General features: G+C 40.3%; 4 protein-coding genes across 15 annotated transcripts; 3 read left to right on the top strand and 1 right to left on the bottom strand.

Moving 5' to 3' along the window:
* Positions 1 to 15,644: 15,644 nt before the first annotated feature.
* raph1a (Ras association (RalGDS/AF-6) and pleckstrin homology domains 1a) lies at positions 15,645 to 82,626 on the bottom strand. 10 transcript variants are annotated; one of them, XM_071483035.1, is made up of 22 exons: positions 82,320 to 82,626; positions 70,765 to 77,295; positions 59,750 to 59,814; positions 54,306 to 54,424; positions 45,551 to 45,745; positions 44,836 to 44,944; positions 44,603 to 44,742; positions 44,275 to 44,499; positions 43,252 to 43,404; positions 42,891 to 43,064; positions 36,056 to 36,130; positions 28,130 to 28,207; positions 26,190 to 26,264; positions 25,778 to 25,862; positions 23,477 to 23,598; positions 23,289 to 23,354; positions 22,416 to 22,559; positions 22,202 to 22,312; positions 21,650 to 21,748; positions 21,169 to 21,289; positions 20,586 to 20,716; positions 15,645 to 18,571 (listed from the first exon to the last, which is right to left on the bottom strand). In XM_071483035.1, exons 5-22 carry the CDS (start codon positions 45,743 to 45,745, stop codon positions 16,187 to 16,189), a joined length of 4,488 nt encoding a protein of 1,495 aa, XP_071339136.1. In that variant the 5' UTR covers positions 54,306 to 54,424; positions 59,750 to 59,814; positions 70,765 to 77,295; positions 82,320 to 82,626; the 3' UTR covers positions 15,645 to 16,186. The 10 variants fall into 10 exon arrangements, with proteins under 10 accessions (XP_071339136.1, XP_071339120.1, XP_071339146.1 ...); XM_071483019.1 differs by lacking the exon at positions 70,765 to 77,295; XM_071483045.1 differs by lacking the exon at positions 54,306 to 54,424 and having other exon boundaries at positions 82,320 to 82,625.
* A 4,728-nt stretch (positions 82,627 to 87,354) lies between these two features.
* Positions 87,355 to 106,560, top strand: cd28 (CD28 molecule). Of its 3 annotated transcripts, XM_071482997.1 has the most exons (11): positions 87,355 to 87,521; positions 89,519 to 89,652; positions 91,719 to 91,860; positions 91,961 to 92,118; positions 97,346 to 97,615; positions 100,319 to 100,386; positions 100,513 to 100,586; positions 102,991 to 103,241; positions 104,062 to 104,218; positions 104,311 to 104,474; positions 105,934 to 106,560. In XM_071482997.1, exons 7-11 carry the CDS (start codon positions 100,514 to 100,516, stop codon positions 106,033 to 106,035), a joined length of 747 nt encoding a protein of 248 aa, XP_071339098.1. In that variant the 5' UTR covers positions 87,355 to 87,521; positions 89,519 to 89,652; positions 91,719 to 91,860; positions 91,961 to 92,118; positions 97,346 to 97,615; positions 100,319 to 100,386; position 100,513; the 3' UTR covers positions 106,036 to 106,560. The 3 variants fall into 3 exon arrangements, with proteins under 3 accessions (XP_071339098.1, XP_071339108.1, XP_071339090.1); XM_071483007.1 differs by having other exon boundaries at positions 87,356 to 87,521; positions 89,524 to 89,652; positions 100,319 to 100,586; positions 105,934 to 106,559; XM_071482989.1 differs by having other exon boundaries at positions 87,356 to 87,521; positions 91,939 to 92,118; positions 100,319 to 100,586; positions 105,934 to 106,559.
* A 4,693-nt stretch (positions 106,561 to 111,253) lies between these two features.
* LOC139624134 (uncharacterized) lies at positions 111,254 to 119,417 on the top strand. Its single transcript, XM_071482977.1, has 5 exons — positions 111,254 to 111,526; positions 111,854 to 111,974; positions 112,714 to 112,934; positions 116,164 to 116,309; positions 117,055 to 119,417. The coding sequence occupies exons 1-5, from the start codon at positions 111,454 to 111,456 to the stop codon at positions 117,145 to 117,147; spliced, it is 654 nt and encodes a 217-aa protein (XP_071339078.1). The 5' UTR covers positions 111,254 to 111,453; the 3' UTR covers positions 117,148 to 119,417.
* Positions 119,418 to 122,752: 3,335 nt separating this feature from the next.
* Positions 122,753 to 127,362, top strand: LOC139624081 (trace amine-associated receptor 13c-like). Its single transcript, XM_071482877.1, has 2 exons — positions 122,753 to 123,015; positions 123,231 to 127,362. The coding sequence occupies exons 1-2, from the start codon at positions 122,843 to 122,845 to the stop codon at positions 124,030 to 124,032; spliced, it is 975 nt and encodes a 324-aa protein (XP_071338978.1). The 5' UTR covers positions 122,753 to 122,842; the 3' UTR covers positions 124,033 to 127,362.
* Positions 127,363 to 130,373: the final 3,011 nt, after the last annotated feature.

Raw genomic sequence — 130,373 nt, 5'->3', positions numbered from 1 at the left:
TCTGTCACTCTCAGTAGTGACAAATATGTTCTGATTAAAAGGACATCCTTATTATTATTATTTTTTGTTTGTTTGTTTTAACACATGAAAAACATACATAACAATAAAATGCATGTGTGTGTCTGTGTATGCAAGCTTGCAGGTGCTCCCAAATCTGTATGTATTGTTTACAGTATTTGTATATATGCTCTTCTAGGTTACACATTCCTCATGTTTTTATAATCCTGAAAACAGGCCATGTGACTCTGAGGAAGCAGTCTGCTGGACAGGTGAATCTATTCATCCACACACGCCCAGAGAAGAGAAGCATACGGACAATGTGTGAGACCTCCAGTAACAGATCATATGACTCAGTCCATTTACAGATGGTCAGTCATTTTGACCATGTTAGAGTGCTGAACTCATGTTGTCATGTTAATGAAACCAGCTTGAGGTGACTTTTGCTTTTTGACATAGTGCTTAATCAAGCTGGAGGTAGCCATTAGAAGATGGTAAATTATGACCATAAAAGGATGCACATGGTGAGAAAAATACTCAGTTAGGCTGTGGCATTAAAATAATAACAATAATTAATTGGTATTAAGAGTCTCAGAGTGTGCCATGTGTTTTTTTTTTTTTTTTTAATTTCAGTCATCAAGTCAGTTAATGACTGACTAATTAACGTTATTCCTGAATTATTATTATTGTTGGTATTATCATCACCATTATTATTGTTATTATTATTATTATTATTACCTGCGGGCTTTTTAATTAAAAATAAGATATATGTACAGCCTATTTATTGACATTGATAAAAAGGAGAAGACAGCAACAAAATACTTAATTAAACAAAATAAAACAAAAACAATAATTATCAGGTAGTCATGGTGATGAGGGGTAGTCATGGTGAGGAGGACTGACGCGTCCCTATATAAAGCAGATCCCAGAACTCTGACTTCAGTCCTCACCCGAGCGCTGACTGACAGCAGCAGAGCTGCTGACAAGTGAAACTGTTCAGCTGTGACCAAGTGTTGATCTGTTGGAAAGTAAAACCCCGCATTGAGAAAACTTCTCTGCTGAACCTGTGACATCTGGAGGTTTGAAAGCAGCTGTAGCGGTGAGGGGAACATGGCGTCCTGCGGTTTCTGCTGACTGCTGGCGTCTTCCTCCTGTTGGATGACTGCGACGGTAAAACACAACCACTGCTGACTTCAGCATTTCTTTCTAGGTCTATGTCACTAAATGGAGCATTATAACCTATTTGATAATAAATGAAATAATAAATAAATATAATATTTATTCTTACTTTATTTTGTTTGGTTGAAAAATTCCCCAGAACAGCATTAAAATAACACGCCTGCATTAAACGGGTTATTTCGGTGTGAAATGATCACAGATGATTTATTTCCTACTGAGTGTGCATGTGACAGGTGAACAAGTAGGAACATGCAGGCAGTGACGGAGAAAAACTTGGTTTTTTCGAAGGTCAGCGTCGACGAATTTAACACTGAAAGTATTGGACCAAGATGGCGACCGGGCCGTTTTTCATAAAATGCTAAAAACTGTATGTTCCCCGCTCCATGGAGACGACGTCCGGGGTTGGAATGTGCCGTGAACAGTGCGTGTGACGTGTTTGTGTGTGGGTGACGAGTTAGCGTGTTTTCACTGTTAATGCTGGGCAGAAACATAAGCAGCTCTCAGCTTCACTGTTTATAACGTTACATACTCACAGTTTTATTGGAACAGGACAGCAGAATTATGATTGTCATTACTTTGGATACATTTGCTCAAGTCTTTATCTTAACCACACAGTGTCTCCATAAACGAGGGAGTTTCAACATCAGTTTTAAATATCAATGCAAAAATTGTTACCTCAACTGTCCCTTATTACTAAAAAAGTTATTTATTGTACTAAATTATCACAATTTGACATAATCTACAGCCGTCATGTATCATGGAGCTCAGACGTTTGTAACTCTGCTCGGAATACCAGTCAACATATGTGCTGCAAAAATATAGTTCTGCCTTAAGCTACTTGAGTTAAGCCTCACAACAAAAGAATCATGTTGAAAATTATAGAAATGGAACGGTTGTATTTTATTGTGAGATAGGCAGTCATTCTGAAGGATATTTAAGCAATATTTCATTCGTATGTCACTTGTACCAAGAGTCAAAATCAATGTAATATTGTGCTTCATAAATGTATTCTAACACTTGATGTGAACTGTGCTTTAAAAGTCATAACTGAGGATAGTTTGTGTCCAATCCTGACTCACGTAGCTAATGTTCTCCTCTTTGTTCTTCCCATTTAGCTGATATGCTTCAGCCAGGACAAGCCCTTCAGATGATCATAACCAACCTGAGGAACCATCCTCTCAGCACCACTCACATCAGGTCTCTGAAGGAGACCATCCTGAGTCTGTATCACAACCTCGTCACAGGCTCTGAGGACTTCCCTGTCATTCTGTTTAGGGGCTCCTTCCGCTCCTTTCAGTTGGAGACACCATTTGTGAAGCAGGAGCGGGGGGAGAACACCACACCGTCTCCGCTGATGGAACAAGCAGCTGGCTTGATGGTGCCTGCTCCCGGCTCCAGTGTTGCTACCTCAACTATACTGACTCCTGTTCTTCCTGAGAAGACGCAGCTGGAAACACTGAAGGCTGACTGCAGGAACTGTGTCCGACACATGGAGGTTGATGGCAGGACTGTGACCAGAGTGATCTTGCCTGTGTACTGCAATGAAAACACCAAGCTGACAAACCGCTGGAGGACTGAGTGACTACAGAGCAGACGGACAAGTTCTCATGTCTGTCCTCTGTAGATTTACCAAAGAGTCGGCACAGTGTGCAAAGACACAGAGCAAGAAGAGGAAGGGCACTGAGGAAACGTGCAGCAGCAGCAGCAGCAGCAGTCTGTCGCCACCAAAGAAACGCCTTAGAGTGTGATGTGATGGTCCAATATTTATTAAGAACAAACCAGAACATCCAGCAGTTCCTGGAGGACCTGCAGGCTCTAGGCTCTGTGGTGCTGCAGGCTTCAGTCTGTCCCTTCGACACTAACATGGATCCACAGTCAATTTTGGACTCACAGGCCTCAAGTCATGCCTTGTAAAACTGGCCGACCATGTTTGTGTTCTGGAGTATTTTGTCTCCTCAGAACTAGCCTGAGCGTCTGGCCGGGCTGGTGAGGCCCCTGGTAGCGTCGTGCACCGGGGCCCATGTAGACATGTGGCACCATATCAATATGGTTGCCTGAGGACTACATTTGTATATAGTGTATATCATTTTTTCATTATTGTTGTGGCACACAGGTCAGCATTTTCAGCGCATCTTGCACTGGTGCATCTTGCACCTTTCTTTGTTTCTTGGAGCTGGCCTGTGTCTGACATGGTGGAAGCTACAGTGGAGCTACAGAGAACTCCTGAGACAGGAGCTCTCTTGAAAGAATATTCAAGGAATTTAGATAAGATTTTTACTTCATGCAAGATGATCTGAAAACTCTACATCAGCAGTCTCCCCTGCAGCCTTGAACAGCAGAAGTGATGTGGATGGACCTCTTCATTCTTCTCCACAGCAACAAAAAAAAGCCAGAAACATATACAACTTAACTTAATGCTGCTGACCCCTCATCACTTCAGATCCAGCCTCAGATCTTAGTCTGAGTGAGGAATGAGAAGCACAGCGGGGAACATCCCAGCTGCAGGGATAGAGCAAGGAAGCAGGAAGAACAGAGTGATTGAAGAGCTTGAACAGCTCAGTTTGTGAAGGATGAAAACCTGGGAGCCAAAAACTCTGCTTTGAAATGTCGCCAAGGATGAACACACTGGTATGTAGTCATTTCCAGAGAATCTTTAAGTTCAATAATTTGTGTTTATGGTGTAGAAAATATTGCAAACACTTTTCAGGGAAAAGAGAAGATGAGACAGAGGAGACAAGAGGAGACAGCATGCAAGATAAGTACACACTTTACATTATAATCAAAATGACCTATATTATTCCTAAATTATTTAATAGTTATTCTATTCTGAAGAGTTCTGAAATGATTAACTATTATTCTCCCTTATCTGCCATTTGTGTTTTAGAGACGAGGAGCTGAGACAACCAGACATGGAGACAGCTAGTCTCGTAAAAAAAGATGAGTACATGCTTACTTTATGTTATTAGCATGCACTGTGAACCATCTTATATAAAAAGATAAATACATTTACTCCAAGTTATTATCTAAGTTATTAGAATTCTGAAACAGTTAAATATTTCCTGTGATTGCAGAAGTTGTTTATTAACTATTGTCTGTTATTGTCTGTTATTGTCTGTTATTTGTCTTCTAGAGAGAGGAAGAAATGAGTCCAGACCAGACAGCAAGGGGACGGCATGCACTCTGAACCCTCTGAAAAGATAAGTACCGGTATACATTTATTCTCTGATATTATCAGAATGTCTTGCATCAATAGTTTTTCTGTGAAACTCATTGGTGAATTTATTAACTTGTTATTTCCTCTTGTGTTTTTATTTGTCTTTTAGAGGAGAGGAGACAGAAGCACTGTCAATCATCTTATATAAAAAGATAAGTATATTATTCTATGTTACTATATGAATTTCTTCTTCTTTTTAATTTATTGTTGAAGTTATGAACTGTTACAGTTGACAAAAGACAAAGTAATGACAAATTTCTCATTTGTCTTTAAGAGAGACATGAGCGAACAACTGGAGGAGGAAACAAGAAAAAGACCAGCAGAAACACGAGCAGAAGAAAGGAGACGATATTCACTGTGAACCCTCTCATTTAAAAATATAAGTATTCATATATTCTATGATATTATAATTATTTTTTATCCCATTGTTGTAGATATAATAACTGTTATTCTCCATTATCTGTTATTTGTCTTTTAGAAAGAGGAGAGGACAAGATCAAGGGAGGAAGGAGACAACAGTCGCTGTGAAACCTCTCACCTAAAAAGATGAGTAAACGTTTATTTGATGTTATTATCAGAATGAATACAGTGATGAATACCTGTTCAAGAAGCTGCTGAGGTTAATAATTTTCTGTCTTTATCTGTCTTTCCAAATATCCTCTCATCTGCAACAGCAGCAGCAGCATCACAGTTTGCTGTCCTGAAGATCATCCTGTCTGTCACCACACACACAACCGGATTTATACGTGTTACAGCTTCATGTGTAATGTTTTCCATGGTTTGGCATCCTGAAGGAGTTCTTTAAACCACTTTGGGTAAATTTCATCGTGTTTCATTTAGTAATAATAACATTGTTTCGTGTTTTTATTATTTTGTCTGTGTAAACACATGAGGAGTGGCCTTTATTCAGTTCAATTCAATTCAATTTTATTTGTATAGCGCCAAATCATAATATACATTATCTCAAGGCACTTTACAGGGTCAGGTCGAGACCTTACTTTGTTACAGAGAAAAACCCAACAGTTCCCACAAAGAGCAAGCGCTTGGCGACAGGGGGGAGGAAAAACTCCCTTTTAACAGGAAGAAACCTCCAACAGAACCGGGCTCAGGGTGGGCGGCTGTCTGCCTCGACCGGTTGGGTTTAGGAGGAGATAAAAAAAGAGGGGGGTGGGGGGAGGAGAGAGGAGAAAAGAGAGAGAGAGAGAGACCAGGAACAGCTGTGTAGGTAATGGTGTTATCAATAATAATGACAGGTAACAGTAGTTAATAGTAAAGATGAGTAGTGGTGGATCTGGATCCTGTTGCTCCCGAGGCAGAGATACCTGCAGAATGAGGACAGAGAGAGGGAGAGAGAGGAGAAGCACAAACTACGGGAGAGAAAAAATACAAAGTTAATGGCATGAAGTCATCGAGTGAGAGAGAGAGAGAGAGAGAGAGAGAGCGCCCAGTGCATCATGGGAATCCCCCAGCAGTCTAGCTCTATAGCAGCATAACTAAGGGATGGGTCAGGACATACCTGAGCCAGCCCTAACTATAAGCTTTACTAAACAGGACAGTTTTAAGCCTGATCTTAAAGGTAGAGAGGGTGTCTGCCTCCCGAACCCACACTGGGAGCTGGTTCCACAGGAGAGGAGCCTGATAGCTGAAGGCTCTGCCCCCCATTCTACTCTTACAAACTCTGGGAACCACAAGTTGACCTGCATTTAGAGAGCGAAGTGTCCTATTGGGAAAATAGGGAACTATAAGCTCTCCAAGGTACGATGGTGCCTGACCATTAATGGCTTTGTAGGTGAGGAGGAGGATTTTAAATTCTACCCTGGATTTTACAGGGAGCCAATGCAGAGAAGCTAACACAGGAGAGATGTGATCTCGTTTCCTAGTTCCTGTCAGTACTCGTGCTGCCGCATTTTGGATCAATTGGAGGCTTTTTACTGAATTTTTGGGACATCCTGACAATAAAGAGTTACAGTAGTCCAGTCTTGAGGTAACAAATGCATGAACGAGTTTTTCAGCATCCTTTAGACACAGAATGGGTCTGATTTCTGCAATATTGTGCAGGTGGAAGAAGGCTGTCCTAGAGACTTGCTTTATATGTGAAGTAAAGGACAAGTCCTGGCCAAAAATGACACCAAGGTTTCTGACTGTAGCACTGGAGGCCAAGGTAATGTCATCCAGAGTCAGTATATTATCACATAGTGTATCTCTGAGGTGTTTTGGGCCAATTACAATAACTTCAGTTTTGTCTGAATTTAAGAGTAAGAAATTTCTGGTCATCTTGGTTTTTATGTCCTTAAGACACACCTGAAGCTTGGCTACCTGGTTAGTCTCACCTGGCTTCATGGATAAGTACAGCTGGGTGTCATCTGCGTAACAATGGAAATTTATCTGGTGCCTCCTAATAATGTTTCCTAGAGGAAGCATATATAGAGTGAAAAGTATTGGTCCTAGCACAGAACCTTGTGGAACTCCATGACTGACTGTAGTGTTGATAGAAGAGTCATTATTAACATGAACAAACTGGAGTCTATCTGAAAGATATGACTTAAAGCAGCTTAGTGCGGTTCCTTTAATGCCGACCATATGCTCTAGTCTCTGTAATAGAATTTATGTTTGTGTTTTTGAATAAACTCACATGAAGTCACAGAGTGTGTTTGTATCCATGCCAGCTCGAATCAGTTGTGTTTGTTATGATTTGTTGCGTCAAACCAATAATCAGGATAAACCACATATTTTTTCTCAAAGTCAGTTCAAGTGCATGGAGAATTCAAGAACTGAGTATTTTCAGCTTTTAATAATTAAAATAGTTTTGACTACTATAATATGACAAGAAATGAGATGTCAGCAGTGCTGTGTTTGGAACCAGGACATTTTTTAAATAGATGTATATAGGTAAAGTTCTGTTACTAAATCATGAGTCTGGATTTACTGCTTCCCTCATAACACATAAAAGTCTGATTGAGAAGTATCTGTAGCTCTGCATGCACGTATATGTGTGCATGTACTGTATTCTTCACTGCAGCCAATGTGTGTGCAGCACATCCTGCATCACCTGTGTGAGGACTGGTAAAGGAGGTCTGGTCAAGCTTGTCCGGAGACTGTCAAAAGTTGCACTAAAATGTCTATCACATGCCTACAATTGTTGTGCATGTTACTACCAAAGACATCCTCAGGTTTATTTTTGTAGCAGTCCATTATTAGTCTTAGTTGCAAGCTTAAGTATGTCCTGAGTTCAGGCCGCAGCCCCTCCTCACCGGTTCATGCAGAATACACTTCCACCTCAACACAGACATTACAACAGTAAAATCATCTGTATTCATTCCAACCAGCCAGACAATGTGGACATGTTTGCTGCAACAGAAATGTGCCATGTTTCCACATTGTTGTTCATGTTCAAGGATAAATGTGAATAGCAAAAAAAAAAAAAAAAAAAAATCACCTTGCCAAAAAGTACTGTATGTTCACTTGGAAAATTGCCCCATTTAATTAGGCTGAGACTCAGCTCAGTTTGGCATCATTGGTCCAGCAGCATCAACATCTCTCAGTCTGCAAGTGTAAGTTGGCAGAGTAAAGCGTTTCAGAGGGGGACTCAGGCTCACAGCCTGTATGTCTGCATTATTATTGTGGATTTGTGATGTTTAACCAGGTCACCGGCGTCCTGATCACGTTAGTAAGAAACAGTGTAGCAAAGATAAAAATGCTAAAACGTTTGTCAGTATTGACATGTTATTCATTCATAGCTCAGATAAAGGATTCATGTCAGCTCGTGAGTATTGTGCAACATAATTAGCACAAGCAGGTGACTGAGGATGAGTGTGTTATCTGATTAACACAGTGACCATTCAACAGCAGCCAGTCTGAAAGTTATGCTTATGTATCACATGCAGTTGCATTGTTTGGTCATGATATAGTTATAACATATGTTCTGAAATATGTTTTTATTTCAATAAACTATTTGCTTAAGGTTAATTGAGTGGATTCATTAAAACATTGTTTGGTAAAAGATGAAAATAAGTTGTGTCTGAAATAGTGACAGCCAGTGTTTACAGCTACAGATGAGTTATTTCACTAGTAGTTGAAACTATTTACATCTTTACTTTAGTTTTCACTATGAATGTCAGAAACTTCTCTCAATAATATCTCACAGGGCTGCAAATAACTTTTTTAAAATCATGACTAAACTAGTGCATTACTGTTTGAAACAGACTTGTATTAATAATTCAATATTTTATTCAGTCATTCAATAATAATAATAATAGACCCATTTGTCAGATACCTGATGAGAAAATACTGGACAACTCTCTCACTCAGATTCAGTAAAAACGTTTTAATCCTCATGAAGGAGGATTTACTGCAAGCCTATTCTATTATACAGAGTTAATTTTATTTGGAGATGTACCTAATAAATTGGCAAGTGAGTGTAGATTAATTTAATCACTGTGTGTCACTGCAACCCTTTCCCTGAACTGGACAATCAGTATTTGTAACAAAGAACTTGAGTTAAAACTTAGAATTTATTTATTTCATCAGTAACATGCAGTTAAGATAATCACTCGAAAATGTAGTTTTGCATCAGTGAGGAAAATATTAGAAGTGATTTGTAACAACAGTCTGTAACATTAGTTTAAGCCATTTTGTCACATATGAAAACAGGAAATATATAATGGACAGCTTTCCCTGCTTGTTCTGCCATAATGTTGAAGGAGCCCTGTTTCTTATATAAACAGACAAAAGATGTTTGTCTAACTTTAGCTTCTGTCAGAGTCAACAGCCTCACAACAGTCGGGTGAGTCTTTTGTTAGTCCCCCATTTAAGCATTTTTAAGTGTGGCCTATGTTTTTAATTCTTGTGGAGTTATTCCAGCCATCTGACAATGTTAGAAATACCACATAGTAGAACTGATTGTGATAATTATACAATATAAATACATAAGATAGAAATGCATGTAATTTTTACTTAAATTATCTGTCTTACAAAATGAAATGTTATTCATGATTACAGACATGCTTAATGCTGATTGTGTACTTTGTAAACTGTATGCACATTTTATGAGCTACCTGCATAAAGCTTGTGTAAGTACTTTATTTTGAAAGTTTAGTGGCTGCAGGATGACATCGCTTCAGCCACAACAGCCATGAGGAAGAGGTGAGCGACCTGGTTGTCCAGACTCGGGGGCCTCAGGTGCAGGGGGACAGACGTCACAGAGGCTCTCTGCTGTCAGCTGGAGGCCTGCTGCAACCGGGTGGAGAACTGGTTCATGTGCCACTACACCCAGCTCACCGAGGCAGCAGAGCAGAGTGAGGGTGCCATTAAGCCCACCCTTGATGAGACAGCCAAATGGTCCAGCAACCTGGCAGGTAGGGAAACACAAGATGGGCCGAGTCTAGCTGGTTAGAACTTTATATAATAATAATAATAATATAAAACAGTTAGATATAGCACTTTAAACCATCCTTGTCCAGCATCTGACCAGTGTATCCTCTATTATTTATAGGAGCAGAGTGTGTTCCATTTGCCTTATGCAGCAGCTGTGGCCACACCTCGCCATTGTCTCTGCCTTATCATCTGTGGTGCCACTAATATATTGCTCTCCAGTTTAGCATCAATAAGGTTAATGTTTTTTTGGTTCTGGTTGTTAACTGCAACATTTTTGTGTTTTGGTTTTTGCTCAAATGGCCTCAGTGTATTTGAAGAACTCTGATTCTCTGATCTGTCATTTGATTGCTTATGCCTTTGTTCCTTGTGATCATACATTTCATGTATTTTACAGAAAATTAGCTTTCACTATCACAGTATCATACATGTAGTTTCACATGCAGTTCTTTTGTTTCAGGCTCTAGATTTAACCACAATATAATATGACTCAGTATCATTTAGTGCCAACTTCATCTAATGATTCTGCTTTGGGATATTTCAGCTTTATTTTTCAAAACGACATTATTGACATTTGTCATATGTAGAAATGAGGTGATATATATAATATAAAAATAAGTTAACATTTTATTGTCTCTCTGGAAACTGTATTTTTAGGCTTTAAAATTTTTTGAACACATAAACCCAATTACAGTGCATTCAGGAAGTTTTCAGAGCTCTTGAAGTTTTTAACATTTTGCTATGTTGCAGTTTTATGCTAAAATAAATCAATCTACATTCAATACCCCATAATGAAAAACTGAAAACAGAATTTTTGATTTTTAAAAATGAAAAACTGAAACATCACCTTTTTAAGTAGTAGTAGGAATTTGTCAAAGTCTGTTGTCTGCATTTGACATTTGTTTCCAAATCAGTAAATATGTATACAAGTATAGTCAGTAGTAAAGTGTTTGAAGTGTTTTTATTAATACGACCTCTCATTTGACTTCTGGGGCAAAAATTACCAAAATGTTATAAGATATACAGTGACACTGTTTTTCCTTGCTACACACACCTAAATCATTACTTTTTGTTATTCAAGGTTCATGTTGAAGCTAAAGAGACAGAAACCTTCTCCTATATTTACTCATCACATTTAAGTATTAGTGGCTCAAGTAAACAAGACATTTAATTTCCTCATAATGTTTATGTGAAGAAAATAAATGCATGCTACTAATGTTTGATTGTAATTGTAAAATTCATATGGGAGCCAAAAGCATACAAAATGAGACTTGACCAGATCTGGCTAGTCTGGATCAGATCCAGTACGGGTCTGGGCCGGATCCAGTGAGGATCAAACACGGATCCAGTCCGGATCACCATGAAAGAGTCTTGATCTGGCCTGGAGCCGGCCTAGTTCTGGCCCAGATTTAAAAAATGGATCCACACTGGTATTGGCCTGTTGTGCCAAAGTACACTGGCTGGGGTCTGATATGCAGATCTGGCCCAGATATTATGATGGCTCTGGGCCGGATCCAGGCCAAATAATTTTTGCTATCCGTCTATACATGAAGCGTAAGAGCTCTGAACGGCCAACAGCAAATTAGTCAGGTAATTTGGTTGTTTGAAATGAAGGTTTTTCCAAAAACTGTCAGTTTTTAGGTAAGCTAGTGGTGGGGCTAATATTGCTTAGTTTACTTTGCGTAATTGATGCAGTCTGAAATATAATACTGAGTTTTCTCAGTATCTGCAGACTCATTAGCATCACAGTCTCTACAGAATACAGCTGATGTTACCTGGTTGGTGCCTTGTGCCCTCTGACAGAGTTTTGTGGCACTTGACTCTGTTGCTCTGACATGGCACATCTGTTCACAGCTGGGAGCTGTTGCAGACCTTGGTCGGGACTTGTTGACTTGCAGTTCCTGCCCTTCATTTTCCCTGCTGTTGTCCATCTGTGTGTTGGTCCACATTAGTCAGCTTGCTGTCTTTCTGCTCCACTTGCTTGGCATACATGTGTTTTAGCATTTGGTTGTGTGACAGACCTGAGAACCTATTGTTAGACAGACATGTATTTGAATCTGGTGGCATTTCACGTTTAGTTTGTGCTTCAGCAACATTATAAATTTTAACATAACTCAGCGGTCATGAAATTTTGCACAGATCATTTGTGTACCTGAATATTCTTGGCCAGGATTGAAGTGTTCTCCAAAACTTTTGTTTTGTTTAAATGTTGAACCTTTTGTGTTTTCCTTCATATGACATAATTACTTTGCAACATGGTTTTGGTTTGAACATTTTATTTATCACAAGCGTCTGGGCAAGAAAACGGGAGATATTCCTGGTTCTCCGGTGCCTTACACAAGTCTTTATGACAGGGATGGAAAGCAATGAGTTCTCTGACCTTTAACCTTTCTAAAACCTTCACTTCATATGGTGCCTTCAAGTGAGATGGCATTCATGACTTTCTAACTAAAATTTCTGATAGCTCAGAGTTCACAAGTTTTGATGTACAGTTTTTAAACTAGTTTGACCACTTTTTTCTTCTGAAACACAGATGTGAAATGTAATCAAAACAAAATCATATACCATATTTGAAAAACAAGACAACGTCCATCTTTGTTGACAATCAGTCTGATTTTACCAACAGTTTTCCCACAACATAAGCTACTTGAAACCAAGCATATCATAGACGCACACTTAAACTGTTAAAAACATGACCTCACAGATTTAATTTGAAGATATAAATATAACTTTTATATTCTTCAAGAGCCGAGCATGTTGACTAGTGTGACTTATTTGGTTTAATATGATGCACAGTTTGCTGTCAGGAGCTGGGATGTCTGACTGCACCACTGCATGCTTCATCAGATATCACAGAAAGCTTAAAGACAGTTCACAATGACTCAAACATTCCTGAAAATCCTTGCTCCACACTTCCTCACATATCCAAATTTTCAAGGCCTGTGAAAAATCTAGTTTGACCTCGGTACAAACTAGAATCTGCACTTCGGTTTGACTCTTATTTTAAAATCAACAGCAGGCCTTGCACCAATAACAGTCTTTTGTTCTGTCGGGCGTCCTTGAGCAACACACTGATCAGTTATTGAATGTCACTCAGATACACCATGGTGTAGGACTTCTGATTATTTTCCTGCAGGGAAGTGGGCATGATGAATTCCCCCTTACAATAATATCACAAAACAGAAATGTTTCATGTAAAAATGAATTTAAATCATTTTGTCATCAGAATTGCACATTGAAATTAAATCAGAGTGCTTCAAAAACATATGATTGCCCATTAAAAAAAAAAAAAAGAAAAAAAAATTAGTGAAGTAATATTACATTTTTGGCATCTGTGCTGTTGCACTGGTGGTGGTGATGTCATGCAGATAATTTTAATCTAGTGGCTGTGAGGGACATAAAACAGGAAATAGATCTAGGTTCAGCTGCAAATAAAATATGAAAAAAAAAAAAAAAAAAACTATGACAAGTAAACGATACAGCCTTTATCAGCTGATCTAGACACAGTTATTTCTTTAAAATGACAGACCATGTTTCTGAAGCTATAAGAGTGGAGGGATGACTATCTAATCTGATGTAGCCGCCGCACTGACAGGCTAACTAACGTGAGTACCTTACTGACTAACAGACAACAGTTTTCATACATGGTGTCTAAAAACCAGAATCATAGCGGTCTGAAATTATGTACTGACTTATGAGCTAACTAGAAAACTGATTCCCAGATGGACTCAGGTTGTATCCATTATGCATCTTTCTCTAAGTGCCACTGCTTTTAGAGTACTCACAACTGCCTCCTGGCACTAGTTTCTTTTTTTTTTCTTTTTTTTTTTGTTAAAAGTAGTCGTCCTTTTTTGTGTTGTGTTCTAAGCACTTTGGGTTAATGTCAATAGTGTCCGAAAGTAATAAAAATCCACAACTGGGCCTATTTAAATAGCTCATTTTGTCCAAAATCTGAATGTAATAACTTGGAAAATTAAAAGAAAACAAAAAAAAAAACTTGTTGCAGGTTACTTTTCTGTCAATTGACTAATGTAATGATTTCAAGTATAAATATAAATACAAACTTTAAGTCTTATTGAAATTTGGCTAAAAGATGCAAAAGAGGCTCAGTGTTTGTCACTCATTCATAAAAATGCACATCACAGTGGAGGAGGCTGGAGTTTACAGGTACAACATAAATGTAATTGTAAGTAGAAATCATTGAAATTACTCCAAGTAAGAAATAGAGTGATTACTGGATATTGGAGCTCATTAATCCATTAGTCGATTGACAGAAAATTGGTTGGCAACTATTTTAATAATCGAATAATTGTTCTTGTTCTTAAAGCAAAAATACCAAACATGTGTGTCAGGCTTTGATGAGTTTCTTTGTCAGACATGACAGTAAACTGATTATCTTTCAGTTGTGCACCATTGGTCAAACAAAACAAGAAGTGGTGACCATGGGCTGTGGGAGATTATGACAGGCATTTGTCACTATTATTAGACATTTTATAAACAAAGCTCTGCAGATTAATCAATAAAAATAATTGTTAGTTGCAGCCCTAGTTTCAAATTTAAAGAAATTAACAGGAGACTCCTGCAATTGCATGAGGCCTCTTGGCACTGTTGTCTGCCATAGCGTCTCTATTGATGCTACCTGTATCGCGACCTGTTCTAATACGGGCTCTCATCATGATTAGTGAGAAATTAAGGCCTAAAGAGGAGTATGATCTCTTGACTGACAGGTGTCTAAGCTGATTACTCTCAACTATGCTAACTGATGCGTTTCGTCCCACATCAGCTCCTCCTAGGTTTGCTCCAGGATTTTTTTTGGCTCTAGTATCTGACCAAGATGGCAGTCTGTGAATGGTAAATGTAGAGCCCTGGCTTCAAATTTTCAGAAATGTAAATGGTGGCATCACTGAAGGTAAAGTTTCTGCAGGATATGAAGTTACCACACGAGTGTTTCGTTTTTCAGGCACTTGTTCACGAGGGCTACTCTGATCACTAAAGACGCTCAGTGGACTCTAACCTTTAATAACTAACAAGCAAAGTGATTAATCGGTCGTTAAGATGACAAACAAGTGACTAATTTATTAACTAGCAAATTGATAATCACCTTCTTTCACACAGTTCATTGTAGCTGACTAGCTGCTTGGTCTACAAGCTATCAAACACTGACTGCAAAGCTGATGAATTAATGGATCAGAGTCTGTTTCAACAAAGTGGTAAACAAGTCTGTCAAAAAATGTGGACATTTGTTTGATGTAGGTGACTGACTGATGTGCAAAGGCTGAGCTCAGACTACAGGAAGTTCTGAAGTCTTGAAATGAACAAATTTAAATCTGGCTGATTTGGACAGCTGAGAGGAAGGAAAGGCAGGTGCAAGACGAATCACTTTACAGAGGGAGGGGAAGACGTGAACCTGATGTACAGTTCCCTCTGGTATAATAATTGTAATAATCTTGTTTAATACAATTTGATTGTGAAACTGGTTCATATTTTAAACAACTTGTAATCTGAGCACAACCTTACAAGGTGATTTTCTAGCTGACTGACAACAAGCATTTGTAAAATCAGTGTGCATTAAAACATCAAGTCTCATTCTCATAAATCACCAACCAATCAGCAATGAAGCTCTGATTCCAAAGAAATATGGTTAGATCACATGATCTAAATACAACCTCAGTGGAACTAGTTATATGCTAGTTTGGTAACCAGGTCAATATATTATGAGAATACAGACCCATGTCCAGTCAAACTCATTCTCTTCTGACACTTCTTAAAAACTTAAAATAATTATAATAACAATATTTTTCCAGTATTAAATAATCTTATATAAAAACACACACAAAAAGTTTGAAATAAATGGCAATGCTCCCTCTAAGACTGCCCTCAACCCACACCCACCCCCACCCTCCCCTCAACATTTCTGTACACATCAACTCACTTTCGCATCCGTCCATTAATCCCTCCTTCCCTTCATCAGTAACGTTACTTCCATTGCCACGGCTCCATGCAGTACCAGTTATTTTGCAGCAAATTGTCTCTGTTGCCGTTGTCGTTCAAGTCTTGTCTTTTGTATATTTCAATGCAAAGCTGCACAGACATTGTGAAAAAAGCTTGATAGGTGATTTTTCTGGCTTGCTTGTATACAGATATATATACATATATATATATATATATATATGTATTTTTGCTCATGTCATTGGATTAAACATGTATTGGTAATGATAGTAATAATGAGGATAATAGGAACAATCATAATCTGAGATTAGGAGTAGGAAACACGGTTTGCTACTTGCTTGGAGATCCAAGGGTGGATGGTTTAGGATGAGGAGAGACGGACAAGTCAAGACAGACATCGATTATTTCTTCTCTGCAGTAACGATGAGACCTAAACAGTCATTCAGTTCTTTAGGCTCCACCCAGTGTCCTTGCTCCTTACCAATCACTGGTCAGTTTGGTGCTTTGGTCCCTTTTTGGAGGAGCGGGAGGTGGGCCTCGCCGCAGCGTTGCATAGCCTGAGATGTTGGCATGTTTGGTGGAGTGGGAGTGTGTGTGGTGGCGAGACAAAGTGTGGGAGTGTCCTCGGACACCCTGCTGCTGCTGCTGCAGGAGCTCCGGAGGGGGTGGTGGGAGGAGTGCCATGTCGTCCATGGTGCCCACAGGGTCCATCTTAGAGGAGATGAGGTTGGACGAGGTGAGTGAACCGTGCCGAGACACCGACTTCCGCTTAAGGGTGCGATTGAGGTCTTCCAGGAAGTGAGGCTTTAGTGTCAGCGAGCCCGGCCCAGCTGATTTTGGGGAGGTGGGGGGGACAGGAGAGGAGGAGGAAGAGTAAGAGGACAGGGAAGGAGGTGGTGTCTGAGACAGAGGTGGCGGTGAGAGGGGCATTGAAGTTGTGTTGTCATACTGGGTCGTGTTGCTGCTCCGCCGGTTCAGTGTTGGAGGAGGGACTGCGCCCTTTTTCAGCGAACCTTGTTTCCATGATGACGATGACATGGAGGAGGTTGCTGATTGTTGTTGAGGCTGCATCTGAGGCTGGGGGTTTACCACAGCCACCTTAGGGGGGTGATGGAACTCTGATGGGTGGGGAGGAGGAGGGAAAAGCTCAAAGTCACTGGGGGGAGGTGGGAAGTAGTCTGGAGATGAGTCCAGGTGAGAGGGCTGGGAGGGGGGAGGTGGGGGAGGAGGGGATGGGAATTCAGAGGGCTGATGGTGCTGGCCTGTTTGCAGCCCCTGGAGTGCTAATGGGAGGTTTGCCAAATTCAGCTTCCCCGGCTTAGGGAGTGGAGCAGGAAGTGCAGAAGAATCTTTTGAAGGAGACCCAGTCGCTGATGAGGAGCTGGATGATGTACCCGTCTGTGGAGCTTGGCCAAATTTGTTGACCAGGCTCTCCACCTTCTTTGGCCTCTCTTCCTGGGTCTCACCTGAACTGGACCGAATGGAGGAGGCTCTCTGTGGGGTTGGTGGAGGCCCTCGCTTGGTGGATCCTGTGGATGAAGTGGAAGGCGACTTCTTTATAGGGGAGCCCGTTTTGGAAGAGGATGAAGAGGGAGGAGGAGGGAAATCTCCTAGGGAGCTGTCAGGAGGAGGTGGGGGGAACTCTGGGGACTGTGGAGCCAAAACGCCCCCTGGCTGCCACTTTGGTTTGGCCTTGACTGCTGGAGGAGACTGAGGAGCAGTGAACTTAGATCCCTCCATGGAGTTGGAGGCAGGCAGAGAAGAAGTGGCAGCATTTCCTGGGAACTGATTGACAATCTGTTTGACCAAAGAGGAGGTAGCAGCTGCAATAGAGACGGAAGAAGAGGAGGAAGAAGGAGACAGGGCAAGGTTTTTGGAGGAGAGGCTGTGCTGCTTTGGCAGTGTGGGAGGTGGCTGATTTGGGGAATGGCCTGTGGAGAAACTTTGCTGCTTTTTAAATGGCCCGTGGCTGCTATGGAGCGGTGTTGGTGACACAGGTGAGAGGGCAAGTGGAAGGGAGGAGGGACCCGAAGGTTTGGGAGCAGTTTGAGGGGGAAAACCACCAGTAAAGGTTTTTGGAGGTGCAGGAGGGGGTGCACTGGGAGACAGAGGCCGTAGAGCTTGTAGGGAGGCAGGAGGAGAAAGCTCGGCCGGAGGTGGAGGAGGAGGAGAGTTGTCGTCGTGTACTGCTGGGTTGAAGTCGTACACCATGTTGGGAAACTTCTGTGCCAAGAACTGCTGGAGGCCAGCGTTGGAGAGCTGAGGACAGGAGTTGGGGATGAGCTCCAGAGGAGGAGGAGGTGGCAGCCCATTGGCCTCCAGGCTCTCTGGTGGAGGAGGTGGTAGGTAGGAGTGGTCCTGCATCTCCTCCTCCAATGGGGGTGGTGGTGGCAGAGCAGAGGGGCTAGGTGGACCAAATTTCAACACGGCCATGGCTGAACCAGGAGCTGGCGCTGTGGGTGGAGGAGGCGGGGGAGGAGATGGTGGTAATGGAGGGGAGGTGCTGTAAGCGGCTGGGAGGGTATTGTAGTTTGGTTTGGTAGACTGGATGGGAAGGGATGGTGGGGTGGCTCCTGGTGGCTGTGTCCTGGACTGGTTCTGGCTCTGCAGGCGAGCCAGTGTGCTGTACTTGACGTATGAGGAGGTAGGTGCTGGCTGATGGGCAACATTTGCGACAGGGGGAGGAGGTGGAGGTGGAGGAGGTGAGGGTGGTGATGGGGAGGAATCGTCAGATGGGACGAGACCGTCAGTGTAGCTGGTCCGGGAGGGTGGGGTCTGAGGCTGAGAGAGAGGGAGGGGCTGGGGAGAGAGGGTAGGTATCTGGAGAGGGATAGGCCTACTGATAGGGTCGATCTTCATCATCTTCATCAAGAGGGAGAGGACAGTAAAGAGACATAAGAGAAAGGGGTGATGAGAAAGAAGGAGACAAAATTACAAGTCATAATCAACTCCACTGTGTACCGTCTAAACAATCCAAGACATGATTAAGGATGGGCTCCGATAGTCTGTTCCATTTTTAATCTGGTTCCAAGTTGGTAAAATACCTGGATTAGCTGATATTCACCAAACTCATTATTTTCACTGTGTTGTTCTTACACAAGCCTCTATGGCTTCTGCAGCTGTAGCACAGTCCGGAGGCACATTAGTCAGGATGAGGCTGATGAATAGATGTCTTATTCACCACTACGCAAACCACTTAAAGAGACTGGATAAGGTATTTGAAAAGATGCAGATTCAGAACTTGGATTCAGATTCAATAAAATGCTATCGAACCCCCTCCCTTGTCAGGATGTAAGAACTTAATCGACTAACCAGTGCAGTCTGAGAACACACAGCCAGTGAAACCCCAAACACATCGCAACATTGAATAAGGTCAATCACAATCAGAACGCACAACTTTCCCATCCACTGAAAACATCCTGTCCTACCACTAACACTTTGAGGATGGATTCAACATTTAGCTGAGCTTTGTCCATTTCTCGTTGGCATCCACACAAATCCACACACTTAACTAGTTTAAAATTCTGTCCAACATATTCCGAACTGATTCAAACTAAAGGTGTTGTAAAGTTTAGGCTGGGTTTAAACACATTCTGTCTGGAACAACATCACGTAGTCTCTTAAACCATGCCATGTAGTGTTCCTCTAGGACACCTGAGACGGCTGTGTCTTCAGGTAACGTCATCACACATCCAGTTTAGCAGCAGTCTAGCTGAACCCGTACTTGTTTTGACAGAACAGTCAGGGCCAGTGTAAGAAGCAGCTGCTATCAAATAGGTTACAAACTGTTTTGTAAACTCTCAAATATGCACTGTCGAAAAGAGCATTTAACCCATTGTATCTGGCATCAGGCTGTGTCTAAAATGTCACAAAAGTGCTTCTCTGTTTATCAATGTGGTCTAAAACTGGTTTGAAAAGTGTACAACTACTTGTTGTCTAATCAGTTTGTTATTTGTTGGTTAGGACATTCCATCACACCATGAGGTTAGAACAAATCAACTGTTCAGCTGCAGCCATTTAAAAACAGGGATTCAGTAATCAGCAGTGGGTATACCAGACAGCTCACATGTTTAGACACTGGTTTTATGTATAAATTCACCTCACACTCAAGTTAAACCTGACATATCTGTAATATGCAACAAACTGATGATTATTGCTTGTGTTCTTGGTCACTGTCCATCCTGATTTCATTTACTACATCAGTAGCTGTTAATACCCACCAAGTCAAGAGCAACACTAGAAATACAGTCAACTATAAGCTACTAAATCTATAATGTGTATATATATATATATATATATATATATATATATATATATATATATATATATATATATATATATATATATATATATATAAAATCTATTCGTAATGGTTAAAAAGCTACTAAATAGTTGCCTGTATCTCTGGTGTTGCTCTTTACTTGGTGGGTTTCTACAGTTACTAGCAGTGATGAAAATGGTAGTAAAAATATTAAACCACTTCAACAAAGAAAAGCCAAAATATAACGCCTGCTATATTTTTCCAATGTAAAATGCAGTTACTATAAGACATATACTACAGTTTATTGTTTTTATTATTCAAACTAAATTAAGACTGATGCAGACTGGTTTAAATAGAGGTCACTTCAAGCAACCAACTCAAACAGCAGTCAGTGTTTTAAAGGGTGCAGCCAAACTGGTAACATGCCTGTTACATCACTTCCTGTCTAACCTCCACTCCCTCCTCCTCCTGCACAAAGAGGAACTGGCATACGTCCCTTCACCTTTGACCTCTGACAGGGAAGCAGAGGGGAAACATGGGAAAAAACAGTCCACAAGAAAACAGGACAATGACAGGAAAGGTTAGGATGGACTGTGTTTGTGTGTGTGTTCACACCTCTCCTTGCGTTCCTCTCCTCCAGGCGTCAGAGAAGATGGAGCTGACGACACTTTGGGAGCGGGTGTGGCCTGTTGACGTCATTTCTGAAACGCCGCTGTCCGATTGGCTGGAGTGGTTGGACTGGGACTCTGACGTGTGAAGAGAAGTAGGCTGTGTTTAACTTTTACTATTGATAATGATGCTTATTCTGATTATGACTAATTGATATTCATTAATGGATAAAATTACTGTGGTTAATTTTGGCCATGTTGGATATTATGGCCTTTGAATCTGCCAGAGAATTCACTCAACTGATAGGCCTGCAGCTAATTATTTTCATTACCGATTATTTCTTGATTAATCATTTGGTCTATAAAATGTCAGAAAATAGTCAGAGATGTGCATCATAACTTCCTAGAAAAGTCTAATTTTCTTCTCACATTTGAGAAATAACCAGCAAAAATTAGATGTTTTTGCTTGAAATGGACTGGAACAATTAATCAGTTAATTAATCAATCAAAATAGTTACCAAATTATTAAGCAAACTAATTTCTCTCCATCAACTATGATCAAGCTCTACAACCAAAACAGACAGACAGACCTGGAAGGCTGGAGGAGCTGGATCCTGACTTGATGGAGGAAGACGAGAGGGAAGACCAATCGTAGGCTGCCTCTGTCCTCCTCATTGCCTCCTGGAAATTGGTGTACAGCTGCTTCCCATACTGATGGATGGAGAGAGAGAGAGAACATGAAAATACCAACACTCACATAAACTGCATTGACGCAGTCTGTTTCTGCAAGGTTTTACTGCCTTGCCAAGATCAAGGCTACAAGCAACACATAATTCACTCTCTGTTAAACACTGTGTTACATTGGTACTCTCAATTGTCAAGTCCTCAAATAGAAAACTAGACCTAATTTAAGTGAAAAATATTGTCTTATATTTGGGCCAATACAGTAACAGTCCTGCATGTTCACAGTGCAGCATGGAGACTTACAGGGTATAAATAGGAACAGGATCAGACGTTAGCATTTGACACAGGCAACAACATTCACTATTTTATGACAGGACAAGTTGTTACCTTGGCGATACGAATACTGTTGATCCATTGTTGGAGGGTTCTGACATCATCACAGCAGAGGTACTTGATGTACTGCGACTTCTTCTGGATCTGAGGGTGCTATACACACACATACTGTGTATTACTCTACAGAATACTGTGTTTTATAGTTTTAAGACTACTATTAATGGAATTACCACTAGTACTAATACTAAAACTCCAGTCACTTTTGCTGCTCCAAACACTGATGTAAATATTTCTAATTTATTGACTGTCTTAATTAATTAATTTATTTATTTATTAATTAAAATCAAACCTCTGCAGAATTCATTCATTAACAAAAAAAAAAAAGAAAGAACTCTTCTTTTCTTTGAAATAGAAATGTAATTACTCCATCACACCACTAAGTGGCACTGTAACACATAAGTGACACATACAACTCAGTAGTAAGTAGTTATCAGTCCCACAGCTTGATGCTTGTGGGTTTATGTGTGTGTGTCAGTGTGTCAGTGTGTCAGTGTGTGTGTGTGTGTGTGTGTGTGTGTGTGTGTGTGTGTGTGTGTGAGAATGTACCTTGAGCACCATGCAGTAGTCTGTAGGAGCCTTATACTTGCTCTTGTAGTCCTGGCCGTGATAGACGTTCACATGGTCCAACTGGAGGAAACACACCAGGTCTCTGGATGCCTACACAAACACACATGACAAAGTTCAAGTATCCTTTTCAATACAATAAAAAAAAAAAAAAAAAAAGTTTACTGTTGTTTTCCTTTCTGTTCATGACACACACCTTGGCCTTGCCCTTGGGGACGTAGTAGATGCCAGAGGCTCTTAGCAGGAAGTAGCGTTTCTTCCACGACTTCTTCCCATCCTCTTTCAGCCACAACACTCCCTCCATCTCAGGGACGGACACTGAGCTGCCGCCGAAACACTCCTAAGATACACACAGAGGAAAAAAAAACACATTTGTTGCTGCTTGTTCATTTTCAGCCTTTAAATCACATTTTCACCAACTGAACTAAAGAACAGTGAAGGATTATTCACCTTATTTCTTCTCTGGGTCATTTCTTATTCAGATGAACTCAGAGTTTTGCTGCTGTTCTAATGTTTCTACCAACATCATCTATTTCTAAACAGATATTAAAGAAAATGCAGAGTAACATAGAGGTGATGGAGTATTTCTTTAACCATAACCTGTGAGGTGAGACCCAAGGGAACCTTCGCCAACTGAGCAGAAAAATGTGAAATGAAACTCATACAGGTGGGATATCTGTTGTGAAATGAAGGGATGCTGATCCTGCTGTTTGTCACAGGTATATGACGCAGGTATGAAATTTGGATTCAGTGGCAGCAGCATCAGATTAACACTCACCATCAGCTTCTGTCCATACAGTTTGACTACAGAGCACACGACAGTGACACGAGATGCAAGGCCAAATGTTTTATGTAGGGATCAGAGAGAAGACCTAAGAGACTTAAACACGGACTCCAGTATCTCTATGAGAGGTACGTGAGCGCGGTGTGGAAGTCTATCATGTCAAACTGTTACTGAAACTGTGTGCACACCCCTCAGGACCCTGGTTTCCACCTGCAAGACTGAACATTTCTGAGTGAAGATGCATTTGAGGAAGCAGCTGTGTGCAAGAGGAGAAAACTATCTTACCTCTAACAGAGCCTCTTTGTTTCTTTCAGCCATCTCACATGTCTCCTTCCGCCCCAACAAATAGTTCTGCAGCAGACAGGAAGCAGGAATGAGAAAATGAGGGACAAGACGGGTTGCTGGTTAGCCACATGAAAATACATCTGTGTGGTTTTAATTACACAAGCTGCCACTGTGTGTGTTCACCTCACCTGGGGGTTTTTGAACAGAGCGTACTTCTCGATGCGTTCTGTGAACATCAGGCGGTTTTGGCTGTCCCTGGTCCAGTTCAGCAGGTTCTCCACCAGGTTCTCATGGTCCTCAAAGATCCGCTCTGCACAGCATGAACGAGCGAGTTTATTTGTCAAACTAAGGGGAAAACTCAATAGACAATATATTTTGACACTCAAATATTAAGATTTTGGCACCAAACACAAATGATTTTAAAATTTAAAAAAAAATCAGTTTTGACTTTGAAAACATCTAGATGTTAGATTTCAGTAGAAGAAATAAACTGATACAGCAAATAGTCTACTAACTATAAATTCTTATTTGAAGTTTTTTTAAATGATAACCTAAATTTTAAAAGAATAAATTCCAGTCTCCTGCTTAAAATCATAAAGTTATGTTGTGCCCATGAGTTGGTCACAGGTCAGACATTAAATACAGCAGAACCATGAGCACCATGCAACAAAACACTGCACCAGTCACTGAAATCATCCAAAAATCGTCTAACTGCAGAAGAATTTGAAGTGCATTATATATTTCTCACTGTGACTTGTGACTGCCACAGTTTTTTTAAACACACTGTCTAATTTGTTTGGGAATGTGAAAATTGGCAAATGAAGAAGAGTGTTCCTGCAGGGACCTCATAACCCCGCTCTCCTCGCTGCTCTATAGAGGCAACAACATGGCTCGTGGCAATCTGCTGTCCCCATTCCTTCTCTTTCTCTCTTTTGAACTCAGTGTCTCAGCCCGGCTGCCTCTCACTGGCTTTCCTTTTTGTTTTCCTCTGAGGACTGAAATGGACAAAACCACGTCAGCTGTGACCCACATTGAGTCTGTGGACGACTGTGCTGGGTTTTTTAATTTTTTTTTATTTGGGGCCAGATGTATTTAGTCAGTACCTGTGTGAGTGTGATGTGGTTCCACTGTGACACAACAGCATTTACACATTTACTGTCCGACTTTATCACTTCACTTCATCATATGTTCTTGTTTGTGTCACATGGTCGGTTGTGTTCATATACATACCAACAACAATTTGCAAAATCTCAAGCAAAGACAATGCGTTCATTCATATCACATTATTAACATCAGTCTGAGAGGTGGAGCAATTTACCACTGGACTTGCAGCCCTACATGCTGAATAACTAATGAGGAACATTACGCCTCAGTTTTTACATAATATATGTTTGAGCATGCACTGGAAATAAACACTTATTATTTATTAATACAAAAGCAAATGTTGCTACTTCTACTACCACTACTACTACTACTACCACTGCTACTCCTACTCCTACTACTACTACTACTACTACTACTAACAATAATAATAATAATAATGAAAATAATTGTTGTTCTTCTTCTGCTCATAATTAGGATGTGCCACCAGTTTATTTCCTGGAGGGTAACCAGTTGCAGGTCAGAGGTTACGATCTGACAGGAAGTCAGTCTCTTGCCAAAGGGCACCCAGCAGGGTGCTGGTGTGTTTGCGTGTGCAGGGGGGTGCTGTCAGAGGGTCACCCCCTCCTCAGCTACAGATACCAGTGATTCCTTTCATTCTCTTAATTAACACTGGGGCCAATTCAAATCTTAAGACCGAGTCCTGGCCCTCAGTCCAGGTTTTAGAAACTGACATGGAGCAGGTCTGTAAATGAGGAAAGGTTCAGGTTCAGCTGAAGTCAACATGGCACAGCAAGCTACACTTTACCTACTCTCTCTCTTCCATAACGATGCTGACTGGCTGTTCACCAGAAGCCCTGAAGATGTAGGTTAGATCACACGCATCACTGCGCCGGCCCCACATAAAGACTGTGCGTGCGTGCGCGTGTGTGTGTGTGTGTGCATGTCACAGAGTGTTAAGTGAAGCTGAAGCTCATAGTACAGTGTGTGCTGGAAAACACACATCCCACCCCCCATAAGGGAGGCGTGTGTGTACTTGTACTTGTACTTGCTACATAGTAAGGACCAAAAAAAGTATTTTACTAACAGAGTGAGGACATTTTGGGAAAGTGAGGACATTTTGGCCGGTCCTCACTTTTTGAGACACCTTCAAATCACATGTTGAGGGTTAAGACTTGGTTTTAGAGTTATGGTTAGAATTAGGTTTAGGTTAAGGTTAGGGTCAGGGTCAGGGTTAGGCACTCAGTTGTGATGGTTAAGGTTAGGGTAAGGGGCTAGGGAATGCATTATTTCAATGAGTGTCCTCACAAAGATAGAAGTACAAGTATGTGTGTGTGTGTGTGTGTGAGTGTGTGAGTGTGTATTTGTGTGTGTGTGTGTGTGCTCACCCATCTGCAGCTCATTGATGGTTTCCACCAGGGACCAGTCTGGACTGTAGCCACAGTGAGATTTCTCCAGTAAACTGTCCAGAACCTGAAGAACAAGAGACTCTGTAGTAATGATACTACTACTCCTGCTGTTAATTATACTAGTACTACTACTACTATGATACTGGAAGTACTGCTAACAACACGACTACTCCAACCACCACAGCCAATGACACTACTGCTGGTACAACTGCCACTGATATTACTACATTAGTAATGATATTACTTTAACGGCTACTAATAATACTTGTAGTAATAAAAGTATCACTGCTGCTCCTACTAACACATGGAGAATACTACTCATACACCACTTATTAAAACTACTAAAATTACTGCAACACTAACAGAGGTGTAATGTGGGTAGGGGTCGTACCTGTCTGACCGTCTGTCTCTCGTCCACCATCATGGTCTTTGAGCTCTCGTCTGACAAATGAACACGAATCACCAACTATGAAGGAGAGAGAAAGAGATATATTCTTTTAAATTCACAATAATCACGTTCTGCCGTCATTTACATTGTGTTGTTTTCTCAGGAACTGAGCTGGAGGTGCGTCTGCGGCTGAAAGAGCTCAGAGCAGAAAGGCTCTCAGCTTCCAGAGTGTGGAGCATCAAGTATTTATGCTGCTTTACTTCCACTTAACCAGAGAGAAACAAACTCCAGGTTCATCGGAGGGTGATCATGTTTCCTTCAGTTGAGCTCGACCAGTTTCTCAACAGAGGCTTGTACAGTGAGTTGTACAGTAATAATGCATAATAATCAGCGAGGTTATAAGAGGGTCCTCGATCCTCGGTGCTCGGGCCCTAATGATGTGTCCTGGTAAAGATAAGTGAAGGAAGGAGTTAATCTTTACTAAGCATGCCAGTAGTATCACGGCAGGCATACATATTTTACACACATGCACACAGTTATATAACATCACCATATCACTATAGCGTGGTAACTGAGCATGACACTAAGTACTGTTGCTATGGTTACCTGCAGTTTAGAGGCCTAATTAAGTTTGACCACTCAGATAACAGGTCCCTCATCCCCGACCCCACCTCACCTGCTTTCTTTCTAGGCCCCATTAAAACCATTTCTACTTGACATCCACCTAGAATTATCTTTTCTCCGTCTTTCCATTTACTTCTTCCCTTTTAATATTCTAAAATATGAATCTATCACAATAAGAAAAATGTGTCAGTTGTTTTGTCCCACTGCAATATTGTATGTCTGTATGTATGTTACGTCTTGCAATATCTGTCTGTCATGTTTTTTTTCTCTGGAAATTTTACATTTTTAATTCTTGTCATAATTATGACTTTTTACAACTTTTTTTCTCAGAATATTGTGACTTTTTTCTCATAGAATAGCAACTTTTTTCTTGTAATATTATGACTTTATTCTTGAAATGTCAATGTATTCTTTTTCCTCAATGTGGCCTTTATACGATGTCATATGTTTTATGTTTTCGCCAGTAAAAAAACAAAAAACAAAAAAAACTAAGCTTTTAATATATATAATATATATATTTCACTGGTTTCTAAGTAATGTTAATGAACTTTTTGTCCTGTATGTGTCATTTTTGTTCATTCTGTTGTTTTAATATTATCTAATGAATGAGAAATGATGTATTCATGTTTGATGTTTCACATATCCATCATTTGGCCCCTGATTTTTAAAATATATCAGACAATCATATGAAAATATTTCAGCCACAGAGCCAAGAAATGACAACTGGCCTTTTTATGTTATGATCTCTGAAGTTATGTTGCTTTGTGTGTGTGTGAGTGTCAGAGACAGTGCAGGAAGACCCACTCTGGCTTTTTTGGAGCTTTGTGCAACAGACAGACACACACACACACACACACACACACACACACACACACACACACACACACACACACACACACACAGGTATCTGGAGTTCTGTGTTTGTGTAGTAAATCCAGATTGCCAATCCAGTCTCTCTCTGTGGTATTGGGACTTAACTCGTGAGGGTTATTATGCTGAGTGCTCTGTGTGTGTATATCTCTCTGTTTATGTGTGTATATATATCTCTGAGTGTGTGTGTGTGTGTGTATGTGTGTGTGTGTATGTGTGTGTTGACCCCAGCTGTTATTGACCGAAGCTTCCAATGCGGAGTAACACTGACCTGACCCAGAAAACTGAGTCCGCTGGACACGTGCCAGACTCACACGCACATAGTCTGTCACACATCCTGCACACACACACACACACACACACACACTCAGATATAGACAACACATATTTCTTTAATGTCCATCCTTCTTGTGTGTGGTTGTGTGTGTGTGTGTGTGAACCAGACTCACCTTCTTCACCTGGGCCTCCTTTATCTTCTCCAGGGCGACTCGGATATTCTCTGCCTTCAGCTTGGCAGCCTGCTCCTCCTGTGCACGCGCACACGCACGCACGCACGCACGCACGCACGCACGCACACACACGCACGCACACACACACACACACACACACACACACACACACACACACACACAGTGATGATGACAATGGCTCAGTCAATACAAACTAACAGTACTGACACACACATTCCTGCAACACTCATTATCTCTCTGTCCGTATTAAGGACACACATGCTGATTAAAATCCACTTGTCCTCTCACCTGATTCCTCCAACAGGAATTCATCTTTCTTTCTCTCAAACAGTCAACGCTTCTGTGTCTGCTTTACAAATAACAACTACAAAATCATGCATTTACTAAAAAAAAAAAAAAAAAAAATCCAGAAAATCCCATTGTTTTTTAAAAGTGTTTGGACAAAGTGTGAGTGTGCTCCCAGTCCTCAGCTGGCTCTAACACATTACTCCTGCTTCAACAGGCTCCGTCTTCTTCCAGCAGCAGTTTCAAAACACTAACAGAGCCCACACAGGGGGAAACAAGATGAGCTGATGTGAAAGCAGGAGCGCAAGGTTAGTCCTGACAAGATAGAGGTGCACTGCCCGAGGATCCCCAAGAGCAAGGAGCCATCAGACGTGTCTGGATGGCAGCGCAAAACCTGCCTCTCCTCCTCCTCCTCTTCATAATCACCATCATCATCTCTTATCTCATATTACTGTGGCTGCAGGAGAGTGAGAGTGGATTAACGCTCAGACGCTACATGTTGGTAGACAGTTATTGTCCCTCAGGACAAGGATTATCCAAATTTGCCAAATGCACACACTAACTGGAAGGTACGCCAGCGTTTCTCTGCCGCTGCAGAGGGCGGACGGAGGCGTGAAAAAGTGCCACAGATCTGGGATCTGCAATCCCAGACTCTTATCTGTCAGTTTGTCAAGCTTCAACAAAAGGATGGAGTTCAGATGACTGGCTGTAAGAAGTGTAGTGGAGGAGGATGATGGAGGAGCAGAAGGAGCCTTGGTTTCAGCAGAGCAGACACAAACACAAGATCTGCAAGCAAAAATAACAGTAGAAGTAGAACAAAAGTAGAGATAAACAGCACAAGAATGAAGTAGAAACACTGAGCAACTGACTGACTGTTTACACTGACTGACTGAGCTGCATGTTGACTAATCTAGTTATCCACAAACTGACTCATGTCTTCACTGAGAGCCAGATTTACTCTTTAAGTAAACAGAGAATCTACTGACTGACCCGCTGCAGACTGAACGAGCGCCTGGTTGGTGAAGTAGCTGACCGTCTGATTTTGCCTCCACACTGACTGACAGACTGATTTACTGACTAACTCCCCCCAAGCCGTGCAAGAAGATCAAAGTGAAAGATGCTACCTTGTCCTGTCACATCCTCCCTGGTCGAGCAAGATAGAGGGAATGAGGAGGAGGAGAGAGGGAAGTAGAGATGGATGGGGTGGGGGAGGGGCGTCGTTGCTGTGCCAACTTACATGCAGAGGCACTGATCTCTTTATTTCTAGCTCTCATGCCCCCTCCTCGCCGTCTCTCTGTTCGCGCTTAGCTCCATGCAACACAGTCGTCTCATCTTTCCACTTCTTTTATCTGGTTTGTTTTTCCCCCTCGTTTTGTCCTCATCTCCCCCTCACTACTTCACCCGTCCTCTCTCTCTCTCTCGATCTCTCATGCTCTCTCTCTCTCCTAGTATGTGGTCAGTTTTAGAGGGATCTTTCCAGTCACTTCACATGAGTGTCTGAATGTATGTGTGTGCCCTAGCGGAGGTGCTCCACTTTAGCCAGCCAGCTTAAACACAAACACACACACACACACACACACACACACACACACACACACACACAAGAGGGTCCATACTGTGAACGAGCGAAAGGGCAGAAGGAAATGAAAATGATGGGGAAGACGAGGAAGAGGAGATTAGCAGCTGATCTCCTTATCGGCACCCCCCAAAAAACCCCTGAAGTACACACACACACACACACACACACACACACACACACACACACACACACACACACACACACACACACACACACACACACACACTACAGACCTAAATTCTCGAAGCAGCAGCAGGGAAGCCTACAGTGTAAGCTCATAAACAGCTTCATAATGACTGGCCTATGTTTTAGTTAGTGCCTAACAGCAGATTAAAATGAATGTATTGCATCATCAGTTTGACACATGAAGGGTTAACATTAAAAGCTGTGACTTGTCAAGGTATCACAATGTAGAAGATATAAATAATATAAATCAATAATGATATTAAACTAAACACAAACTAAACTGACACAAACATTTACATTTACGTTATTCAAAAAGCACAAAATCAGTAAAAAATGTGAGTCCTGTAGCTGGCACTTAATAGTATTTACATGGGATTCAAGCAGTCAAAGGAAATAAATTTAAAAATATACTCAAAGTATGATGTTTGTTGTAAATTCCAATTTATTTCCATAATAATTTCCAAAAAAATGTAATTTGGTGATCAGTTGGTACACTTCTAATTATTTCTAAATGTGAAGCTATTATTAGGAAATAACAGCCCTGTAAAATAAAGTGTTAAATGTTGTCAAAATTGTGATTATTTAATATCATCAGATTGTGTCTGAACCTGGTAAAAACTTTTCTTCACAGTTGTTAGAATGCTACAGTATGAGTAATCTGGTTAGCAGTCAACCTTAAAATAAAACAATATATCATAAAAACTGTTGCAAATAAATATTCGATGTTAATTACTATTAAACATAAAAACATTAGTGGCTTTTAGCAATTGGTCAGAAATGGCACTGACAGGTTACAATTAATGTGTGATAATGTGTTTAGGAAAAAAAATTAATTTCATATTATGTAAATCTAGACTTAATCTCTCATCAATTAGCATCATCAGTTGTTAAAGTACTAGTGACGCGCAGATCTTAGACTTACATAACACCTATTAGAGCTTAACTGCAGCTAAAAACAATGTGGAATTCTAACAAAAAGTAGCACAGAGGACAGAATTTGACATATTATGTAACACATCATCTGTTAGCACCTTTTAACATTTGAACCTAAGGTGTAACTGGATAAAAGATAAAGATAACATTTTAATGACTGCCACAATTAAATGTTGAGCTGGGGAAAATGTTCCTATCAGCACGTTGCAGTCTGTGTATCAGACAAAGTTAGCAAGGGACTCTGTAACACCATGCATAACAATATTCTTTATGTGTCCATTAGCATTAGCACTTTAATGCTAACGTTAAGTTTAAGAACAGCTTAAAATGAAGCCAAATCTAACAGAGTGCGGCCAAAACGCAGATGTTTTGAAATGGTCACAACTACACAATGATAGAAACATTAATGGACGGCTGAAAACTAACTTCTGATTTGTCAGAAGTCTGTGTCACTGTCTCTGAGGTAATATTTTTGATGAGTTTTTCACTTGGAGCCAGCAGATTCTCACCTCAATCATTTAATCAATTGTTCATCAGTAGACAGCAGGGGATGTACACTGTTGTTCCACCTACAGTCTTCCATGCAGTCTGAAGCCGTACCTGATGAGTCTCCCTCTGCCACATAACAGACTACTGTACATTTTTCAACAGCATGAACTCTAAGTTGACATAGGAAGTGCAGTTGTTGTAATGTGATTCAGAGATTGTCCACATGAAAGTTCCAGGGTAAAAACACCTACTAGGGGGTTTCATTCGTTGATATAAATAATGTAATATTAGTGTGATTTTAGTGGGGTAATTCATGAACTGGTTTTTAAATCCATGGCATGTCTTTAAATCCAGTCATAATACTGATTAAAAACTGCTTAATCCATTCAATTATCCATGAATTACCTCCAAATCTGTCTGTACTGACGTCTTTTGGTCTGTAATGCTCTCTTATGGCATATGGATATAAAAATATATTGAATATATATTGGTTAAAAAAATGCTTTTATTTCAGCAGGTCTCTATTTGTCCCACATACTACAGTCGACAGGGATCTGTCTTCGCCTCCTTCCACTGCCGACAACGTCACTTCCAGCTTGCAGCGCAAACGTTTTTCTCTCCTTCTCATAGATATTCACTTGACCTACATTATAGAGACACTAAAATTAGCTTCTTCCCAGGAAGGATCCCGCTGCCTTTGAAGTCATAAGGAATATGTCCCTCCTGAGACGCCGTAGGCTCATAAACAGAGCGGAGTGATGCGACTTATGTGGAAGCTGCAGAAGTGGGCCAGCTGTGTGTGTGTGTGTGTGTGTGTGTGTACGTGTGTGTCTGTTTGTGTGTGTGAAACAGAAAGTGTGTGGGTGGGTTGCAGTTATTGCTGCGGCAGTGTAACACTAACACAGAAAGACTGTTCTATATGCAGACCTACACATATGCATACATACATTACTTTACAGACACACACACACACACACATGCAGCTCAAAGCACTTCATGCCATGACTCAGTGGAGACAGAATAACTAAAGGAGCACAACACTGAGAGACGGTGAGACGGGTTATCTGGGCTTGGTTTAAATCCACAGCAGGAAAATCTGGATTTGAAGCCAATGGAGATAAAAGGATGTAAGGATGAAGAAAAACATCAATCTGACTACACTCACTGAATTTTGGAGCTAGTATTGTGCTGTTACTAAAAATCCAATACTCTCTGATACAATGGTGCATTAGTGAGGAAGAGTGCACAAAGAACAATTAGATAAACCAGGGTTCAAATTATGAGCTTTAAATTGTAGCCTACTGGGGTCTGGTTGATTCAAAACTCAGTCTTGGAAGATATTCTTTTTTCTCTGGGCTGAAGCAGGTTGATAAAATGAGGAGGACTTGGGACAGATTTAATGTGTCTGTGTGCTGCCATGATGAAGACAGCCAAAACCAAGAAGTCCAAATGAGACAGCCCATTGCCAGCCAGCTGCGAGTGACTGTGTGTGTGTGTGTGTGTGTGTGTGTGTGTGTGTGTGTGTGTGTGTGTGTGTGTGAGCATATATATGATGCTACAGGGAATCACCCCTCTCTGCACCAAAGAAGATTATCCCTGCAGAACTGGCACATTCCTCTAACATCCAATCAAATGGCCTCATCTGCTTTATCATCCAATCAAATCATGACACTGACGATCCAATCAGAAGAAAGCTCCCGTGCTTACTCTCTATCTAATGCCCATAAACACATACGCACACACACACGCACAGATAAATAAAACTTTGACCTTAGCCATTAAGAAGCCTACAGCTTTAGCTTAACAGCAGCAGAGCTGTACTTCTGTCCAAGGACGTTCATGTACATTATGTAGCATCACACCAGAAATAAAATCAAATCAGATCTCCCCTTACGTGCTTCAGATGTCAAGATGTTTCATGATTTGGTTTATTTTGTCATATTATTCATGAGCAACATCCACAACCAGAAAAGGTTGACTCCCACCAGCATCCTGACCTGGGTTGAACAACAGCCACCATCAGTGCAGCATCTAGTCCCATTATCTGCACTGATCAGTGCTCGCTGAGCTCATCTACTAGGCTCCATTACTGCAGCTGGCCGAGCTCCAAACGCTCATTACCAAACAGAACAAACCAAGGCTGCTTCACTACTTCCTCTCGGGACACGCTCTCAACTTAAACCCAAACAAATCAAACCAAAAGCACTTCATGCCATGTGTCATGGTTTTTATCATCACAGAAAATGAACAGAGCCTCAATCAGTGTTGAATTTCTCTGTCTAATAACACATTTTTTGTATATCTTTTAATTAATGGACACTCACTGATGGAACAGCCATCAGGGGCAAATTGACTGGAAGTGCCGCGGATCGAACCACCGACCTTCTGATTAGTGGACAACCCGCTCTACATCCTGAGGAACAGCCACCCGTATTTTTAACGGACATTAAAATCTCACATCCACTGTAATATCCATTTTTAATCGATATCCCCCAACAATCTGTATGAAAGACTTTATCTTCTTAACACATCAATTCTCAATCACAAAAGTCACATTTGAAGTGACTAGAAAGCAAACATTCACAAAACCTACCCCACTGTTGGGCTTTGCTTCGCTTCCTTTTCATTAATGGAGTTAAAATGTTCAGTGTAAATGCAGCTGTCAAATAAACGTTGACATGTTTTTCAGAGCACACACTATGACCCCGGCTCAGCTGGTTTCAGCTGATAGAAGCAGACACAGAAGCGTGGACTGTCTCACTTACCTGTACTTAGTTTCTTCAACATGTGTCAGTGACCCTCAGTGTGTTTCCCCAACATTTCATTATGGGCAAACAGTGTTGCTGAAGCAGTCTCACAGCACGATCACACAGGGCGTGTGTTAGCAGCTGTATTTGTTTGCAATGTGACTGTTTAGCATGTTGTCTGTTTGGAGTCCAGTGGCCTCCATCACTGGGACTTTATCTCTCTACTGACCAATTAGAGGTAAATATATAAACAGTATACAGTGGATCAGTTAGGTCTTCCAAAAATGTTAAGCCAGCAGTATTCTCCAAACAAACTTAAATGTAGTATTGTTCTCATGGGCAAAACAGTGGACGTGACTGCAGACATGCTGGCTGAAGCTTTGGTAAATACATTTCCTGAGACTCCTGTGTGATCACAACCTAGAAAGACTCTTCAGTCCTGTCAACCACTGGCACACAACACCAATGACACCGTCATACATCACACACAGCACACATGCAGTCAGGCCTCATGCCTTTTCTCAACAATCAACGAAGCAAACCTTCATGCCTCACAGAAAACAAAGGCAAAATGACCTGCAGATCAAATCAAACTCTGTCACCACTAGAACAAACTTCACAGGAATCAAAGAGGAGCTGTGTAAGAAGGTCGTGCAGCGGCACAATACTGCTGCTTACACAAACACACAGGTGAACACAGTAACGACCAGTTTTCACAAAGCTTTACAGAGCAAGGCTCCGTCGCCCTGGGACACTAATAACAAATGTTTTTTTTCTTTTTGTAATGACAATCAATAGATTTGTCTTTTCTGCTGTTAGATGACGAGGTTGATTATACTGTCTTCTTATTTTCCAAATGTTCATCTATTTTAGGGTCATTCAACACTTTTGAATAGTTGCGAGGAATACCTGCCAGATACAGTATGTGAGTGAAGTTCGTCCAACAATGGTCAGGCATGGTGGCAGTTTTTTCAAGATCTCCTTTAAAACCATGATCAGAAGCAGCCTGAGGTGAGCCTTTGTGTTCCTCTAGTTTCTTTCTATTCCTTTAATTTGTAACCTGTCTGTCAGTACTAAAAGGTCCTACATTTTTGGACACTTTTGTTCTTAAAGTTCCCATATTTCACACTTCTCCAGTGATTTATTTGAAGTGTTGACATCCATAAGAAGATATATTTGTGGTTTTAAGGACCAAAAACCATCTCATTGTAGTTTTGCATCTCCTCTCTCAGGCTTCTTTTTGCCCATTATCACAATAATGATTTGCTTGTGTGGAAATCATGTCACTGCTCCACTTTGTTTTTGATCATGTTTCGGCCTCACAGGCAGACGTTTCACAGCCCGACAAATCACATGAACACAGACTGGTTGTTTTAATCAGGCTACAGTTACACCACTGTTGGACTGTTTACTGGTATAAAGTGTCATGAAACTTGGTCAGCCTCTGTAAAGCTTTGGGAACACTCACCAGCACACTGCAGCCAAACAGGACACGCCACGGTACATCACAGAACCACACACAAACTCAACACTTAAGAGGAGGAGAGGGCAGAAAAGGGAGGTGGAAAGAAGCGTGAAACATCCAAAGTGAAACATCATGCATGGGCAAAAGGGGAGGGAGGCGGCGCTGGATGTTGGCATGCGAGAGAGAGGTGGGGAGGCATGCAGTAGTGAATGAGGTGTCACCTTGGTCAGCAGGTGGGTAGGTTTTCCTGCTATGTTTCTCAGAATCAGAGAGGTTTCCCTGTCCAGATACGAGTGCTTTAAAGAAAGAAAGAAAGAAAGAAGAGAGAGAGAGAGAGAGAGAGAGAGAGAGAGAGAGAGAGAGAGAGAGAGAGAGAGAGAGAGAGAGAGAGAGAGAGAGAGAGAGAGAGAGAGAGAGAGAGAGAGAGAGAGAGAGAGAGAGAGAGAGAGAGAGAGAGAGAGTCCCAGTGAATTAATCTGCTGTTTGATTGGTCTAATTTGGCAGTTTAGCAGAAAGCTGTGCGGTGAAGCAGAGAACAGCAGCAGGAAGACATCAGCATCGTCAGAGACTGAACCCTGTGAAGAACTGCACACATAATAAACATGTGACAGTGGTGATATGGGTGTGCTGCAAGAGGAAATGTTAAAAAACACATTAATCAGTCATATACATATACAGATTTTATTTTCACCCAGCCTAAACAAGTAAGGTTTTCCATATGTATAGCAGTCAGAAATAACAACTATCAGAGCAGTGATGGAGAGACTCAAAGAAACACTGGTACAGTTCAAGCCTCAACACAGTTTTAAAGGAGGAAGTGACATTAGACTGTAAGGTGGTGCTTGCTGTCACAGCTGAATGCTCATTTGCAGGAAAAACTGTCAAATGGTTTAATGAGTTTAAGACATTTCCTTTAATACCTGAAGCTCCATTAAATCACAAATACATATTTAAATTTGGCCTCATCAACATATTTACACACACAGACTGTTACTGTTTATGTGCTGGTTGATGGGAATTATGGGAATTATGCTGTTTAGGTGATAAAATGTACCCTGATGAAACCAGTGTGCAAACATGTTCAGTTTCCCAATGAAGTCTGAAGTCGCTGAAGTCTCTGAAGTCTCATTACGCTTCAGATCACAAACTACAGTGGACTGCAGCCCCGTTAACATTTCTTTGGGAAATAAAGGTTAAATAATTCAAGTAGGAACAAGTTTACAGTCGCTACTGCTTCAGGCCTCACTGGTGGGAGAGTGGAGAGTAAAACACAGACAGGATTTTATCTCCAGGCCAACAGGGTCCAGACAGATTTTGATTAATTATTAATCTGTTAAATTATTCACTGTATTACTCTTATTTACTGACAGTGTGAACTCCAGCAACAGACACAGGCCAAATCTGTGGCTCAGTGAGATTTATATAATCCTACATACAGCACATGCACATGCAGCAGTGCTGTGAGTCACCAGTTCATCTTGAGCATGTTCCCAGTCCACAGACTGAGGTCCAGTATGGAACCATAGTGGATTTTATCCTTTTTATAGGAGGATCCAGTTCCGGGTTTTCTGATCTGATCTTTGATGCAGCAGGATATTTCCCTGAATTTTTCTAACGGAATAAAAATATGTACTTCATCAAATGACATATAAAATAATTGTTTGTTTAACTGAATGTTATCAGAGAGATGCTGTTGAAATCTGATACCCATTTAAAAAAAAAAAATATATATATATATATTTACATTTTATCTTCGACTCTCACACTACCTGCTCTCAACTTTAAGCTTCAATCACTAGAAACCATTTTATAGAAAGCATTAGTTCTGTCATGATAACCACAGATTAAAAATAATATTTAGGTCAAACACACAGACATGTACAAACACACACACACACACACACACACACACACACACACACACAGACATGATTACAGTCAGCTTTTCCCTTTGGCCAAGATCTGACCAACCACATCCAAGTAAGTATGTGTGTGTGTGTGTGTGCACGTGTGTGTGTGTGTGTGTGTGTGTGTGTGTGTGTGTGTGTGTGTGTGTGTGTGTGTGTGTGTGTGTGTGTTGATCCCCTGGACATGGTAATCAAGAGGACAGATCTCCTATATGCTACTATGCAGAGGAAGACTAGTTATGTGCATCTTTGTGTTGATCCTTTTGTTAGCATTGTGGTTAGCAGTGTGTTTAATTTAATTTACTGACATTTGTATCACACTTGTTAGTTCTTCACAGCTCTATATGACAATTACTACTTATAATATATCTAAATCAAACCTGAACAAAAGACAGTAAATAAATGGATGCAGGATGGATGGATGTCTTCACCAATTAAAGAATATCTCATTTAAAATCTGTATAATTATAATAACACTATGTGAATACTTTGGGATTTTCAGCCAGTTATTGCTGAAATCACACAAAAAAACATTTTATTAGTAATATTACTGCTGGTGCCAAAAAAGAGAGAGATTACAGGAGATGATGAGGTTTGCAAAAAACCTCACAAACTCCATGATTCGCAGACCCACAGACTGTTTTATGATGCTTTTTCACAGCAGGAACAGGCTCCTCGGTCTCCATCTGCCCCACCACCTTTAAATGAACTCATTCAACAGAGGGCTGACTGTGGCACTGGCACCATGGTAACCACTAGAGGCGACTGTGAGGTGCCTCATAGGCACATCACACTGGGACAAACTGTGCTATCAATAAAGTGAAGTAAATATTGGCATGGCTTACCACTTGCAATGTCCTACATATTCCACCTTTAAGACACATCTCAATCATTGGCTGAAGTCAAACCAGATCCTTTAATCGCTTTTAACTCAGTGTGCAGCAAAATGTATTTGTCTTTTTATGTGTGTACTTTATATTTGTATTTTTGTATTAAGACTTGTAATGTTTTCTGGTTTATGTTACCTGACTAGGGACTACAGAGGTAGATTAGCATTTTTGCTATAATCCTGCATGTTTACATCATGTATTTTGGACTGATCTTCATTAACATGGATTGTCCCTATTAAATAAACAAATAAATAAAATGAATAAATCCATTTGTCTCATCCAATGTAGTAAAATATGAAATGGACCAAAATGCTTTCCACTGCTAAGCACCATCACTCTTCACAGGAACTTTTTCTGTTGAGTTGGGTCCACTTTAAAGTAAAAGCTAAAGGGGAAATAGAGAGAGTTGGATTAGAAGCTGTCTCGCACGTCTGTACACAGTCGAGCACATAAACCAGTGTAAAACGCTGATTTGTCATTGTTACACTTTGTTTTTTCTGCAGATCAAACACAACAGATATCACATGTTAGTCAGTGACCTTTTGTTACCTTTGGACTGAGCAGGTTAGCCGTTTCCCCTCTTTGTGCTAAACTAAGTTAATCGGTTGCTGGTGGTATTTAACGTGCAGAAATGAGGGTGGTATCTGATGTGCTCAGCTCCACCTCTTTTCAGTGACCTTTTCCTGTCTTTTTTTCTCTTGTCCCACAGTATTATCTTAAAAAGCAGAGGATATTGGGCAGTGGACTATGAATGTAGCTGAAAATCAAGGACTCTGTAGTCCAAGTGTTTGTGACACAGTGATCCTCTGATTAGAGAACTCATATCTGAAAACCAATACTCCGTTTCTCCTTTCCTCCTCCCGGGATGTCCAGCTGAGTCCCATAACTATTCAATGGGGATTCAGAGAGTCCTAAAACATTGTTATTTTTACTGCCCTTAATAGAGTGAGCGTGTAAAGGAGAGATTCAAAGAGCAGCAGTCCCAGTTTTCTAATGAGCTGGACTCGTGGGAGCAGCACACTCTCCTCTCTCTTTTTGTTTTCTCTCTCCGTCTCTTTTGCTCTTTCTTTTCTTTTTATATGCACCACTCTTTGCTTCTCTCTGTGTTTGCCCTTTACTTTCCATCAATGTCTTTCCCCAGTTCCTTTATCATCCATAGTTATTTGCTGACTCACTCTGGCCTCTCGTCTCATTATTCTAATTTTATTCATTCCTTCTCTCCCCCTCTCTCTATCTTTCTCTCTGTTGCTGGTCTCTCAGATTTGCTGAGTGCACTGGATGAACTGGAGCAGTAACCCAGTTTCCTGCTCACTGAACAGGGTTTGTGTTTGCAGTGCAGTTCATGGATTTCTTTTTTTGGCTTGAGCAAGGCACTAACAACAACAAGGTTTGGGGTTGAAATCCCTCAGCAGCCATCAGAGTCAGAAACAGTTTGGATTGAGGAACAAATGCTGGTGAAATGGAAAATTCATGGTGAAAACCGACCTTTATAACTGTTACGAGCTCTTTAGAAGCATCATATATTTTTGCTAGTACAGCTGTGAATTGTTCACATCGAAGGTGATTCAGGGAAGATTATGACCAGCTTCTCTTTTCTTAGTCTAATCTGGGACAGAAAAACTGAGCAGTTTGATGTTAAAAGAAGTGAGGACGCAGCCTGAAGCAGCAGAAACTGTCAGCACCACGCAGCCAGCAGCCGGAGAAAATGCTAGCCAACACAAACCACTGCTGCAGTGAAACCTGAAACAAACTACACTATAAAAAAAATAAAACCTCAAGAGTGAGGAAAAGTGGACTGAGGGGAAAGAACACAACTGATTTAAAGATAAAAAGTGTTGGTAAAGTCGGGAAAACAGAGTTAAAGAAAAGACGGTATCGGTATCTTCTTTAACAATTTAAATTTAAATCTTTAAAATGTTTTTTTCCTCATTCCAGCTGAATGATGATCTGCCTTTATTTCATGTGTTGTAACTGACTGAAAAGCAGGTTTGGTTTGAAAATGACTGCCCTGCATTACATCATTTGGATTGTGATGGGTTTCTAAAAAAATAAAATTAAAATTAAATAAAACAAACACATACAGCCTGAAAGATGTGGAATCCATCTAGAAACAACAGGCAGTAATTTAAAGCATGTTGTCCTTTACGTTCTGACCAACTGAGTCTAAAACTTGTATGTATGCTAATAATTTCCCCTGTGTTTCAAATGCCATTATCCACATTATCTCTTCCTAATCTGCTTGAAACGATCGCAGACTCAGCGTAATCCCAGTGAGTGGACGGGCGTTAGAGAGGTGGATCCACTCAAAACACCATCCTGCTGCTAAAAGCATGAAAATCAAATTAGCAGTGACGTAACATTGCTGTGATGGCATCCTCAGTTGATTTCTGTGTGAAGCAGACACATCGTTAAGGTCTGCCTGCTTCTGTCTGTGAACTGATAATTTCATCAATCATCCATTTTAGCCTGTTGACCACAGCATCTGCTGAGGTAACAGGTTCATGTTCACACATTAGCTCCTGACATCCATCAGCGTGTTTGCTGAACCAAGCAGCAGGATAGTCAGCTGTAACAGTTTATTGCAGTTTCTTTCAACCCCTGTGTTTTGGAGTAGATTCTACAGTTGCCAGTTTATTAAGGAACACCTATCTAAAACTGATCCAAGTCATGCAATAAATCCTCCCTGTATGATGGCTCTAATTCAACTTTGTGATAATATCGCAGGCTGTACTGATGACAAATACAGAGAGGTGCTTCTGTTATTTAGTCTGCCCTCAATGATAGAATTAGACTGGACAAACACCTCGCTGTACAATTCAATACAACACCACCACAGAGTGCAGACTCCAATATGACCATAAAGTTGAATCGATACCTCTCTAAAAGTTTCAACACAAAGTGCACATTCTAACCTTCATGTAGGAGGATTTATTGCAGGACTGTTTTATTAGACTGCATTAGTTTTAGCTGGGTGTTCCTAATAATCTGCAAACTGAGTCAAAGTCAAAGTTGAAGACCTATTGGGCCTTTTAAACCCTATTAGGAATCTAACGTGAAAGTCTTGGAAATGTTTGACTCCTTTTACCTTCACAATACCTCACAAAGAGCTCTGGATTTGGATGAACAACTTTTTGCATCTTCATCTTAAACATCCATTTGTCTGAAGGATGCTGTGTGTGTATCCGCAGCTGCACAATTTAAATAAAAAGATGGTAATACTAAATACGAAATCTAGTTTCATGCAAATTTAAGATCAGGTTTACGGCTTCACATACTCTCCTACTGCATTCCCAGAGCCTTTGTTAGTTTTCTTTACAGCCACTTACACAAAACACAGTCACAGTTTATGATGTTAAGTGTGTCGGGAATAGCTGAGCTTTTCCGGTGAAGTGCATATTGGCACATGTGTCATCTTAGATTTCTGACATAACTGATGACACGTGAAGCCTCGCTTCTTGTCTGTGCCACGTGACTGCTTTTGGTGTCTGTTTGAATTATGCAGCGACCGCGACATTTGCTATAAGATATGTAAAGATATATAGTTTTAGGATTATAACAAATTTACATTGACTGGTTGTATTTGCAATGGATCTACAATAGAAGAATTCTCCAGTCTGACAACACTTGGTCCTGAACACACCTTGTTCTAAATGAGGCACGCACATTTGGTTTACATTGTTCTGTTATGATCAGTTTGGATGATTTGAATTAATTAAATTCTCTTTGTTTTTGAGGTAATGTGTCTGCTGTGTCTGTCCTCCTTCCTGGTTTGGCCAAAGAGGTGGCTGAAGGTGGAGCCTGCTTAAATACAGAGGCCCAAGAAAGCGACCAGACCAAGGGCTGCATCAGCATAGGGGGAAATGTTGTTTCTTTATATTAAGTTTTAGTTATCGTCTGTGTTGTTTTCCCCTTTTTGTTTCTAATGGGCTCATTGGCCAGTATATATGTTTCCCTTTTTTGTTAGGTCAGTCAGTTGAGTTAAAGTTCTGTTTTGTTGGCTGTCGTTTTTGAGTAGATTTCTGTTTGGTTGACATCTTTTAAAGGGCCCAGTTATTTACTGAAACTACACATTTTCATTCATTTGTATTTTTGACATGTTTGGCATGAAATAAAACCCTTTTTTGAAAAGTACACCTGTGCTCTCGTTTGACTCCTTGGTCCCCAACACTCTGGTTGTCATTAATTCCCATTGTCTGAAAGAATCAAGGTGAGACTCAGCCAAATGTACAAATCACTCATTCATTCTTTTGTTAACATACCTCTGTGCTGTGATGACCTTGACTGGCTCCCTCAGCTTGACCTGAAGACGGCTGACCATCTGACTCATTCGAGCGGAGGACACTGTCCAACGAATCCATGGAAGAGGCAGAGTTAACAGAAACCCCAGATGCCGAGGTGACGGAGGAGCGCGAGGAGTGGACAATTGAACGCGCCTGGAGTGGTACGGCAAGAAAAAGAGAGGAGAATGGTCAGAGAGGTCAGGTCAGAAAACAGAGCAGTGTTGTCGTTCTAAAACCTGGCGAAACCAAAAGTCAAGATTTAACAGGATTTTATTCTTTAACTGTGAAAATATATCAACCAAAATTTAAACGGTTGAGCTCATTTTGAAGCTTCTTTTACCTCGTGTTCGCTGACTGTGCCAACTGATCCTGTGCGTCGATGCTGGCGCTGAGAGGCTCCGGGCCGCCGCATCGTGGCTGATGTATAGGTGGAGGCAGAGCTGAGAGAGTGGGAGGAGGTTTGACGAGCAGCTTCGTCCATGCTGAGAGACGCCTGAAGAAGGAGGAAATATCAGAGGTACAGTGAAGCAGGTTTCAGACAATCAATGTGAATATGTCATCGATCACATATAATGAAGGCAAAACTCAAGATTAAACAGTGTTTTAAATATCAAGTTACAAGTCTGATCAAGCCCATGTTGGTCTGGGGCCATTATCTCATAACCCATCCATTACCTTAGTGACCTGCATCTCTGGGCTGTGTCCAGTGCTAACAAGACCTAGCACATGCTGTCATGTTGATATGGTGTGCCTGTTTAATCTCTATTGTAATGAAAACTGTTGTGCATTAAAGACCTGCTTTGGTAGTAATTGTCATGAAGTGGTGAATCGCAACGAGCCCTGAAAGAGTTGGTGTACATATGTGTTTAACTGAGCACAAAAGTGCTGCTTTTCAAACCAGACAACCAGACACAACAGGAAAACTCTTACAGTACCTAAAAGGTTGTAGGACGATACTTACCCCACAGTTCGGAGGAAACCTACTGATCAACCACAAAAACACTGAAACTAGTTTCCCTCTTTGTTGAGCACCAGCACGAGGCTCTGCCTCCAGTTCCCTCTGACCTATTTCTGTGGGTTTGCAGTTTCAGGAAAACCCACTGTGTCTCTCTCCCTTTTATTCTTGTTTTTCTACAGACTTCTGTGAGCCTGATAAGACAACTGTTTGGCTTTTAATTTGACTTCTTGTAATGAAGCACCCATTAGGTCAATCACTGCTGTTATTACAAATACCCAAACATGGCACAGTTTTTTGTTTATATTATAACTCAAAAGGTCTTTTTGGAGAATATGAGTTGATTGAATGTACAAGTTCCTTCGATACTGTATCTGTCCAGAGATGAACTCCCACACTGGTACACACCTTCTCCAGCTGGGCAGTGATGTCGTCCAGACTGAAGTTAGAAGCCAGCGCCGGTCTCCCATGATGCCCAGTGGGAGCTCTGATCGTGCCAGCTGGCGATGCCCTGGTGCTGCTGCTGCTACTGCTCGCCCCACTGCTGCCACCCCCACCACTAACACTGTTGCTAACGCTACTGCCTGCTGGCTGCTGCCTGCCACTGCGCCCTGCTGGAGGCTTCTGACGGACCTGTAGACGCAGAGACAGAGTGAATATAGACTCAGTATTAACCTATTTTAAAATGACTAGATCTTAATAAACATGAAAACCACAGGTGTGTGGGTGTGTGTACCTTGGTGTCGGTCAGCCCCAGGCGAGCCATGCTGCCGGCGCTGTTAGGTTTTGTGTTGATGGTGCTGAGTTCCTGTTCGATGGAGCAGAGATCAGCCATAAGAGCGTCCAGATCCACATTCTCCCCCTGATTCAGCGCCTCTGCAGGCAGACAGATATCAGAATATGAGGCAAACTGAGCCAGTCATGATGGGATGAAAGTATGTGTTTATACTGTAGATGTGTGTGTCTGACCATTGATGTTGTAGATGGAGAATCTGTAGGAGAAGTTGGCCATGTTGGTCTCCTGTCTGAGGGGAGCTTTCTGCTGAGGGGGCTGCTCCGGGCGGCCATCATCCAGACTCTGAATGGTCAGAGAGAAAGAGAAAATGAATGAATCAGTTTGTGTGTGAATATAAGAATCCAAAGCTTGGTTTTTCACCATTTACTACACTTTGTAATCACAGAGATGTAACACTCCAGTGTACTAGGTAAAGCTCAGTCTGACAAGCTGAGTCTGAAATTGAGTCTAACAATGGATACTGTACATGGGATAAATTGATTGTCAATCAATCTGTTAAATAGCTTTGTGATCAGTTAGTCTTGTAAATGGAGAAAAATGAAAAAAAAAAAAAAATGCCAGTTACGAATTCCCCAGGACCAAAATGGCTTCTCCAAAATCCAAAATTAAAATATATGCAATTAATAAAGATCTTATACAGACAGAAGCAGCTGTAACCACACAGTGATTAGCATTTTTGCTTGGTGAATGATTAAGTAATTGGCTAATCTTTTCAGTACTAAACAATATGGCCTCTTGTGGTTCAAACATTACCATTTAAACCAAACTAGAGTAGAAAGTTGTCTCCTAATTTTTCACTGATCTAACAACCACAGCCTCACAGTGCTGTTTTTTTCTGTGAGAGGCAGGGATCATGTATTAGGGTTAAACTCTATGATACACACACACCTCATCTACAGGATCCATATCTGTTTTTGCACACAGCATGGGACACCCATGTGTGTGTACCTGTGTGAGTTTGTCCAGCTCTCCCAGCCAGGCTCCAAACATCTTATCCAGGTCCTGGTCCTCCTTATCGCTGTCTTCCTCTTCCTCCTCCTCCTCCTCTCTGACCTCCACCTCCTCATCTGATACATGGTCCATCTGAGAGGAAGAGTGAGCAAGAAAAGGAAGAAGAGAAAAGAGGAGAAGAAAAAGAAAGAAAAGGAGAAAGAGACACTGGTTAATTCTTCTACAGCTGCAACACAGTGTTATCTCTCAGCTCCATCTAGTGGCCAACAGACTGTACTGCGCTTCCTTTCACAATCTGGTTTCACACATTTCTCTCTAAGTAAACAGCAGAGGGAGCTTTGACCCAGTCACCATTATTGTAAGCCACCAACATAAGGAGGTCAAAGGTCATAATACAACACTGAGACCAAATAGTCCCAAAATTATTTGACCACAGGTTTTGGAAATCCACATAAAAAAGCTTCTTTCTAAAGCTTCTTGGCAGTTGTTGAAGAAGACTTTGAAAGCTGTAATAAAAAAATCAAAGATGACAATTAAAAGGCTGTTTGTGACAGAACACAGCTGGTGAAAATATAAATGAACTGAATCAGAAAACAACTTGAGCAAATGAACATTTGAAGAGACAAAGTCCAGCTGCATTTGATAAAGTAAACAGGATACAGATTGAATTGCTGTCCTCAAAATATGCCATGCCCTGCCATTAAGGCACACAACATGTCTTAATGGAGACCTTTGAAGTACTTTTCAGTACCTTTTCAGAAGAGCCAGGGACATAAATACGAGCTTAAAGGAGACGTGGGAAACAAAAATATCAAAGACATTTGGTCAAATGGTCATTCAGTCAATTCTCCCATGTAACACTTTGTTCCACAGTTTAAAAAAAATATTGAAAACTACTCCTCAGCAGTTCCCAAAACTACCACTGCCAGCATGATGCATCTTTACAGGTACCATATTCTACACTTTTCCTGTGTTTTATTTGAATTGCTGATATCCATGAGAGGACATATTTGTGGTTTTAAGTACTGAGCCTCAGTGCCTCTCTTCTGATTGGCTGATTCTTGACCAAGTGAGCCAATAAAAATATAGCAGATTTCAGGTAAACACTCACAGAAACCAAATCCTGCAAGGTTGGATGGTGGGTCTGGGTGGGTGGAGTTTGGGGCATGGCTGAGAGCAGTGACTGCTTTGTTGTGACATCACAAAGTTCCAGAAGTCCTGACGGCTGGTTTTAAGGCTCAGTTTCTGAATACAGGCTGTGTGCATTTCTCTGTGGACTGAGGCTTTGATACTTTCACAGTATTAATATAGAACCTAGACCTGCTTTATAATCACAAACACATGGACATCTACCTTTAGACTGTATGGGACCTTTAAGAACAATTCCAAAACCAAAACATGAGACTTTTACAGCACCTTTTCCCCACCAGGAGATAAACTTCTATGACCAGTAAACCTCTGTCCCCATTGTTGTATTGTGTGCACCATAGCCACTAGACTGTCTTCTGCTTTGACCTTTTGTCTTCACTGTGTGTCATTCTACATATTTCTGACCATTTGTAGATATGTCAGCTTTGTACTGAGCAAAAAATAATCTTGAACATATTTACTATAAAACACGTTAAGACTTCTATTTCAAAAATCTTAAGGCTAACAGGGCTAAGAAGAAATGATTTTGACGTCTCAGCCCTTTGACTCTGTTTGCAGGAAGACTAAGTGGTCAGTTCCACGGTCTAAAAATAATAATGATCATAAACTTGATTTATAACAAAAGAATACAAGACGCATGCCAGGGGAAATCAGGGGGAAAGGTTATGAGAGATTAAGGCAGAGTGTTGGTATTAACCGCCCGAGAACAAGTCAACACACTTTTGGAGGGAGTGTTATTGTGATTAATGACGCAAATAACTATTCTTCAGTCACACACACACACACACACACACACACACACACACACACACACACACACACACACACACACACACACACACACACACACACAGAGAGAGAGAGGGAGAATCATGAAAATATATGGAAGCTTAAGCTGGAATACAGATCAGAGACAAAGACACAGAGCAGCTGCTGAATTCTTCTCTGTGTTGACAACCAGTAGCATTAACATTTTTTTACCTTTCACATGATGTAATATGGTTTCAAATGATTTATCTACCCATCTATAATCTAGCTATTCTTATTTTTTCTAAACTGGTCAGGTGAGACTGGATGTTCAGGTTGAAAGATGGTAGCTGTGTCTTAATTAAGGGGCTGCATCCGTCAAAGGCTGCAAATGTATAAAAACATGTTTTCACTTTGTTATGGTGGATTATTCAGTGTAGACTGATGGACTTCTGCCATCTTCCATTGCTCCCAACAACAAGGCCTATCCCTGCAGGTGGCGGGCCTACAGGGCACAGCACTGACCTATGTTCCAACCCTCACCTATGCTCATGACTTTTGGGTAATGACCGAAAGACTGAGCACAAGAGGCTGAAATCAGTTTCCTCCATGTGCTGGTTGAGTTAACCCTTAGAGACAGGGTAGAGTCGCTGTGGAGCCAGTTGAGGTGGTTTGGGCATCTGATCAGGATGCTTCCTGGATTCCTTCCATTGGAGATTTTCCAGGTATGTCCAACTGGTAGAAGACCCCGGGGTAGACCCAGAATATGCGTTCCAGATAATAGATCTCAGCTGGCCCGGGAACGCCCCAGGAGCTGGAAAATGTTTCTGGGCAAAGTGGTGTCTGGACTACCTTGCTTTACCTGCTGACCCCTCCACCTGACTTCTCCTGAGAAATTGGATGGATATTTGGCAAATACATTCATGGCTCCTTCTCGACTCCCTCTCATCCTCTGTAGTTCCTCCTCTGCTATTCTACCTTGCTTTCTCCCTTCACTTCCTCCTTTTTTCTCTCGTCCACATCTCCACCCAGGCGACCCCAGAATATCACCCTGGGCAGTTTGTTATTCCTGGGTAGCCGTTATGTTGTTGCCCCCTGTGTCCCACTCTGGGCAGAGACATCTAGCCAACACACACACACACACACACACACACAAGATTAGAGAGCAGAATGTCACACACCCACATACAAACACTTTGAAAAACACACCACACACACACACACACACACACACACACACACACACACACACACACACACACACTGAGGAGCGGTGCTACAATTAGATCCCTGTGGTTAAGAAGGTCTGTCATTTAGACTGGAGGATAGGGCAAGTGTGTGTGCATGTGTGTGTGGTTTGGGGACTGGTGAGGGACTAGAGGAGCGTTGTGAAAACTCTCACAGCTGCACTCTTGTACAACAATCTGCTGTTTTGATGCAGGCGAAGGTTAGATGCAGGCCAACAAATGAACCTTTTTCTTTGCAGGCACGGTCTACTCTAGCAGTTTAAATGAGAAGAAAATTCACTTCACATTGTATCTGAAATGAGCTTACTCCCTGGGTGAGGCTTAATCTCAAAGAAAACATGGATGCTTCACCTTTAAAAAACTAGTCCACACAAATCTGCCTCCAACCAAATAAACTGATAAAACTTGCTACCCAATTTTCTGCTCCTCCATGGCTGCATACGATTAGGTGATAATTAAATTTTACTATCTAGCATCCTTCTCATATTGTCTCATGTACTAATAATATTGTCAAGTTCTCTTATCAATATAGTATGCTTCACAGTTGCCTTGTGCCAGTAAATGCAGCTTGATCAAAAGCTATAACTGTGTAAAATCTTAAAAGGGAAATTCTCAAATCTATTTGTAAGCTTTGTGCAGTTGTGTGGTTTGATGCTGGGAGGGGGTGGTGGTGATAGGTGCTTGACAAGAGCTTCGGCCATTGTGCTGGGGTTATAAGAGGTTATAATGTGCAGCACTACATCTTCAGGGCAGGTTGGAGACTGCAGATGTTATTGGAAAGTGATAAGACGGGCAAGGGCTAGCTGGTTAGCATGCTAACTAAAGTAGAAGCAAAGATGTGATCGAAAGAAGAGTTAACATTGGGGTTGCTTTCCACTGCTGGAGACAGCTCCTAGTGAGTAAAGGAAGTTCGATGCTGAACTCACAAGGTTTCATCTAAACTGTTAACATTGCCAACGTTAGCTATGTAGCAATAGCAAAACTTGCAAATAGCTCATTTACAGCTGCACTAATCAATATTTTCATAGTAATAATTGGTAAGAGGAATAAGTGTGATGTGAAAATGACCATTTATAGTGATGCATCCATTGAGGATAATCACCTAACTATGCAGTTGCCCTTAATTCCACAGAGCGTTTTAGTGTCTTTCAGTTCATAGTTTTGGTTTTTGCAACCAGAAAATTTACTGCTGTTTCGAAAAACCCATTGTCCACTACTTGCTCAGCTCCAAACAGCAAACAGACATGTGAGAGAGCAGCTGGTGAATATGGTGGAGCATTTAACAGCTCAAGAGCCAGATATTTCCCTCAGGAGCTGGTGGAGACCAAAGACAGAGCTAACAATCATCAGGTGACACAATCATAACTCCAAATGAATGATAATGTTGCTCAGAGTCTGCCATTAGTCATATAAATGTTATAATATGTGTTCTGTTGTCTCTATGTGCCCAGCAAAACCATTTTCTACCATCTTTAAGATCACTCTTTTTTGTGACTACAGAATTGTTCAACAGAAACAAACAAAATCATTTGACTCAATGTTAAAAGTTTCACTGTACATATCTCCCACGTCATACAATATATGTAACATACAGTATATTTTTATATCTACGAGTAAGACAGTAGTTTATCATTGATTATAGTTTACCAAACCTCAGACAGACCCCAAGGAAGCTGCTGTCTGTACGTATGCACCCTTTTCTGTGGGTGGTACAGACACTGGAAGAGGACATACTGTGTAGTGAGTGGGCTTTTTTGGATCTGAAAGACTACGCTGCAGGTTTTAGTCAATTAACTGAAAATATTTCATCGCACCTGAACATTTTCCAAGACATAATCATATGGTTATTTTGCAGGCAGCTAATTCACTGCAGCAAGCAGACACTCCCTGTTATTTTTTGTGAATGTTGTAACATGATAGTGTAGTTGACAGCAGGGACTTGATGTATCCATGGACACACTGGTGTCTGCAAAAGCAATAGAATAATATGTCATAAAATCAAACCCAGAGAAAAAAACAAACAAGGACGTAAGTGATCACATGAATCTGGTCACCTCCATTATACGGGTTGTTGCTCAGCTGCAGATTGTCAGAGTGGCATTGAACGCAGCACGAGAAAGAGTCTTCTCTGTCAAACTCTGCTCTCTGTCAAACAGAGCTGAGACAGCAAGTTGTAGTGATGGGCTGTTAGTGCTGTGCGTGTGCGTATCCAAAGTAAACAGTAATTACTCTGCTGCTGCAGCCACACTCCTCCTGTCTGTCAGACTGAAACCATGCAATCATACTCCCATCCCTCTTTCCTCCCACCTCTCCCTTTATGCCTCCCCCTCCTTCCTCGTCTATTAAGGTTTTTTCCACCTCTTTCTCTCAACTTCCCTTCCTCCTTTCCTTCATTTAATTCCCCCTTTCCTTGTTTTATTCACTCCTACTCCCTCCTATCCTTTACTTCATCTCTGCTCTATTTTAATCAACGGGAGTGAGACAATAAAAACAAAATTTATTACTGCAGTTTCTTGATTCTCTGCAGGCACGACAGAGCCCTTACAGACACATTTCCAAAGTCATGAAGAAGTGACTTGGTTCCAGATCTTATCACTTTTGTCTGTGTTTTAAAACTGTTTCAAACTGAACATGCTTTCATCAGTCCTTTAAACACCTGTTAAACACTGCAAGCTGTCATAGACAGGAAGTGACCTAAACCTCAAAACCCTGACGTCTGACCCCTCACAAGGACTTAAATATTGGAGGTTAAGGCAGCTGCTGTCTGAAAGAGAGGCGTCAGGACTGACTAATGCACATACAGAGTAACATAGGGATATTTTTGGGGTTAGGGTTAGGGTTAGTTACAGGGGCCATCCAGGGTCCCTGTGTCAACCCGGGACATAAAACTCGAAGAGAGGGTAGAAGAGGAAACAAGTGGAGAGGAGGCAAAAGGAAGGGAGATGAGAAAAAGGAGAAAGGAGAGGACACAAGTAGAGATGAGATGAGACAAAACAAGTTGAGAGGAGAATAAAGAAGAGGAGACAAGAATACAGGGAAGTAGACACACGGAAAGGAGACAACAAGAGGAGACAAAAGGATAAATGAAGAGTAAAGTTGAGAAGAGAGGAGACAATGGGGGACAAGAGGGCCGGAGAGGAAGGGAAGTGAGAGGAGACAAAAAAAAGAGTGTACACAAGGAAAGGAGATAACAAGAGGAGAGAAGAAGAGAGAGTAAGAGGAAAGGAGACAAGAGGAAAGAGGAGAGGGGACAAGGAAATAAGAAGAGAAGAGAGGAGAGGAGAGAGTTCAGAAAACAGATTTAAAAGAAAACTGCACTGTTCGGAGCTGTTCCTCTTCCCTCCTGCCTCCACCAGCATCTGTTGCTTTAGTGCCCCTGAGCAACACACTGCATCTGTACTGGGCAGCTCCCAGTTTCCTACAGCGCAACAAGGATCCTCCACTGGTCTGCTGCAACAACAACAACAGACATCGCGTTAAAGTCCCTTTGAATATGTTTAATGTGGCCTGTTCCCACGGCTCTATATCAGGACATCTCACTCACTCACGCACACACACACACGCGCACACACACACACACACACACACACACACACACAAACACAGTATTTTTAGGCCTGTTGGGTTTTTGTAAAGTGAAGCTATAAATCAGACCAAGAGAAAAAAGAAGCAATAAGTGAATCCAGAAACACACACACACAAACACACACACACACACACACACACATACTTGTACTTCTATCTTTGTGAGGACACTCATTGACATAATGCATTCCCTAGCCCCTTACCCTAACCTTAACCATCACACCTGAGTGCCTAACCCTAACCCTGACCCTAACCTTAACCTAAAGCTAATTCTAACCATAACTCTAAAACCAAGTCTTAACCCTCAACATGTGATTTGAAGGTGTCTCAAAAAGTGAGGACCGGCCAAAATGTCCTCACTTTCCCAAAATGTCCTCACTCTGTTAGTAAAATACTTTTTTTGGTCCTTACTATGTAGCAAGTACAAGTACACACACACTCACACACTCTAAAGGACTGACCATACAAAAGCTTTACCAAACTAATTGCTCAGTTCACTCATTTGTCTGAACAATAGCATCAAAAGCACAGTTCTGTTTTATTGCCACACTTAAATATACATTTTGTTTTCTCTATTTTTACAAGTGTATTTTTTTTGTGTGCGTATGTGTTTTTGCATCAGTTCTCTGCCAAACTTTCCCTTGCTCACAATGAATCAAATTACAGCTGACATCAGAGAGCAAACAAAGTCAATTGAATTAATGATTTTACTACGACATGTTTTATCTCACAGCCTCCAAGTTTTAATGTCATCTTTCACGCTCAACTAGAAGCTGCAAATAAACCACACACACAGTGCCAGTTTGTGTGTTTGTGTCTCGCCAAAGAGGATCCACACTGTGACATCAATTAGCTAGCCTGCGTGTGTGTGTGTTAGGCCTGAAAGGCTGCCAAGTCAGACAGTGAGTCCGCAGTGAAACTCTTGCTGGTCTCCCTTTCATACAGGAGCCGTGCATTATGGGAGTCTCTCTGCTTGGTTCACCTCGAGCTGTGGAAAACACAGAGTGGACTTTCAGGATGTGTACTGATCCAACATAACAGCAACAAGAACTCTTTAAAATCACAATCCTCCTAACCCAAAACAAAGAGACTAAGACAGACATCCAACAGCAGGGCTGTGGGCTACGATAACAGCATAACTACAATACTGCAGTCATGTGATGCCGAGCTCATTACAGTTATCACAGCATTTTTTTGTAGGTGAAAGTTACAAGAGTGCATGTGGTGTGTTTGGTTATCATTGACTGTCATCTCATTCACAGAGTTAGATTCTCTTTGTAGTGGTTCAGGCTGTGGAGGGTCGGTGAGGGTTGATCTAACGTATCTCAGTGTTTCACAATTAACCACCATACAGTGGTGTTACACTGCTTTTTACTGCGGCCCTACAGACAAGAATACGTGTTGTTCATCTGTGTTGCCAGATGTAGGTTCACCGGTGGACAGAGAAACACTGGAATCAAGGCCTTTGTTGGATCAGATATCCAGTGAAGATGTAAGAAAAAAGTAAAATGTCATGTCCACTCAGACACTGATCCACCTAATGGAAACTGAAAGTACACAAAGTGCAGGGGGTGTTTTCCTCCAGGGGGACATCAACTCACCAAACTCAAGATGAATTTCTCTTTAATACAAAGTGGGTTGACAAAATAACTGAAAAACACGACAACATACTGCTATACAATGCTTCTACCACCTATGGCATTAATCAAAGGAGGAGAGTTTTACAGGCATACAGTTATTTAATAAAATTGACAAACATATTGCAGTTTGATTATTTTTATTTGTGATAGTGGTTTTGTTGTTCACACTGATGTAACCATTGTACTCTGCACTTATTCCATTAGCTTTATCATCTGTGATCCACAGAATATTGTCAAAGAGGTGTCAGATGTGACCCTAGTTTAGTTCAAGCTAATGCATCAACAACAACAACAACAACGAGCAGAAACAGGAGTTTGGCATACGTTTGTACAGCCGCTCACATACGTCCCTCCTACACCGGGGGCGTGCAGAGTCACAGCAGGACGGCGTGCATCAGGATCACACTTGTTTCTGCAGGTCTTCTATCACTTCTCTCTGACTCCTGTACAGTTAGGAGGACAGGCAGGTGCACAGTTTTAAGGTAAAGAAAAGAATCTGAATCGCAGATTCAAATGTAGTTTTAGTGAGCACCTCTGTTACAGATGTCAAATTTGTTATCAAAAGATTCACAATTTTCACAAGTCTGTATTAAGGTGTCAGGTGCCCAGATGTAAAGTGAAACAGGTCTAATTTCCCTCTTTTTCCCTCAGACTGTGCCTCCTTCCTGAGCTGCAGTGAAGCGACAGTGACACAAAGAGGGAATTTCTCACTAAAATGCTTAATTCACTCCAGTGGAGCATTGGGAGGAGCTTTCTTAATGGGCTGCATGAGGAGAAAGATGAATACAGCTAAAATAGCCTGTTTCAGTGCCCCCTGACTATTGTGTAAAGACTGACTTGAAAAACTGTGAACCCATCCTTCAACCCCATAAGTACAAATTCATACAGGTTCAGTTCAAACTTAGGGAGGAAAATTACACTGAAAAATAAGGTTTTTTTCTGCTTTGGAAAAAGGTCAGTAGTGATGTAAAGTATACCGTTTTTTTTCACTCATATGTTTTCATTCATATGTGTCATATAAATACAGTGCGAATTATTCTTAAGGTAATCAATGACTGCGTTTGTGTTAAGCTTGTATCAAGCAGGAAGAGGAATAGAGAGAGGCAGTGGAGGCAGAGGACGAGCGAGAAACTGCCTGCTGATCCAGCAACAATGATATCACTTCCCCTGAGACCTGCAGGAGGGATTACATCATTTCCTCCTCGCTTTCCTGCCTCATATCGACATCTGCCTCTGTCTCTCAATTCAAGGAAGGGAGATTAATACAGAGAACGAGTGGGAGGTGGAGACAGAGTGTGTGCTCTCAGCTACATAACACTTCATATGACGTGCACACACAGGGCACAGCCACATAGGTAGTTATCCCCAGCTGTTGGCAGCGCTCTACATGTTATTCATCTGCTTTAAGAACCACATCCCAGGAGGGTCTGTTTGTGTCTCTACCTCTTTCTTGTCTTTTATGCAGAGCCAAAGGTTGTGGCACTCACAAGCACATGCACACGCGTAGGCATGTGTGCTTTCATGAGAAAAGAGATACACACAGGAATGTGTGTATGCACGCATGTGATGTGGCCAAAATTACACCCCATTGTGTCTTAGTGCACTTCAGCCCCAAGGCTGGAGATCCCAGGGGTACTCAGCTGCCGCCATGTAACATGATACTCACACACACACACACACACACACACACACACACACACACAGTGGTGTGTTTCAGATTTAGGGACAGAACAAATGAGTTCTATTTTTGCTTCAAAAGAAACAAACAAGAGGCAGCAGGAAGTTGTTTCTTCTGTAACTGAATGGATTTACCATGGCTGTATTAAAAGAGATGGAGACAGAGCCACCCTTGCTGCTAATTTACCGCTGTGGCCCAAAACATTACCCCGATTCACCAGCAGGCTAAAAGCTGAGGTGATGATACACTTGAGGCAGAGACAGACGTGCAGCCCCACATGATAGTTGGAAAGTGGAGGCACAGCTTCTAATCTCAGAGCCTTAACCACCACTGGGGCAAAAATGTTAAATCTGAAGCCTGGGGGTGGCCCCTGGAGGCCAGTAAAGCTGTCACTAGAATCAAGGGTTTACCTTTGGTTGGAAAGAAATGTTTAGAGATTTACAAAAGCCCAGAAACACTGCAAACTTAAAATGGAATCGCTGTGACCAGTGCATTTACTCACAGGAGAAGAAGAAATCCACATGGATCATTTGTGTCGAGTTAAACTTTTACCCGTGAATTTGCATCACTGACGAACAACAAACTGCTTTGACAGAAAATGGAGGAAGCCATTGCAGCTAATTAGCTGCGCTATACAATCCACTTTTATTTAACCTCCTCTGTTAGAGTATAAACTGGCATGAAAGAGGCATAATTATGATACAAGAGTCAATGGTACAAACCACATACTCTAAATAAAGATGGAAGTAGCCTCCTTGACGTCATCCGGAGCAGCTTGCTCCGCCGTCGCCATCTTGGCCTTGCCTGACTCCACCTGACTCCAGGCTAATCCAAAAATGGGCAAAGAGTTGTGGTGTGTGTGGAGCCAGTTTGTGGCAAGCATACATTCACCCACCTGTCACTCAAACCGGCACACCCTCAATTATATATAATATAATTATATAATATAATATATATATATTCAAGCCTTCATAAAATTTAAACAGGTGGTCACCACCAGTACAGATGTCATGAAGAAGAAAATTAGCTCATGAAGGAGGAAGTTAGCTCTAGAGACCAAAACACCAGGCTGTTTACTTCTGCTGTAAAGTTTAACATTCTCCATTAACAGAGAGTCTATGGAGACTGACTCACTTTGGAGCGAGGCTCATTCAAAGACCTGCAGTTTTCATGCAGGCAACATGTCTTTGAATGAACTCTTTGTTCTTATTGTAGCATATTGTAACACAGCTACCAAACTTACAAACTGATGGTTAGCAAGTTAGCTGGCCTGGAGAGCTTCTGGCACTTTTCTTCCACTGAAGTTAGCACGCTAACATGCTAACCAGCTAGCTCCAGCCTGTCTAGTCACTTTCCTATAGCGACTCACTGTAGCCTCCAATCTGTCCACAGGCTCCCAGCAAGAAACCATGTACAGCGGCGGAGAAAACGTACAAAAAGCCCCTTTAAGTTTTTAAGGTAGTTGACTCTGGACCGACACTGAAATCTCTGGAGCCACTGTGTAACTATAATATGGATAAAATGAGTATAGTTATAAAAAAAAAACACCTGTGTGAGACTCGGTGTCTGCTCCACTAAGACCCTCAGCTTCAGTCACATTCACTCCTATCATGATTAGACATTACCATGTATATTTTTCTACATGTTGCCAAACCCATACAGCTCCTTATAATAAACATGGAAACTTGAGCCACTCCTTCACAACTGTCCACAACCACACACTGTGTGTATTTATAGTGTGTATATTTATATGTATACACACACACACACACGCCTTTGATATGAGCATCACAAGCACTGCATGTGCAGCTGTGTGTGTGTGCAGCTAAACTCACTCCAAAGCTGAATGATAACATGGCAGTATCTCACACACACACACACACACACACACATACACACACACTAATGGTAAGTCGGTCTTGGTTTGAGGAGACAGCAAAGCAACTTTGCTTTTAAGAAAAGAGAATTTAAATTCCAACATACGGAAGGTGTCATGTCACTTTCCACTATTTATACCAAACCCCTGCAAGCTGTTACGTAAAATGACGTGACTTCTGTCTTAAGTATCCAGAAATTAGTTTGCCCTGGCCTCAGATTTATAACACTGGCACTCAGGAGTTGGCTCAGTGTCGGAGCCTCTTGCCACAGAGACATTAAGTTTTCCACAGAGCTCAATGGGGATGGAACACAAGCATAAAGAATACATAAGCCCTAATAAGAGGCTGCGAGTGATTAATCGTCTGTGATATCTGATGAATGTGGGAGGCTTTGTGGTTAAGTATGGCTGACTGTGGAGTTACTACTAGAACGTTTATTTTGGAAACCTCTACATACCTTTCTAACCATCAGCTGAGTTGGGCCCGATTTTTTATACAACTGGTTTGACATTTACGGACTGGAACAGAAGAAGAGGCATAGAACATGTTAACAGAAAAATATAGTACGCTGTACTTTGGGTATGCCTCAGCTATGAACACGGTGGGATAATAACAAATCTTACACAATATGTTTGAACCAGATGTCAGCTGTAACTTTTCCAGATGCCAAAGACCAGTTTCAACAACATTACAGCCAAGAACAGAAACAGGAAAAGGAGGTCTGAAAAGTACAAACAGCAGTAACAGAGGCAGAAGCAGTGATAGTATTAGTCAAAGTAGTAATAGTGAAAGAAAGTAAGTGGACACTTGAGCATCATGCCAATACTTTACATAGTTTTTGAACTAGGGTTGTGCGATCTTATCCACAGTCAGATTATCCTATCGTCCTAGGACACAGTGGGGGGTGGGGTGATGGGCTGGGGGGTGGTGGAGGTTTAAGCTATTGATCTCCTCCAATCTGTTTAATCACTGCGTGGCAGCTACACACAACAAGCAGTGCTTCTGTGACAATCAGCTGGTTGGAGTGTGTGTGTGTGTGTGTGTGTGTGTGTTGACATTGCAAGCATCGGTTATATGCGTTTATATATGTTAAACTATGGCAGGGTAAACAGCCCTTAAAAATGGGAATTGTAAAAATTATTTATAAATGAACTATTAATCCACATTATTATTACACATGATCATACTGGAGCCTAAGTTTCCCCAACCTATCCCAAGATTCATTGTGTGCCTGTAATGAAAGCAAACAACACCGACAGAGGGCCTGAGCATCACACAAAACCAAGGGCCTTAAAACCTTAAAAGTTTTTGAAAAAAAAAGTTACATGTTGTCAAGGTTGCTCGGCAACAGAAGCCATGCTTTGCAACGCAACTGTAAGGGCAGGCACAGTTGGCAACGCAAAGTGAAAACCCTGCGTAGACCAGACAGCCTCATTTCAGCTTGGCCTTCGCGGTCTATGAGGGCTACAAAGGGCACCTTTGTAAACCTCTACCTCAGAAGGATGCGGCCCCTGAATTGGGACACAGCTAGAAATGTATGCTATCTCATTGGAGCTTAAAGGTCAAGCCCAAACCAGTCCATCAGCCCCAGACAAGAAGTACCCAAAAAAGTCCACATACTAGTGGCCAGATGGTGTATATGTTGTGTCATGACTCAGTAAATTGAACACTGTCAAACAGGACTGTCACTTTTTATTCTAAATTCTGACTTTAGTTTGAAGTGAACTAAACAATTTGACTTCAAACTTTGAATCTAGTTTCGAGTTTGACCTATAACTTCCCTATCCACCTGATCAGTAAACTAAGCTGATAAATGCCCTTTGTGAAAAAACTACACATAATAACAACACTGAAGCACAGTGACACTGACACCCATGCAAGGCAGCAAAGGGAACCAGAAACAAGAGGAGCAACGTCCAATGTACAACTTTGTCTGTCTGCCTACTCTTCACCACACTCGTCCACAGTAGAGGATACCAGCCCACTGGCATTGTTGCAGAGAAGGAGTCACGCTGGTTGAACCGCAATCTCAAGACACATAGTTGTATGACACCACACAGGAAAATATATAGACTTGACTGAGGGGTAAGACGCTCTCTGTCCAAACTTGACTTTTTGGAAAAAGCCCACACAGCCCACATATACATAGAACAGACCTTTTCCACACGTGACAGCGTGATATGAAATGATAAGAGTGGTTTAATGTTGTTTACCTTTGGTCTGCTAACACAGCTCAGGCCAGCTCCAACACAGCACAGAGAGGATGAATTTAATCACCCTGCAGAGACACAGAGAGAACATTTATTATTACACATGATCATATTTCCTTTGGACGGGTAGAAAAGCAGACACATGGTCTTCCTTCCTGCTGAAGGCACTATACAAAAACCACACTGGGCCTCTGACAGTTGGCTTTTAAAGGATGATGCTTAAATATTCAGTGACTGTAGGTAGTCCTCATTTTTAAGGGAACAAGAAGATCAGTTCTATACGGTAGCCCTGAGAGCTCAACACACTGCAACTTTAGAAAACGCATGCAGATAGACAAAACACAAACAAATACAGAAAACATCTTCATCAATTCAACAACAAATGCTCACAACATTTGTGCATTTGCAGGATGTTTGAGTATTGGGTGTATCTCACTTGTGTTGTGAGAATCTGCAGCACGTTAGTGTATGTGGTTGCATTGTGAGCGTTTGCAGCATGTGTTGTCAAATTGAATCAGAATCAGAATCAGAATCAGAATCAGAATCAGTTTTATTGCCAAGTATGTTTTCACATACGAGGAATTTTTTCTGGTGATTGGTGCAATTGAGGATCAGGGGGATCAGCAACAGTGGGGCTCTCTAGCCTTGTTGATGAGGCTGATAGCAGATGGGAAGAAGCTATTTTTGTGGCGAGAGGTTTTGGTCCTGAAGGACCGCAGCCTCCTGCCAGAGGGGAGTGTCTCAAAGAGTTTGTGTCCAGGGTGGGAGGAGTCAGCTACAATCTTCCCTGCACGCCTCAGAGTCCTTGAGGCGTACAGGTCCTGGAGGGATGGAAGATTGCAGCCAATCACCTTCTCCGCAGAGTGGATGATACGCTGCAGTCTGTTATTGTCCCTCTCCGTGGCAGCAGCGTACCAGATGGTGATGGAGGAGGTGAGGATGGACTCAATGATGGAGGTGTAGAAGTTCACCATCATAGTCCTTGGCAGGTTGAACTTCTTCAACTGCCTCAGGAAATACATCCTCTGCTGAGCTTTTTTGATGAGGGAGCTGATGTTCAGCTCCCATTTGAGATCCTGTGTGATGGTGGTTCCCAAGAAGCGGAAATGCTCCACGGTAGCCACGGGGGAGTCGCACAGGGTGATGGGGGTGGGTGGGGCTGGGCTCTTCCTGAAGTCCACTATCATTTCCACTGTCTTCAGAGCGTTTAGCTCTAGGTTGTTCTGCCTGCACCAGGTCACCAGACGCTCAGTCTCCCACCTGTAGGCAGACTCATCGCCATCAGAGATGAGTCCAATGAGAGTGGTGTCGTCTGCAAACTTCAGGAGCTTGACAGACTGATGGCTGGAGGTGCAGGTGTTGGTGTACAGGGAGAAGAGCAGAGGAGAAAGAACGCAGCCTTGTGGGGATCCAGTGCTGATGGTCTGGGATGGAGATGGAGATGTTTTCTGAATGTGTTTGTGTTTTGTGTGTTTGCAAGTGTTTTCTTAGGTTGCAGTACCTTGACCTCTCAGGGCCACCGTAGTTCTACCTTTGTGCGTCCAGTACAGAGATGAGTCTAATCTACGCAGGGGAAAACTGTAGGCGTAGCACTCTCGAATGTGATAACCTCCATCTTCCAACAACTCCAAACACACAGAGACACACACACATCTGGCAGCTGTCTACACACCAAATGTACTGTCAGCAGGTGGCACGAGTGTGTGTGTGTGTGTGTGTGTGTGTGTGCCTCTCATGCTGAGCAGGCTGGATGTGTGTGACCTAAAAATAACTGATAGGCAACAACATTTAAATATGGGTCATTGACATGACGTGCATATTTTTGTGTCCGAGTGCATTACTTTCCTTTAAAATAATTTTAATGAATTCATGACATGCATCATTTTATTCTATAAAACTGCTGTAGTTTGACCATGTTTTCAGTACATTATAATGATGTATATAATTTATATTTTGGCATCTCAAACCACCAAAATGTCAGGTGGCACAACCGTCCAAGTTAATGAACAGCCTGAGAAAAGTAAGACCTTTCAAATAAACTAAATTCACAGATATTAATAGTTTTAAAGGTGTTAAGATAATCCAAAAACTTTTGTCCGGGAATTTGTGTATTGTCAAATGTCAGGGTGGTGCAACTGTATACATGCATATTTTATTCTGAAGTAGTATATAGTACTTATATAGTTATAGTTACAATATCAAAAAGGATATTCCATCAGCCAGAGGACCCCAAGTGATCTTTATTGCTGAGTGAAAAGGTTTGTAGAGCTCTCTCAAATATTGATAAAAATAGCTACTTTCAACTCATAGTTGGGCTGGTACACTTTTCATGTCAGGTGGTACAACCAAAGTAAAACTAGGAAAATGTTATTTTATTATAAGACTCTTCATTTTATTAAAAAACTATATGCATGAACTTGCTAGCAAAGGCTAAAGGTTAAACAGGTGTCTAAGTAGAAGCCTGTTTAATTTGAAATTAGCTGCAAAAGTCAGGTGACACAACTGAATCGTCAGGTGGTGCGACCAGGTAAAATATTTATTTAAACCAATAAATGATAGGTTAAAGTGAACAAATGGTTGAAGACTAGGAGGTATATAGCTATTGTATTAAATAGATTCATTTGTATATTTATATACAAGTTTTTCTGTATTTAAATGTAAAATTGGATATTAAATATATTAAATACCTGGCCACTGAAATGCAAGAATCTTAAATTATAGTTAACAAAAAACTCAACCACAAAGTAACAATGTGTTAGCCACTATAGACACACTCAGGTATACCTGCCAAAAGTTTCACTTAGAATAAAAAGAAGGAAAGTATATAAATTTGGTTGTGCCACCTGACATTTTTCAGGTGGTGAAGTTAAAAATACAGTCAAAAAATGAATTTAAAACTTTCAAATGTTGTAACACAAATAAGGCTTGTTGAAACACATTATTCTAATTTCAAAAATATGCATAATATCCATTTTAAAAATACTTTAAAAAAAAACATTTTTAAAAGCTTTATTTGTCAATGACAAATAAAGCTCTCTCTATCTCTTTCCCAATGTATTTCTGTCTCTCTCAACCCACCGGTCTCCGTTCAGTCCATCTTTATTTTTCTCATTCCTCTCTTGATCTGTATTTGCTGACTCCGCTGAAATCAGTGACATTTCACTAAACTTGATCGTGCTGCTATAACATCTGACCTTATTCAGGAATTTATAGACAAGCACAGTGAGTGACAAAAGTGTGTGTGAAAGTTAAATATGTGTGTGTGTGAGTGAGCGTTTTGGAAGTTGCTCTGAACACGATTTTATCTGTCACATGGACTATGCGTGTGTGTGTGTGTGTGTGTGTCCGTCCTCCTTCAACATAATAACCAAGCAGTACAAATACACAAAAATGCCAACACATCACATGCACTGTTACACTGTTCCACACACACACACACACACACACACACACACACACACACACACACACACACACACAGCACTCCAATCCTAGCTTGCATAAGATCATTAGCAGCTCTCATATGATCAGTAGCTGATGGCTGAAACAACAAGACCACCCTTGTTGGGACAAACACATACACAGTTATCTGCCCTCTCCCCGTGTGCTCCTGAGTACATCACTTTTACTTGTTGGCCTTTTCTCATCTGGGGATTCAAACCAGCAACCACTCTGCACAGCTGACTGTAGCTTGTGGTCCTATTTTAGAAGATGATGCTAATGTTATTTAACCAGTTGTTACTGTCATTAAATCTAATAAAGAGGTCACAATCAACAATTAATTGATCCCACTAACAGGTATGTGTGACTAAAGCCTGATGCTTATTTAGATTTTTTTTAAAGGTCCCATATTGCATAAAGTGAGATTTCTATGTATTTTTTGATTACAAAGCAGGTCTAGGTTCTATATTAATACTGTGAAAGTATCAAAGCCTCAGTCCACAGAGAAATGCACACAGCCTGTATTCAGAAACTGAGCCTTAAAACCAGCCGTCAGGACTTCTGGAACTTTGTGATGTCACAACAAAGCAGTCACTGCTCTCAGCCACACCCCAGCCATTGGTTTCTCTGAGTGTTTACCAAAGATCTGCTATACGTAGTTTCTATATGTGAGAGAGGAGATATAAAATTACATTGAGATAGTATTTGGTTCTTAAAACCACAAATATATCCTCTTGTGGTCATCAAAACTTCAAATAAAACACTAAAAAAGTGTAAAATATGGGACCTGTCCACCTGCCTTCAACAGGGTTTATGCACATTTCACCAAGTTAAATTTAAGACCTTTTAGTACTGACAAACAGGTTACAAATTAAAGGAAAAACCTGAAAAATGAGTGGAGAAATAGGATGACAATGACCCCGTTCATAGGGCAGGTGTCAAATCTAAAATTTCATAATAACAGTCACAAAACACCTGTAGAAAATGGAGTAACTAAAGATAATGTGCCAACAAGGAAATTCATAAAATGGATAAAAGCTGCTTATCAATATTTGCTTTGTCACAAAAGGTAACACATTTGCAAGAGGGGGGTTACTGGTTGTGGAATTGTTTTTTTACATTCTGTGTTCCCATTGAAATGTTTCTTCTACACTGGTACTGTACACAGAAACACGGGACTCTCCTGGATAATGTAACAATCATACAGGTTTATATTATGGCCGCAAGTTTCAATTATTTTAACTTTGTTTCAGAAAAAAATCTGTTTTTTTCCATCATTTTAATATGACGGACAGGTCTCAATACTATAAAACCCATGGGCTTCAGGTTCTGCTGCCATGAAGGAGGTGACAGTCAGAAGCAGAAGTCGGAATGGTATCGGATTCAAAACACTTCTTCATTGCAGTTGTTGACAAAACATTTGCTGATTTCAACCACAATCGATGCAAAAATGAAAAGTGAACCGACTAAAACTGCAGATGTGAAATCAGCACAGTTAAAGTTGATGTTAACTTCTCCCCCAAAGGTTTTGCATACACAACCTTTGACTTTTAATCAGAGAACCTAATGTTTTTGGATGCAGTTGCTATTTTTTTTTTACTGAAAATTTAACAGGAGAGTTTTAAGTCAATTCAAGCCGCAGAAGTCCACCATCTGTGTGTGACGCACCATTGTTGTATTGGAAAAATAAATAGGACTTTTCTTCTAGAACCAGGCGTGTCCAAAACAGTTCCTATGTGGAGCTCTTTCAGCCATCAGGCGTTTCCATAGCAACAGTTTATTTAATTGCAAACAACTGAAAACTGTTAATGACCTGTTGCACTTCTCGCATCTTTCTTTGGACCGATGTGGTTGTGAAATACAACTTTCCATCTCATTCCAGGAATTAAAAACTGAAGTGTCATTTAAAAAAAGCTTCCTCATCCCGCTGTGTTGCAACTGATTACTTCACAGGAACATATTAGGATGAATTAGCTAATAACAGTGTTTCAAAACAGCTTGTGGCTGACCGTCTGTCCTCAGTCAATAACTCTGAACGGACTGATGTACTGAATGTCTTTGTGGGTTAGTCACGATCTCTGATTACTATAAATATCAGAGTTAGTCACTTTTCATGAATATCATTGATTCAGAGTGTCACCTGTGTCTTTATACATCCTTTTTCCTGAAATTATTTATTTTTTGGCTTGTTAGTTTTGGGTTATTATTTGTATTTTGTCATTCAGGATTTTGAGTTACCTGCTACAGACAGGTGACAAATTAAAGGACAAACCAACATAAGATGTCTTTTTTGTTGGGCCACCATGGGCCGTCAGAACAGCTTGGCATTGATTCTACGAGTCTCTGGAGCTCGACTGGAGGGATGACCATCATTCTTCCAAAGGATTTTCCTTCATTTGGTGTTTTGATGATGGTGGTAGAGAGCGCTGTCTAAAACGTGAGTCCAAAATCTCCCATCAGTCTTCAACTGGGTTAAGATCTGGTGACTGCGAAGGCCCTGGCATATGATTCACATTATATTCACACTCATCCAGCCATTCAGTGACCCCTCATGCCCTCTGTGGAGGCATCTGGATTTGTGTTTCTCAACTCATTTATTAAGGTTTTTCCTTTTATGTGTCCCCGATCTGTACGCAGTGAAGACTGCAGGAATTTATTTAATGCTATTAAGTGTATTTTGTCATAATTAGCATATGAATTATTGAGTTATGGACAAAAATGTGAGGTCATGGTGACCTTGACTTTGACCAACAGACTCTTCAAGTCTTCAAGTTCATACTTGAGTGTAAATGGACCTCTGTGCCAAATTTGAAGAAATTCCCTCGAGCTGTCTCTTCACTTGCATTCACAAGAATAAGATGGACAAGCCAAAAACATAATGTCTCCGGCCATGGCTTTTGCTGGTGCAGAGGCATAAGAAGTGAAAAGGCACGTTCAAGGCGAGCCAACGCACATAAAGGTTGACTGAAAACCATGTTTAAGCATGTGTGGACTAAGAAAAACATGACAAAAATGCTTACATGATTAATTAATATTAATTAATATTGAAATTGTTCATTCTTTTTGTGTTGATCAACTAAGGAATTAAGTGAAAATCACTTAGATTAGCTTCTTGTTACCAGAGCTCAAGAGAGAAGCCTGAGAGAGGAGATGCAAAACTACACAGAGATGTTTTTGATACTTAAAACCACAAATATATATATATATATATATATATATATATATATATATGGATACATATCTTCAAATAAAACATTGGAAAAGTATAAAATATGGGGACTTTAATATTTTCAATATGACTTACAGTATTATGCACCTGATTTTGACTTTTTGATTTTTTATCTTGGAAGTTGCATTTTTACTTCTGTGGTCATCTTCTCCTGGTGAATACTAATATGTTTGTAAAATGTTTGTTGAAGGTTTGTCACGCTGACTCTCTTGCCCAGCAGATTGATGACTTCTGCGTTACCAAACAGGAAGCATTAAAGGGCATTATGAAACTACGCAGCCTGCCAAAACAGAGGCTTTAAAATCTTGGACTGAAAACAATAGCTTTACCTCTCCATTATTTCACTAATAATGAAACTTGGAAATCTGATTTAAGAGGGCTGCCCTCTTAATACTGTGTATAATGTCAATTGTATAATAATAATTGGCAAACTGGAAAACATTTAATTGAAACAATAAAGGCACTGTTACTTTCTAATGCATTTCAATGCATTTCTAATGCGTCATTGCGATTCTTCAAAGCATCGCGAAAAATAATCCTGGTGGCAACGCAAATATCACTTCTCCACCGAGATCTCAGTGTATTTTGATTTTCTTTATTTTAATAGTTTATGTGGCTATAATGTGTCAGTAGGAAGTTTCAAAAATTTCTATTAAAAACGTCATGTTTTGAAGATGTCAGCTTCTCAAATGTGATCATTTTTGTGATTAACATTATATTTTCATGACATAACCTTTAGGTAATTGTGATGAGCATTTTTCACTCTTCTCCAGTGTTTTATAGACTAAATGATCAATTGATTATTCAAACAAATATAATCAGCAGATCAACTGAAAAAAGGTACTGGGCTTAAACACAGTAGAAGTTCAGCACAGGGAAAGGAAGCAAACACTTCAAAAGGCCAGCAGTAAACGCCAACCAAAATCAAGTTTGCCCTTTTAAAAATTCTTATGGCATTGCAAGTAAATGCCAGTGAAGTCACTGTGTCTTTAAATCTGTTCATTTCATGAGGTGCACACATGATGAATAAACTCGACTTGCAAGTTCCTCACAACTATGAACCACAGATAAAGATCAAAGTAATGTGATTGCCCAACTGTAAGAACCCTTTAATCATTTCTTGTTATAAGAAGCAATAAATATATTTTTAAATACTGAAACTTTGTGCAAGTCTAACCAGCCACACTGTAGGCTCGTGATCATACTGGGACTGTTCACTGAACATCATAACTGGGAAATATGAGTTCATTTGAGCCTGGAGGATATGGACTGTGTGTACATATGTGGGCTTGTATTGCTATCTTTGAGAGGACCAATGTCAGTTTTTTCTGGTCCTCACTACTTCAAAGGACAGTCTGAAGAAGACTTGGTTTTAAGGTTAAGGTTGGAATTAGATCTAGATTAGGGTTAGGGTCTAGGGACTGCATTATGCCAATGAGGGATCTTGTGCGTACAGAAAGATGACACGTGTGTGTGTGTGTGTGTGTGTGTGTGTGTGTGTGTGTGTGTGTGTGTGTGAGAGAGAGAGAGAGACTTGTAACTGAGAAGTTTAAAGCATAGGGGTGGTAGATGCCCCCCCAATGCACCTATTTAGAACAGCTTGTCTCTTGACAGCAGACAGTTTAGTCTACAGCTGCTGAAGGCTGAAGACACAAAAAGACAAGCTGACATTTTAAATCTAGTGCCACCTACTCCACAGTGTATCTGTAGAGTAGGTGGCACTACTCTACGCTGTGTTTTACAAAATAAACTCTTCTTTGTTGTCAGTTCTGAACAGGTCCAGTGGGAATCAAACCCTCAACCCTGCCGGAGTCGGTGCCTTGCTGCTGAGCTGCAAGATGTAAAGTCATACTGCTCTGGCTGGTAACCAGCTCACACACACATACTCACAACTCATCCAACACAGCACTGCCTAGACAAGGCCAGCCGTCAGGTCACATTACTGCACGCATTCTCTTATGCTGCCCTCGGGTTAAATCTGCAGCCTGCTTTTTTTCCTTTTTACTCAGATGGGGCACAAGCTGCCAGCACTGGAGGGCAGAAAAAAATAGAATGAAATAGAAAAGAATAGAACTGCAGTGCAATGTGTAGTTGAGTATCAGTGTTGTAAATCAACATTGCATCTGCTACTTACACGTTCAATTTTGTCACTGCTGATGTAAAAGCTGATGTTTTGAAGATGTTTTCAGGAAGGAAGTAAGTGTTCACAGTGCATGCAACTTAGCCGATGTGTCATGGCAGTTCTTCTACATCCAATCAGGCATGGCGAGTCGCTGGAAGTTTAACTGACACACCAAATTTGCGGACAATCTTTCCTTTATGAGGGACAGGGTTATGGTGCACATGCAAACGTTTCTCTCTCCATGACCAACAAGTGAGATTATGGAAGTGATAAATTAAGTCTGAAAAATAAAAAAATAAATATATGAAATATAACGTTAAATAGGCGCCTGCATGACCACACATGCTCAGCCAATGAATTTATCATTATATCAACTAGACCTCTAATTAGTTGATTACTCTAATTTTCACCACAGAATTTTTACTGTTAGTTAGTGCACGTATCTGTTAATCAGCAACATTAAACAAATTCTGTTTTTTAGTGATTTTTTTCAAGGAAAAGTGACAAAAAGTTCTCTGGTACCAGCTTCTATAATGTGAATATTATAGGCATGAAAAAAAGATGAGTGGAAAAGCTAAAAATTTGGAAAAATCTTACATTTGGTCGGCGCAGAGAAGTCGGTGTGCTATGGAAACAGACTTATTGAATAAATCATGACGTACATGGAGAATGTGACTTAAGTGTCCACTGAAGACGAAAAATAGTGGCAAATGAAAACATCAGATCTGTTTGGAGCAATGAGGAGACTGTAAAACTCCTCAAATCAATTTTTGGCAGGACCAGCTGTTCATCTTGAACCAAATGGCAGCAGAGGGATATGTTCTTTTGCAGATTTTCAACTGATAACAAACTAAACATCTTCATGTTTTCAACTGCTGGTCAGACAAAATAAGCAACTCAAACTTGTCAGTGAGCTGTATGAAAATGTGATGGGCATCATTTCCCTTTTTCTTCACCACTTTCTGACATTTTATAGTATAAATAATTAAATCAAGAAAATAATGAGCAGATCAATCTATAATAGCTGCAAACCTAATGTCAACACAGTTTGGATAAGGGCAGGGAACTTCACGTTTAGTCAAGTGAGGGAAGATCAGGGATCAGTGTGGTAAGCTGCGAAGATGGAACCAAGCAGTTAAAGCATGTCATACCACCTCAGTGTGCATCCACACTCTGAAATCTGATGGGTGGCTGTTGATTGTGAAAAGCTTTTTGAGTCCTGCAGTGAGAACACTGCAAAACTGTTTCTGAATGATCAACATGACTGTGAGCCCACACTGTGAGCCCTTTCAAACCAAGTCTGGTGTTAGGAGGTTTCCTCATAATCACTGTTAAGACTGCAAGCATGAATGGAGGCACACACACACACACACGCACACAAACACACACACACACACACACACACACACACACACACACACACACACACACAAACAAACACACACACACACACAGGCCTGGTATTGCTGCAGTAGAGTCGGTCGCACTGCAGAACTGTCAGGAAGAATCACAGCACTCTGCTTTACTACTTTGACACACACACACACACACACACAAACACACACAAACACACAGAGGGAACACCGTCTCATACACTCGATAAAAGGTCAATGAGCTACTGGGTTAAAATGCTGCTAACAGGAGGAAGAAGAACAAGAAAGACAAGGACAGTTGAACTGACAAGGCTGACTGCATCTGAGTCTGTATCCGGTAACCAGTGCACACATTAGCACAAAGCCAAGATGGACCCCGTGGTCTGCGATGGGTTGACCATTCAAATAAGGTCCAGTCTATATGACTGTGTGATGTGAACTTTTTACTGAGATTTTACTCTAAAAAACCCAATCTAAATTTTCCCTTACAACATTTTTCTGGTTACTGAAGACTTATAACGTGATGTACACAATCACAATCACAATGAAAGACAATATGAATAGCAGGGTAATGAAGGTACACCCATGAAAACGACGACAGCTTTTCATGCATGCTAAAGTCTACTGAAGTTAGCACACTAACCAGCTAGTACAAAGCCTAGTCTCTACCCCTGACTAAATACATAAAATCTGTCTCTACTGTAAGTTAACTACCAGTTAAACTCCCCGAAGATCCAAGTTTAAAGGAGCTATTTGTAAGTTTTGGTATTGCTACATAGCCAATGTTAGCCTTAACAGCTGTCTGCTTAGAAACATGGCAAGTTCAGCATTAAACCTCATTCCTTTTACTCACAAAGAGCTGTCTCCAGTGGTGGAAAGCAACACCAATGGTAACTCTTGTTTTGCTTCTGTTTCTTTCACTTCTTTTCTTCTACTGAAGTTAGCATGCTAACCATGGATACTGAGTCGCTATGGCGTCCAGTCTGCTCTGAAGACGTAGCGCTGCTCATAAAGATGTTTTATAACCTCTTGTCTTGCAAATCCAATGATGACTGAAGTGAGACTGGTAACTAAACAGCTGTTAATGTTAATGTTGGCTGTACAGCAATAGCAAAACTTACAAATACCTCCTTTAACCTAGCCAGACTGCATGTCTGATCTTACATTAGCTAGTCAGCTAAAATTTAACCAACCACCACAACTTCAGAGTTTAAGTGCCTCTAAGTTTGGGCTACTAATTCTCTGACTATTGAAGTGAATTGGCAAAACCAAAATTATTTTCTGTCTTGGTTATGATGTTAAAGGAATAGTTCTACATTCAATTAGAAATATATCTATCCAAAGGTAACAAAACGTTCCTACCAGCATGTTTTTTACAAGTGGGAGTTACAAACCAGATCATGCTAGCTCATATTCACATGAGGGTAGCTGATTGGACCATGCACTGATTTATTGATACTACAGCTTAACTAATGATGGTTTTCTCAATTAATAGCTAAATTGTTTTGTCAATGAAAGATCAGAAAACTATGAAAAGTGCCAACCACAACCTCCTACAGCACAAGGTAATGTCATGAAATGTCTAACCAACAGCCCAAAACTACAAATATTATTACGCTTAACTATTATTCAAGGACCTGGACACATCAAATCTTTGGCATTGAGTATCCACACTTTGTTCCAAACACCCACTACAATGTTGAAACCTCCAGAAACATACTAATTTTAGTTCCTATCACATGACAACGGTTTAAGGGTAGCATTTTCCTTCAACATACACACACCCACACAGTGGCACCCAAGCTAAATGCCTCATAGTGAGAAAAAAGCAAAACTTTCCATTTCTGTCTGTCCTCAGTTGCAGCTTCTGCCAGAAACAACATCTGGGGTAGGAACCAACGACAACCTTTTCAACAACAGCGAGAAACAGGAAAAGGGTGACCAAATAATGACAGTGTGTTCTGTGGGTGTATTTTTCATGCACAATTCTTAATTTCTGTGCAAATGTTGTGTTTATTATGTCCACTTTTTGTACACAAACATATACTGTAGACATAAACATTGCAACGAGCAAGAGAAGGTGGAATGGACAAGTAATGCGTGCTCACTACTGAAAAACCTGCTCAAACACAGATACCCATACACACAGAGATAACACACACTTATATAGAGTTATGGAGTTAATCATATAATGACAGAGCAGAGAATGAGCAACTGAATCTGGCTCAGCTGAAAACCACCAGCCTGGCTCCAGTTCCGACAAGTCCTGAGCTAAGACTATCCCCAGACCCAGCTTCACCTAACTATCACAAAGACTTCAAACTACCCTGACACTTACACTTCTGAAACCTGGTTAACACTTCTTACGCCCCAGTCTGTTGGCTTGTTGTGTACATTTAACACAATTTATAATGTATGGAACTTTTCACTCCTCACATGGATTTATCCAATAGCTACATCAAACTGAATGCATATCTTACCAAAATGTTAACTTATCAGCTGATGGGCCAGCTGGTGAAAGTGCATAATAGCTTACATACCCTGGGGTTACATCTATATCAGACACATGCTTTTAACAAAAGCAAGTTGAATTTCATTTCAATGTAAATACACTGGAAGCAAGGTTCAATTTCTTGCTCCTGGGATTGAAACACACACATTATGATTAATGACCAATCAACAATATTGTACAGTTACTATCACCTGAGCGTCATTCAGATGGGTTTAATATTACTGGGGAATTAAATATTCACTGGGCTACTCAATAATTTAACTCATGATTCTGGACGGCATTTTAAACCACCAGGAAATTACAGGATATGGTCTGTAATAGTCACAGACATTCTGTAGGACAAAGAAAAAGCCTCCTCATTGGTGCACGGAGGGAGAGACAAAGATACTGTGATCATAGAAGCAGTACTACGTAAACAGGGTCCTACTCTATTGGAGCTGCTGGAAATATCTGGATATAGAGTCCCATCATCAGCCCTGTGTGCTCGGCCAGTTTACCACAGAGAGAGGAGACAAACATATAACTGCTAAACAGAGTATATCTGTTTTTTCAGCACAGCTACAGAGTTTTGGGGCAGTCTGTTCCTTGCTTAAAGACACCTACGCTGTAATTGTTGAGGTAGGCGAGCATATTCCTCATCCACTTTCCATCCCTACATTTTTCCAAACCAGTCAGAGGATTTGAGTTGGCGACTTCCCAGTCACAACTCAACCACGCTTGACTCTTGTGCGTATATTGTGTAGTCAAGTTCCCAAAATAAAACGTCTGTCTCTGAGGGCTACAGTGCACATGCTGCCATGAGTGGTGCAACTCTGAACCGTGACCTCTGATGCAGCCAATCCAGTCCTGCAGCTCCGCGGCTCTCTCCACAGAAAACAGAAAGAGCCGCACGGCATCTGTCTTCATCCACACTGTTTTGATTCACACGTTCGAGACAAATGTAGGCAGACAGAAAGAAGGCTCACATACTTTCCATCTCTACTGGAGAGCTGTCTGGATATGGGAGGTTGCTGTGGTTTGGTCTGGACCTGGTTCACGTGTGAGTGTGTGTGTGTTTTCACATGTGAAAGAGCCAGCACAAAAAAAAATAGTAGCTGTTCCAGGCATACTCCAAGCCATAACATTAACACACACATCCAGCCAAACACACACACACACACACACACACACACACATACACATGCACACACTCACACACACAGGTTCAATGCCTGTACTTTTTTCTCTTAGTCTGAGCAATGGAAAACAGTCAAGCTTACAGTATCAACACTTTCTTCAAGCCAGTTGACACCCACACACACTCACACACACACACTCACAACTAACTGTGTCAACAGTTACTTCAAACCAACCGACGAACAAACCAACAAACCCCAAACACACTCTCACTTTGTTTCACGCTCTCACACACGCTTTTTAATAACATCATTCCCTTTAAACATCAATGGCATACACAATAAAGGCTGTGTGGCACAGCTCAGGGTATAATTAGCTCTGCTTCTGTGCCTTGTTTTACTGCTTTGTGCTGCTAGAGCTAACAGGCTAACAAATGGCTAACTACACTCTTTCCATCTGTAATAACGTTACTAGTAGATTATCTGTTTGACTCTTCTTTTCTCTGCCTTTTTGACAGAATATTTACATCTCTTTTGATGATAAAATTTTTGAGAAGTTTTGACTTTGACTTCAATGAGTAAGGCAAGAATCAATTTTAAAAAAGGGTGTTGGGGTGCCAGCTCTTGATATTAGCAACTGACATCAAGCAAAAACCCTACAGTACCCTTTTTAAACATGCACACATAAACAAACTACCAAAAAAATTAATGTATATAAACTAGGACGAAACAGATTATTCTCCGACATTACGAACTGTTAGCTTACTGCTAACAGCCAGGAACATGCTAGTGCTAGTCAGTCACAGCAGTTCTCTGAGTTAACTCTCACTATGTATCGATTTAGTTAGCTCAGTTGCTAAAATTTTATTCAAGAAAAGTGTTTGTACTATCAAATCCTGTTTAAAAAAAAAAAAAGGTTCCCCAGGCAAGGAATTGACCCATGGATGTTGTTGTTATTTGGTATGCGCCTTAACCTCATGCAAATTCACATGTCAAAGTTCAGTAAATTTGAATTTGATGCAAAAAAGCCCTGTGCCCTCATGAACTGTGATTACACTGAAATCAATTCATATATGCATAGGCTATTTTTTTTTTTATTAAAAAGTGGTTATCAAACAACCCTAAGCCTATAATGTGACCATTATATATAATGGATGGGACATTTTACTGTTAAAAATAAAATTGTCGGTGCCCTCTGATGGACAAACTACAATTGTGTCACCTCTAAATTACTGTAAATATATCTATATAGCCATTTTTATGTGAAAATTTCTTGTTACTTATTGGTTGATATCAATATATCTGTTAAGCTGATAGCCTAGAGGTTGATATAAACCTTCCAACGGTATGTAAACTAGCTCAACCTCAACCAGCTACAACAGTGAAATTCAAACAGATTCCTAATAATAAAATGGCACTTTTACTTTTCTCACTTTGATTATACTTCTGTACTTTCACCCAGGTAAAATATTGAATGTATGTGCTGTGTGCTTTTTACTTGTGAAACCATTGACTGTCTGATGGACAATAAAGTTTGCCTGAATTTGAATCTTAAGTAAAGGATTTGAATGCTTCTTCCCCCACTCCTTAGGCAGAGTGTTCATAGACAGTGGACACTTCAAAAAAAAAAAAAAAATCAAGTGAAACAAACTCAGCCTCCATTCAGCACAGTCAAAACGAAAGTCCTGATCCCCAGCTGCACAGCCTGCCCCTGGATCTCCACAAGGGCCGAGGGACATAGGCACAGAATGACAAAGAGAGAGAGCGAGTGGGAGAGAGAAAGTGGCTTGGCTAGAGTGATACAACTCAGAGGAAAAACACGACAGAGAAAAATAAAAGAATTAAAAGAAAAATGAGATTAAATTTTCCAAGAATGAGAGCTGTGCAGTAACACAGCAACAGCAGCCAGCATGACTCTACATCTGTCTGGAATTAAAGAGAGACAGAAACGGAGACAGACAGTGCTGATGTTGGTTGAAAACTGCATTTGAACTTTAGTATTTTGTTCATGATGGGAGTCTGTACAAAATACTAACTACTACTAAATACCAACTTCCCGGCTTTTGACATTTTGTCAGATTTATAATCATCTATATGCTTTTAACATAGCTTTCAATCAAAATTTTACACTATTTTGAAAAAAGTCTTATACAACAGCTTTAAGAAGTTTGTCTTCTCAGGAGTCTTACTGAGAAAGAGGTTGAAATTTCTCCACATGAGGAATTGAATATATTACTGTTTGAATATCTGAACCTCAGCTTCTTTTTGTCTCTGGATTGATTTGCTTTGAGGCTTTGTTTTTGCTGTTTGTGTAAACAGCTGACTGGATCAGTGACAACTGCACCAACAAATGAAACATCATGTCTTGTTTGTTTTCCCAGATTTCCTTGTTCCTTGACTGCGTCACAGAGGAATGTCCCTCAGACCAGCACCAGCTTTCTAAATGGCATCCCTGATCTCTGAACCCTGAGGGGTTTGTAGGGGTTTTCCTTGATGTACATCAATGAAAATACACAAAACCCTTCCTCTGCTGTTTTTGTAAAAGTCAGATTTTCTTAAAAATGTAGTAAAATATAAAGATATTGTGTACTGAACACTCCATCAGGCCATTTTACAGTTCTGCTGTTTGGTGTTTAGTTTACAGAGCAGTTAACAAAGGAGAGTAGGAGGAAAGTGGAGTACTGTTACCTCATCTGGATACTCCATTAATATTATGTGTTTCTGTGTGTGTGTGTGTGTGTGTGTGTGTGTGTGTGTGTGTGTGTGTGTGTGTGTGGGAGGGTGATATATACACACACTGGCTGAGTCATTGCATTCAGCTGCCAGTTCCCTGTCTCAACAACAAACAGCAGAAAAAACATTTATTGTTATCAGAGCACGCACACACACACATACACATTAGTGTTTTCATCACTAGTAGGGTCTGCCATATTTTTTGTTACTTGTGAGGACTTCCAATGGTTAGACATGCATGAAAAAAAATCAGGTAGGATCAAGAGTGTTTTTTTTTTTTTTTAACCAACTTTTGGACACATGTGGGACAGTCCAACTCTTAGTGGCACAATTTGAAAAACACAGACACAGCTGCCTTCACAGCCTAGGCAGGTTGTGTTGAAAATAATACTGGGTGGCCTTAAACAATGATAATCAGTCAGTGACTAAAGCTTTCTTTACTATAGTTTACTTTACTTTAGATTTTACCTATTAGAATGTTCAAAAAAACTAGAAAATCAACATGTGGCAATCAATGCTGATATTGTCGGAGCCCTCTCAAATTAGTCAAAATATCGGAAACACTGATATATGATAGTAACCTGAATATCTATGTGTTTGACATTTGAACACATCCCATCGGGCTGTGGTAAATAAGGGCATTTTTCAGGATTTACAGAAAAAAAAAAAAGCCGGAATATTTGTTAATTAAAAAATATCATTACTTGCAGTCCTGGTCAGAGCTCAAAGTTTTGTGCAGCACAAAGGTCTTTCGCACCAAAACCGTTTAAAGTGCCAGAATTTCACTTGCAATTCTAGAGCGATAATTCATTTCAGCTGTATTTTGGTATTTGAAGCAATGAAAGGTTACATAAGTGGGGCTTGTAACTGGAAAGTTGGCAGCAAGTTTGATTCCTGTGTCAGCAGGTTAAATGAATTACGATTACCAACTTATTAGCACCAGTGAAGTGGTCTTTGAGCTGCAGTGGAGTCGGCCTCCGATGAGTAGACTAAATGGGTTGGACAAAGTATCAGGACCACCTCCCTGTGCAATAATAACACATAACAGTGTACAACTCAATAGCACAAAATGACTTGAATGACCATCCATGCCTCTTTAAAACTCTTATTAAAATCAATAATTAGAAACCGTCATGTAAGTAGCACCAGATGCAGAACTGGTTGATTAGTCTGTATTAGTATGGCTAGGTGCAGCAATAAACTAGGGTGTGTTTGTACAGCAAACTTTTGTGGAGGAAACTAAAATCATGAGGTAGGGTAGGATAACACTCATCAGGTTCACCAAGACAGATATCACCAATGCATATCAAAGCAATGAAAGACAATGGAAAATTGTGAAAAAAAGTGGACTCCTCCCACCCTGGACACAAACTCTTTGAGACACTCCCCTCTGGCAGGAGGCTGCGGTCCTTCAGGACCAAAACCTCTCGCCACAAAAATAGCTTCTTCCCATCTGCTATTAGCCTCATCAACAAGGCTAGAGAGCCCCACTGTTGCTGATCAATTGCACCAATCACCAGAAAAAATTCCTTGTATGTGAAAACATACTTGGCAATAAAACTGATTCTGATTCTGATTCTGAAAAAAATAAATAGCTACATACATGAGGAAGCCGGTACTATAAAGCCAACCACACGAAAATCAGTGAATCTGTATGCAGTATGTAGCATTTAGGTTAGCCAGTTAGCCTTATGTTTTATCTGCCCAGCATGTCTCGCAACCCCTACTGCAGTGAAATAAACTGCTTTACATCACTGCCAAAAAGACAAACTGGTCAGCAGTCCAACAGACAATGTCATGAAGAGGAACACACACACACACACACACACAGTGTCTTGAGTTTCTCTCTCCAGCCCTGATGCAGTTTAGTGTGTGTGTGTCTCTGCAGGTTTAACACTGACACAGCAAAACTGACTGCACTAAAGACTACTACACAAGAGTGCTGCATTACACTATACACTACACACAGTGTTATACTGCAGGTTAGCCCTATTTACCCACACCACATGAGAATAAGTTCACATTTAAGCACTTGTTTTCAGTCCAGATTAGGGTAATGGACATTTGAAACGTGTGAAAACATTAATTCCACTTATTCTCTAGAAATGAAATGAAATAAAGATTAAAATTATGGTTTTGTGTGGGGCCAAAGGTTAAATCTCAAATATCTGTGCTTGAATGCACCAAGAGGGAAAAGTGTCAAAATAGCCCATATGCACAACTGCATTTAAATGATGTGATAGCTTAGCTTTCACAACAAAATAAAACTGACTGAATAAGAAAGCATGGCCAAGAGTGTCCGTCTGTAGCAGACCTGCTTGTTGCTTCTTCACACCCTCTCTGTCTGTCTTACCCCTGGGACAAAGAGGAATTTCCTGAGAGAAGGAGGGATGACTTTTCCATACACTTGGTGAGTGAGAGAGAGAGACACACACACACACACACACACACACACACACACACACACACACACACACACACACACACACACAGTATGAAAGACAGAAAGAAGAAAACAACAACATCAGATAGTGACCTGGTTTGACCTCTCGTAGCCACCAGTGAGAATATACTGACAAACTGCAGCAGAGCAGCTGATACAGATGTAACCAGTGCATTCAATCTGATGTTTACACAATGACTGCAGAGCTGCCAGAGGAAGCACACAAGGCCAACATCGTCTCCTAATGCTCGCAGGCCTGTCCAGTGCGTGGAAATGCAGATGTGCAATTCCCAAAACAGACATTCGTATCCACTTAAGTGCCTCTAAGCAAGACAGTCAAGCCTCCACCACTCACTGGGTATTATCCAAGCTAATTATATACATCATTTTCATCTAAGCATTCTATCATCACTGAGATATCTGGAGTGCAAAATTGACATCTTGGCTTAACATATTGAGGGTTGGTGCTACAGGGAACTCAACCTCTGGGAAGCACGAACGTGCCGATTACTTTAATTCAATAACCAGCTGCTCAAATTACATCGTAGGTGCTTTTGCTTGGTTATAGTTCCTCCAGCTCATTGTGACTTCTGTTTGCACAGCAGGGCCAAACCCCCAAGACAATTAACCAGATTAGTCAGCTGACATATCAGAAGCATGACAGTCGCCTTTCTTGTCATTTCTACATGTGTATGATGTCATCCTCTGCAAAATTGCACAACAAAGACCGGTCTTTGTTGTCAGTCTATTTGGTTGTAAAATCTCTTGAGCTGCTCCATCCTGATTATTGTCAGCCACTAACTACAAGCAAAACCTGTCTCTGGTTGCTGGGGTAAAACAATCTATCCAGAATTTGATTCAGACCCTGGTTCTTCCAATGGAACTGCAGGAAGGGTAATTGAGACCGTCAAAAAGTTCTTGTTCCCCAGGGAACCTATATTGAAGGAAAGAATATCATCTACAAAATCAATGGAAAAACCAAAGACGGAGTCATACTGGATCATTGGGAAGTGCAGTGCAGAAACACCATGGGATGAACACTAACCAACATGAAGGATATCAGGAAACCAGGACGCTGCAAAACTCAGATGTAAAACTCAAGCTGAACTGGCTGGTTGGACACAGTCAGAGCAGCCTTTAGTTGAAGTAGGGCAGTAGGGATTTTTATACTCCAGTTAACCCACAACGCTACTGGGAGATACTGAATTCTGCCCCACTTTGCTGCACGCAACTGTGTTACAGAGGTGGGACGTCTCAAGTCTGTCTGTACGATTACACTTCATCACTGATGGGCCTGGTTACAGATTACAGCAGTGAGAGACAGTCTCCCAGCACTAGAGACTGTAAGAACTGTGAGTGTTAAATATTTGAAGGACTATGGTGTGATTATAATCACATTTGAAATCACCAAGCAGTTCACTGTGATGGACATCAATGTGAGTATTTCATGTGCTATTGAATATTGGGAGATGTATCAATGTCAATGCATAAGTTAAAAAAGAGCAAAAGTTTATTTTCTACAGCTAAGTTGCAAAGCTGCTTGTTTTTAGACAAAATGTAACATTTAAGAACTCTGGATCTTTTGTTAAATGCATAAATAGGCCTATAGGACAATATGCAATTGTAATGACACTAGTAATAAATAATTTTAAGGCCCAGAGAGTGGTATGCCACACTCAGACTGATGATATCACTGCATCAAAATCAGCATCCTCATTCATTTGAATGGGACTCAGACAGCAACAATCAACAATCCTGACTCAACTTTTTGCCAAAGTGCAGTCCAACACAATCTGGCAATAAAATACACAAGGCAATCAATCTTCTGACAGGACTTTCTTGGTTTGCACGGGTACAATTCCATCCAATGTTGCAGCAGTGTTATCTCTGCATACTGGAAAATTCCTTTGCTTACCTATCCTACACCGGATGGATTTGTAGCAAGACTGCTTTTAAGGTTATGGTTGGCTCATTGAATCAGATTTTGTTGGACAAAATTTTAATTCATCATATGCAGGAGAATAGGGCGTCACCTCATTGCATCATTTTTATAATTACATTTTTGCATTTTTTGACAAGGGATGCTAAAAGTACTGTTAGAAGCTTGATTGGCTTTTGTATTTCATTGCCAGATTGTGTTGCTTTGGCAAAAAGTTGAGTCAGGATTGTTGACTGTTGCTGTCTGAGTCTCATTCAGATGAATGAGGATGCTGATTTTGAAGCAGTGACATCATCAGTCTGTGATGTGAGTATGGCATACCACCAAATTAGTGACAATACAATACAGAACTTTAGTTTTGTTATACAATACTACTTGCTTTTTTAAATCTTACTTTGGAGAACTATAAAGATATTTTTCTACAGGCCTATATCTTCAATTCAACTAAAGAACCAGAGTTCTTAAATGTTAAATTTTGTCCAAACATGAGCAGCTATGCAAAGACTTGCCATCATCAGAAAACAGCAAAACAAACTAACCACCATGACTATCCTTGGTCTTAACTTTAACATAAACCTGTTCACATTCATATCATTTCAAGTTCTTTACCTAAATATAACAATACCCTCGGTGTGGCAGATCAGTGCAATGCCTCCACCAATAACCCTGCTGGAATTTCCAATTTTGAGCCCATGAGACAAGTCTATCAGTAAGACGGCAGGGCAGTAAGACAGGTCTACCTGCAAGAAGTCAGAGGGAAGTCAATCTATAGCAAGAGGACAAGATGGTGAGACAGGTTGACCAGCAGGAAGGCAGGCAGACAGACAGATGGCAGGCCTGCATGTCTGATGATGCTGAATTTAAAATGACTTTTAAATGAGACTTGGGCTAAACCCCGTCCAGCCTGCTTATTATTCAAAATGTAATTAAAGATTTTTGTGTAAATTCGAGCACATAATCATGCAGTCTTATTAGTAGGGACATATCTGAGCAATGACTGAATTTGAATAAACTATACATTTTAGAAGTCAGTTGTGTGGCAGCTGCGGGGGAACACGCCCATAGCTGTGTAATGCTATATGAATGCCACGCCTTGCTTGTGTCAGTTCAGCACGCCTGGCCTGCGAGCTGCGGCACCAAAACGCAAATATTCCGGCTGGAAAGGCGCTGTCAGCCGGCTGCTGCTCCCCGGCGAACCTGCGCATCCAGGCCGGCAGTGTGTGCTCTGCAGGCCCTGCGGCGTTTAACACAGCGCCGAACAAACCACACATGCACAAGCAATAACGGCACATACAGGCAGAACCCGGCCCTAGGTGTGCAAATGCAGCGCCCACTGATATGCATTTAATCAGCTGGAGTGAATGAAAGCCTTTTTTTCTGTGAAGCCAGTCGTTTTCTCTGTCACCCCCCCCCCCCCCCCCCCCCCCCCCCCCCCCTTCTTTCTCTGCATACACATGCAGCCACTAACGGGATTAATTGGCTTTTATTGCAGCGGATGTTAATTAAAGGAGCCGCTCTCCGTCCGCCACACAATGCAGCTCTAAATAAATGTCTAAATGCCTGCGAAGAGTTTTAATCCAGACATACAACAGCGCGGAAAAGAGACAGCAGGGTGGATGTGGTGGGAAAGAGATGCGTTAAGGTGAAGGGGAATCGGGCTACTCACTGTGCGGATCCTGGGAGGTATCCTGGGAGAAAAACCGCAGCCAGCAGCGGGGAGACAGAGGAGTGGTGTCCGCCGGGGAACCCCGCGGTGTGACGGGCAAGGCCTCGTCGGGATTTCTGCCGGTTTAGTCCGGGTTTTCACCGACTCCCCTTTCCCAGATATCCCAGATTTCCCCTGCTGCCACACTAAATCCCAACACCGCTCACACTGGCGTCAGGTTAGGGGCAGGCAAGACTGACGGCTTCTGGGCGGGAATTTCACAATAAAACCTCCTCACGGTCGTATTAAACCAGCAACAAATGTTACATGATTAAATAGATAGATAGATAGATAGATAGATAGATAGATATGACCTATACAGATAAAACTATTAAACCTTTCAAATAAAGTGAATTTTCTTTAACAATTTTATTGTACAATATAATACTACAATATTACTAAATTATGTAATATTACTTTTATTGCGTTGCCATGCATTTCCATTTCCCTTCTCATCAACAGTTAGGTTCCGCCTCTGTTGCTGCATACACTGCTATAGCTTGTCATATTACATACCTTTCATCAGTGATTCCTCTACCCTTTATTAAAAGTCTTATGTGGTCAGTGGTGTTATACTGGCCTAAAATTGTGATTCCTAACCTTTAGTGACCTGTAGCATTTGCATTGGAGTTGAGGCCTATGTTATCAAAATAAAACGATCGATAAAAAAAGCAAAAAAAAAAGAAGAAGAAAAGAAACAACAAACCCGCACTGAAGCGACAATATTCTGAAAGTGGTACAGCGTGTTATTAAAACTAATTGTCTTAACGGAAATGTCGGTTTTTAATCAGTTGGTATTTTATTGTGAAGCTAAAACGGCTTAATTTCCGGTGTTTCAGAGTCTGACTTGACGCATCCTCAAGCTCTACAGCGGATCCCAAAAAACTCAGCGGGAGCGCGCATCCATACCCTGCGCGTGCCCGGTTCCTTGTTTCCTGTTCTGCCCAACCCAGAAATCAGCCTCAACCAATCAGGCCTGATGAGGTCATTCTATTCTATTCTATTCCATACTATTATATTCTACTCTTATTATATTGTATATTCTCTTCTGATATGAAAGTACCCCCCCCCCCACCGCCCCCACCCCCACCCACGCACACAGGCACGCAGCACCTTGCCCAGTTTTTAAGCAGCTTTTTATATCAAAGTCTGACCTCTACTGGTCTGAGACTGCCTGTGTAGAAATATTGGAGGTGAAACCATGTGCAAACTTGTAACACATGTTGCTATTTACCAACATGCCACATGAGCAGGATCTGTTGAAATCTAAGCATTAAAAGTTTAAAGGGAAGGGATTATAGAATTGAGCAAATGTGTTATGACAATTAAAAATGTCAAAAAAAAATTAATTTCCATGAGCCAATAGTTTCAGAGGCAGCAGGACTGTTGCGTTGTAAAATGTAGCCTAGATATCTTGCCAGAATGCCCACAGCTGTTATGATCGTAGTAAAATAACCAAAAAAATATTTCCTAGCTAAAAACATAAAAATTATATTACATATTTTCCTTTTCCCCCAATGAAAAATCCAGAACCTATATGTAGTAATGTAATATGTAAATATTTTTTACATATACAGCCTTCTGCATATTATCACATACTGTAAAAATAAACTACCAAATATTTGTATGAAAAGTCTATATCTGATGCCTCTCTGTCCATGCTGCTAAATGAGTCCAACAGCAACATAAAATTCCTGGGCTGCTGCATTAAGCCAATAAAGTATTTAGGATTTAGACTTTTTTTTTATTTGAAAGGAACCATGATGAAAACATATCTGCTTCAGTGTATCCAACAGCCGAACAATTAGGCAGGCAGCAGGGAGGAAGGAAGAGGAGGTGATACAAGCTGCAGCTGTAAACCACACTGTAACATGTCACTTGTGTTGCGTGTTGCACTGAGTAGGTGGGGAATAGTCTCTGTCACCCAAACCTCAGGGGTTTTGACCTTTTTACTGTGAATTCATATGAAAATCATTCATATTTCAAACCTCAACCACAACTTTAAATCACCTTGAAGATTTAGTACAAAGAGACCCCACGTCAAACATCACAAAGGTCATTTTCCATCATTACAAAATCCAGCATTGAAATGAGCTGCGGATCATAGAAAGAGACAATCAGACACAGAGGCATGTAGACTTTAATCTGGAGGTGCAGTCAGTTGAAGTGGGACATCCCCTGCATGTTGGCTTATAGCTGATGGAAAAAGGAATAAAAAAATTCCTCCTAATTGTTTTCTGGTGAACAGAAAACCTTTAAATAGATTTAAAAAAACCATTAATCTGCATGACATATCTCAGTACCTTGACAACCTTCCCAGCTCACAGCACATTGCTATCTCAGCCAATCATTATACTCCCATTTGTTTGTGCAAAGGAGTCTGCCTTTGATTCTGGCTCTCGACCAGAGATAGAGAGGCAGGTAAACTCTTATGAACTCTCTTCACCAGCAGGAACACAGTTTACTAACTTTCTGTGGCCCAAATTCAACAAATATGTATATATCAGAGTAACTTGTATAAAAATCATGCAAATTAATATAAAAAAATATATATTAAAGAGAAATTTCATATAACATCTTGTACAAAGGAAAAGGAGGTTAATGGTTTGGAGACTGTTGTGCTTCTGAATTCACAGTATCACATTCTACTGTGGTCTGGTGTGGTTTGTTCCTGGAACCACAACCAATACTAAAATGTTGCACAAGGTACTTCACAGCTGTGCTCGGTTCACTGTGCATGCAACAACTACTAAATGGCATTACCAGCATTAACACTTGATTTTTGAAACCTAGTCCACAGGCTCTGCTGTAGGAAACCATTTAAAAACATTTCCACTTGATGAGACAGGCGTGAACTTTTTACCAATTCTTTTTCTTTTCACCACCATGCAATTAAGACCACAATCATAATATTGTCTAGTAACAACTTAACAGTAACTGGAAATCTTGTTCTTTCTGACCTCTTTTGGTTGGAAATGGACACCTTGCTGCATAACATACATCATCTCAAGGCACATTACAGAGTAAGGTCAATAACTTACAATATTATAGAGAGAAACCCAAGATGAGCAAGCACTTGGTGCAAGTGCAAAGGCATGTCCTAGTCAAAATGACCTATATAAATATTTGAATATTACTCAAGGTTTTCAGATAGTTTGGCAAACTTGTTATAGGTATACGATATACCTGTCTTTCAGCATAGCTGGCACTTGACTTTTTGGAGGTCACATTCGCAAATCTTGCCAGTGTAATTGTAACCTGTCACTGTGCTAGTGTCAGTGCTTCTGGTAACATTAGATGAGAGCTGTGATGCAAAAAACTGTCACTACTATTAAATATCCTTGTCTGAGAATGACTAATAATACTACTAATGATAAAAACACAGCATTTGACTATGTTAATTACCATGGTAAAGGTCGAAGCTTTGTAGCTTCAAGACAGCCCTACCTTACAGTAGAACTGGAGGCCAAGGTAATGTCATTAAAAGGAACAATATGGTTACATCATTTTACTCTGAGGTGTTTAAGGCCAAGTACAATAACTTCACTTCTGTATGAATCTAGAAATAAAACATTACAGGTCATTCAGGTCTTTATGTCTTTCAGACATGGCTGAAGTTTGACGTCCTGATTACTTTCATCTGGCTTCACAGATGAATACAGGTGGGTGTCATCTGTGAAGCAATTGAAATTTATGTGGTGCTTCCTGATAATATTGCCTAAAGGTAACATATATAATGTGAAAAGTATCGGACAACTGTAGAGATGAGTCCATTGTCTGAGGCCATTAGAAGATGACTGGCAACCAGACCTGCTGCTGTGCTATGATGGACTCTAAATCCTGAACAAACTATTCCTATGCAAATAATCACATAACTGGTTTGCAACTACTTTTTCAAGGATTTTAGAAATAAAGGGGAGGTTGGATATAGGTTTGTAGTTGGCTGAATTATCTGGTCCAAAAGTAGAGTTTTAATTGCTGTAACTTTAACCTGTTAAGATAAATTTATCAGATCTAACATGGAAGTATGCATTAAAGGAAAAACATCCTAGAACAGCCTTATTGGAATTTGGTCCAGAAGGCAAGTTGATGATTTAGAGGAAGAAACAGTTGAAGTTGGCTCAGAGAGATTTACAGAAGAAGAGAGAAGCAGGCTAAATATAAATCAGTTGTTACAATCATTTCCTCAGCTCTTCCAGGTGCTGAATCCAAAAAGAAACTAATATATTTCAAGCCCAAACTGGCTCTTCATTTGGATTAAAGGACTCGGAGCATCGTCCAAAGATGCAGTTGTGTTTTTGCTGTCTGCTACAATGGCCATAGTCAGACTGCCATAGTCAGACTGTGTCTTTACTCTATTACATCACTGTACCTTATTTTCCTTTCTCTTGAGTGAAAAAAAATCACCACCCCTATTCCAGAGAAAGATTTCAGATAACCTCAAACGTTCCTCCTCCCCCCCGCCCCTGCTGCTCCTCTCCATACCAAACATCTCATGGTTTTAAAACCATGGAGTTGAATTAAGGTTAAACTTCAGTGCCAGTTTATGTTCAGGCTCAGAAGTATGATATGAACTTCTACACCTGAATGTGGGTATTAGCATGGTGTATAACCCCATAACCTTTTCTGCATGTCTGTTTGTGTTTGTGTGTGCATGTCTGTGTATTCAAGGAGAGACTGTATTTGTATGTCTTGCATGATAGTGCATGTGCACATGTGTAAGAATGTCACTGTGCATGCATGTACCTTATATTAATAGATCAATACAGTATTCTATCTATCTATCTATCTATCTATCTATCTATCTATCTATCTATCTATCTATCTATCTATCTATCTATCTATCTATCTATCTATCTATCTATCTGTCTGTCTGTGTAATATCAACATATGTAAATGATTGTGTGTGTGCACTTGTTTGCAGGCTTATCTTTCAGCACGTATGTATGTACACGTGGTTACATTGTCTTAGAACATGGTTTCACTGCTTCACACAGGAAGCGCTCCAATCTGATTCACACAGAGTCACACATTTTCTCCCCTTCTTTTCTGTATTATTGAACAACACATTAGCAGCAGCCGCTTAGGAGCGCAAGATGAGAGTGGGGGTCCTGTGGATGCTGATGGTGTGTTTGAGTGATGGAGAAGACACAAGGTGCCCAGGTAAGAAGCATTAACTGTGGTTTTGTTGAAAGAAGTGATGGCTGTGACCGTTCTTTCAGAGAACGGTTCTCTTTTAACCAACATCATAACTTTCAGAATGACTGCAAGGACTTTCATATGCTCTGGCAATCAGATCCTGATGTCAGGAAAAAAAGTTCAGTAAATGTCTAAAGCTCTTTCACATTTCCTCTGTTTACGTCAGAGGAACAAAGAGCGAGTTTCTCTGAGATCTGCAGATTAAGTGCTATTTAAAATGAAAAAAAAAAGAGAAAACTTTATAAATAACATATATAGAAAATATATCTTATATGTACTTATATATTATTTCATGCACATTGCCTGTTTCCCAGTGTAACCAGTTTGGACTGTTTTCCATCCACTGGAATAGTTTATACTGACAGGGAACAGAGACACAATTTCTGTAACAGATGACCAAAAAACCCCAGTTCTTTAGAACTAGGCTGAATGTTTTCAAATGATTTATTCATTCACATCTGTGTCATAAAATTCTTGTATAAACTGTTGCATCAGGGCAAGCAAGCGAACAAACAAACAAACAAACAAACGGTATCTGTTATATCTTTTTCATTTAATACAAAATTCATTATTTTGACTATTGTTTTTGGATTTGCTGAAACTTCTATTAATAGACCAGAAACTGGAGGCGTCTTTCTACCAGGAAGGATCCATGGGGCAGGAACTTGATCCTGAAGATTTCACACACTTTACTCAAGAAAAAGTAACCAGTGGATGTCCTACATTCAAAATGTTACATAACAATAGTAACATAACCAAAAGTAGTGGAATAGTTGTTACGGTAGATAATAGTTACAATAAAATAATAATAAAAATATTAATCAAGTGAAAATGAAATAAAATGTATTAAGTGACATTCCAGCACTGCAAGGCAACACAGTCACCACTGCTAAGCATGTTACTGCATTAGTGGTTAGGTGTTTCCTGATGTTTAGAATCAGGTGTTATTTGTGACCAAGTTGCTTAACTGTGTTATTTAAAAAAATGTCATTATACCCCACTGGAGGTAATAGACTGCCTCCTAAATTGAGATTGAAAACTGGGCAACTTTTATGATGAGAGCAGGTTGAAGGCCGTCATGAAACTGTTATAGATTCCAGTGCAGGATTTCTTCTTATTTCATTTACAAGAGAATGAAACCACACAAATGATCATATCTCAGGTTATATCTATTGGCTATAATAATATTAATATACTATTAATATATTAATAATATACTCACCAAGTGAATTGCTGAGATCTAGTAATGCAACACATTGGCTTAAAAGGAGTCAGACAGCACCAGAAACATGAGCGTGCAGGTTTAAAGGTGTGTTTGGAAAAGAAAACAAAGGTGAAATTATTGCCCAAACTGTTTGTTGTAAATATCTGTCATATCAATTTCATCATTCATATTTGCCGTCCTGTGCTTACCATAGTTGTGTGCACACAGTTTACTTGTGCACTGAGGGGCTATGACTGACATTTCAGTTTTTATATTTTATATAATCTGACTATTGTTGGTGTTTTGGGTCTGATTATCGAAAGACTTGTGGTTCTTTCCACATCAAGCTTTGCTATAGCAAAGAGATAAACACAAAGACCAAAACTCTGAAAATATCACCCTAGATATAATATGGTTGAATTAGACAAAAATTAGGATTAAATTGATGAACATCAGATTTAATAAATAATTTCACGGTGTTCAGTGGTTTACAGATTATAAGATTTTCTGGGTGTATTTAAATACACTCAGAGTAACATAAATCATTTGGCCAGATGATGTTTCAATCACTGTGTGGCAGACTGAGAAGACAGGGGACATTTAAGTTCCCTACTGCACCTTTAAATGTGGTTTATATCAATGTTTAAGTGAAAAACTTCACCAGTTTCTAACATCTACAAATGTTTCAAATGTCTTTGCACTTGTTTTTATTATTTTGATAACTAATCTATTTGCCTGTTGTCTGTTTGTCTGTCAGTCCAGCAGATCATCTCAGTGTCAAAACTCAGTAAAGTGTCTGTCTCCTGTCCGCCTAACAAGGCCAACAGCACGAAGCTCAAGTATCAGCTCTTCTTTAATGGCAGCTGCATCAACCAAATACTTCTGAATAAGGTTCGTCAGTGTGCATCTGTGTGTATGTGTGTGTCTACATGTTACAAAAGTCTGTTACCTGTAGGTGCCACATTTTCTTTATTATTCCAAGAAACACATGCCTCATTGCTTTTTCATTTGTCATATTCACTAAGAGTTCATTGCCTCAGACTCTCTAAGCCACTGCACACAACCACAATTATTATGCAGTGCAATTTATTACTGTAATTATTCGAAAGATTGTTCAGACAGTGACTTTTCCCAAACAGAGTCTGACCTCAAATCGTGAAGTGCTGAGCTGTGCCACACAGGGAAGCCACAGTATCGCACCTCTGCTCCAAGACGACACTGCACAGACATTTCATGAATGCGGGGGTTTCTGTAGAGAGCAATCTCGAATGCACGGGCGGCTACAGTGTGTGACATTTGCGTTGTACTTCACAGGCCGCGGACAATGCATGCAGTGACCGGCCATTAGATGGCAGCAGAAACTAAATTTTGAGCCAGGGTGTAGATACAAACAAATTTTTTAATGGCTAAAATCAACTACCCTGGCCTAGTTTTAAGGTTTTTGTTTCTGGAGACCTTAGACTACACCTAACATCACAGTTGGGCTGTTCAGGTGTGACACAGTATTACTATAGTGTCACCATTCATCACTGCTGCTACTGCAGGTAGTGGAAAAAGTGTGATGTAACCACTAGTTGGCAGTGCAAGAAGGATTATTAGACTGGGTTCAATTACTCTTAATTTTAGTAATTTTGTCTTTCAGACCAACTTTTCCAAAAAATCTTCTTTTTTCTGTGCATACACAGATGAAATCCAGTCAGTGGACTGCCCCTTAAACTCGGGAAGGGCAGCAGCTCAGCAGCAGCTGAGAATCAGTTATTTAACAAAAATGCAAATGTTTGTTTTTACCTCTGCCAAGGAGGTTATGTTTTCACCTGTGTCTGTTTATTGTTGGCTGGTTTGTTTGTCAGCAAGACGGTGCAAAATACTGGACTGATTTGCACAACTTGGTGGAGAGATGTGGCACGGGCCTAGGGAGAATTCATTTTGGTGCTGTTTGGTGCTGGAATTCTTTTATCACTAACATAGCGAGATTGAGGCATTTTTCAGTATTTTGTGAATTTCTCAGGAAACAATGTTTGGGTCTTGATGTAAAAAGTCACATATTTATGGAGTTGAAATACATGGCTTTGTACGGTTTGGTGCAGATCCAGATAATTTGGTGCAGATCTAGATAATAATCTGGATGATCTGGATGATGAGATAATAATCTGGATCTGGTTGATCTGGGTCTGACAGACATGTAGGATTACGTCTGTGGAGGTATGCCCTTTTTTGGTTGTTGAGTCTTTACTCGGCAATTAACGGTTCTGTAAAAAATTGTCACTGCCACCGGATGTCACACTTCAGGCCTCTGTTTCGACTGTTAAATAAATTCAGCCTTGGACTTTATCTGTGGTCGCATAAATGACAATGAATAGCCGATAAAGATACCGGAGCTGGTGAACACTTAAGGAAACTTTTCAGTTTTGACAGTCCACTGGTTGAATGGGATCCAACAGCAATCACTGGGAAAACCTGAAATCGGCCTTGGATTTATCCACAGTTGCACAAACAAACTTTATGGATGTTATGACAGTTCGCCGCCTACTAGGATTTCAGTCAGTTGTCCCCATGGCCAGCCAACCTGTGCTTTAGTGTCATCTCTCTTTGTTGGAGCCTTTTTAGATGGAGACGTAGCTTCTTCAGTGGAGGAAATTCTGGAAGATCACTTTGACCTGAATGCTGTCACTTTCACCTGAAGGCTGCATATTGTACTATGTCAGCTTGTGTGCGGTTGGTACCTGTATGTTTAAACATGGGGAAGACCAATGGTTTAACAGGAGGGACTCGAAAGCATGAACATCCCACTTTCTCTGACCAGTTACCAAAACCGAAAACAGAGAAACTCTGACTTTTTTTTTTTTTGCATATTATGCATGCATGCATACTGCTATATTATTGTTTAAAATTTCGTTTACAGAACCTTTAATGTCCCTGCATATAAATTACCATATATTTTCTCTTTCTTTATGTAGGACATTGATCCTCCAGGGTATTTGTTCTCCAGTCAGTTTAAAGTCACAGCAACCAATAGTGGAGTGTACGTCTGCAAGAGGGAGGTGATTTACCCTCCACCATTTATAGAGGACTGTCACACCACTGAAGTCCAAGTGGATGGTAAAATGCATCATTCAAAGTCGTATATACACTCAATTATATTACATTACAGCATGTAATACATTGAAATATAATCAGTTGTTTTCACATTTATCTATAGAGAAGCAGTCTCAGCCAACAATCAATGCCACTGGCCCAGCAGACCATCAGAGCTTTCCAGACAAGTCTCCATCTGTCCGAGAGGTGGTGATGTGGGTGGGATGTGGTGTTTTATTGGTCTACAGCCTGTCAATCACCTGCATTACTATCATTATATGGGTAAGAATGAAAAAAAAATCATTCAGTCTCTTGTACAAATGTTGGAAATCATTTGTGAATAGAAGTTCAGTTTTTCTCTCTTTTTGTGTGCTGCATTCCCCAGAGGAAGCTGAAGAGAGATGACAAGGATACAAATATTTATGCCAACACCAGACCTGGAGAGCTCAGGAAACCCTACAAAGTTTAAAAAATAACTCATGGCAGTTACTAAGAGCTTTTGCAATTAAAGCTCTGAATGTTTTGTGCAAATCACAACCATCTGTGCAAATCACAAGCCTCTGGTCTATGTCTGGTAGCTGGAGGAGGAGTTAATGAGGGAACCTGATTAATTTAAATGACAACTAGTTTAATTTCACTCTTACTTATTCTTTAGACTGGAAAATGACATCAAACTAAGTGAAGAAACAGTGCATCAGAAGTAGAGGTCCTGCAGTATATAGCAAAGTGTTGCAGTAAACAGAGATCCTAAAAACATGTGTGAAATATGCGAAAAGAAAAATGAAACAATCAGTTGAGTATGTGAGAAAACCTTAAAAAAATACAAGGGTGTACAGAATCTGTAAAAACAAAATAACACAACAGGACAAGAGGAAACCTCTAAGAGCCATACAAAAGCAGACTTGCTTGAAGATGTTTCACTACTCGTCTGAAAGACCTCTTAAGCTCTAACTGACAAGTGAGGAGGTCTTGGCATTTAACTTCTTGTGGGGTCACTTGTTGAAGTCCCATGGGATTCTTTGACCTAGTATGTGAGGGGACCACCTATGGTCAGTGGACCACATAAAGATTTTATAACTGGAAGCTTGTATTAAAAAAATCACCAAACACATACATTAAAAACAAAGACTAATCTTTTTTATTGTGTCTCTCAAGCAGAGCACAGTCTGTGTCTGAGATCCACCACAGTTTACCTCAACTCCATGTCTTTATTTCTACCTCCCTCTGTTTGATATGTAGAGCCGATCATAATGGTATCTTAGTATGAAGCCTCATTTTGAGTCACTCCTGTTTGCTGTTTTAAAGTTGTGGCATTACCTGTTAATACAAACTCGACACTTCCTGTGGCTATTTCAAATAAAAAGCCCTCCAATGTTTCAGTGGAACCTTTATTTCTTAACAGGGCAATTATTGCTGTGCTCCAGAAAGCTTAATGTCTCACTTGCAGTCTCTGGTGTTTCTGTTATTTACATGTTATTCAGATCTGCTAGTTTAGCAATGACTTCTCTCTCTTCCTCCCTCTCTCCTGCTCTCGCTTGTTCAATGTGTCTTAATGTTTAGTTATCCCTCTACCTCCTTTGGTAATAACGATACGTGTAATGAAAGTAGTTTATTTGCTATAATGGAGGTGAGGCTCAGTGAATTGGAGGTGCTCCTTCACTTCCCTGCAGTCCCCAAGCAGCAGAAACCAGAGTGGTTTGGTAGACTGCCTGTAATAAGAGGTGTAGCCCTAAGCCTGAAAAAAGGTCTCTAAATCCAGCGACAATGTGCTAAGTTAAGTAACACTGCAGACTGTAAACACCCCCTAATAGAACCTCTTTGTACCAGAAACTCCAACTCAGCAACAAGACACTTGCCTGACCAATGATGGAAATATGATCAATCAGTCATTCACTGACATTCCATATTATAGGGCTGGCGCCATTGTCATATACGCAATATATGTTTCATGACCAGAACAATTGTATTGGTATTATGTCAAATACAGTTGTTTTGGCAATTAATCAAACTGTTTTTGGTCTTCTACACCTGCTTATCTTGTTCAGGGTCTTGGTCAGCTAGAGTCAACCCTGGTTCAGTTACCCAGCACATGTCTACAGTCTATCACAGTTCAGATGAACATAGACAAGTTTCAGTATTTGGTGTTAATCACTTTACTTAGGTTATTGAAATATATCTCACCTCATTCTTTAGGGGCTCAAACTGTAAAAAAGGAGATAGTTTAAAACTTAATCCAAACCAAAACCAGATGTCTTCTGACGTGGCTCCTGGGAAGAGTTTTCCTCATACAGACCAGTTATAGTTTGACATGTCCTTCCATTTGAGTTTGGCTGTTTTTATTCCAAAGCTACTTGCTATGCATGTAATCCTAAAATATGAATAATGATTTGTTGTCTTATTTTGGCATTTTATTTATCAGGATATTGACCTGAAGATGCGATTTAACATTGTGTAGAGGGAATGAAATATTACATTGTACTGTTTGTCAACTTAAGGTTTTGATAAGTATTTCAATTTGCTATTCTAAATATAATATATAAGAATAAAAATATACACATATTTATTTGCTCTTTCATAAGACCTGTGAGATTGTTTTGCTTTACTTTAAAACAGTAGTTCATCATTTCATCTGCGATACTTAAAAACTTTTAGTTTATTCTGAGTATGAGAAATGCTATGTTTTGCCATATTAACATTAAATTCGTTATCTGGTTACTGCAAGAATGAAATAGTTTTCTGTCAATGTTTAGTCAAATTTTATCCTAAATGGGTCAAAATTGTCTCATGCATTAGGAAAATTACTTAGAAATGACTAACTGGAAAATGCAAATTGTGTTTGCAATAATAAATGGGTCAATATAAGTCAAATGAACTGTTCTCATGGCTTTGAAGGAAATGAAAAGATACCAAGATTGTTGATAAGCAAAGCAAAAAACAGCTAAATGAATATGGCTGACCTTTCACTTTTATGTTCTATCTTTCAAATGATCCTGGCGACATTGTTTTTTGATGTGAGTCATAAGAATTTTTTGTAAGAAGCTGAGACAATGACAGTAATAATTACTGAGTACTCGTGATAATGTAGTACTGATGTAAGTACTCATGCGTTGGAACGTCAACATGCTGACAAACGCTTGGTGGATCTCAGGACTTCAGTGACCCCCAACCAACTACCCCAACCACATTCCTAAAGAAAGTAACTGTTTTTATGAACAGCCAGTACTCTTGTTTTTGCTGGTGACATGTCACAGTAGAAAAAGCACAGGTTTGAAGGATTAAAAATAGTTTTAAAATTATCTTTTTCCAACACTGTTATCTATAATTGTCAGACACAGAAACTGAAACAAATATGTAAATATTTCTAATATTTGTGATAAATTCTCATATTTTGTCTAATAATGGATTTTTGTATTCAATAAATTTGGTCTGGAGGTGGAAAATGAAAATCAACATCCCTCCCATCTATTTTCTGACAGTTTAACCACTTCACTTCCAAGGTCCTGCTACTCTCACTGTCACACTATCATGACTATATATATATATATATATGTATGTGTGTGTGTGTGTGTATATATATATATATATACACACTACCGTTCAAAAGTTTGGGGTCACCCATTATTTATCAAATGAGTTGCAAAAATGAATAGAAAATATAGTCAAGACATTGACAAGGTTAGAAATAATGATTTTTATTTGAAATAATAATTTTCTCCTCCAAACTTTGCTTTCGTCAAAGAATGCTCCATTTGCAGCAATTACAGCATTGCAGACCTTTGGCATTCTAGCTGTTAATTTGTTGAGGTAATATGGAGAAATTTCACCCCACGCTTCCAGAAGCCCCTCCCACAAGTTGGATTGGCCTGATGGGCACTTCTTGCGTACCATACGGTCAAGCTGCTCCCACAACAGCTCAATGGGGTTGTGATCTGGTGACTGCTTCTTCCCTAAATAGTTCTTGCATAATTTGGAGGTGTGCTTTGGGTCATTGTCCTGTTATAGGAGGAAATTGGCTCCAATCAAGCACTGTCCACAGGGTATGGCATGGCGTTGCAAAATGCAGTGATAGCCTTCCTTATTCAAAATCCCTTTTACCTTGTACAAATCTCCCACTTTACCAGCACCAAAGCAACCCCAGTCACGTTACCTCCACCATGCTTGACAGATGGCGTCAGGCACTCTGCCCTGAAGGCCAGCATCCCGGAGTCGCCTCTTCACTGTAGACGTTGACATTGGCTTTTTGCTTGTACTATTTAATGAAGCTGCCAGTTGAGGACCTGTGAGGCGTCTATTTCTCAAACTAGAGACTCTAATGTACTTGTCTTCTTGCTCAGTTGTGCAGCGGGGCCTCCCACTTCTCTTTCTACTCTGGTTAGAGCCTGTTTGTGCTGTTCTCCGAAGGGAGTAGTACACACCGTTGTAGGAAATCTTCAGTTTCTTGGCAATTTCTCGCATGGAATAGCCTTCATTTCTAAGAACAAGAATAGACTGTCGAGTTTCACATGAAAGTTCTCTTTTTCTGGCCATTTTGAGAGTTTAATCGAACCCACAAATGTGATGCTCCAGATTCTCAACTAGCTCAAAGGAAGGTCAGTTTTATACCTTCTCTAACCAGCAAAACAGTTTTCAGCTGTGCTAACATAATTGCACAAGGGTTTTCAAGGGTTTTCTAATATCCATTAGTCTTCTAACGCCATTAGCAAACACAATGTACCATTAGAACACTGGAATGATGGTTGCAGGAAATACACCTATGTAGATATTGCATTAAAAACCAGATGTTTGCAGCTAGAATAGTCATTTACATAGAGTGTATTTCTGATTAGTTTAATGTTATCTTCATTGAAAAAACAGTACTTTTATTTCAGAAATAAGGACATTTCTAAGTGACCCCAAACTTTTGAATGGTAGTGTATATACTGTACTATACTGTATCATATATAGTGTACTGTACTGTATATATATATATATATATATATATATATATATATATATATACACACACACAGTATATATATATGTACTGTATATATACAGTACATATATATATATACAGTACAGTACAGTTAAAGTTTTAGGCCACATTACCCGGTGGCCTAAAACTTTGTTCATCGACACTTCGAACGCACCTTGCAGCCCTGGGTTCCTCCCAGGGCTACACCTGTCTGAGGTTCGCTTTGCCATCAATCGTAAACATTCGCATTTCCAGGGCTGGGGCAGTCGCAGGGCATCCCCAGGCTGCTTTCGTCCCCCTAAGCGCAGAATTTTATTTTAGCAACAATTAGCTAAACAGCTTTTTTAGTGTTGTTTTAGCAAAGTTTTAATTACCAGCCATATTTATTTTTCAGTCTCTTTATAAAGATACAAACAGATACAAACCTTGGGACTTCCAGTCAATACTCGGTGCAGATGATCCTGTACACTATGCCAGCTGCTTGATTATGACGTTCCATGTATGCTGTTCCTGCCTGCATCTTACACCCTGCTGTTATGTGCTGAACTGTCTCAGGGGCATCTTTGCACAGCCTGCACCTGGGGTCCTGTCTGGTGTGGTAGACCCTGGTCTCTATTCAACGTCAAAACAGAAGACACCTCCTAAGGTGGTTGAGAATGACCGAGCTAAGATCCTGTGGGACTGACGAACTGGTAACCAACCAGACATCGTGTTGGTTGACAAACTACAGAAGAAAGCATTGGTGACAGATGTAGCAAATGACAGCAACATCAAGAAGAAAGAACATGAGAAGCTCGAAAAATACCAAGGGCTGAGAGAGGAGGGGTAAGAGGGAGATTTTATATATATATATATATAGATATATACATAAAATTTTTAGATAGAAATATAATATAGACTCTACTTCTCTGCTCTACCCTACTCTGCTCTACTCTACTACTGTACTGTACTGTGGGGGAATTCAATCTTAGCATACATTGAATCAAATTCACAACAGCTGAGCAAACAGGAGAGTTATCGATTTGCTTGGTTTTCTCATAAAGCCAGTATTAACTCAGTGTTAATAGGAAACTATGTTAACATCAGATGAACACATGCTTTCAGCATTAGATTTGGTGCTGTGTCAACTAAACTGAATTTATCTTCATATGATTAATTTTCCACACACATGGAGACTCAATAGCTGCTGATTATATTTTTTGCACTTTATACTAAACCATACTGAAACAATGATTGCAGCAAAAATAAACCACTGTTTTCCGGGTGACTGAAGACTGTAGTGCTGACTGTAACTTCAGTCAGCTCTGCATGATTGGGGCTTAACCCCACAGAGTGTTTCCAGGCAAAACACATATCATGACATCAGCAGAACACTGAATCTTACAGCATCAGCACTTTCATTGTGGTCTATATATAACCTATAATTAGTTATTTTCCACTGTTTACACCTTTTCATTGAATAGTAAAGTACTTTGGGTGTGAAAGAAACACAGAAAAAAAAATGACTCTTATATTCCAAAGAAGAATAAATGAAATAACTGAAACAGTTACTCACTTGTAATCTTGCATCAGATTCAAATGTGCACCTTTTATTTGAATAGTAAAGTAGTTTGGGTGTGACAGAAATACACAGAAGAAAAAAATGACTCTAATATTCTGTAGAAGAATAAATGATTGAATTGAAACACTTACTCACTCGTAAAGTGGTGTCAGATTCAAATGTGAAATTTGATTGCATCACACATTCAATTTCAAAATAAAACACTCAACATCACAGGCAATGATATCTAATTAAGGAATATCTAAGTGTTTTCCAGTGTAAATGTCCATATTACCATAATCCAATCGAAATGAAGAAGCAGATGTGTACAGAAAAATCTTTTCACAATATTAGTGTGCAGGTAAATAGAGGCTATTGTCTTAAAAAAGGCTTTACTTTATAATATTATGCAGATAACTTTTAAAGATAATATGTTGCAGCCTTCAAAGCCAAGTGGACAGGCTCTATCTATGACTCACAGATTTATTGTGAGCATTTAGCATAAATTACTCACTCACAGGGTCTGGACCAATGGCCTATTTGGTTGTTCAGGTTGGAGGACTTGTTTAACCATTAGTTCCTGCAATTAAGGTATTTCTAGGTGGTATTTCTCAATTTCCATTTTCTGAAGCACCTATATTGGATATAGCAGTAAAGTTTTCCATGTCTTCTTTGATTATAAAGCAGGTCTAGGTTCTATATCAATACTGTGAAAGTATCAAAGCCTCAGTCCACAGAGAAATGCACACAGCCTGTATTCAGAAACTGAGCCTTAAAACAAGCCGCCAGGACTTCTGGAACTTTGTGATGTCACAACAAAGCAGTCACTGCTCTCGGCTATTCCCCAGGACCAGCCCACATGGACCCACCATCCAACCTTTCAGGATTTGCCCCCCCCCCCCCCCCCCCCAAAGTCAGCACTAACAGAGCACATAATACTTAACATGCAAAACAGAAGGCTTCACGTTATCTTTCCTCTCTGTGCCAGCTGCTTTAAGTATTTAAATATAAGACAAAAGGGAACTGTTGTAACTAACTTCATGACTTTTTTACAGCTGGAATAAGTGAAGCATCGGCAGTTTCTACATCTCACTCCCATCATTGTGTTACCACTCTATTCCTATTAGGGTTTAATATCCAACTATGCTCCAAAGCAAATGTGGTGAATGCTTACCTTCAGTTGCATATGTAAGGTCACTAAAGAAAAGGTGCAAATGTTTGAGCTGAAATTACTCTAACTCGAACTAAAAATCTTTTAGCACGAAAGACTCCTGACTCCACGGAGCTCATGGAAATAGTGATTTTTTTTGTTTCAAATAAAATTTCCGTCCTATATTTTCTACAAGGCGATGATATCATCAGGAGATTTCAGAGTGAAGTGTTCATTGTGGTGATAAATCATCACTGCAGTCTTTTGGGAGGGATCTTCCTTTATGCACGTAAAATTTTATACATATGACAAAACAAGTTTCTCTATAAATGGAAATAGTTGTTCAATCAAGCATACTGTATATTCTTTATAAAAAGACTTTAATGACACTGTAATCAAATCAATATTGCAGGGAAAATTCAGTGCGGTGATCCGCTGGAATTTAAACTAAATATAAACGCTGCAAAAGTTTCCACATGAACAAGTCATTTGAATCTCACTATGTTTTTTTCCACAACAGTCTTCTGCCAATAGGTTTAATAGATTTATCTTGTTTCTGAAGCTCATCAACCTGCTTTAAGGATGTTCCTGAGTCAACTGACTGAAACATCTGAATAGGGCAAAAGAAGAACAAACACTTACTTCACCCCACATTTTGAATGATGATACTTGTGTGGATGGACATATTTTGGAAGATTGTTGAGAACTGTTGCAGTTGCTTGGTGCAGTTCAACATGTGTGTGTGTTTTTTCTCAGATTAAACCAGTTTAATAAAACCACTCAGCTTTCCTGCAGAGCCACAACCGTTTAAAACTGTCGTCTCTCTTTACCGGCACAGCACCATCGTCATTTCCTGTGCTGGCGCACAGTTTCCATGACAGCCGACAGAAAAGCACGACTATAAAGGTAGGTTTCACTGTTTTTGCTGTATTTTAAAGAATTTTATTTTCCTTGTGAGTGTGTTTGCTCACCAGACCTTTTGTGAGTTTTAAGTGTCTGTGGCTTTCTGAGTGACAGTGTGAGATACTGTAGGATGTTCCTGACACACTGTGTGATGGGATGGACTGTGTTGACAGTCCTCAGCCTCTGCCAGCCTGTGTGGAGTGGTGAGTGTAAACAGACTTTTACTCAAGTGATGATTGCAATTTTTGATAACAACTTTTGCACAGTCCAAGATTAACACTTAACTACCAGGTAACAAAGAATAGGTGTTTGGCAAAGTGTCATTTGACGGGTTTGCTCTAATCCTGACTTTCCTCAGACAGACAACAGATTTAAAATTAACTGTGTAAAATTAACACAACATTATCACTAAATCAAAAAGATACCGACTGTTTTCACAACATTTTTAATTTGAGCTGAAAGCCATACTTTCTGCTGATACATGACAGACTACTTATGGGCTAATTGCCAACTAGATTTCACAAATAAAATATGACAACTGGATTTATTTTTCCTATTTTATAAAAATGTAAATGTTCTGTAAAAACTGTGAAACTCATCAATGGTGGTCAGTTGTATGAAAGCAGAAGTCTTCTTCATATAGCTGATTTTAGGTGTAAAAGACTTTACTAGGACCCACCTGCTTAAATATTTTAAATACTGAATAAAATAGCATCCATAGCAAATGGTGATATGAGTAGATAGTAAACTATTACTACTCCAACGTTTTTAAAGAAATAGCATGACATTTTTGAAAAAATTGCTTAATTTCTGGCTAGAAGTTAGATGATTCATACTGGTCTGCTATTGGCATGTAGGTGGAGCCAGTGCCAGGTAGCTTAGTTTAGCACTAAGACTGGAAACTGGGAAACAGTTAGCCTGGCTCTGTCTAAAGCATCTCTAAAGTTCACCTACAAGTACGATATTGCTTGTATGTTTTAATACTTAGAAAAACAGAAAGAAACAACAATTCATAGTTTCACGTGGTGTTGCGTGCTGGACTGCCCTCTTTTAGACAGAGCCAGGCTAGCTGTTTCCCAGTGTTTCTAGTCTTTATGCTAGGCTACGCTAACTGCCTCCTGACTGTATTTTATTTACTGCACAAGTACGAGAGTGACATTGAGCTTCTCAAAATCTTGTCAAACTGCTTTTGAGCACAAGACACGAAAGCAACGCAGCTGAATCAATTCAAGGTCTCATAATAGAATTTAACATTATTGATACTGATGGGTGCAGTTAATGCTGTGGCAGTGGAAACTGAAAGCTCTGCAATCACTGCAGTTCAGTGGCTATGTGTGCAATGTTAAAGCTGTGCTAACTTTTCTTTTAATTCAATGGTTACATTTTCATTATGGTTAAAACTGCGGCTGTTTCCTGTCTTAGTTGGAGGGTAGGGTTGACATCAGTTTTCAGTGGAAAGACTAGATGGAACATTTTACTGAGCTAGCTAGCCACTCATTAGCCTACATTAAGGAATAACTTGGTTTTATTTAGCATCAGGAGCGTATGTGAACCCCACAGCTTCACTGCGGGGACAGGACTTCTGCAGAGCTGCAGTCAAACCGCAGTATTTTGCTTTTTGTCTCCATGTGGGTGTAAAGGCTTTCAGGTTTTTTTGGAGAGCATCTTCAACAGAGCTGTGCTGGGTGGTGAAATGAATCACTTCAACTGTTGAATTATTGTTAAGTAATGTCATTACATTTTCAATTCATATTATGTAATGATTAACATATCCACTGTCAATGAACAGCTTCCATTGTTCACCTCTGTCACTGTCTCAAAAGTGTAAAGTTGTGGAAAGTTTGTCAGCCATGTCTCACCAAATGGTGGATGAATAACACATAATTTTTTACGTCATTTGCATATTTAGCTTTTTTCGTGTCATTTCATGCCACATCATTTCTCTACTGACTAAACCCTAACCATAACTAAAACAGCGTTAGATGACATTTGAAAAGCTTAAAATACGTAGACACATATGAAATGAAACATATAAAAGGTCCTGAAATGAGCCAAACTGTGTATATGCAGTCCCATGATATCACAGTTTGGCTCACATTTAATACCAAGCTTAAACCACAGGACAGAAAAAATAGATACTAAACACTAAATTATTACCAACTCTCCGCTACAATGAACTTCTCCCAACACTTAAGATAATCTTAAGCATCATTTTTTCCAAAGTAAAGTAGCATTTGAGAAATATTCTTCATCCACCCCTTGAAAAATTGTGGCACAATCAGGAAATTGACAATTATCAATCAAACATTTTTCTGAAGAGTGTTAATGTCTTCCGCTTCCATGGTTGTAAAATCCTGTCTATCTTTTCCATCAGTAATTTTTCAAAATAAAAAAAAATCTAAACTTTTAAATAAATAGATAAAATAAAATTAACAACAATAAAAATGAATCCTGTTATTTAACAAGAGTGTAATGACCCTGGAAAAATCCAGACTGATCTTGGTGGATCACCTGCTTCATCTGCTGAGCTCCACATTTGTTAGTATCTTGTATCACCAGTCCATTTCTTAACCATCTCCACCTTAACCTTCCCTTTCTTTCCGTCAGCTGTGAACGTGATCCAGCCCTACAGTGTGATGGGCATCAATGGTACAGCCCAGATCCAGTGCTTCATCCACCCCCAACCCTCTTTCCCTCAGATCCAATCCTGCAATGACAAAAGCCCTAAATACCCATACCCCAACCCTGAGAAGGTCCGTGTGTCTCTGCTGAAAGGCCTCTACGGCACCCAGGAGCTCTGCTCGTCCACTCTCAACCTCCCAGAGAGTGGAGAGACAAATGTGAAGAAAGAGGGAGAGGTAGGTCTGAACAGTTAATAGAAATATTATTGAAATCACAGTACGATTGTGGTGCCACAGAGATTCCCCCAGTCTGCATCACATTCCAGACATGAAGGAATGTGTTTGTTTGGTACAGGCCTCAACAAAAATCACATCATCATTTTTATATTTTATATGTCATTTTTTCAGTAAAAATGAAATGCAAAAATGACCAGTCCAACTGAAATAGTGACTAATTTCGCAGTTTTTTTTTGCATGTTCTTTGTTCTAGTCTTTGGACAGATAGATGCTAATTTATCCCAATTTATGCCAAAATAATGTAATCTAACAGTTTTTCTTTATCGGCTTCTTGCTATAAGAGATGGGAATCGTACATGACAAAACAATTTTTGTCAAAGTTAGAACCGTTTTTTATTTTCCATGAAAGAGATTTTGTGTACTTGGGTCTACTAGATTTTAAAATATTAAGTATGAGCAAAATTTTATTTCAGAGGAAAAAAATATGCATCCATGCAAAGGCTGTGGCATAAAAAGTCATATTCAAGACATTCAAATGGATCCTTAACACATAATAATAAATATGGTGTAATACGATAAAAAAATATACCAACATGCCTCTGTAAAATTCCTTTTCCACCTCAAAGAGCATCAGCGACACTGATATTGATATTGTTTGTTTTTTTCCATTGATTGTGAACAACTATAAATTTTGTCATTGTTTCAAATCTTTTTAAAATAATCCTTTAGTGTCCTACTTGCAATATACTGAAAACTTTAATAACTGCTGATAATTGATCTGGAGACAGTTGTGAAACCCTGGTGTGATGTGTGGTTTTAGGTGCAGTGTTCTGCCAAGCTGAGAGAGGGCGCTGTGGAGGTGACAGTGTCTGGACTGAAACCCACAGACACAGATCTGTACCGCTGTAGGATACAGATCTTTTACCCACCACCATACCTGATGCTCACAGGCAACGGCACACTCATTCATGTGTTAGGTGAGACTCCCACAGACACTCATTTACAGTATTACCCACAGTGCACACATCTGTCTGCCTTTCTTTGAGTCTTACTCTCCCTCTGTCCACAGAGAGCTCTGACTGTCCTAAGCCGGGGCCTCAGACAGCAATGGCATACCAGGGTGATGAAGAGGAGGCTGATGATGGTGATGAGAGGATAGCACCAGTCAGTATTCCTGTGGTTGTATTGGTGACACTGGTCATAATTGTACTCATCATCATTATCTTCTTCCAGGTCAGAGCATTATTATTTTATCTTTATTCATGTTATGGCTGATTTGTGTTATTAATGATTGGTAGTAGTAGAATCAGTAAGTAACTTAATTGCATTATTGTTCTACATTTTATTGTTATTAATTTTTTCATTTAGGGATAGCAGTGGTAACAGTTTTCCCTGATGGATGTGATGTGTTTGTGGCCCAAGATTTCAAACAGTCCTAAAATGCAACATTAGACCCCTCACACAATTCTGTAAACACACATTCACACAGCATCCATATAAGAAAATCCCCCAACTTTTTTTTTCTAGGTCATTTTTCAAGGCATTTTTTGCCTTTATTGTGAAAGCCACAGTGAGAGAGAGACAGGAAGGACAGGGGTGGGGGCTGACATGCAGCGAAAGGCTTCAGAGCCAAGCCGCAGTGGTTAGGGCTAAGCCTTAATAGTTTATGTGCTATGAGGTGAGCCACTGCCAAAAATAAACTAAACAAGACTCCTTTAACCTAAATACCACATTGTAGTTGTGTGCTCACAGTAATAAAGTAACCAGACTTGAAAACACGAGGGCAGGTCTCTTTCTCCTTTAAGTAAATAAAGACTGTCATTGGTTTGTGAAAATCTTGCTCTAGAAGTGTCTTCTGGAAAATATGATTGTATCAGCACAGTCTATTTAAGTGTGTGAAAGGCCATTTTGTATGTTGCACACAACTGCGGGTACTGAAAATGAATAAAAGTTTACTAATACATTGATTAATATTGTACTGTAGCAGTGGGAGTAGTAGTCTCAGCAATAATAACAGTAACAATAGTAGTAATAGTTGCAGTAGTCTACTGTATCTATCAAGCTAAAATTTCCACCTGGAAAAAGCAGGTTAAGTGCCCCAAGACCTTAGACCAGAGACACCCAAAAGCCCCAGGTTCACTGTGTGGCTATTGCTTTACATCATAGTATAATTGGTTTGTATCATTACATATTGCAATATCCAATAAGATTAGCATGATGAGGGCCTAAAGGTTGGTGCTGCTTGATTGAGGCCTTGAGGAGGGATTTTTTGGTCAAAATCTATATTGAAATCAGACAAATCCCCAAATTAAGCTCAATTTAATCAGATTACTACACAACAAACCTGGGGCTATATAAGATTTATTTATGGTAATGCTGTACACAGCAAACAGAGAGAGGGAGGAAAAGGAGGTTAATAGATCTCAACAGGTATTTTTTCCTCCTAGAGCCTCATATGTGGTTGTAGTAGTTGCTGTGGTCGGAGGTAGCAGTAGCAGCAGCAATAGTGCTGATGGCAGCAGGTGCAGTTCCAGTCTGAACAGCTTCATGGCTAAAGGCTAAATCCATCCATGAGCAGCCAGTGTTATTGTCATTTTCTCTACGCTGCTGTTCTTCACTGTATAATATCTAATAAAAATGTATCATCCTCTGTTGTTTACAGAATCTAAATCTGTGTGTTTTCCATTTGCAGACTCTCCAGTGTAAACAAGGGAGGAGGGAGATCGTCAGATCTGTGCATGGCGGCCCTTACAAAGTGGATGCAGTTGCATTTTCATGTGACAACATTGCATGAAAAACATAAATGTAAAGTCCAGTTAGCACTGAATGGCATTAGAATACCATGTATTTTGAATGCAGAGTTAAAGGAATATAGTGGTAGGGTCAGTACTGGCCGTTTATTAAATATCAATCTGTTATGATTGATGTTCTTCTTTTCACCAAAGCTATAGAAGAACACCAAAATGACATTTGGGTGTCTGTGGATATTTTATGTTTACGTTGTTGTAAACTCAAATTATATGAAGAAGCTGTAGCTTTGATTACATTTCCACTGATCTGAGTTGTTGAGGTGCCTATAGGTGCTCTCAGCTGCAGCTGGGAAGGCTTGATGTTTGATTAAAAACAGAATTATGTTTATGTTGGCTAAATGCTCCAGCTAAGAAAATGCAATGCTTTGAATCATTAAGATGAATTACTGCTGTAGAAGTTATTTGCCCATGAGTTTATTGATTCTTACTGTATATTTTGTTGCCATTGCAATGTACAGCAAATATTCATGATGGATATTTCATTTCAGTAAAGTTTCTTAACTTTAAATTGTACTTTTGTGTAATTCATTTTTTAAAATTGTAGATAAATTAGCTTGCTTTATCGGGGAAGGACCGTAAAGGTCCAAAACCTCAATAAGGGTTCTGTCTTATCAGTTGTGTTGTCTCCTTCTTTTCATATATCCTCCAAGAAGATCAGCTGTAGAACAAAGTCACGATATGAAGATACACAGAGTTGTTTAAATTTGATTGTGGCAGCTGAAATAAAAAGTTTCAGGGATTAATTGTAGATCTGAAGTTCTGGATCCAGTATGAGAAGCACGTTATTGACACAGTTGGCCTTATTAGTTCTCAATGTCCATCATCACTCCAGCACACAGGAAAGCAGCAGTCAAGAAATGATTACAAATTGTTAACATTTTGTAAAAAACAGACCTATATTATTGATTCTGAGCAATTTGCTGATTTTTCGATAAATAAGGAGAATAAATAAAGAATAAATCAAACACTTTCAATAAAATTCAAACTTTAGAGATTGAGCCTTGAAGTAAAGGCGACAGACCCCATCACCTTGCCACCATCAGGCCTGTATTTGTACTTGTTGACCAACAGAATAACATTTTGATTAGAGGACCTTTCCTGTCATGTTACCCACAGTTCACAAAAGCCCAGGATCTGTCTATCTACCACAGAAACATAAACTATAGAAACGTGCAGAGACAAACACACACAGTAGCTACAAAGGAACTCAAGAGGTTTTCAGTTTTCAAAGCTTGTGAAAGCACCCTCACCATATCCGGATCTTATTCTCTGTACAGTTAGAAAAAGCACCACATGATGACCTGTGAGATCTGACAGAACCGTCGTCACACAGCAGGTCAGAAACATACGGCAGGGGGAAGCTGCCAACTTCTCACTGTTGCTGACTATGAGCAGACTGTTGATGTAAACTGTTGAGCTGGTGAAGTGATTTGAGCTGTGGAGTAACATGTCTGGTTTTGGATGTATGTGTGAGGACTACTGCATTTTTTTTAAATCTCCTATTGTTTGTCTGGTTGATGAAACAAAGAGCTTTACAGCAGCAGCTGCAACCAGTTTGATATAAACATCTAAACCACTTCCTCAGAATCAGCTTGAGATAAGCTAAATAGCTGAAGTGACAGATAATTTAACTTCTGGTGTGTTTTTCAGCAGATAAAAGTTGCCCTAGTTATGTTGCTGACACAACATTCATGCTTTCTAGCCATGCTGTGAACACATTTCCTGTCTCTGGGTTTTACAACTTATCTCAAGTATGCCAGTATTTAGGGTTGGATATGCTCAGTGAGAGTTGTTCAAAATGGCCATGCTCAAAGACAGAGTAAAAGACTGACTGTCAACAAGAGGGAGGAGATGTGATACAGTTTATGTATGGGGATCACAGCACACATTTTCAGACAGTCCCCCCCAAAAGACATTCATAGTGTCAGTTGTTTACATGAAAAGTGACAGAAACATTTTTTTTATTATTCTATCCCTGTGTAAAGCTCTTTGAATTGCCTTATGTCTGAAAGGTGCTATATAAATATACTTGCCTCGCCTTTCCTTTAAACCCAGGCTCCTCTGTCACTTCTACACAGCTTACCACTGATAGCGTGAAGGGTGTGAATGTTGGATCATTCCTCCAACGTCAACCAGGACCTTACTGAAAAAGACATGTTTTATCTTAATAAGGCTTGCACAGTCTGCTGCCATGAGGCTGTACATGTGAAATGCAGTGCTTTGGGCTAAATGCTAACATCAGTATGCTGACACTGCTAACATTTTGATGTTCAGCAGGTAGCTCCTGCTCCTTACCATGTTTACCAAAAATGGCTCTATGTAAAGCTGCCCCTCGTTCACACACACACACACACACACACACACACACACACACACACATACAGGAGGTGGACAGGAGGAGCTGGATGGGTCTCTCTACCTCCTGAGCCAAGCCAATATAGAGTACAGCTGAGGCTGATGGGAACTTTAGTTTTGCATGTATTTAGTATTAGACAAATTAATATTTTGATCTGATTATGGTGCTTGATGAAAAGTCACAATCACTAAAGTTTCTATAGTTCGTCAAAATGTGGTACATAAACATCTGTACCACATTTTGGGGTAATCCATCTGATAGTTGTTGAAACTTTTCACAGAAAAAGAAAAAGAAAAAAAAAATGAAAACCACAAGTTTTAAGTCCACCAGTCTTTCAGCCTAGACCAAAGTGGTGGAACAACCAACCAACCAACAAACATTTCCATCCATGAAGCCATGCCAGTAGCACTGCTAAAACACTCACCAGTGGTTGTCTATCCCAGCACTGCTGAATGTTGGCATGGGTAACAATACAAAAAATCACAGTGATTCTGTTGTAAGACCGTCACTGATTTTATTTTACTGGAGATGCCTGACCATTATGGTGTCCATTATGGTGTCCCACACATCAACTGAAATCATTGTCATACTGATGTAACAATTACAGTGTAAAACATAATAAAATACTAGAAAACCAAGTCAGTGTTTTCAAAAGAAGGGCAGTTTATTGTCTGATCCCATCTACACTGGTATTGCTGTGTCTGTGGTTAGTACAAAGATTGCACAGAAGCACGTAACCTGAAAAACAGGATGTGGACTAACCCTGTTGACTCTATTCAACCTGTATCCCATCAAAGCGGTCATTTTTTTAAACTGAACTGTATGTTGCATATATATACAGTGTGCATATATATGTTTATATATATATATATATATATATATATTATCCTCATTAAAGTTCTCTCAGTTTCTTCTCCTTTACTTGAGTATTTCTACTTTCAACCTTGTACGAGTTCAGAGACAAATATTGTACTTTTTACTCCTTTACATTTTTTGACAACTATAGTTATAGTTATAGCAGATACAGGTCATCAAACATCAGAATGTGATCTCATTGACTTCTACCGTGGTATGATTGTTGGTACAAGACAGGCTGGTTTGAGTATTTCTGACAATGTTCATCTCCTGGATTTTCACACACAACTCAGAATGGATCCAAAGACAAAAAAGATCCAATGAGCAGCAGCTCTGAGGAAGAAACACCTTGTTGATGAGAGAGGTCAGAAAGGCTATGGTAACTCAGATAACCACTCTTTACAACTGTGGTGAGCTTAGCATCTTAAATTGAACAAGATGGCCAAGCTTGAGGGTGGACCTTGATGAGCTACAACAGGAGAAGGCCATGTCAGGTTCCTGTCCTGTCAACCAAGAACAGAAACCTGAGGCTGCAGTGGACACAGACTCATCAACACTAGACAACTGAAGACTGGAAAAACATATCCTGGTCTGATGAAACTGGATTTCTGCTGAGGCAGCAGATGGTAGTGTCAGAGTTTGAATCCATGGACCCAACCGGCCTTGTGCCAACACACCAGGCTGTTGGTGGTGTGATGGTGTGTGTTTGTTGTCTTGTCACACTTTGGGCCCTTAATACCAATCAATCATGGTTAGACTGTATAAAGTTGTAATCTTGTGGAGCAAAACATTGGCAGCATGGTGGTGCACTGGTTAGCGCTGTCACCTTTCTGTGTGGAGTTTGCATGTTCTCCCCATGTCTGCGTGGGTTCCCTCCGGGTACTCCAGCTTCCTCTCACAGTCCAAAGACATTATTATTATTGACTGGTGACTCTAAATTGCCCATAGGTGTGAATGTCAGTGTGAATGCTTATTTGTCTTTATATCTCAGCCCTGGGATAGACTGGCGACCTGTCCAGGGTGTACCTCGCCCTAGCCAAATGTCAGCTGGGATTGGCTCCAGCCCCCCCCGCCCTGGTTCGGATAAGCAGCATAGATAATGGATGGATGGGATAGATACATTTCCTCATTATGGTAATAGGAATCCAGATGGCATCAATTAGGGTTGCAGATTAATATATAAGTGTAATTTCTTGGACGAGGTTTAGAAACCAAGCATCAAGTGTCTTTGACACTATAGGACTGCATTTATCAATGATTTCCATAATAGTTTAATCTGGCGATTATTACTTTTTTGATGAATTGATTACTTGTTTCAAACATTCACATCAAACATTGGAAAACAGTAAAAAAAAATTTCCTTCAGTACAAGGTGGTGTCAACACTGCAGTCCAAAATCCACAAATATTAAATTTACTATAATTTAAGACAAAGGAAAAACAGCAAATTCTCATATTTGAGAACTTTAAACTCTTAAACATTTGGCATATTCACTTCAAAATTACTTACATGATTAACTGATCATCAAAATAGTTGCAGGTTTGGACTTGTGTTACTATTTTGTTTGGCTTTTGGGTTAAAGATGCTCTAAAATGTACTATAGTGGCATCATTTTTGGCAGGACATTTAAACTCTGTGTTGCTGAGTATTGATGGCCCCTGGAGTTTATGAATGAGCATCTAATTACAGATGTTTCATAGACAACTACTTTTAAAAAAGGCCTAGATACAACTGCATACAACCGACAACAAAAGTCAAACATCAAAATTTATCTGTATCTTGTAGAAATTTTCCACAGAAGGAAATTCTCACACCACAAATGTATGACATCATTCGCTCCACAACCTGTGTATGTAGCGTGTACAGGTTGTGGTGTGATGGGTGTGAAACACCACACTGTTAAAAGAATGAAGAAAATGACGACTTGCATGACAACTGTTGTACAGGAAAAACTGTGCAGACAAAAACAGCTTGATTGACAGATGATAACTGCAGAGGACAGGTACTGTGGAAACAGACTCATCATTAAGCCCAACCTCTGAATTTCCTATATCGTCAGCTGAGTATCAGAATGAGCTGTTTGTGATGTTAGTGCTAGTGTTAGTGTTGGCAGGTGTTGGTTGGTGTGCTGAAATTGGGTCCTGTCCAGTTTTTTTCTTACCACGGCACAAGAAGGAGCAGAAAGGCTGAGATGACAGCTTGCAGCTTCAACTTCTTCATCCTCCTCACAGTTTATTTGAGCCTCATCTTCCACCCAAGTCATGGTAGGACTCTCCATTTCACCATTTACTGTCCATAGGGATTCACTGACTTTTGATTTTTAAATGTATTTATTGTAGTATAATAATAACAATATAACTAATAATAATAATAATAATTCATCTAATGATCCAATTAAATATTGGTTTTCACTTGAATTTTATCCAAACTGAGATATTTCCTCATTTGTTGATGTAAAAGAATTTGTAGTTATTTGTATTACTGATACAGTCAGTATATTAACATACTGAATGACACTGTTCAGCCTGGTGAAAGCAGAAAGACTTGATTAGGTGTTTTCCAAGTGCAGCTGAATCCTTATCGTTCATCAGGTTTTATGGTGATCCAGCCACAGTATCAGACTGTAAACCCGGATGGATCAGCCTCTATCAGCTGTGAACACACCGCAAATGTCAGCTCTGTTGCAGATGTTCGACTCACCAGCATATCTTTGTATGTATCTTGGTGTCATAAAATATGATACCTACGTTTTTGTTTGAACTTCTTTGTGTCTGTTTTCTCTATGGTATCAGTGTCTGTGACTCTCATTTCATTGTACTTCCTTTCCTAAGATGAGTGTTTTTTCCCTTAACTGAGTAAACAAAAATGAATAGCACTTCAAAAAAAAATGCGATATATTGTTCACATGTTAAGGAAAGTGATTAAAAAAAATTAATCAGATCCGCCCCTTTAACTGGAGTTCTTTCCTGGCCCATGCCCCATCTCGCCACCAATTTTGGCGCAAATCAGTCCAGAACTTTTTTCATAATCCTGCTGACAAATATTCATTACTGCCTTGGCAGAGGTCATGAGCAGAAAATAGCAGAGGGACCAAGTATCTCAGCAACTACTGGCTTCATTTCATTGACATGAAATTGACATGAAATTTTGTACAGACATTCACTGTCCCCACAGCATGAAGCCTGCAGATGCTATGTCTAAGGACAAGAAATTCTGCCTAACAGCACCTCAAAAGTTCACTGATTATCACGTTATGTGTTGTTTGTTTGTACAAATCTCAAAAGCCGTTGGAATGTTTCCTGGCCTGGTGTGTTATCAGTCTTTTCATTTGACGCTTGCCAATAGAACAAATAAGTGTATTTCCCAAAAGGTTAACCTAATTACAGACTAAAGACTTGACTGACTAGCTGGTAGATATACACTGTCTAATGTATCTTTGTCTACTCTTAAGAAACCCATCTGAACGGTCAGTGCTCTGCCAGAAGGGAAAGAAAGACTGTAAGAACATTACCATGTATCGAGAGAATCCCAACAAGTACCTTTTCATCCTCCTCAACATCGGGCCAGAGGCCATGAACATGACATATGAGTGTGAGTTCACAGTTACAAAGGGACGACTGGATTACACCAATAATGGAAGACCGACCACACTACGGGCAGGACTATCGACAGGTATGTCTAAGCCTTTGGAAGATTTGTAGTGCCTATTTAAATGCTAATCAATGAAAAATGCCAAGCACAATGCACATGGTTATATGTCTCTCCTTTAATATTCTCTACAGGGTTAGTGTAAGTTGATTAAATTAACGTAGTAAAAATTTATTTATCTATTTGTTTATGATATCTTAATGAACATTTTTTTCTTTCCATTGTGTCCAGTGGTGGAAAGCAATGCCAGTGTTAGCTCTTGTCTCTATAATGTCTTTTTTCTACTTAAGCTGGCACGCTTACCAGCTACAGTAGCTCTGGCTTGTCTCATTACTTTCCAATAGTGGCTCACTGTAGTCTCCAATCAACCCTGAAGAAGTAGTGCTGCTCAGAGGGAGTATTATAACCTTTTGTCTTTGGAACGCAACGATGACCGAAGCTCTTGTCAAGCGACATTCACCACCACACGCTCCCAGCAGGAAACTGCTTTTGGCACGCAGATAAAACTTTTAAATAGCCCCTTTAACGCTACAATATGTAGATTAGATCTTGGACAGATTTCTTTGGCTTTCACAATGCTTGCAACAGCAACTTGTTCAAGTGTATCAAAGACGTTTTTCTCATACGGAACAAAGCAATGGATATTCTCTGTTTAGATGGAGCAAATAATATGTCTGGAAACTTTTTGGGTTACCAAGTGTGACTGACAGAACAAAGCCCAGAGTTACTGTAAAGCCACTGCTCCAACCACTCTCTTGACTTGAACATGAATTCCCAGGAGGGCTGCTGGTTCCATGAACTTCGATCTGGGTGTTGCTGTGGTAATTAGTAAGTCGCCGAAATATATATACACACGTGGACAAAATTGTTGGTACCCTTCCGTTAAAGAAAGAAAAACCCACAATGGTCACTGAAATAACTGACAAAAAGAATAATACATTAAAATTTACTGAAAATTAACTAATGAAAATCAGACATTGCTTTTGAATTGTGGTTCAACAGAATCATTTCGAAAAACAAACTAATGAAACTGGCCTGGACAAAAATGATGGTACCCCTAGGAAAGATTGAAAATAATTTGACCATAGGGACATGTTAAACTAAGGTGTGTCCTGTAATTAGCATCACAGGTGTCTTCAACCTTGTAATCAGTCAGTCTGCCTATTTAAAGGGTGAAAAGTAGTCACTGTGCTGTTTGGTATCATGGTGTGTACCACACTGAACATGGACCACAGAAAGCCAAGGAGAGAGTTGTCTCGGGCAATTAGAAAGAAAATTATAGACAAGCATGTTAAAGGTAAAGGCTATAAGACCATCTCCAAGCAGCTTGATGTCCCTGTGACTACAGTTGCACATATTATTCAGAAGTTTAAGGTCCACGGGACTGTAGCCAACCTCCCTGGACGTGGCTGCAAGAGGAAAATTGATGACAAATTGAAGAGAGGGATAATACGAATGGTAACCAAAGAGCTCAGAACAACTTCCAAAGAGATTAGAGGTGAACTCCAAGGTCAAGGTACATCAGTGTCAGATCGCACCATCCGTCGCTGTTTGAGCCAAAGTGGACTTCACGGAAGACGGCCGAGGACACCACTGTTGAAAGCAAATCATAAAAAAGCGAGACTGGAATTTGCCAAAATGCATAATTGACAAGCCACAAAGCTTCTGGGAGAATGTCTTTTGGAAAGATGAGACAAAAATTGAACTTTTTGGCAAGTCACTTCAGCTCTATGTTCACAGACGCAAAAATGAAGCATACAAAGAAAAGAACACTGTACCTACTGTGAAACATGGAGGAGGCTCGGTTATGTTCTGGGGCTGCTTTGCTGCTTCTGGCACAGGGTGTCTTGAATCTGTGCAGGGTACAATGAAATCTCAAGACTATCAAGGCATTCTGGAGCAAAATGTGCTGCCTGGTGTCAGAAAGCTTGGTCTCAGTCGCAGGTCATAGGTCCACCAGCAGGATAATGACCCAAAACACACAGCTAAAAACACCCAAGAATGGCTAAGAACAAAACATTGGACTATTCTGAAGTGGCCTTCTATGAGCCCTGATCTAAATCCTATTGAACATCTGTGGAAGGAGCTGAAACATGCAGTCTGGAGAAGGCACCCTTCAAACCTGAGACAGTTGGAGCAGTTTGCTCATGAGGAGTGGGCCTAAATACCTGTTGACAGGTGCAGAAGTCTCATTGAGAGTTACAGGAATCGCTTGATTGCAGTGATTGCTTCAAAAGCAACAAAATATTAAGTTAAGGGTACCATCATTTTTGTTCAGGCCAGTTTCATTAGTTTGTTTTTTAAAATGATTCTGTTGAACCACAATTCAAAAGCAATGTCTGATTTTTATTAGTTAATTTTCAGTAAATTTTAATGTATTATTCCTTTTGTCAATTTCAAGTTATTTCAGTGACCATTGTGGGTTTTCCTTTCTTTAACGGAAGAGTACCAACAATTTTGTCCAGGTGTGTGTGTGTATATGTGTATATGTGTGTGTATATATATATATATATATATATATATATATATATATATATATATATATATATATATATATATATATATATATATATATATATATATATATATATATATATATATATATATATGCATGCAGTGTTCTGACACACTCTGTGAGTACACCACTGCTGCAAGGCGAGAGGTGAAAACACTGTAGGTCAGCAAAAACGATATTGATGTTAGGTGCTGATGTTAGGTTGCTTGTTGACGAAGCGGAAGAGAGCTGTTTCTTTTTTGAGATGCACTTACATTGTTGTGGCAGAATCAAGAACAATCAACAGTCCAATCATAACTTGGGGAGCAGCACTGTGGCTGTGTCAGAAAAGTCTGTATTCCTCTGCACTAATCGGGATTTAGCAGCATTTAAATCAAAATGTTGTGGGCTTGTTACCTTACTACACCCACACAGTCCCCATGAAGCAGGCTAGCTACGATTTCCTTGCACCCTTTAAATGTTTAACTCTTAATGAAGAATGTATTTATCCAAACTTGAACACTAATTGTTGCTCATTTAGTCATGTACAGTTTATTTACTGAGAAACAGTCAAGGCTTCAATCATTAATTTGGATCTTATTAGAAATATTCCCAGGTGATAATGTTCCTCTATTAGTTCACTGCTGATGTTTTGAAACTTAACTGGGAACATAAAGGATGTATCAGCCAAACACATGGACACTGTATTTGTGTGTAAACCAGTAACAATAGGAAATAACCTTGCCATGTTTTTATCAGGTCAAAACAAAACAGAGGACTGGGTACCTCGCCTTCCCCAACCCCCCCACTGTTATGAACTCATCTGGATTCCTATTGGTCTGCTGGTTCTGATATTCCTGTACAGCTGTGTCATCACCTCTGTGTACATCAAGCTCCGGGTGACTGTATGTCTGTCTGACTTATGGTTTTTCTTACTTGTTATATGTCTTGGTATCTGTTTGTCTCGCTGCCTCTGTGAAAATATCACCAAACAACCTAGTGAAAAGCACCTGGGGTTGTATTCAAGTATCTCATCTTATCTCATCACAGGGAGTCCTCCTAAAGGATCCTTACCTTAAGAGTTTCCTCTTAAAAGCTAATCACAAAGCTGCAACATTGCACATATTCTACTGTATATTAAAAGATATATCTACAAGTTTAAATAAATAAATGAAATAATTTTAGGACAATAACTTATACAGTCAGATCGTGAAACACATAAAAACACATTTATTGTCCAGAGTGAGGCCCCAGTTTACCATTGTACTTCTTATGTTGGTGCAATTCAGTAAACAAGGCTTCAGCAGGGCCTCATTTCAGGGCAACATTTGAGAGACCGGGAAATAATTGGAGAGCCAAATTAAACTTAAACCCTCTCATATCATTTATAAACTCTTACTCTCTCACTTTACCTCCATTTACTCTATAGTTTATTTTGAACTAAATAAAACTTAATTTGAAAAAGCAACTAGTTATGTAATATGGCCTTTGACCTCATTTCTTCTCCCATGATCCTGTCTGCATATCAGAGGTACAAAACAAGCACTGGTTGTCTGTAATATTGGAGGCTTGTTTTTACTTCATAAAGTACATATGACTAAGAAAAGAAAAAGCTAAGAAATGTGTTACTTTTTTGGTACTGTGTTTCAGAAAACCAACAGCGAACTTGAGAACAGCACCTATGTGGAAATGAGGAAAGCTCCTTTGACAGTGAACCCACCTGTTGGCATATACTGCGGATAGCTGACTCATGTCTTTTTTCCACTGGCCTCATGGTGGAGATAATCAGAGGGAAAATGTGGACATCCCAACCCTTGTGCAACTGGTATCATAATATCAAACGGTCAAGTTGTCTTTTTGCCACTTTATCTCAAGTCTCTTTTTGTACATGACTGTACTACTGAGGCTAAACAGCAGGGTGGGACAAAGACTGTCTAAAGCAATGATGCTTTCTGCCACTGGACTTGTTCATCTCTGCGTTTACAGCAGTATGTAATGTAGCAACATAATATAGGATATATATGAATAGGTACAATGTATTATTAATTTCATTTTCCAATGAATGTTTCCAACATCCAGCTTCAAGGAAGCTTTGTATATAATACATACGCTCAGTAATTCCAGGCAGGAAACATAAGGATAAAGAGGCAGAGAAGGGAAAATGAATAAATCAAATAGAAAGGTCCTAACAGCTGCTCTTTACCATAAAAGGACTTTCCTCCATACTGATGATACCTTCTGTCCACATCCTTTACATTCGCACCATAAATGATTATTTAACTTTTGTTCATTTCCACTATGTAGTTAATGTACTTTATTTTTTATTTTACATTTGTTTATTTTAATCTAGTCTGTAGGAGCTTTTTAGGGCTTTACTGGTATGACAGACATGGTGGGAGAATCTTTGATCCACTCCACAGAAAACAGTTCATGGACAAACCTATGTCTATTACTTAGCCTGCAGTGGATGAGCCTCCTCCTTAAGAATCTGGAAGAGTTTTTAAGGTGGGAAGAAGGATGAGACCTGCAATAAGCCAGACATGTGGTTCTGCCCTATATCCCCAAATAAAACAAAGATAAAAGGAAGGAGGATAATAAATAAAAAATATGTACGTATAGTAATTATGTAAAACAATGAATCACCAGCCACCTCTATTTCTGCTGCCTTTGGACAGGTTAATAAGTGTATTCACCTTGTCATGTATTACTATTTCATCTGTTTTGTTGTACTTATTCTGTTGTACTTACGTCTGTTTTAGGTGTCTTTTATTTCTCCTTTTACTTTGCCTCAGTGTATTTTATCAATAGAAAATAGGAGGGTCACCCCTAACCAAACAACTACACGATCCAAATGAAAAGTTAAAACATTTGAATTGACACCCAGTGTAGTCATGATTGTTGTGAAACTGACATGACACAAATTTGAGGCCTACAACAGAAAACGCATGAATGTACGGCTACATTTTCTGTCCCGGTTTCTTAGGGCAGGTATGGGTAAGAGCATCATTGACTGAGTATACCCTATACCTGTATGGTTAATGGTTAGCAGCAGGTCGTATTTTAGGTGTAACACTGACAATGGACAGCAGAGGGAGACCTTGGCGGTCTCACAGACACAGAGTATTTCTGTCACATACAGTAAAGATACAGGAACATATCTGCTGCTGTTTGTTGATTTGAAGATTTTGACCTTTTAAGTGCTTTTATTCATCATCTATAGGACCTACACTATACTGTGGATAAGAACTGCTTTCAGTCTAAACCTGTTTACATAGTTGATTGGACAATGCTGTAGATGTTTCCTAGCAATTAATTTACACATTCTTTAAGTCTTTACTGGCTAAGAGATTTCTGAAGTTTAGTAAATCACTAGTTTGAAACTAGCTAGTGGTTACTAATTAGTATAAAGTTATTAGTTAAACTTTATGTTCAAACTTAGTGATGGATTTATAGAATAGTTGGTGCAATACAATCTTTTTCAGAGGTTTTGTGTTGTGTTTTGTTTTGGCTTCCTGTTTGTTTTAACATGTGAAAGCCAGCCATATCCCATCCCTGTGTTTACATTCAAAACACCCTGCAGATACAAATGACTAATCTGAAGACGTATACTTAACGCACAATCACATTCCTAGCTGCAATGAACACCAACAATGCAGAAATCATAATTCAAGTGGGAGCCAGTTTTGGTGCGTGGTGTGCAGCCTGGTTATGGGGATGGTGTGACAGCAGAGGCCACACAGCATGAACACATTGTGATCATCAGAAAACTCAGAAATGTGTTTTGTTTTTTTTTTTTTTTTTTTTTTTTTACATTGATGTCACATGAAAGCTTTTGAGGCACTCCATGAATGAACTAAATAAAATGTTATAAGATTACAATCACTTCCCAAGTAAAAGAGGAAGAGACACCAATTTTCAGCAAAGACCTTCTGTTTATCCCTCAGAATATGTAATGATAACTGATTCTATTCTTGTTTCCTCAAACTAATGTTAATAAAATATATCAGAACACATCCATTTCTACTTCTTTTTATGCCCAAAAACTGGACTGGGTGGTGGTGAAAAGAAAACTATTAGACATAGATAACTTTTTGCACCATATTATATATGATTCATGTCTAAATAGATGACTAAGGCTGCTGATCTTGACTGTAACTTTAGTGTCCCCAACAATTTTTTCATAAAATATTACATAAAATCACTCTGTGCAAATGACAAAGATACAGAAGACCTTGGACCTTTGACCTGCTGTGTAAGATACAAGATCACATACTTTATGTTTGAATTTATGCTCAAACATCACAGATCCCCGAAAATTAAAGGGTAGGTTCAGATTGTATTTTAATACATCACTCATATGTCATATGTATCTTCAGTTGCAGGTCAGTGTAATCATTTCACCTCTTCATACTGACTGTGAGGTGATCCCTACTCTGTTGTTAAAAATGGAGGATAGTCCCTGTCCATGTGAGTATATTTCATTAAAATTGCCCTGAAATTAAAATTGTTTGAAGTAAGCATTGATTGCGTACCTTTGCTACGCTTCATCATAGCAGATGATAATGATTATCTATATTCAGTCAGTGTTCCCGTTTTACATATTTTTATTTTTAATGTTATTATTTACTATTCAGTCCGCAATGGAGACAATTTTGTGTTTCACTCTCAGGTACCAAAGACAAAGGCAAAAGCACCATTTAGAAAGCATGACATAAGCATTTGTGTACAAGGCATCCATGATCACAAGACTTTCCAAGGGAGCTCAGCTCATAAGACTATGAAAAGTTTGTGTGTGAATTGTTTAAGGATTTTAAAACCGTAGAAGCACAGAGCTGTATACTTTAAAGTTTAATCATTGGTATTGTCAGGAGAGGCTACATCATGTGTTATGTGCAACTTTTTGCCTCCTCACAGAGTTTGCATCATGTGGTGATGTGTGGATTTTACATCATATGTCATCCTAATTCTTTGGATGTTTTGATGTTTTTCTTAACACCTCTGATTGGAACGATTCCTCTGAGATTAGAGTTTGCAGTCATCTGACATTAATACAAGAAGGTGTGAATCCTTGATGAGAGCCATTCATGAGAGAGCCATTAACTGCAGGTGGATGTTTGTTTTGTTAAGAGTGTAATTTGAATCCAGTCCCACAGGCTTGTGTCAGTCAGGTAGAAAGTGAGTGTGTGCGTGCATGTGCATGTATCTGTGTGTGTATGTGTGTGTGTGAAAGAGAGAGAGATGGAGAGAAGAACAGAATGGTACAGATATTGTTAGCACAGCAACACCTTTCATTGATAGCATAACAAGTCTGTTTCTGCTGGTCAGTGCTTCCTCTGTGAAACCAAGAATTCACCTCTTTTTCAAAATAAAAATCTTTCTCTGCCTTTGCAGTCCCCACAGTCAAATCAGGACAGGTCATGTGTCAGCCAGAGATGATCCCATGAAAAGGCCCAGACTGACTGAACAGCTATTAGTGGCTGATATTATGAAAAGTGGAAGTAAAAGTGAAAGTATGGCTATGTACTGTTTTATGTTGTATGTTCTATGCACTTGGTGTAGTTAAATAGTTACCTGGAAAACTTTCCTTATTATTTTGGTTAAAGAGTGAAAACGTGAAGCACTCTCAAGGGTTATTATGGTTATTTCATTTTAAGAAAACAATAAAAGAGCATATTATGATCTAATTGCATGTATACCTGTATGGCTAAATGGATATATATGTGTGCTCATGTTATATGTCAACATGCTTGAATAAAAACATTTTACAATAGGCTATTAGCAAATGTTACACATAAGCAAAAACCACTGGTGAGTTGCAACCATGGTATCAGAGCACCTCACCACTCTACTTAAAGTATATATCACACTTCATCCCAGCATTGCAGTTCCAGTGGCACATGGCTCTACAAACGGTGGAGGAAATTTGTTTAATCAGTTTTGTATTAGACATCTAAACCACAAATGTGTGATGCATATGGGAAACCATTGAGTTTATAAAGAGGAAATTGAAATGGAAAGTTTCAGGTAAAGGTCTAACAGTGGTTAGTGTGGCCTGTTAGCTAGTTTTGTACAATTTAAGGTGATAGGAATTACTAAGATCTGTCTCACAGAGCCCAGTTTCCAAAGTATATGCATAATATCATTATTGTCATTCATAAACAAATGTTTCTAACCATCCAAGGGTTCCCACAGTAGTAATTAATTAAATAGTAATTGGGTAATGTGTCCTAGTGACCTCATTGAATGGGCTAATCCACCAAGTAGGCAAGTCCGGGCTGGGACTCTTGACTGCATGTCATTCTCCTCCTCTCTGTCACTCATTACTGTTTTTTGCCGGCAGCTGATTAGCAGTGGTAACCTCTTCTCCATAACAAACGGACCAGGGGGTTAAAAGAAACAACGAATAAAGCAGTTTCTCTTTAGAAATCAGTGATTCACTGATGCTCTTTGGTGGACACAGGGTATCTCAGAGTTGATGCATTGACATCCATGAGTGGATGGGAGCAGTGCTGTCATTTGCCTGGTTGTTTTCTCTGGTAGCTTAAATCCAGGCGTCCCATAACTAAAATTCTTCACCCAATTAAAATATACAGTTGCAAACAACCAAGGTGTAAAAAGTCATTGACAGGTGACAAAATGAAATGTACTGTGACCATGATTAAAATCCCTATTTCTCTGGTTTGTTTGTTTGTTTGTCTGGTTGGTCTCTGGTGGAGAATTGCTGGAAACATTTTGGATAATGTAAGTACATCTCTCAAAAAATGAAATAACATAGGTGTAGTAATTTTTTAACATTTCATTGTTGAAAAGTTAAATATTATAACTTCACATTACATTACATTTGGGTTATGCAATGTGTAGATGAGATTGCAAGGAAAAGGGAGGAAGAGAAAACATCATAGTAGAGAAAGTTGTTAGAAGACACTGGTGGGGAAAGGATGAAGATTGAGTTTGAGGAAGATGGGCACAGAAGGAGTACTAGAAGAGTTGTAAAATTAGTTAGCATTTTAGCACTTTCAATTCCTTTGTACAAAAGGCTGGTTATATGGCTTAAATAAGATCTGTGCTTAAGACATGCTGAAGATATTTTATTATTTTTTATTTTATTTTTTTATTTTATTTGTGAAAATTATCCTGCTGAACAAAAGGTGTAAGTATCATAATCTTTTGTTTGTGGCAGAGCTTAGTTTCTGCAGTAATCTAAATGCCAATGTAAAAATCTTATTGGCTTTTTGTCAAGGGAACCTAAGTGATGCTAATTTCCAGGTTGGCCTACAACAATTTGTCAACCAAGCAGCAATTGTACTTCAGTCTCTTTGAAAAGAAAAACAAATGCAGAAGGAGGAGTGGGCAGGAAGGAAAGAGATAAATCAGCTGTGTGACAGGAACCTTTGGTCAAAGACCAACAAGAGCTCAGCAGCGTCTCCTCTCTCTGGTGATGGAGACCTTGCAGGCAACTGAACTCTGCTTTCCACAGCTCCTCAACACCTCCTGCAGGAAGCCAAAGCATCCTCACTTTGAGACAACGCTGATTTACATTCTACTGTCCTCCATCTCTCTGCTCACTGTGACTCTCAACCTGCTGGTCATCATCTCTATCTCCCACTTCAAGTAGACAAATATTCTATTCATTTATAAAACTGTTACATGGAAATGAGAGCTGACAGTCTGTGGAAAATAATATTTGCCTGAATTCAAACTAAGAAAAAGAGTATTTAAAAAAAAAAAAAAAAAATATGAATATTAGAATTTCGGTCTGCTTTTACCTGAATTATAATTGATATTAATTATAAAATTGTAAATGCATTGCTTGTCTTTCTCTCCAGGCAACTCCACACCTCCACTAACCTCCTCCTCCTCTCTTTGGCCATCTCAGATTTCTTTGTGGGCTTCCTCATGTTCTTTCAAATTATGCTTATAGACGGCTGCTGGTTCCTCGGTGACCTCATGTGTGTTCTGTATCAGTATCTAGCATATATTATTACCTCTGCCTCAGTAGGAACTATGGTGCTCATATCTGTTGACCGCTTTGTGGCTATTTGTAAACCTCTGCATTACCCCACCAAAGTTACAGAGAAAAGAGTTAAGATCTGTGTTTGTCTGTGTTGGATATGTTCTATAGTCTTTCAAAGTCTAAATCTGAAGGATAACCTGAAACAACCGGGCAGGTATAACTCCTGCTCTGGAGAGTGTATCGTTGGCATTAACTACATTGCTGGACTTGCAGATCTAATTTTGACCTTCATTGTTCCCATTACTGTTATTATTATTTTGTATATGAGAGTATTTGTGGTGGCTGTGTCTCAGGCTCGTGCCATGCACTCAAAGATTGCAACTGTCAGTCTTGCCACTGCTAAGAAATCTGAAATGAAAGCAGCCAGGACACTTGGTGTTGTTATAGTTGTGTTCCTAATATGTCTCTGTCCATATTTTTGTGTCGCTCTGACAGGCGAAGATAACTTGCTCAATGCTTCATCTGCAACCTTTGTAATATGTTTGACTTACTTGAACTCTTGTCTAAATCCTCTCATCTATGCGTTTTTTTACCCATGGTTCAGAAAATCAATTAAGCTCATAGTTATTCTTAAGATATTGCAGCCAGACTCCTGTGACATCAACATACTGTAGAGAGACACGGCATAGTGCCTCAAATGAGATCTTTATTGTAAACAGAAAAATGTACATGTTGCTTGGTGATTTTAACTAAATAACACATGTAAAACCTTGGGTATAAAGAGTTTTGCATGTTGTTGTCACTCTTACATGTAAATCATCTCTTTACAGTATGTTTGTTACATTATTATTTGTACATGGTCCATCCGAAAATGAATACAAATCAAAGAAAATTTAGGATTAGCTCCAGGCCTCTGTTCGGATAAGTGGTAAAGTGGAAACAAGATCTGTGTTTCAAACCCCAGGTGAAAAATGTTGTTTGGTCATGTTTTCATCACTTGAGAATCATAGCAAAGATGCAGTCTTTTGTTTCAACAACAGATGTGGAGAAGCTTATACATTCTTTTATTTCCTACCGCCTTGACTACTGCAAATCTCTGTATGCCTGCCTCAATCAAAAATAAATCCACCGCTTACAGTTTGTTCAGAAAGCTGCAGTTGACTCAGTCCAAAAAATGTGTCCACATCATCCTGGTCCTGTACACTGGCTGCCAGTTTGTTTTAGGATTGATTCCAAAATTCTTTTAATCACCTTTTGGCCAAGTTTGGGCTGGGGCCTCCCTGTATTTCTGAACTTTTATCCCCCTATGAGTCATAACATCAGGAGACACTTTTTTTGTGATGTGCCAGGCTTGTAGTGCAGCCATTTTGTATGTGAATGCACTCAAAGACATTTGAACCTAAAAGTCATCAAATTAACAGTAACCTCAGAATCTCAAGAAATACTAAAAATGTCATTACTATACTGATATTAAAAACAACACAATATACTGAATGAAATGAGATAGGGTTTGAAAGCAGAGAATAACATGAAGTGCACTGATGAGCAATATACATTATTAATAATGAATCAGAAATGTGAGCAACATTAACTGCACATTAACATTAAAGACAATGTGAACATGAAAAGCATTGGTATGCAAGACGGCAAAGGAATCTGGCTTATCTCTGACCACTGCAAAAAAAATCCCATACACATTTCTCCTTTTCTGTTGGCCTATGGAACTGCCAGTCTGCAGTTAACAAAAACAGATTTCCTTTCCGGCTATGCTAATCAGCTATCCCTTGAGCTTCTGGTGCTCACTGAGACCTGGATCAAACCTGAAAACACTGGTACCCCAGCTGTGCTTTTTAATAACGACTCATTTTCCCATACCTCCTGGCTGTCCAGCCGCAGAGGGGGGACTGGTCTCCTCATTTCCAACAAATGGGCATTCACTCCACTGCTACATCCTAACAAATTCTCCTCATTCGAGTATCATGCTGTTATGGTGACTTCTCCAGTGAAAGTCTCTGTAGTTGTCATCTATCATACACCAGGACAACTAGGTGATTTTGTGGATGAGCTAGGCACACTGCTTTCTTCTATTTGTGTTGACCGGGGTTTGAGGTTAGCCAATTAATTCACTTTAACCTTAGCTTAGTGTTGCCAGATAACGCCACCCTGGGAATTTCACCCAGGGAACTATTAAAGGCACTCAGATCCGTCATACAGCGGGGCAGAGATGAGGTAAAGTTACAAAATTACTTAATTGAACATATCGAATGATAAAAAGGAATCCAATAGCATCCACACTGATGTTACCAGGGAAATAAAGGAGACCAGTCAGGGTGGAGGCCTACCAATAGGGAGATGGGTCCAAAGAGTAAAAGGGGTCCCAGGAAAGTCACCCCAAACACTCGTGACACGCACGCACACAATAGTGAAGATCAATCTGGGGTGAAAGCACACACACAACACACAAAGGAGACACCGCCACCGAGGACACCACATCTACCACCGTAGTCTCAACCTCTGAAAGGACAAACACAATTAAAAGAGTATAAAAACAACAGAAATATATATGAACAAAATCAAACCTAACTATACAAAAAAAGTAAATAACTAAACTGGGTAAATAAATCAATACAAAACAAATTGAATCATACTTGGACAAACAGCCATTATCTGCAACCTGCTCAAATGTAATCACAAGACACACAATTAACCAAAATTATTAATTGCAAGTTGCAGGCAACTTGAATTCCCACAAACCAAAACAACTCAACTAAACATTTAATTGCATGCGGACACTCACATAAGGCGAGTGCACGCACACCACAAAGTATAAGCATAAATTTCCCCTCCCCAATTAACAGGCTGAGGCGAACAATGCCGCGGGTGCCGACAGCCCTCCGCGAGGCAAGGCAGTCCGAAATGGAGCGACAGTGCTCGGCTCCAACAGATCAAGCTGTGCGGCAGAAACAAATCGGTCCCCAAAAGTACAGTAATTCCCAGAGAGGGCAATCCTCTACAATTAGAGTATTTCTCTACAAGCAAAGCAATTCGCCCGAGGCAAAGCAATTCCCTGTAGGCAAAGCAGCAGTGGTCAAGCGGGCAGTGAAATGTAGCCGATACAGTCATCCCCCCCAGTAAAGCGGTTACCAATCCAGCTGCCTCTGTCCACACACGCAGGAGAGGGGAAGGAACCGAGGCTGTGCTGTTTCTGCAGCGGCAACCTGCAAACACACACACCGTTTGCCACATGCGCACCGCAGCAACAGCTGGACAACAGAGGACCCACCGGCAGTAATCATGTGCAGCTTCCGCCAATCCGGCCCTACAACAAAAACAACAGTCTTATTTACTGTCAAACTAAAATGCAAACTGGCAGCGTAGCCACCACTAGCCTACCTGCAAACACCAACAGAAGAGGGACAGGGATGAGGCAATGCCTCCACAAGCAAGAGAGAGAAATCCGGTAACACCTAACAGCTTTTATACCCCCCTCTCCCTACTGCCATTGGCCAGAGGGAGACAGGCAATTAGGTGCCATCTTCTTCAAATTGACAACACAGGGCCATAATGCTCATCATCCTGCTACAATCTACCCCCCTCTTTTTACAGCGTCGTAAGGTCCAAGTCTGCTAATCCCAAGGACGAAACAGAGCCAGGGAGATGTACAATGGCCTCTGCTGATTCCCCCACAGGCCGTGGGAGGTGGTGGACATTAGAGTGGTGACCAGCAGTTAACCGTGTGGTCCGTCGTACTGTCATTGCCCCACCATCAAGATCAGGGGGAGCTTCCACCATCATGGGAGTAGGATCCATGGGATCAGGACCTTGCACCAAGACTGAACTAGATTGTGGAAGCAACAACTGGGGGGTTGTTTGGGTCACTGCGGCTGCTCGATGAGGGGTAGTGAGAGGGGCCTCAGGCCACAAGACGAACAAATCACTTGTCCTCTGGCTGTAAATGGTCAGGAGGAGATGGAGAAAGAGCAGAGGCACCAACTGGGGGTTCAGCCCCAACCACGGCCTTCAACAGGGTACGATGGACATGCTGGACCTTAGTGTGGTCATCCCTAGGGGCAATGGTGTAAACTGACCCTCCTCCCTGTGGTGCCTTCAATACTTGCTACACAACTGAGGCCCACAGATCTTGGATCTTATGGCGCCCCCTGACACTGCAGTCTCGCAACCAGACCAACTGAACATCCCTGACCTGCTGATCATGGGTTTTCTTCCGGCGCTCTGCTGCAGCATTCAACCTTTCCCGGGCCCCCTCAAAGACTATCTGCAGTCGGGTTTGATGCTCCTGAACCCATTCATGGACATCACCACCAACAGGGTCCTGGACTCGGCCCAGAAGGAAATCAACTGGAAGTCTAGATTCTTGGCCAAACATCAGAATGAATGAATGAGACTCACCAGTTGTCTGATGAGGGGTCATATTGTAACAATACACGCTTCCACGATGCAGGCAATGTGCGCAGCAAATTGTGAAGTGTCCTATTAAAACGCTCACATTATCCATTCCCCTATGGATGGTATGGGGTTGTGTGAGACTTTTCTGTGCCATAAAGGCCACAGAACTGCCAAACCAAAGAGCTCTCAAAACTTCGGCCCTGGTCAGAATGTATCCGGGCAGGGACACCCAGCCAGTATATATTTACTGAATACATCAGTCATCACCAGGACATTTTCTAGCCCATTACGGCTGGGTTCCAGGACTGTGAAGTCCATAGCAAGGATCTAATTAGGTCGGGAGGCCAACAAGTGTCCCATAAAGCTACGAGCTGTCGGCCGGTTATCCTTGGTTACCTGGCACCTTTCACATGCCTGGCACCACTATGCAACATTGGCCAATAGCACCGCTGCCGCAGGAGCTCCAGGGTCCTCTTGACCCCTTGATGACCATGACCCTGATGGACCTCTGTTAGCACATCTGCCTTTAAGGCAGCCGGCAATAACAGTTGAAACACTGGCTCAGCTCCATCAGGCCGGAAGACCTGACGGTACAAAACTCCACTTTTCTCAACCAGCCGGTCCCACTGCCAAAGCAATGCCAATGCTGGTTGAGACACCTGCTTCCGCTCCTCCTTGTCGGGACGCCGCTTTCGCCTCCAAAACTCAAGGACTTCCCTGATGATTGGGTCATTTTGCTGGAGCACACAAAGACTGGGCAGGGGGCGATGAGGCAAAGCTGCAACAACAGCTTGTGTTGCCTCAGTGTGTCTTGACTGCAGGGCTTGCTGCAAAGGTTTAGGAAGCAACGTGCCATGGACCATGGCCTCCATGTCCGGTGGCCCAGACGGATACTGACGGAAGAGAGCATCAGCATTCTTATTGCTTCGACCTGAGCAATACTTTATCTCAAAGTCGAAGTGGGTGAGTTGTGCCGCCCAGCGTTGTTCTGTGGCACCAAGCTTGGCAGCTGAAAGGTGGCTCAGTGGGTTGTTGTCAGTGTAGACAATACATTTGTGGCCCAACAGATACTCCCTGAACTTTTCAGTCATCGCCCACTTAAGGTCCTGAGACAGCACTGCTCCAAGACCACCATAACTTGCATCCACTTCCAGAATAAATTGACAACACAGGGCCACAATGCTCATCATCCTGCTACATATTCCTGACTATGCCTATCCGCTACTCATCCTAGGTGATATGAACATCCACTTAGACAATTCAAGCTCCACTGAGTTCCTGTCACTCATATATTCCTTTGATTTGAAACATATCTCCAGCCCTCCAACTCACAAAGCTGGTAAAGTACTTGACCTCATTCTCACCCAAAACTGTGCCGCAGACTGTCTAACAGTCACACCTCTGCAACTCTCTGACTTTATTTGCTTCTCTGTTTGCCTCCCTGATCTGCTATCTATCCCACCACCTCTGGTTTCATTCCGCTGCAACCTCCACAATCTGTCTCCCAACCACTTTTCATCAGTGTTCTCCTCAGCTCTACTTCCTACGACTTTCTCCACATTACAGGTCAGTGATGCCACAGAGTCACTCTGCTGTGCTCTGACCTCATTCCTGGATACTCTGTGTCCTGTATCCACCAAACCTGCTTACTCTAACCTGCCTCACCCATGGCTGTGACCATACTGACCGCATGGGCTATCAGGCACTCCTAGCCTCCTTCTCATCCAACATCTGGGCTGCCAAAACTACCTACTACAATAATAAGATCAGCAGTACCAGTACTGAGTACACACTCGGAAACTAGTCTCCACCTTTATAACATGACTCAATCCTCCACCAACCCCACCAAACACGAATCTCTCAGCTGATATCTTTACCTTCTTCTTCACTGAAAAGGTAATGGCCATCAGTAGTCAATTCTCTGAACCTCCCAGAGATAATCTGCCTCTTCTGATGAAGGGCAGCAGCGATCCTACCACATGTCCATCCAGACCTCCTGAAGCAAAAGACACAACTTTCTCCTCATTCAGCCCTTTCACTGAGAACAATGTGTAAAAACTTCTAACCAGTAGCCATCCTATTGCATGTGTGCTGGATCCTGTTCCCACGAACCTCCTCCAAGCCAAAGCTCCCTCCATTGTTTCAGCACTCACTCACGTGATAAATGCTTCACTGGCTTTGGGAACATTCCCGTCTACTTTCAAACTGGCTGAAGTAATCATCTACTCAAAAAACTCTCACTTGACCCTGCTCATGTGGAGAACTTCCATTCTTATCTAAGTGTATAGAAAGGGTGGTCTTTAAGCAATCTCCTCGATCCAAACCAGTCTGACTTTAAGAGTGGCCACTCCACTGAAACAGCCTTTTTGTCTGTAACAGAAGCCTTAAGGGCGGCCGAGCTGCAGGCCAGTCCTCAGTTCTTATCTTGCTGGGCCTTTCAGTGGCCTTCCATACAGTAAACCACCGCATCTTGCAATTTGTACTCTCCAACATGGGCATCTTTGGCCATCACTGTGTCATGGCAAGGGAAAATGCCCTTAGACCATCCCCCTCTAGCTGGAGTGCCCCAAGGATCGGTTCTGGGACCCATCCTCTTTGCTATATACAC

This window comes from Trachinotus anak, unplaced genomic scaffold (assembly GCF_046630095.1).
Source record: "Trachinotus anak isolate AG129_WGS33_773 ecotype Australia unplaced genomic scaffold, CSIRO_AGI_Tana_v1 ptg000001l, whole genome shotgun sequence".
In the NCBI taxonomy this organism is placed as follows: Eukaryota; Metazoa; Chordata; class Actinopteri; order Carangiformes; family Carangidae; genus Trachinotus; species Trachinotus anak.
This window is presented reverse-complemented; position numbering and strand designations above follow the sequence as displayed.

Excerpts from the sequence above, each read along its gene's own strand:
- raph1a (XM_071483035.1), bottom strand. The coding sequence starts at position 45,745 with ATGGACCATGTATCAGATGAGGAGGTGGAGGTCAGAGAGGAGGAGGAG. Across the intron at positions 43,065-43,251 it reads GCACAGTCAGCGAACACGAG|GCGCGTTCAATTGTCCACTC; the intron begins GTAAAAGAAGCT and ends GTACCACTCCAG. Across the intron at positions 21,290-21,649 it reads ACAGTATTCGTATCGCCAAG|TATGGGAAGCAGCTGTACAC; the intron begins GTAACAACTTGT and ends TCCATCCATCAG.
- cd28 (XM_071482997.1), top strand. The coding sequence starts at position 100,514 with ATGTTCCTGACACACTGTGTGATGGGATGGACTGTGTTGACAGTCCTC. Across the intron at positions 103,242-104,061 it reads ATGTGAAGAAAGAGGGAGAG|GTGCAGTGTTCTGCCAAGCT; the intron begins GTAGGTCTGAAC and ends GTGTGGTTTTAG. Across the intron at positions 104,475-105,933 it reads TCATCATTATCTTCTTCCAG|ACTCTCCAGTGTAAACAAGG; the intron begins GTCAGAGCATTA and ends TTCCATTTGCAG.
- LOC139624134 (XM_071482977.1), top strand. The coding sequence starts at position 111,454 with ATGACAGCTTGCAGCTTCAACTTCTTCATCCTCCTCACAGTTTATTTG. Across the intron at positions 112,935-116,163 it reads ACGGGCAGGACTATCGACAG|GTCAAAACAAAACAGAGGAC; the intron begins GTATGTCTAAGC and ends TGTTTTTATCAG. Across the intron at positions 116,310-117,054 it reads ACATCAAGCTCCGGGTGACT|AAAACCAACAGCGAACTTGA; the intron begins GTATGTCTGTCT and ends ACTGTGTTTCAG.
- LOC139624081 (XM_071482877.1), top strand. The coding sequence starts at position 122,843 with ATGGAGACCTTGCAGGCAACTGAACTCTGCTTTCCACAGCTCCTCAAC. Across the intron at positions 123,016-123,230 it reads ATCTCTATCTCCCACTTCAA|GCAACTCCACACCTCCACTA; the intron begins GTAGACAAATAT and ends CTTTCTCTCCAG.